The sequence below is a fragment of the Eschrichtius robustus genome, chromosome 19 (assembly GCF_028021215.1).
Source record: "Eschrichtius robustus isolate mEscRob2 chromosome 19, mEscRob2.pri, whole genome shotgun sequence".
NCBI classification, from domain to species: domain Eukaryota; kingdom Metazoa; phylum Chordata; class Mammalia; order Artiodactyla; family Eschrichtiidae; genus Eschrichtius; species Eschrichtius robustus.
The window spans coordinates 62,413,386-62,527,397 of NC_090842.1; the positions used below are offsets into that span (position 1 = coordinate 62,413,386).

Below are 114,012 nucleotides of genomic sequence, written 5' to 3' on the forward strand. Positions count from 1 at the left end.
AGTGAGGCTTTTCCCGGCCACAGTATTTAAAATTATACTCCCTTCCAATACTCCATCATCTTTCCCTGCTTCATTTTTTTCCATAGCACTCATCTTTAACATACATGCATATGAGTTGTAGATACTTTATAATAAATATATACATTTAAATGTACAAACATATTATACTTCATGAAATATAAATGAACTTCATGATCTAACACCTAAACATATTATACTTAATAGTATATAAGTATGTAAATGCTTACTAATATAAAATATATAAATACAGACTTTATAATATACATATATATACTTTACAAGAAATATAAATATATAATATATAAATATACAATAGAAAGTATATAATTTGTAATAGTAATTTTACCAATGTGTGGTATTTACTCTTGTCCCCTGCTCTATCTCCAATCCCAGCCTAAGGGCCTGGCACACAGTAAGCTCTTAAACAACATTTGTGGCATGAATTAATTCCCCTTCCCGGGCCTCAGGAGCAGGATCAAAGTTCCCTGGGAGCAGGTAGTTGATCACCTGGGATGTTAGGGTGCCCAGAAGGCAAGGCCGCATTTCCTCTGCTCTGTGTGTGTCTAGCTGGGCCCCACCAACTTTTAGTGCCCTGTTGCTCCCGGTCGCTGCCTGGTCCCGGACAGTGTGACAGGCACAATTGTCCTATTTAATCTCCCAACAAGCCCATGAGCGAAGTGCTATTAATATTCCCATTTTATAGATGGGGAAACTGAGGCTCAGAGAGGGGGTCACTTTGCCCAAACCCACACAGCTAGAAAACGGAAGAGTTAAGATTTTAACCCATAGTCTAGCCGCGAAGTCCACGTTCTTAACCACTAAACTTTACTTCCTGGGGAGGGCGCGCGCGGAGGGGTGTGGGTTAAGTCTAACGTGCTTTGCACCTTCTTGCCTTTAATAAATTTGGTTTCTTGGAAGAAACATTTCCTGGCCACTGGGATTTGAGTATGTGTGGAGAGGGATCCCATTAACCCTCCCTGGCTGCTTGGACTGTCTCCCATCAACGAAGGCCCAATGCCACCTGGGTCACTTTCAGCATCCGCAGATTTCCACCGACCCAGAGCCGCGACCTGAGGCCTAAGCCTAGCGACCACTGACGTCATGAGATTTCCGCCATCCGATTGGCTCGCCGAAATTGGCAGGGTGGGCTGGAATAGGGTTTGTTTTTTTTTTTTTTTAAAGGTTTTTTTTTTTTTTTTTTTTGGCTGTGTTGGGTCTTCGTTTCTGTGCGAGGGCTTTCTCTGGTTGCGGCGAGCGAGGGCCACTCTTCATCGCGGTGCGCGGGCCTCTCACTATCGCGGCCTCTCTTGCTGCGGAGCACAGGCTCCAGACGCGCAGGCTCAGTAGTTGTGGCTCACGGGCCTAGTTGCTCCGCGGCATGTGGGATCTTCCCAGACCAGGGCTCGAACCCGTGTCCCCTGCATTGGCAGGCGGATTCTCAACCGCTGCGCCACCAGGAAAGCCCGGAATAGGGATCCTTGATCAGGGCTGGACTCCTAAATCTTTTGAAATCACATGCAAATTGTGGGCATATAGCATAAACCTTGGTTTAGGATATAGGCGCGGGTTGGTGAGGGGCTGCGGGGAGAGACATCCTGAGTTACCCAGCCCCTTATCACTGAAGTAACATGGGCAGAGAACCTCTGAATCTTAGCATTCCCATCTGTAAATGGAGAGGAAAGAAATACTGTAGGGTAGGTGCCTAGTACCAGTTCAGAGAAAGCCTCGGAAAAATGCTAGCTATTATTTGACTATTATGGGCAGCCTTTAGCATTCTGTACATTTAACACATTGTGCATGTGTGTTAAAATTCATATAACATAAAATTCACCATTTTAGCTATTTTAATGTATACAATTCTGGGAATTCCCTGGCGGTCCAGTGGTTAAGACTCGGCGCTTTCACTGCGGAGGGCCCGGGTTCAATCCCTGGTTGGGGAAACAAGATCCCGCAGGCCGTGCGGCCAAAAAAATAAATAAATAAACAATAAAAAAATAAAGTATACAATTCAGTGGCATTTAGTCCATTCACAATGTTGTGCAACCGTCCTATTATCTATCTAATTCCAGAACATTTCATCAGACCAAAAGGAAACCTTGTCCCCATTAAGCAGTCACTCCTCTGTTCCTTCCCTCCCTCCTGCAAAACACTAATCGGCTTTCTGTCTCTATAAACTAACCTATTCTGGAGATTTCATATAAATGGAATTATACAACGTGTGGCCTTCTTCTGGCTTCTTTCACTTAGCTTGATGTTTTCAAAGTTCATCTGTGTTGTAGTGTGTGTATTTCATTCCTTTTTAAGGTTGAATAATATTCCACTTTTCCCCAGCAGCTGCACTATTTTGCAATTTCACATTCCCATTGGCAAAGCTTAAGAGTTCTCATTTCTCCACATCCTCACCAACCTTGTTTTCCTTTTTTTTGTTGTTGTTATAGCCATCCTAGTGGTGGTGAAGTGCTGTTTCATTGTGGTTTTGATTTTCATTTCCTTAATGATTTGTGTGTTTATATTTTCATGTATGTTTTGGCCATTTGTATTCTTCTTTGGAGAAATGTCTATTCAAGGTCTTTGCCTGTTTTTGATTTGGGTTGTCTCTCAAGTTGTAGGAATCTTGTGGGAGGAGCAGGGAGTTGTAGGAGCCTTTATAGATTCTGGATCTAGACTTTTATCAGATATATGATTTGCAAATATTTTTCCCATTCGTGGGTTGTCTTTTCACTCTCCTGATAGTGTCCTTTGATGCACAAAATTTTTAATTTTGATGAAGTCCAATTTATCTATTTTCTTCTTCTGTTGCCTGTGCTTTTGGTGTCCTAAGAAACCATTGCCAAATCAAAAGTCATGATGATTTATCCCGATTTTTTCTTCTAAGAGTTTTATAGTTTTAGCTCTTACATTTAAGACTTTGATGATTTAATTTTTGCATCTGGTATGATGTAGGGGTACAACTTCAGACTTTTGCATGGAGATACCCAGCTGTTCCAGCACCATTTATTGAAGAGACTATTCTTTCCTCCATTGAATGGACTTGGCTCCCTTGTCAAAAATCAATTGGCTGGGACTTCCCTGGTGCTCCAATGCATAAGTCTCCATGCTCCCAGTGCAGGCAGCCCAAGTTCAATCCCTAGTCGGGGAACCCGCATGCATGCTGCAACTAAGACCCAGTGCAGCCATAATAAATAAATATTTTTTTTAAAAAAATCAATTGGCCGTTGATGTATAGATTTCTGGACTCTCAGTCTACTCCACTGATTTCTATGTCTTTATGCCAGTACCACATTGTTTTGATTACTGTAGCTTTGTAGTCAGGTTTGAAATCGAGAAGTGTGAATCCTCCAACTTTGTTCTTTTCCAAGATGGTTTTGGTATGTGGGGTCTCTTGCAATTCCATATGAAGTTCAGGATCACCTTTTCCATTTCTGCAAATAAAGGCTGGGTTTTTGTTTTGTCTTGTTTTGGGATTTTGATAAGGATTGCATTGGATCCCTATATTTCTTTGGGGAGTATTGTCATCTTAATAATATTGTCTTCCAATCCATGAATGCAGGACACCTTCCCATTTATTTATGTTGCCTTTAATTTCTTTCAGCCATGTTTGTCAGATTTCAGTGCATGAGACTTTTCTCTCCTTGCTCAAATTCATTTATACGTATTGTATTCTTTTTGATGCTATTGCAAAGGGAACTGCTTTCTTAATTTCCTTTTCAGATCGTTCATTGCGAGTGTAAAAAATATAGCTGATTTTTGTGTGTTGCTCTTGTATCTGCAACTCTGCAGAAATTATTTATTAGCTCTAAAAGGTTTTTTTTAAAATTTATTTTTTGGCTGCGTTGGGTCTTCGTTGTGCGTGTTTCTCTAGTTGCAGTGAGCGGGGGTCTGACAGGTTTTTTTGTGTGGATTCTTTAGCATTTTCTATGTATAAGATCATGTTATCTGCAGATAAAGATAGCCTTATCTGCCTTTACAACTTAACTGCCTTTTATTTGTTTTTCTAGCTTAATTGCTCCGGATAGAACTTCCCCTAGATTTTTGAATAGAAGAGGCAAAGGCAGCACCATTTTTTGCTCCCGATGTTAGAAGTAAAGCTTTCACTCTTTCACCATTGAGTGCGATATATGCTGAGGGCTTTTCTTAAATACCCAAGCCAGTGTTTCTTTTCTAAAAAAAACTTATTGAAATATAGTTGATTTACAATGTTGCGTTAATTTCTGCTGTACAGCACAGTGATTCAGTTATACACATATAATATATACATTCTTTTTCATATTCTTTTCCATTATGGCTTATCACAGGATATTGAATATAGTTCCTTGTGCTATACAGTAGGACCTTGTTGTTTATCCATCCTATATATAGTAGTTTGCATCTGCTAATCCCAAATTCGCAATCCTTCCTCCCCCACCCCCCCACCCCTGCCTCAAGCCAGTGTTTCTTAAACACCTCCTAAGAGGAGTCTTCTCAAACAGGTGTCCCTCCAGATGTTTGTAAATTTTTATAGTGCAATAAAACTGTTTTTAGCCAATCACATTGAAAACTGCTGAAATTTTTTTGGGTGCTCCCACTGTAGATCCCCTTTCTGCTCTTTCCGCCTTTGGAGGCTTTAGCCCAACATTGGCCGCCAGATGGCGGTGGAGGCATCTCGCAGCAGCGCCTGAGACCGGAGCTCGCAGTGATTGCTACTAATTTAGCTGAGATTTCTTTACCATTTATTTTATTTTTTTAATTTATTTTTGGCTGCATTGGGTCTTCCTTGCTGCGTGCGGGCTTTCTCTATTTGCAGAGAGCGGGGGCTACTCTTCGTTGCGGTGGGCGGGCTTCTCATTGCGGTGGATTCTCTTGTTGCGGAGCACAGGCTCCAGGCGCGCGGGCTTCAGTAGTTGTGGCACTCGGGCTCAGTAGTTGTGGCTCGCGGGCTCTAGAGCGCAGGCTCAGTAGTTGCGGCGCACGGGCTTAGTTGCTCCGCGGCATGTGGGATCTTCCCGGACCAGGGCTCGAACCTGTGTCCCCTACATTGGCAGGCGGATTCTTAACCACTGCACCACCAGGGAAGTCCCCTCAATTTAATTTTATTCTTCATTATTTTGTCTTATAACAAGGAAGAGTTATTTATTTATTTGCTTATTTATTTGTTTATTGAATATTCACATCATCATTTTTATATATTACTGGATGTTCCTGCGTAGAACATAAGTGATTTTTATAAATTTCTTTGATTGTTTCATCACTTAGAATTGGTGTTTAGCGTTCACAGTTAGACTAAATCTGATTTTTTGGACTTATTAATTATTGTTTGCTTTTTAGAAACCAGTAACAATGTTTGCATCCAAAAGCATGATTGTCAAACAGGATTAGTGAAATTGAGGCATTTACAGCTTCAGATAATCAAATTTACAAAATGGCTTTATTATATATGAATCCAAGGATTTTTTGGTGACCTTTTCAGAATTCTGATTAAACTAAACGAAGATTCCCATTTTGGTTCTTTCCACTTAGTGTATATTTATTATTTTCTAATGAAGAACATCCTTAAGCATGAAGATGACATAATATTTTGAACAAAATCAATTTTCTACAGCCATTAAGATCTACAGTCCCCTAAGTATTAAGCTGTATTAAATACCTTAATCTATACAAATGTTCATTTTTCCACAGAATTCAACAACTTTTTCAATAAAGCTGAAAACTCAGAATCACAAGGCAAATTCAGTTGTCAAAAATAATAAGAGCAATTTTATAGTGCTTTCTACACGCCAGGCCCTGTTCTAAACACTTTACATTTAATCACTCATTTAATCCTCAGTATAGCCTTAATGGGTGGGTACTATGATCTTCATTTTAGAAACGAGAAAACTGAGGTTCAGAGAGGTGCACTCACTTCCCCAACATCACACAGCTGTTAGGGGATTAAAAAAAAAAATAGTTGATCTTTAATTAGGCAACATATGAGGGTTATCTGAAATGTGAAGGCGTGTACCCCAGTAATTCTCATCTGCAACCTAAGTGTCTTATTCACATTGAAAAGTGATCAAATGAAGCAATAATGACAAGTAAGGCTGCTGGAATCTTCCTACAGAATGTCTGTCTCAAGCAGAAAAAGCTTGGACCCTTTAAAATGTCCACGAATGCAAAACAAGAAACAAAGTTCTTTTATGTGATAAATTGCAACCATATCAGATTTGTTGCTTGTTTTGTTACTTAACCAACACTGACATCGGTTTGCTAAGTGCCAGGCATTGTCCGTGGACAGCAGTTCTTAAACCTTTTGGTCCTGAGACCAAAAATCACTTTACACTTTTAAAAATCACTGAGAACATTTAAGTGCTTTGGTTTATGTGGGTTATGTCTATCCATATTTATAGAATTAGAAATTATGACAGAAAATTAACAAAATATTCATTCATTCACTTAAGAATAACAATAGTTAACCTACTGCATGTCAACATATGTCTCTGTTTACTCTCACGTGCTTCTGCCTCAAGTGGCTTTTAAAAAGTAAGTTTAGGGGGGCTTCCCTGGTGGCGCCGTGGTTGAGAGTCTGCCTGCCAATGCAGGGGACACGGGTTCGAGCCCTGGTCTGGGAAGTTCCCACATGCCGCGGAACGGCTGGGCCCCTGAGCCACAATTACTGAGCCTGCGCGTCTGGAGCCTATGCCCCGCAACAAGAGAGGCCGCGATGGTGAGAGGCCTGCGCACCGCGATGAAGAGTGTCCCCACTTGCCGCGACTGGAGAAGGCCCTTGCACGGAAACGAAAACCCAACACAGCCATAAATAAATAAATTAATTAATTAATTAAAAAAAAAAAAAACGGCCTTCCCTGGTGGCGCAGTGGTCACGAATCCGCCTGCCAATGCAGGGGACACGGGTTCGAGCTCTGGTCCGGGAAGATCCCACATGCCGCGGAGCAACTAAGCCCGTGCGCCACAACTACTGAGCCTGCGCTCTAGAGCCCGCGAGCCACAACTACTGAGCCCACGTGCCACAACTACTGAAGCCCGCGCAGCCTAAAGCCCGTGCTCCACAATAAGAGAAGCCACCGCAATGAGAAGCCTGCGCACCGCAACGAAGAGTAGCCCCCGCTCACCGCAACTAGAGAAAGCCCGCGCGCAGCAATGAAGACCCAACACAGCCAAAAATAAAATTTTAAAAAAAAAAAAAAAAAAAAAAAGTAAGTTTAGGGACTTCCCCGGTGGTCCAGTGGTAAAGAATCCGCCTTCCAATGCAGGGGACGCGGGTTGCATCCCTGGTCGGGGAACTACGATCCCACGTGCCACGGGGCAACTCAGTCCGCGCACCGCAACTACTGAGCTCGCATGCCTCAATGAGAGAGCCTGTGTGCTGCAAACTACAGAGCCCACGTGCTCTGGAGCCCGCGCGCTGCAACAAAAGATCCCATGTACCTCAAAGAAGATCCCGCTTGCAGCAACTAAGACCCGACACAGCTAAAAAAAAAAGGAAGTTTATACTGTATAGCACAGATAACTATATTCAATATCCTATGAGAAACCATAATGGAAAAGAATATTTTACAAAAAGAATATATATATGTATAACTGAATCACTTTGCTGTATAGCAGTAATTAACACAACATTGTAAATCAACTATACTTCAATAAATATACATATATAAATAAAATTTTAAAAAAGAAATAAAAAGTGAGTTTACCTCTCTGAGCCTGTTTCCTCAGGAGGGCCTCTGCCTTTTTTATCTCATAACAATGGCTATGTCAATAAAAAAAAAATGTTGCCTGCCATATCGGTAAATAAAGGATGCTGTAGCCATCAAGCCGTTACATTACAGCCGCCCTAATGGTGAGCCCTGAGGGATCTCAAGATAGAAACAGGATGCCAGCCATCAAGCAGTCTACTGCTGCCGCCACCCCACGCCCCACCCCCCTGACGGTGCACCCAGAGAAGACTCAGGATGAGAAAGCACAGGATACTGGCCCCAGATAGCTGAGGTGCATATCAAAGGAATGATTTCAATGAGCCCAGACTCTTGCATCTTCCCATACATAGAAAAGTGTGGGAGTTCCCTGGTGGCCTAATGGTTAGGATTCCGGGCTTTTACTGCCGTGGGCCAGGTTCAATCCCTGGTTGGGGATCTGAGATCCTCCAAGCCAGCATGGCTGGGCAAAACAAAAACAAAAACAAGGCACTAAATTCCTTAACTTGAGGTATCTGGGTTTCTTTTTTTTTTTTTTAAGATTTTTTTTGATGTGGACCATTTTTAAAGTCTTCATTGAATTTGTTACAATATTGCTTCAGCTTTATGTTTTGGTTTTTTGGCCACAAGCCATGTGGGATCTTAGCTCCCTGACCAGGGATCGAACCCGCACCCCCTGCATTGGAAGGCAAAGTTGTTACCGAGTCCAACCTCGCTCTGCTCGCCCCACGACAGGCCAATAAATCGGAGACGAGGTGTTGAGGCAAAGAATAACAACTTAATTCAGAAAGCTGGCAGACTGAGAAGGTGGCAGACTAGTGTCTCAAAATAACCATCTTATTGGGGTCTGAATGCCAGTTTCTTTTATAGAACAGAGATGGGGAGGGGGTGAGGAAGTAAAGTAAAAAGGCCATTCATTTGGCCTGGCTCGGCCAGCCTGGGGAGGGGATGTATTAATTTCTTTCCTGCAGCCACTCACAGGTGGGCAGGGTCAGGTTGTCTCCCTGTGAGCTGAACAAAGGCACTTTAGTCTAACATTCAGGCAGAGGGGCCGGGTTCCCTGAGGCAGGCCATTATGTATGATTACAATAACAAAAGCAACGAAAAGCAAAGGTCAAAGTCAAAGAAACAGATCCAAAGTGAAGTCAAAATTGACTCTTCCCTGTTACAAAGTCTTAACTACTGGACTTCCAGGGAAGTCCCTGGTTTTCTTTAATTAACAGTAATCTTTTGATGTTCTGACTACCCCGTCTTCGTTGCAAAAACTCCTATATATCCTGGCTCCCCACACCCCCTTGCCTCTTCAGAGCAGTATCTTAGAGCGATCTAAGATGCTGTGTCTCTGGCTTAAGTCCCCAGTTTTGTCTGCCAAATAAAACATAATTCTCAACTTTTAGTTTGCGTATTTTTTTCCCCAGGCAACAGCTACTTACCCCTTCCTGATCATTCCCTTAGGATTCAAATCTAAGATAAAAATCTGGCCTAGGTCTTCATTTGGGACCAAGTCACCGGCCAGCAACCCAACTGGCTACTAGAATCAGGGATTCTCCCTGGATGCAGTCAGCTCTGGCCATCCGGAGATACACGGAAGCAAAGAAGCTTTTGACTGCAAGTCACACACACACACACACACACACACACACACAAGTACAACTGCAAATAACAAAAGATAAAGGACCTGACAAAAGTGACTTACGTGGGTTTTTGTTTTGGCTTTTTTTTTTTTAACAAAACAATCCAGAAATCAGACATTTCCCAGTTGGAGGAGCTGGGTCTTCTCTTCGTGCTTTGCCACTTTCAGTGTGCGGGCCTTGGCAGTCTTGGCCAAGAAATGGCTGCAGCAGCTCCAAGCATCACACTTGCAGGTAATCCCAGACAAAGCAGGTAGAGAAGAAAAGAAGAGGTAGCCCTTCTGCAGTGTTTCATCGAGGGAAGACAGCTTTCCCAGAGGCCTCCAGGCAAATTTCCCCCTGTGTCCCCTTGGCCTGTGGCCTTCCCTTGAGCAACGATTGACAAAAGGGAATGAGGGGGTGTGGCATTGGTTGGCTGCTGCCCCCAAAATCAGAATTCTAGTCCCAAAGTTGATGGCTGCCAGACAGGCCACAGACAGAGTCTGCCCAATAGTCCCACAGGGTCTCCCTCCAACAAACTGGATCAGAGGTCAGGTGGCAGACCCCAGGTTACACACCAAGCAGATAACAGAGGCAGGTTTGAAGCCAGATCTGCAACCAGTTATACCTGGTCCTGCAGGGGCGGCTCTGGGTGTAGAAACACCCCTTCTGGGTCAAACTGGAGGCCAGGAGAAGGGTCCAGGCAGGAGACAAGCTCTGAGCTGAAGCCAAGAAGAGACAGGGCAGAGTCTGGGGAAAGAGGACAGGGCTGGGGACTCATGGGCTTTGGGGGAAGGGGTACAGTGCTGAGGGGTCTGGCCTAGTGACTGGAATATATTAGGGGGCTGTCCCCAAGATGCGGCAGCAGGGGAGGCACGGCTTAGTGGGGGAAGATGCTAAGCTCAGTTTGTGAGGTAGTGGAAAAATCTCTCCCGTCAGAGAAACCGCCAGGACACTGGGGGCTTGGATTTCTGGGCCCTTGAAAGTGAAATGGGCTGAACGCGGGGATTCCTGGTTAAGGCCCTAGAGTCCCTGAGTTGCATCACTGGAGATGACACCTAATGGCTTGTTCTTTGGCATTTTATTTCAAAATTGCAGCTAGGAAAAAAAATCAACGGCAGCACCGGTTGATCCGGCCTGAAAACGGAGATGCAGCGTCCGAGTCAAGGTGTATCCTTGACCCAACAACACGGAGCAGCGGGGAGTCCTGGTCCCCAAGGCCTGAGTGGCAGGGCTAGGGGCCAAGACGCCTGGGTCGGGCCCTTATGGCTTTGGGAGTGTAACGTGGGGGCACCGGAAACCCAGGCGTCCCGGCCCGCCGCCTTTTATTTCATATTGCACTTCAAGTGAATCACTGGTATGGAGGCGAAGGTCCAACAGGGACTGGATGCTACAGGTCGGTGGATCCGTGGAGCGGTCCGGCACAGCCCGCAGCATCACACAGGTAACATCCACTCGTGGGCTTTTGTTCCATACTGCGGGATAACAGAGGCGGAGGTGAGAGGAAGCCACACTACAACTCCCAGCAGGCCCTGCGGCGTCCCAGGCTGAGTGCTGGCGAAGTTGCGCCCCAGGACCTCATGGGAAGTGTAGTCCACTTCCCAGAAGCCCACCAACAATCACGGGGAGGGGGAGACGTGGCAAGGATGGCGCAGAGGCTCACGGGAGATGTAGTTCTGCAAAGAAGAGTTCTTGTAGGACCCTGAGGGCTCTGGGAAAAAGTCGTTTTCAGCTGAGTCAAGAGGTGTAGTTCTAGGTCCGGATGCACAGGAGTTTACAGACGCTCACAGGAGTGCCAGGAAAGGCAAGATACCTCGGTCCAGACGAATGAAGATACCTCCAGAGGCTTATGAGAGGAAACATTCCTAGGCCACAGAGGGGGCCACGGTCCACAGGCTTGTAGGAGCAAGATTTTTCAGGCCAGAGGAGTAGCCCAGGGCTCCTGGGGATCCTTGAGGATCCGACCTCAGTGGCCAGAAGGCTGGCTTAAGGTCCCAGAAGCTCATGGGATGGGGATTTCTCAAGCCAGGGCTCCAGAGGCGCACAGAAAAGGATCATTTAGCCCCAAGAAGTGTGTTAGGCCACAGAGGCTCAAGGAAAGCAGACTCAATCCCGGGCCCAGAGGCTGATGGGAGGAGCCATTATCAGCCTGTGGGACTACGGGGGAGGGGGAGGGGAGCATCAGTCCAGAGGCTCACGGGACATGAATTTCTCTGCGGAACAAGCATCCAGCCCATTTCCCAGCAAGTGCACCTCACCTGGATCGCCTTCAGCTCCTTGTGGAAACGGAGGATAAGCTCAGGCCCGTTTTCCATGGTGGGAATGTGGAGGTGCTGGGGAAGAAAGGGCCGTGAGGAGGCGCCCCTCCCCCTTCTTCTCTCTCATGGCCAAGGGCAGCCCTTCCTCACCTTGCCTTGGTACAGGATTCGGTGCACAGGGCAGACCTGGCAAGCGGTGCCTGAACCAAAGACCTCTCGAACCCGGCCGTCCTCCAGTGCCTGCAGGAACTCCTTCATGGTGATCTTACGCTCTGCCACCCGGAACTCACCCTGCGAGGCAAGACACAGATACGTCTGAGCCCGGTGGGCTGCCCTGCTGCAGAGCCCTGTCGCTCCCTCTGTAAGGACAGTGAGAACGACAGAGTCCCCCCGCTCCGCCCCGTCCCGCCGGGGGGGGGGGGGGGGGGAGAGGCGGGGGAGGGAAGACATGCCATTGTGCCCCAGCCCCCCCCAACCGCCCCTCCCATACTCTGGCCCCCCAACCTAGCAGTACCCCAGCACTCCGGCCACCCAAAGACACCGTGCCCTCACCCAGGTCCGAGACAGGTCCAGCAGACTCTGTCGAACTACTCCAGGCAGGATGACACCGTCCAGTGGGGGGGTCACCAGTTCCAGTGCTGGGTCAGGTGTGCGAGATGGGGGCGTTACCTCACACCCTCAGGCACACCCTCCCATCCTCTTAGGAGCCACCCCACCCACCCCTAACCCCTGAGACCTGCAATCCACTAAGCGTTCTGCTCCCACCCACTTCTGCCAGGGCTGGGCTTGGGTCATGGGTGGGCTCACCCCCATCCTCGTGGGTCCAGAAGACGAAGATGTTCATGGTGCCCACCTCAGTGAGCTGGTGGTCAGGCCCGTACAGCCACAGGACCTGTTCGCACCCCTTCTTTTGGGCCTCCTGCTGCACAAACACGGTGGGCCCGTAATTTCTGGTGGACGGCAACACGGTGGACCAGGGTGAGGCACTCCCATCCTCCCCCAGCGTGGCCGACATGGGTCCTTCCCGACCAGGGCTGACCCTGCTCCTCCCCCACTCACAGCCCTTCCATGGCTCCCTAGTGGCCCCAGGACAGAATCCCTGGCCAGTAGCCTGGGGTCAAGGCTCTCAATCACCCCTCCTCCATCTCTCCCCTCTCCAGATCACAAATGCACCACTGTTCCCTCTGCAGATCACCCTCCTCACCCAGTTCCTCAACTGACCAAATCCCCCAATGTCCCTCAAAACCACCTGTGATGTCACCTCCTCTGAGAGGCGTTACTGAACCTCCAGGATGGGTTTCAGGCCTTCTCTGGGCTCTCCCAGTAAACTGGGCCACCTCTGTGTTTTCCCATATCGCCCTGTTTTAACACTCACTGTCTCTCACCCAGAGCGGACCTCACCCCTTGCCTGTTCACAAGCCTCCCATGGCTCCCCACTGCCTCTGGGACAAGATCCCAGCCCTTCAGTCCAGTGTTCAGGGCTGGGCCTGGTCTGGGACTACCTGTTAAGCCTTTTGCAAAAACCAGACTCATTTTTCCTTCCCTGACTCTGCCCCCACACATGTGTTCTGAGGATTAGAAATTGTTTACCATTTTTGTATCCAGGAAACCATCTCCTCTCTACCCATCAGACCTCCTCTGTGAAGACTTTCACAATGTCCCGGTCACCTCCACCAGAGCACATGCTGCCCCAGATACTGGGGCTCCCACCAGCCTGGGAGCCCCCGGAGGGCAGGGCCCGGGTCTGATTCATCTGGGTCCCCCAGCTTCACCCAGCATAGGGCCTGGCCCTCAGGAGACCTCACAAGATGTATTTTGAAAGGACCCAAATGAACTCCCAGCTGGGGCCACACTTGCTGTCCCAACACACCCTTACGCCGCCCTCTGCCTTATCCCCATCCTAAGTCTCCTTGCCCTGCTGAGCCAAGGACCCTGGAAAGACAGATGTACACAGAAAGTCCACACACAGGGTGACGGGCGCTGGAGCCCCAGGGAATTATGGGAGCTGGCGGAGCCTGGGTTTTCAGGGGAGGCTACCTGGAGGAGAGACCAGTGAGCTAAGTGTAAACTTCATTTCTGGAGACTTCCCTGAGGGCCAGTCCGAGTCTCTCCACTTACCTCCACCCAAACCCTTCCAGTCTCTGGGCCGATTTGTCCAGCACTTGGCACACACCCTGGTACCCGCCCCTCCATCCCCGCACCACGGTGCCAATGACAGTACACCCCAACATGCAAGCACAGCGGTCCCCAGCCACGTGAAACAGGACGAGAAGGCCGGTGGACATCCAAAGACACACCTGTGTCTCTGACACCCAGTGCCCCAGACCCGCGGGCGGGGGGCGAGGGACTACTTACCCCCCCAGCTTGCAGTCACCGACCCCACCCACCCAGGCCCGGATGAATGATGGGTCGGCCAGGAGAGAGACGGGACTCAAGGCATCTCCAGGGAAGTACGCGCCCACCGGGCAGAGAATGACGAACAGGAGGGCTCGCGTGGGCTTGCCGACACCTAGCGAGGGCTGAGATGGGCAGAAGCGGGCATCAGGGATCCAGGAGTCCAGGCCCCCGGCCGCTCCCCTGACCCACGTCTGGGTCCCCAGCCCTCCCCTTCAGGAATGCACCCCTCCCCCAAGCGTGGCTCCCCACCCCACCCCCAGCCCTGGGAGCCAGCCCACCTCGTTCCCAATTAACACAGGCCGCACATAGAGGCTGGTGCCGGAGCTGTCGGGAACCCAGGCCTTGTCCACTTCCACCAGCCGGCGGATGCACTGGAGCAACTCGACCTTGTCAAAACTCTGGGCGGGATGAAGACGAGTCAGGGGGCCCTCGCGACCCTGGACCCAGCCCGCCGCTCCCCCTCCCACCCGCTCACCGGCAGGCAGAGGCGCAGGGCCGAGCGCAGCATCCGGTCCATGTTGAGCCAAGGTCGGAAGAGGCGCACGCACTGGTCCCTGCCTTTGAACGCCTTCATGCCTTCAAAGAGCTGCAGGGACAGGCAGGCGGGCGATCAGGGCTCGGGGACCAGCTCAGCCAGCCAGGGACAGAGGCCGATACACAGGGATACAGACACAGAAAAAGGCAGAGAGCGGCGGAAGAGACTAACCTACTAGCACAGAGAGAGGGGAAAACAAAGAGAGAGAAAAGAACCAGAAAGACCAAGAGAGGAGGGAGCAAAGGGCAGAGGCCAGAGAAAGCAGAACAGAGAGACCCAGAGCAGGGAGAATGCTTTGCTTAAACCCTTCCCATGTTATTAGGACTATTTCTCGGGAATGAGGATGATGTGGAAGTTACTTTCTTTTTAAAATTAATTAATTATTATTATTATTATTATTTTGGCCGCACCACAGGGCTTGTGGGAATCTTAGTTCCCCCACCAGGGACTGAACCCAGACCCTCAACAGTGACAGCATGGAGTCCTTTTTTTTAATATTTATTTATTTGGCTGCACTGGGTCTTAGTTGTGGCACACAGGATATTTGTTGCAGCGTGCGGGATCTTTAGTTGCGGCATGCAGGATCTAGTTTGCTGACCAGGGATTGAACCCGTGCCCCCTGCATTGGGAGCGGGGAGTCTTAACCACTGGACCACCAGGGAAATCCCAGAAGTTACATTTTTAAAGAGCCTTTGTGGGGATTCAACATCACTAGTGATGCTCAACATCACTAATTATTAGAGAAATGCAAATCAAAACTACAATGAGGTACCACCTCACACCGGTCAGAATGGCCATCATTAAAAGGTCTACAAATAACCAGTGCCAGCGAGGGCGTGGAGAAAAGGGAACCCTCCTACACTGTTGGTGGGAATGTAAATTGGTGCAGCCACTATGGAAAACAGTATGGAAGTTCCTCAAAAAACTAAAAATAGAGTTACCATATCATCCAGCTATCCAGACAAAACTCTAATTCGAAAAGATACATGCACCCCTATGTTCATAGCAGCACTGTTTACAATAATCAAGACATGGAAGCAACCTAAATGTGCATCAACAAATGAATGGATAAAGAAGATGTGGTATATACACACACACACACACACACACACACACACATATATATATATATATGTATATATATATATAATGGAATATTACTCAGCCATAAAAAAGAATGAAATAATGCCATTTGCAGCTACATGGATAGACCTAGATATTATCATACTAAGTAAGCCAGAAAGAGAAAGACAAATACCATATGGTATTATTTATACATGGAATCTAAAATATGACACAAATGAACTTATCTACAAAACAGAAACAGACTCACAGACATAGAGAACAGACTTGTGATTGCCAGGGGGAGGGGGAGTGGGGGAGGGATGGATTGAGAGTTTGGGATTAGCAGATGCAAATATTATATATAAGAATGGATAAACAACAAGGTCCTACTGTATAGCACAGGGAACCATATTCAATACCCTGTAATAAACCATAATGGAAAAGAATATGGAAAACATATATATACATATATACATTAATATATAACCGAATCACTTTGCTGTACACAAGAAACTAACACAGCATTGTAAATCAGCTATACTTCAATAAAATTTTTAAAAATACCATGTCCAGGAATTCCCTGGCGGTCCAGTGGTTAGGACTCCATGCTTTCACTGCCGAGGCCCTGGGTTCAATCCCTGGTTGGGAAACTAAAATCCTACAAGCCACGTGGTGCGGCCAAACAACAACAAACAACAACAACAGCCAGGATTTGCTTCCAAATCACACAGAAAGGGTAAAGCGTTAGCGAAGTCCAGAAGAAAGAAGATTGTGACCAACCTGTGCTAACTGATGAAGCAGGGGTTTGGGGGGATGGCGGAATTATTATTATACCTTTATGTTTTGAAATTTCCCATAATAAAAACTTTTTAAAAGAATAATTTAAAAAAGTTGGTCCCCACCCCCGCGCTATTGTTCTCAGGAGAAAGCCCAAAACCTCCCCTTGGCCTTCCAGGCCCCACAAGGTCTGGCCTCTCTCATCCCCAGCCTCCTATACTCAACGACTACCGCTGCCTGCTGGGCCTCCGTTGCTGCCACCATGACGCAGCCTCACTCCCAGACAGGTCAGGGCACCCTGATTCCTCCCCCATGGTTTCATTTTGCTTCTTTAATGTCTGTTTCACTAGAGACCCGAAGTGCCAGGGACAGGGACCAGACCTGAAGTGTCGCTAGAGAACCACCACTCCCAACCCCACTATGCCCAGGGCAGTGCTGGGCTCATAGTAGGCTTCTGTTGACTGAATGAATAGACGAATGAATAAAGAATGCAAAATTGGGCTTCCCTGGTGGCGCAGTGGCAGAGCATCTGCCTGCCAATGCAGGGGACACGGGTTCCAGGCCTGGTCTGGGAAGATCCCACATGCCGCGGAGCAGCTGGGCCCGTGAGCCACAATTACTGAGCCTGCGTGTCTGGAGCCTGTGCTCCGCAACTAGAGAGGCCGCGATAGTGAGAGGCCCGCGCACTGCGATGAAGGGTGGCCCCCACTTGCCGCAACTAGAGAAAGCCCTCGCACAGAAACGAAGACCCAACACAGCCATAAATAAATAGATAAATAATAAAGAATGAGGATTAAAAAATTTTTTAAAAATTTTTAAAAAGAATGCAAAATAAACTAGAATAGTCGGAATATTTTGGAAAAAATTTTAAAATAAGGGCAAGAGGTAGGAGGGGGAAGTAGCCTCATCAGATATTAAAACAGCTTATACACCTACAACACTTAAAGCGACACTGATATATGAATTGACAGATTGAACAATGGAAGAGACTAGAAAGTGCATTAGAGTGTAACTGAATCACTTTGCTGTACACCTGAAACCAACACAACATTGTAAACCAACTATATTTCAATAAAAATTTTAAAAACATGATTAATTCAGTTAAATGGTGCTGAACAACCAAATATCCATCTCTGGAAAAAACAAAAATTAAGTTGGATCCCTATCTCATACTTCACATCAGGAAAAATTCCAGGTGGATTAAAGGTTTAAATGAAAAAAAATTTTTTAAACCATAAAAGCAACAGAAGAAAACAAAAGATGACCGTTTTATACTTTGAACTGGGGATGGTGTTTTAAATAAGACAAATCACAGAAAGCAAAAAGAAAAGATTGATACATCTCACTGCATAAAAATAAAACGAACTGGGCAGAGACTTTCAACACATATCACAAATGGTTTAGCTAATATACAAAGTACTCCTACAAATAAACAAATATTGAAACCCACCCTGATAGAAAAATCAGCCAAGAAAATGGACAGTTCACAGAAAGGAACTAAAAATGGCTCTTATGCTTGTGAAAAGATGGTCAACTTCATAATTAGGGGGGAAATGCAAGTTAAAATTACTTTGAGGTACCTTTAAAACCACTTAGGAGATTGGAAGAGATCTAAAAGTTTGACAAGGGTCACCCAGGGTATGGGGAAAACAGGGCCGGCTGGTTAAGTGTGGAAATCAACACAACTTCTGTAGAGGTGGCTATGATTCAACATCTGTCACAATTACAAGCACACACACCCTTTGAGCCAACAGTTGCAGAAACTGAGAGGAGAGACACACTTGCTCTTAAGGAAGTGAGGTGTTTCCTGGTTTATTGTAATGCTGTTTATAATAGCACAAGACTGGAAACAACCTAAGTGTCCAACGATAGGGGACTGCCTAAACAAGGCATTGTTAGGATGGAATACTACACAGCAGCAAAAAGAAGGAAAAAGCTCTTCAAGGGCTGCTCAAGAATCTCCAGGCTACATTAACAGAAGGAGGCAGGATGCCAAAGAGTGAGCGTACCATATGCTGACTTTTATGGGGGAAGAATGGAGTGAGACAGTTATACACATCCGTGTTGCCATCCGGAAAGCAGAACTCTGGAAGGACCCGGGAACTGGAACTGGGTGGGGGGCTGCTTCAGGGAGGGCAGTGAGGTGGCTGGGGGGCTGGGGAGGTATATGTGTTCCCTCTTTTTTTGAACTGTGTAAATATATGAATATATGACCCCTTTTTCAAAAGAGGTGTTTTTAATTGAAAAACACTCCAAGTAAAATTAAAAGTTTAAAAATACGGGGAGGAATTCCCTGGCGGTCTGGTGGTTAGGACTCGGCGCTTTCGTTGCTGGGGTCCCGGGTTCGATCCCTGGTCGGGGAACTAAGATCCTGCAAGCCGCGTGGCCAAATAAATAAATAAATAGATAGATAGATAAACAGATAAATAAATAAAAATAAAAATAAGGGGAGATAAGGACAGAAGGCAGATTAATGGTTGGCAGGTGCTGGGGTCAGGGGCTTGGGGAGTGACTCCTTGATGGGTGTGGGGTTTGTGTTTTGGATGATGAAAAAGCTCTGGAATTAGAGAGTGGAAATGCTCTCTGCCCAACATGGGGAATGTACTAAATGCCACTGAACTGTAGACTTTCAAATGGTTAAAATGGTACATTTTATGTTATCTGTATTATTACGTATGTGCATTATTACCACGATAATAAAAAATAACAACACAAGTGGTTAGGTGTTATTCTACACAGTCCCCAGAGTCAGGATGACATGAGGATGTAATTTCCCGTGCCCTCAGCTGGCCTCAGGTCCCCAGGCATCCTGTGTGAGAGGCATCACAAAGAACGTTATGTTTTGGATGCCAGGGCCTTAGCTCAACCCCTTCATCGGCACTCACTCTACTAAAGTAAAAGTACTGGGTCCCCAGCCGGAGAACATCCTGGCGTGTTGGGCTGAAAAGGGAGGTAAACAAATGGCGGTCTCCAAAAGCCACCTTCCTGGGGGGATCTGTGGACATGTCCTGACTGTCCGTCCTTCGCATCTAACTGCTCTCCAAGCTGGGTCTCCTCTGCACAGAACGGATCTGTTCTAGTCAAATGTCCCGAGTAGGTGGGAAGAAGAAAACTGTCAAAATTATGAAAAGAAAAGAAAAAAAAGGAAAACATCCCTAATGTCACAGAACCAAATGCCCTAAGGGACAAAACCTGCAAACCAGCTACTGGAACTGCAACGTGTTCATTCAAATTTTGTCACAATTAAAGCTTCCACAGAAAGACCTTGCTTTCGGCCATAGCATGAAGTCTGAAACCAGATGCCTCCGGGTTTCTCCTCACGGGTCCCTCACCAAGTCCTGCAAAGTCGATCCTCCTCCTGTGTCCCCGTATGGGGACAGTCCCGTGGTCTACATGGTCACCTGACTAAACCTCTGGGCACTGTCCTCAGCCCTCCCTGCTCTTCTCTCGCCCAACCGGCCAAATCCCTCGTGTCCCTGAATCTCTCCGCCCCTGAATCTCTTTGCCTCCTGGCCACCCCCCCAGCTCTGGACCGAGCGCATCCACCACATGGCCTGAGAGGGGTCTTTCTCTACCTGCTCCATGACTGTTCGGAGCCCTCCAGGGCTCCCAATACCCTTGACAAGATCCCAGCTCCTCTGTGGTCCTGATGACATCTTCAGCCACCCCTACCAGGCTCCAACCCCATGCTTCCCCCCAGACATGCTGGGCTCTTCTTTGTACTATGTCTGTACTGATGTCTCTTCTCCCTCTAAGAGCCTAAGCTCCCCTCTTTGCAGGAAAGACCCCACTTCCTGTCAAATTAGAGGTAGGGTGGGCATTCCTCCTCTGGTCTCCCACAATGCCTCAGCTGCCTCCATCTGAGCACAGATCCCACTGGGTGGGGTTTTCAAGCGAAGAAGCTGGGTCTGCTCATCTTGGGGAACCCTGCATCACCCAACACGGGGCCTGGAACATGAAAAGCCTCAGAAAACGGATGAGGAGTGCACGGAAATGAGAAACACACAAAAAGCAAACCCAGGGAGGTAAACCCAGCAAGAGACACGGCAAGAGGGAAGAGATGCGGAGAGAGATGGGGATGGAGGGCAGCCGCTCTGCCACCTGCAGGGAGTAGTGGAGAGCGGAGCAGGCCGGGTGCAGTGTGAGGTTCTGGAAGGGCTGGATTCGGGGCTGGCCCCAGCCCTTCTCCCGGTTCCATTCCACCATCAGCATGTGGTCGGTGAATGTCTTGCCGAACAGCAGGGGCTTGCTGGGGTCAGGCTTCTTATGAGGCTCCTGTGTCATCTCCAGCTGCAGGTCTGCAGCCTGAGAAAAGACAGGTGTCCTGGAATCCAACCACAACCTCCAATCTAAAAAACTAAAAACTTAGCCCCACGAATCCCTGGGGCTAAGACCCAGTGAGAAGAGGGAACTGTAGCCCCAGAGCCTTCTGGGACATGTGGTTTCTTCTCTTTCCCACGGCCTGATGGCGGGCAATTAGGCTACCCCATTGCCACCCACCTTCACCTTTGGACCTTGGACCTTTTGGAGATGCCCAAATCCAGCCCCCAGCCCTTGCCTCCCTCAGACCCAGTGGTCCAGGCTCCCAGCCCCTCTTCCTTGAGATCCAAAAGTATAGTCCCCTCCTGTCACCTTGAAGCTGGATGAGTCATATCTTCTGGGACCACACAGAAGCCAAGGGACAGGGAGAAATTTTCGGGTCCAAATCTGGGGGTGGGGACAGAAGTAAGAAAGGTGGTGAGGCCAGCAGACAGAGAGGGCAGGGGCCCCTGGCACCATCTTTGCCACCTCCTGCACTTGGCAGGTCCCTCCGGCTGGCTCTGTCCCAGGCCCAGTACATTCTAGACAGGGCACGTGGCCCTGGCCAAGTCCCTTCCCCTGTCCTGATCAGCATGTAGCAGGAGGAAATCCCAAAGGAGGCCAAGTCCCCTCCCTACCCCCACGAGGGCCATCCGATAAAGAGCTGAATCAGCTCCCATCCCTTCCTCCATGCTGGGGCAAAGTCAAACACAGGCGCCTCCTACCACAGGGAACTTTAGCCCCAGCCCTGAGACCAGATCAGACAGAGGACGACACAGGAAGGTGTGCAGGTACGTGAAGGCCTCCCCGGGGGACCCAAATCCTGAAAAGAGTTAGAAAAGTGATGGGCCTATAGGTCACGCTTCCCCAGGACCCAGGAGCAGGGCCCCCAGGCCCCTCCCCCTTCAGAGCCAGGATTCCAGGCCCCCAGCCTGATTCTCCCTTAGATCCAGGATTCCAGAACCCCAGTCCCTCCTCCCTCAGACCCAGGATCCAGGCCCCCAGTCCCTCCTCCCTCAGACCCAGGATCCAGGCCCCCAGCCCCTCCCCCCTCAGCCCCAGGATCCAGACCCCCAGCCCCTCCTCCCTCAAACCCAGGATCCAGGCCCCCCCCCGCCCCTCCTCCTTCAGACCCAGGATCCAGGCCCCCAGCCCCTCCTCCCTCAGACCCAGGATCCAGGCCCCCCCCGCCCCTCCTCCTTCAGACCCAGGATCCAGGCCCCCCTGCCCCTCCTCCTTCAGACCCAGGAGTCCAAGTCCTTCTCTTTCAGGGTATTAGATCAACCGGGCTCAGCTTACCTGAAGCCCCAATCCCACACCCTGGACACCAGCAGTTCCAATTCCCTTCAGTTCCCAGGGCTGAGGGGCAGCCACATGGACCTGAGGACCACCCCGGTCATCAAGAGACATTGCTCAGATGAACACTTCCCTTGTGGTCCTGCCCGAGGCCAGCAGGGGAGAGCAGGTCTGGCTGTGTCCAGCAGGATGGCTTCTCCCCAGTGGTCTCTGACCTCATAATACTCCTTTCCCCAGCCTGGTGGTAAGGCAGCTGTGTCATGAGGTTTGGGGGAGACAGAACAGCCTAGCCTGCTCCTGCCCTGTGAGCTGGGGGAACTGAGAACAGATGTGAATGGCAGAAGTCACTGGTCAGTAGGTGAGTCATGAGGAGAGGCGGGCTGCGGAGTTGTAATGTCCTAAAGTCTAGGCCATGAAGTCTGAGGAGTGGTCCTGAATGGTATGGGGCCCAAGAGCTTCTGGGATGATCAGAGTTTGGGTGTGGGTCCTGGGCATGGCCTCTAGGTGGCGCTGTGTAGCCTGCCCAAGCCACTGGCCAGCTTCTTTCCAAGAGGGGACAGGACGCCCATGGAATGGAGAAAATTGGGATATGCAGGGCGGAGGCAGCCAGCATGTGGGCAGGAAAGCAGCCCTCAGACTCAGAGGGAGGCCGAATGGGAAAAAATAGGGAAGCGCAAGAATGAGAAAGAGAGGCATGGAAATAGAAAACTTTAAAGAACAGAAATGAAGGCCAAGAGATGCCAAAATAGATATGATCATAAAGAGAGATCGAAACTGAGACAAGAGACAAGAGGGAGAGAAATTCAGACAAGGTAAAGCCCGGAGAAATCAAGAAAAAATAATGAAGGCAGGATAAACAGAAGCCATGAGAGAGGGAACAGGAAAAAGGAGAGAAACAGACCAAGACCCAACTTCGGGTGACAGCACAAAGTGAAAGGGAGACCTAGGGAAATGAGGAAACACTGGGAGAGACAGAGCAATGCCAACAGCTGGACAGAAACTGTCTCAGTGATACTTGGAGACAGAGATATCCAGGAGAGACAGAGAGGAGAGGCAGAAAAACACACCCACAAGGCAGAGAGAAGGTGCCAGGCACTGTTTCCAGATTATAAATCTGTACTGGCCATAAAGACCCTGTCACACTGGGAGAATCTGCCTTCATCCTCCCAGGACATTTTTCTGGGGGCAGGGGTCTCACTTCAGTTCGGGGAAGGTGCCCCACCAACTGATACGCCAAACCATGGGGTGGGGGGGGTGGGAATTGGGCCCAAAGGAGATCTCAGATGATAGATGAGCCTTTGGGACAAAGAGTGTAAAAGGATTGGGGCTGAATCAGGAAATGAGAAATGGTTCGGAGTGTGGTGGGGTATGCACAGGGCAGGGCTCTGTAATATGATGGAACCTCCACTGACCCAGTCACAGCCCAGGGCTGACCTACCAACACAGCCCAGGAGTGTCATCATCAAAGCCTAGATTGTCCCAATCACAGCCCAGGCCTGACTCAGTCATTGAGATTCAGAAAGTAAACATCTGTCCTGCTATCCATCAGGCTGGGATAAAAGTCCCAGATAAAGTCAGGTGCAAAGTTAACAGGAACCACTTCTCCCAACGTTATGCTACAGCTGTCAAGGGTTGTAAAGATCCCCTTCTTTGAGTTGTTATTGTTTTCTTCCTCACTGAGAAGTCCTGTTCTCTAAAATCACAGACTCTCGGAAGCTCTGCCTGTTGACATCCTATCAGTAATAATGGAGGGTACCACTCTCGCCTGGAGGATCTCCGTCACTGACAACGAGATGCTGCCTCGATTTCCAACCCAGGTGCAGAGTTTCAGATAAGGGGTTTCGGGGACACAACATTCTACTTCTATCTTTAGTTCCAAGAAAATAGGGCCTTGGGTCCAATTCCCAGTCCAGACCTGAGACTGACCTCTGTGCCTTCATCCTACTCCCACTCCAGAAGTTCTGGGCGCCTTATCCCGGCGCTCCCAAAGGCTGACTATTCCCTCCTAATCCACCCCGCCAACCCAACCCCATGCTTCTCCCATTACCGTCTCCTCCTCCATGTACCCTTCCTTATATGTCCCATCTGGGTCCCCTTCCCACCGTTTACCTCTCTCCCTTCACCCCCTCTTAAAGCCTCGTGCTCCTTCCAAGGGGCCCCCTCCTCCTCGGCCCCGCTGCGGAACCCGAGTGCGGAAGGAGCGGCGCCGCGCCGGACTGGCCACCGGAGAGGGGTCCGCCCGGAAGTGCGCCGCACCGCAGGGCTCCCTAGCCCCCGGCACTGGGCCGCGAACCCACCTGCCTCAACGCCGCTGCAGCCATGGTCTGTGAGGCAGGTATCTGTGCCCGCCCAGGGCGCGGCCCGGGAGAAAGACGTTCCTGCCCCGCCCCGCTCACGCCTCCTCCCGTGGGATGGCTGCCCGCCTACCACCAAAGGCCGGCCTGGCCTTCCCAGTTACAGGGCGCCCGCGGGGAGCTGGGCCCTGCTGCAGAGCGCATGCGCTGGAACCCGCGAGGCGAAAGGAGTACGTGGAAATACACCCTCCTCCCAGCCCCCACGCTAGAGCGTGCATTCAAAGGTTTTCAAAAATGCATTTCAGTAAGTACAGTACTGTTGTGGAGCGCTGAAGAGGATAAGCAACCCGAGGGAAAAGAGGGGAAAGGCAAGGAGCAGAAACCTTCACATACCACGATTCTTGGTGAAAAGCAAAAGCACACTATAAATGTCGGTGGGCGCAGATATTATGTAAAAATGCACCGTTAAAGGGAAAGGACTCTGAAGAGGGTGGCAGGTAGGGATGAAGGGGGAGCTTCACTCTGTCCAGATACTTCCCTGTTTGAATATAGGTTTTCTTTCCAACGAGAAGATGTATGTGTATTCTTTGTAACTTTTTGAGGTATAAACACACACTCGGTTCACCATGCCTCCTTCCAGCTCCCTTCATCAGTGACACCCGAAAATTTTCAATCCCCCAGTTCATCAATGAGCTTCAATGAGCAGCCCGCAGAGCAGGATTTCCTGGTTACTCCCCTTCAAGAGTGTCTCCCCAACTTCATGACCCCCAGAGGCAGAGTTAGACGATTACAGTCCCTCAGGATCCCTCTAATCGCTAGCATTCAAACCTGCACCAGTGTCCCCTACATCGTGCTCCGCGGTCACTGTGCCCCCCAAACCTTCCGTGGTCAGAGTTCCCCCAACTCCTGCATCCAGGTTACTGTGACACCAAAATATTGTTCCTCCTCTATCCTCAAACTCCGGTCCCTAGGTCACTGAGTCTGCGTAATTCTACCCTGGGACATTTTGCTCCCAAATTCTGTTCCCCAGTCCTAAAAGCCACAGGCCCAGCCAGTCAAATTCTGACCCCTCCCCCGCAGGGTGCCTCCCTGTCTTCCTTCCCTCCTCCCCAGTCCTCCCCCACCTCCTCGGCTGGAAGCAGTCAGGGCGCGGCGCCGAGACAGCGCCCGCCTCCGCCGCGGCCAATCAGCGATTGCCTCACACGCCCCCACCACCCCCACCGCCGCGGCCAATCCGCAGCAGCGATGCAGCTCCACCTCCACACCTTGGGGACTTACCCCCAACTGGGCCCCTCACCCCACCTCGGGGAACCGAGTCCGCTTCCTCCCAGCTCGGGAGTCCACGCCCCTTAGTTTCCTCCTCCCTCCTGCCTAGTTTCCTCCTCCCCAAACCCAGGAGTCCAGCCCCCAAGCCTTTCCTCCTTCTGACCCGGGAGTTTCAACGCCCGGCTTTCTCTTCCATCAGGACTTTTGGTGCTGGCCACCCTCCTACTCCGCGGGCAGCAAGGTCAAAACTCCTTTTCCCTAAGGGCCAAGAATAAAGCGCAGATCTTTTTGCTTTACCTCCTCCATTATCTCCTAATCGGAGCTTAATTTACTCTCCCCTACGGGCCTTTTTAATTAGCGTGCTGGCGAAGCCGACCTGCAATACTTTTCCCAGGAGACCCTGGCTACAGACTCCTGCCGCAAAGCCTGCCGGGAGTTGTAGTCCCTCGGGTCCAGGCCACGCGTGGGAATGCGTGGGGCTGGGTGGGGCGGGGGGACGGGGTCCTGGTGTGGTAGGACTCATAAAGGGCCGAAAATAAATGTAATGATGGCTTCCTCCTTCTGGCTGCAGAGCGCTTTTATGGGAACCTGGGCGGTGGTTTGGCACATTGGTAAGTGGGCTTGATGTCTAGAGTTGGGGGGGAAAACTGGAATTTGGGAGACTGAGTTTTGGGTGGGAGAGCCCTAGTCAGGGAGGCCCAAGTGGAAATGTGGGAGATCACGAAGGGATGGTGGGGGCCTCCACGGGGGCGCCCCGACCTGCCTTGCACCCATACCCCAGCTCCGCACCCCCAGTCACTAGCAGCTCAATCCCAGTGCAGAAGCTGGCTTCGGAGGCCAGGAACACAGCGGCAGCCCCCACCTCCGCTGGCTGGCCCATGCGGCCCAGGGGCTGGGGAGAGACAAGGGGAAAAGGAGGGTCAAGAGGAGCCACCACCTGACCGCCACCCCCATGCCACCTGGCCCTGGCCCCCACCCCTACCTGGGCCAGCGTGCCCTCTCGGATTGTGACTGTGGGGTCAGGCGTTGAGGCTGCCAGCTCTTCCCACAGTGGAGTCCAGATGTTTCCTGGGGAGATGCTGGGGTGAGGCAGGAGAGGGGGTCAGGGAAGTCTGCCGCAAACACTGCCTCTTGGGCTCACTCCCAGTCTTCCCAGCTCCTCCAGGAGACTCTCAGCCCACGTGGAGCTGCTCACCAGTTGGCACGGACACCATATTGACTCTCATCCAGGGCCAAGGCTTTGGTCATGGCTGTTACTGCCCCCTGCAGAAGACGGGGCATGGAGAAAGTTCAGACCAGAGAAGATGAGGTTCCTTTTGTCCTCTCCTCCCAACCAGGGGGCATCAAGCAGGGGCATCAGAAGAGGGAAGTCACGCTCTCCCTGCAGGTTTCATTGGGCTGCACCAGGCTCTGTCTCTTGGGAGACGCTTGATGTATAACAACATGTCACAGGTGGCGGCCGTGCCTCAGGGCTGAGGCTCCTGAAGGAAGGGGCAGGGTACCTCGGTGGTGTACCTTGGTGGCCACATAGGGAACTGCCTGGGACTGGCCAATTGCCCCGACCAGGCTGGAGATGTTGATGACATTCCCCCGGCTCTTGCGCAGGTGAGGGAGGGCGAGCTGGGGAGACAGAAGGCAGAGTAAGCCACCCAAGCCCCTGGATCTCCCCCTGCCCCGTTGAAATGCATCCTGATGACCATCTCCCAGGTATGCTCACTAGTTGATCTGGGTACCTGTAGGGACAGCAGTCAGGGTTCTGGGTGCACCTTCTCTGGTTTGCCTCAGGGTCTCTGGGTCTCACCCCTTAAGGAGTCTCTCCTTGTCTGGAAGGGATTTTTCTGTCTCTTCTACTGCCTGCCTCTCTCTCTGTCTCTGCCTCCCCTTTCTGTGTCCTTGTCCCCCTCTCTCAGGGTCCCTGTGTCTCTCTCTCTAGGCCTTTGTATATTACTCAAAACTCCTGTCCATAACAATGTAGGAAAATGCAAGAGAGACCAAGATGGCTGCATATTTTACAAAAATGTGAGGAATCTCTTTTATCCGTGGAGAGGAAGATGGTTTCTCTGAGTTTTAGGGAAAGCTCTGTGGTCAGAATGTGCCATGGGAAGACTTCATGAAATGTACTCCGTATTCTGCCACCAGAATTGGCAACCCCTGGCTATCCGGAGGTCCCTAAACTAACTCAACTCTTTCTCTCTCCCTTTCCTTCTCTCTCCCTCCCAGCTGGTCTCTCTGTTCTTCCATTACACATGACCTTGAATAAACTCAAATTCTATCCCTCCCCTTGCTTGCCTTGGGCAAGGACTGTTCCTGCCACGAAAGATTAATGGACACAAGCTGGCTCACCCAAGGGATACTCAGAATGGGAAGCTAAATTAGCTCTCTCTCTCCGGTTCACCCCACCAGCTCTTTCTAACCTCCACTCCCTCAGAAACGGCCTCCACCCTGTCCCCAGTGCTGTATCTTCAAACACTCCCCGAGTTCCAACCTCAGGGCCTTTGCATTTGCTGTTCCCTCTGCTCAGAATGTTTCTCCTGACATAGCATGTGACTCACTCCTAGGGTGACCAACTTTCCCCAGTTTGCCCAGGACTGAAGGGTTTCTGGGGACATGGGACATTCAGTCCACAGTTTCAGGGCTAAAGTGGGACAATACTATCCCCTCAGCAACTTCAAATCCTGTTCAAATGTCATCTTCTCAGTGAGGATTCCCTGACTGTTCTATTTAAAACTGCAACCTGCCTACCCCTGGGTCCCCAGCCCTCTTCCTGATTCCTTTTCCCTGTGTCACACACCTCCTTCTGACATGCCATATATTTTTCTTTACTTATTTGCTTATTCTGTTTCTCTCCCACCAGAATGCAAAAACCCACGAGGGACGGTTGGAATTTCTTATTTTGATTCATCCCCCGTACTAAGGTGTCTGGCACATAGTAGGTGTTCAATAAATATCTTTGGCATCAATGAATGAAATTTATTGAGGATCTATTATGTGCCTGCCCCTGTTCTCAGCTTTTTTTTTTTTTTAATAAATTTATTTATTTATTTCTGGCAGCGTTGGGTCTTCGTTGCTGCACGTGGGCTTTCTCTAGTCACGGTGAGCGGGGGCTACTCTTCATTGCAGTGCGCAGGCTTCTCATTGCGGTGGCTTCTCTTGTTGCGGAGCATGGGGTCTAGGCGCGCAAGCTTCAGTAGTGTAGCACGCGGGCTCAGTAGTTGTGGCACGTGGGCTCTAGAGCGCAGGCTCAGTAGTCGTGGCTCACGGGCTTAGTTGCTCCGCAGCGTGTGGGATCTTCCCGGACCAGGGCTCCAACCCGTGTCCCCTGCATTGGCAGGCGGATCCTTAACCACTGCGCCACCAGGGAAGTCCTGTTCTCAGCTCTTTACACAGATTAGCTAATTTAATCCTCACGACAACCCCAAAATAAGGTCTAGTCGACAGCCCCTTCCTCCAGGTGAGGAGACTGAGGAGTGAAAGGGTGACTGATGCTCAGAGGGTCACGTGATCGGTCACGAGCCAGTATTTGTGGCTTGGCCATCTGAGACCAAAACCTATAAGCAAATAAAAACTTTTGACAACTTGGGACTTCCCTGGCGGTCCAGTGGTTAAGACTCCACTCTTGCACTGCAGGCGATACAGGTTCGATCCCTGCTCGGGGAGCTAAGATCCCACATGCCTGGCAGCCAAAAAACCAAAACATAAAACAGAAGCAATATTGTAACGAATTCAATAAAGACTTTAATAATGGTCCACATTAAAAAAAAAAAAAAATTTTTTTTAAAAAAGAAACTTCTGACAACTTTGTTCTCCTCCCTGCCTCCCCTCGCTCTCACCAGCCTTGAAACCCTGCCTCCCCAGGCCCTGCCCTGGCCATATTTCTCTCCTTAACCCTCATCACTCCCTGCCCAGCTGTTTAACTCCCTCCCCTCCCCCAACCTGCAAAGGTGAGGTCCATGGGGGCTGAGACGGGTTTATTCACCACCCTCATCCCAGCACCGGGCACACAGCTAGCGTTCAATAAATATTTGTCCCACACTCCTTGTGGCCCCTTTCCAACCCTAACCCAGGCATTCCTTGGCAGGCATCCTCCCCCACTCCTCCTGCCAAGGTCGCCTGTACCTCTGTGTAGCTGCATCAAGGACCTGCTGGTAAGAGACCTGCAGACTCCCCGTGTCCCTCCTTCCCTTCCTCCCTTCAGACGCCCGATTTGAAACAGCCTGGCTCGCTCAGAGAACTCCTGCAGGCTCTCCCTGGCCTGACTCCAGGTCTCCTAAATGTTCAGGTTCCTGGGTCTGCTTCTCGCTCTCCGCGCCCTGCCGTGGGACAACCCCCCCCCCCCACTTTGCTGGGTTTCCACCAGCATCTCCTAAATCTTCCTTGGAGCCCCCTTCTGGAGCTCCTGACCTGGCCCCCTCGGGCATTTTCATCTCCATGTCTTGAGTGCAAAACTTACCCCATTGTCTCCCCCTAAAATCTGCCCCTCTTCCTGGTTCCCAGCCTCTGACATGGGGCCCACTCCCACCCAGTTTCTCAAGCCGGAGACCCGGGAGATCTGGGGGTCCTCTGGAGCCTCCCTCACCCTCAATTCCTCATCAGACCCATCACCAAGGAGCTCTTGAATCTCTACAATTCCCTCCGCCCCGTTAATTCATTTAACAAACATTTCGTGAGGATATATCATGTGCCAGGTACTGGGGTAAATGCTGGGGATACTGCAGGAAACAAGACCGGGAGAGATTTCTGCCCTCGTGGAGCCCAAGTTCCATGGGGAGGCAGCAAGAAACAGATACAAGTGCACTATGGAATGTTCTAGAGTGTAATTAGGGATATGAAACAAGAAGGAGAGCAGGAGGAGGGGGAATGGTAGTGTTGGGCTGGGTGCAGTTTCAAACAGGGTGCCCAAGGGAGGGCTTTGGGAAGGTGAGATTTGAGATTTTTTTTTTTCATTCTTTTTTTTTTTTGGCCTCTCCTCACAGTTTGCGGGATCTTAGTTCCTGGACCAGGGATTGAACCCGTCCATGCCCCCTGCAGTGGAAGCGTGGAGTCTTAACCACTGGGCCACCAGGGAAGTCCCAGATTTGAGCATTTTGAGTCCAGGTGTGAGCTGTAGGCATTTCTTAGAGAAAACCATGCTGGGCAGAGGGAACAGCGAGTGCAAAGGCCCTGAGGCAGAACCAGGCTGGGTGTGTTTGGCAGCAACGAGGCCACTGCGGTGGGAAGTGAGATCAGAGGAGCAACAGGGGCCAGAGTGTGTGAGGCCTTGAAGGCCACCTCTTCTCACGTGCACAAGTGCGATCATCTCCTGATACGAATTCTCACCCCACTTTGCCCACAGATTTGTTCCTCATACAAGAGACAGAATGATCTGTTACTACTAATGATCTGTTAGTATTAATGGGCTCACATCACTTCCTTGCTCAGATATCTTCTATGGCTTCCTTTTGCTCTTGAGGTCAAGACCAGATGCCTCAGCATGGCCATCCAAGCCTGATATATCTGCCCCCCAACCCCCTCCTGTACCACCCCCTTCACTCACTGCATTCAGCACCTTGAGAGCTCCTAACTCTCTCCCACGGCCAGGCCTCTGCACAGGCTGTTCTCTGCCAGGAACACCTGCATCTCCGTGTAGCTCCATCAAGGACCCACTGGACTCTTAATGGCCTGACTCCCTCCCTCTGCCCCACCTCTCCCCTAGTTAATGTCATTCATGTTTCACTTCCTCCAAAAAGCCTACCCTGACCCCCAGAACAAACCAGCACCAGAACACAGTCACCCATATAAACTCGTCTCTTGTTTATTTAGTAACACTTGGCTGCCCTATGACTATAAACTCCACAAGGGCAAAGACCACGTGGTGTATCCCCAGCACCTACGAATGCTTGGTCAGTCTTCGATGACTAAATAGATGAACGAATGGATAGGTCTCTAGGAACCAATCCAGCTCTGAGAGTCTACAATGGACACTCCTGCGCTCAAACATCTTCTGTGATCCCTACTGACAAGATCTCATTTCCTTAACTATATAAATATCCCTAATTCCTCTGTTGTTTTCTCTAGCTTAGGGAATGGCTAACTTTGGCTTGTGTCAGAATCCACCAGGGAGGCCAAAGACCCAGAGATTCTTTTTTTTTTTTTTTTAATTTATTTTTTTTGGCTGTGTTGGGTCTTTGTTGCTGCGCGCGGGCTTTCTTTAATTGCGGTGAGTGGGGGCTACTCTTTGTTGCGGTGCGCAGGCTTCTCATTGTCGTGGCTTCTCTTGTTGTGGAGCACGGGCTCTAGGCATGCAGGCTTCAGTAGTTGTGGCACGTGGGCTCAGTAGTTGTGGCTTGCGGGCTCTAGAGCTCAGGTTCAGTAGTTGTGGCGCACGGGCTTAGTTGCTCCGCGGCATGTGGGATCTTCCCAGGCCAGGGCTCGAACCCGTGTCCCTTGCATTGGCAGGCGGATTCTTAACCACTGCGCCACCAGGGAAGCCCGACCCAGAGATTCTGATTCAGGAGGGCTGGGGTCCCAGAATCAACATTTAAAGAGCTTTCAAGGGACATTGGTGGTGATGATGATGATAATGGTGATGAAGGTAATGATGATAATGATGGGGGGATGATGGCAATGATGGTGAAGACGGTAATATGATGATTTAATAATGATGATGATGATGGCAGTGATGGTTATAATGATGATGATGGTGATGATGGCAATGATGGTGAAGATGGTAATGATGGTGGTAAATGATGATGATGATGATGATGGCAGTCATGGTGGTGATGGGAATGATGGTGATGATGGCGATGATGGTGATGATGGCGATGATGGTGGTAATGGCAATGATGGTGAAGATGGTCATGATGATGGTGGTAAATAATGATGATGATAATGGTGATGGCAGTGATGGTGGTGATGGTTACAATGATGATGATGGCAATGATGGTGAAGATGGTAATGATGATGGTTTAATAATGATGACAGTGATGGTGATGGCAGTCATGGTGGTGATGATTATAATGATGATGAGGGTGGTGATGGCAGTGATGATTATGATGATAATGATGGTGATGATGGTGATGGTGATGGTGATGATGGTTATAATGATGATGATGGTGATGACGGCAATGATGCTGATGATGATGATGGTGGTGATGGCTCTAATAATGACAATGGTGATAATGGCAGCAACCTACACATGTTGACAAATTTCTTTACAACAGGCACTGGGATAGAAGCAGGAAGAAGCAGACAAAAGTCTCTGCCTTCTGAAAAACCAAATGCAATCGGCAGACTTTGGAGCTTGGTGTGAACAAACCAACTGTAATAAGACATTTGGGAACAACTAGGTGAATTTAAATAGGGCTTGGGTATTAAATGGTATTAAGAAATTACTGTTAATTTTCTTAGGAAATCTAATAGTAATTTGGTCATGTAAAAAAGTCTTAATTTTAATTATTAACATGAAGTTAAATGTTTTTTTTTTTTTTGGTCACCCCACACTGCTTGCAGGATCTTAGTTCCCAGACCAGGGATTGAACCCAGGCCCTTGGCAGTGAATGCATGGAGTCCTAACCACTGGACCACCAGGGAAGACCCCCAAGTGTATTTTTAAGTTAAAACAATATTTGGCTCTCCCTTGCCTCTTAGATGGGGGGATAACTCTGAGGTGGATATTTCTCGCTGCTCCCAGAGTGCCCCCAGGGGATGGTGCCCCACCTGGTGGTAACTTGCTTGGTGACGCCCTTCATCAGCTGCCTGGCAACTACTCCCCAGGCTGAAGGCAGCGATTCCTGGGATCGCCTTCCATCCATCCTGCCCTTCAATCCCCACCTGGACTCTGCTTCTGGGGGAACCCCAACTAACACAGGTGTGGCAATGGTACTGTGATAAGAATTGTAATAATCTGAATAAGAAAGTCTCTAGATTAGCTAAGATCATGATATCAATGTTAATGTTACTATGATTGTGTAAGAGAATGTTCTAGTTTTTAGGAAATACCCTCCAAAGCACTGAAGGGTAAATAGACATCATGCTTGCAACTTACTCTCAAATAGAGAGATAGAAGAATAAAGCAAATGTGGTAAAATGTTAACAACGGGGAGTCTGCATATACAGGACTTCTCTGTATTATCCGGGCAATATTTTGTAAGTCTTAAATTATGCCAAAATAAAAATAAATAAACGTTCTAATCTATTGGTAGTATTTATGAAATTCTTACTAATGAAATTATATGATGTCTGGGTAGGGGATGGCAGGAGGCAATGGATAGAACAAGCTTAACAAAATGCTTATAATTGCTAAAGGGACATGGAGATGGAAGCTCTCCTGTTCTTAAAATACACCCAGGTGGTTTCTGCCCCAGGGCCTTTGCACACTCTTTTGACAAGTGAAACACCGTGTGTCCTACTTCTCTACTTCCTTCCCTCCCATTCAAGGTTCAGCTCAAACTTCACCTTTTCCCTTCTACTTCTCCCAGGATTCATTTGCCCAATATGTATCTCAGAGACTGCAAACTGAGTGAGGTGGATTGGCCGCAAGAAACAGAATGGGGCAAGGTTCGCGATAAACAATAATACCTTGCAGACAGTAAACTCTGTGCCAGGTATGTTCTAAGGGCTTTGTGGGTATTTAATTTAATCTCATTCAATTCTCAGGACAACGCTGTAAATAAGCTACCACTATTAGCCTCTTCTACAGATGAGAAAACCTAGGTGCAGAGAGACTGAGTATCTTGCCTGATGTTACAAGTAGGAAGTGACAGAGAACCCAGGCAGGTGGACCCCAGATCTAGACCCTCATGTGAGGCTTCTGCACCAGCCACTCACAGGTACCAGAGTCAGGAGGCCAAGGAGGGAGAGCTGGGGATTGGGGTACAGTGGGGAGCCAGGCCACATTTAGCAGACTGTCGCCCTTGCCATGGGTCCAGTTGGACAACTTTTCAAGAGAAACCAGAAATCCAGTTGTTTGTGAGAAATTTCTCTCTTTTTAAAAATGCTGGCAATTAATGAGGGAGGGAGAGAAAGAAACACACACACACACACACACACACACACACACACACACGGGAAACCCCTGGTGGTCCAGTGGTTAAGGCTCCGTGCTTCCCATGCAAGGGGCTCAGGTTCGGTCCGTGGTGGGGCAGCTAAGATCTCACATGCCGCCGGCATGGCCAAGGAAGGGAAAAAAGAATACACACACACACATACCTTTTACGGGCTGTGGTGTGTGCATGCCTTATTGTACAGAGGTGCCAATCTTTATTATTATTGTTTTGGCCACGTACCACTGACTTGCGGGATCTTAGTTCCCAGACCAGGGATTTAACCCGTGCCCTCCGCAGTGAAAGCGCGCAGTCCTAACCGCTGGACAGCCAGGGAATTCCCAGGAGGTGCCAATCTTAGAAGGTGAACAGCTGGGGACAGCAGCCAGGGTTGATTGGTTGAGAGACAGATTATCCAACGGCCCGGGGATATTTCACCTGGATTTCGGATGAGATCTGGGGAAGCACCTGAGCTTCTCCACACAGGTGACCCCTGACCCACTCCATGCCCCTCTCCCCTCTGTTTACATTCGCTTTCCTGAGCTCCTCTAGCCTCAAGCTGGTGCGCTCCAAACTGATGTCTCCAGGCCTCAACCTTTGCCCTAGACCCATGGCCCGCACGCAGATGTCTGGGCGGCATCTCTCACTCGACAGCCCCCCACCCCGCCTGCTCCTCCCCGGGCTTCCCCAGGGCAGCAGATGGCAACGCCCTCCTGCCGGTTGCTGGGGATTGGGGTTGGGGGAAACAAACAAACAAACAAAAACCCCACCCACTCCTTTCTTTCTCAAGTCTGCCGCCACATCTAGTCTATAAGGAAATCTTAACAAGCCTACCTTTAAAATGCATCCAGGGATTTCCCTGGTGGTCCAGTGGTTAAGAATCCGCCTTCCAACGCAGGGAACTCGAGTTCGATCCCTGGTCAGGGAACTAAGATCCCACATGCCACAGGGCAACTAAGCCCGCGTGCCACAACTGGAGAGCCCTAACACGGCAACTACTGAGACCATGCACTCTGGAGTCCCAGCACCACAACTAGAGAGAAGCCCGCAAGCAGCAATGAAGAGCCCGCTCGCTGCAATTAAGATCCCGCGTGCCACAACTAAGACCCGAGGCAGCCAAATAAAAATAAATAAATAAATAAATAAATAAATAAACAGAAAAACTTATGAAAAAAATGTATGCAGAATCAGACCATTTCTCACCAAATCCACAGCCACCAGCCTGGTGGGATCCAACATCACCTCCTCTGGCCTGGACCATCCCATCGTCACCTCCTCACTGGCTTCCCGGCCTCTGCCCTTGCCCCCCACTTTGTTCCCCACGCGGCCACCAGATGGCACCAGATCCCACTTAACAGCAGTTCGAGTTCCTCTGCTCCGAACACTCTATGGCTCCCAGCTCAGACAGTGTCAAAGCCAAGTCCTCTCCGTGGTTTACAACACCCAGCACGATCTGCCCTCAACTTCCAGCCTCTCGCTGCTTCGTCTGCTTCAGTCACGCTGCCTTCCTCGCTGTCCCTCCTACACGCCAAGCATTCCCACCCCAGGGCTTTTGCACTGGCTGTTCCTCTGCTGGACCGCAATTGCCCACATACCTCCTTGGGGTCTTGACTCAAATGTCACCTCTTAGAGAAGCCTTCTGACCACCCACCCTGTCTAAAAGAGCACACAGATACACACTTTAAAAAAAAAAAAAAACCTTATCTAGTAAAGATCATACTGAATTATTTTATTTATGGGTGAAATAATGATATCTGAGATTTGTTTTCAAATACTCCAGAAAAGGTAAACAAAAGAAAAAGCGAGGAGTCAACAAGAAGCAAGAATGACAGAATGGGGGCTTCCCTGGTGGTGCAGTGGTTAAGAATCCGCCTGCCAATGCAGGGGACACGGGTTCGATCCCTGGTCCGGGAAGATTCCACATACCGCGGGGCAACTAAGCCCGCGCGGGCGCGGCAACTAAGTCCGCGCGCTCTAGAGCCCGCGCTCCGCAGCAAAGAGAAGCCACCGCAATGAGAAGCCCACATACTGCAACAAAGAGTAGCCCCCACTCGCCACAACTGGAGAAAGCCGGCGCGCCGCAATGAAGACCCAACGCAGCCAAAAATAAATTAATTAATTAATTATTTTTTAAAAGTATTATAATGGGGAATTCCCTGGCGGTCTAGTGGTTAGGACTCTGCGCTTCCACTGCAGGAAGCACGGGTTCGATCCTTGGTCGGGGAACAAAGATCCTACAAGTCCCGCAGCGCAGCAAAAAAAAAAAAAAAAAAAAAAGTATTATGATGATAAATTAAATAAATAAAAAGCACTTTGATGAAAGTAAGTTATTATCGTAGAGAACGAATATGTACATGTAGGTGCCATATGAGCAAGGGTAGTCAGGAAAGGCCTTTCTGAAGAGATGGTATTTGAACTGAGATAGTAAGTAGGAAGCGATTTTGGGAAGATTCAGAGGAAAGGCGTAGAGGTAGAAGGAGATACTCTTTGCTCCTAATAGCTATTCACTGGGTAGCAAAGCTGTAACTGTCTATTACTGATTCCTTGTCCTAACTCCTTTCTTCAGATCCTTAACATCCCCCACCACTACCACCACACCACTTTGGAAGGTTCTGGAAGGTTCCTAAGAAGACCGGGCTATGTAGCAACACAGGTAGCTTTGGCCAGATGTAGGGATCTGCATGCATTTCTTTTCTACAGAAATGGAGTCCTTCTGGAATAAGATCAAAGCAAGGCACAGAAAACATTTGGCTCTGAGACAAAGTGGGTCTGACAATCTCACTGTCAGGCGGCTGCTCACCGTGGTCAGGGTGTACGTCCCCAGCAGGTTCAGCTCCAGCAGCTGCCGGAAGCCCTGGGCAGAGGTCTCCTCGGGCCACTGCGGAGGTGGATCTAAGGGTGGGGGAGGAAGAGAGAGAGAGGAGAGGACGAGGGCACCACGAAGACAGGAGAGCAGGGAAGGGAGATAGGCACTGCGGGGTGCAGGGGGGAGGAGTGGCAGACAAGAGGGTCAGGGGTCCTGAAAAGGAAAGGAGGCTGCATAGTGGTTACTTAAAAAGTCGTCTCAAAATTGGATTAAGAAGATGTGGTTTGTATGTGCACTTGGAATATTAGCCTTAAAAGAAAGAATGAAATATTGCCATTTGCAGCAACATGGATGAACCTAGAGAAGAGTATGCTTAGTGAAATAAGTCAGAGAAAGACAAAAACTGTATGCTATCACTTATATGCGGAATCTCACAAATAATACAAGTAAATATATATGCAAAATGGAAACAGACTCAGATATAGACAACAAACTTGTGGTTACCGAAGGGGGGAAGGAACGGGAGAGGGACAAATTAGGAGTATACAAACTACTGCAGATACAAACTACTATGTATAAAGTAGATAAGCAACAAGGATATACAGTATAGCACAGGGAATTATAGCCATTATCTTGAAGTAACCTGTAATGGAATACAGTCTGCAAAAATACTGAATCGCTATGGTGTACACCTGAAGCTAACATAAGACTATAAATTAACTATACTTCAATAAAAAAAATTAAAAGGAGCGGGGACTTCCCTGGTGGCGCAGTGGATAAGACTGCGCTCCCAATGCAGGGGGCCTACGTTTGATCCCTGGTCAGGGAACTAGATCCCACATGCCTGCCGCAATTAAGAGTTTGCATGCAGCAACTAAGGAGCTGGCAAGCGGCAACTAAAGGAGCCCTGGAGCCGCAACTAAGACCTGGTGCAACCAAATAAATAAACAAATATTTAAAAAATTAAAAGGAGCAGCAAAAGAAAAAACAACAAACAAACAAACAAAAAACCAGTCTCAGGGCCAGAAGGCCTGGGTTCAAATCTTAGCTCTGATACTTCTTGGCTGTGTGACTTTAGGCGAGTCACTTTGCCCCTCTGTGCCTGTTTCCTCATCTGCAGAATGAGGATAACACTTTGTTCTCAGGCTTAGAAATTTCACAAGTCAATATTTGTGCCTGACACTTAGTACTATAAATGTGTTTGTTAAAGAAATAGAAAGAGGGGGCTTGCCTGGTGGTCCAGTGGTTAAGACTCTGCACTCCCAATGCAGGGGGCCTGGCTTCGATCCCTGGTCTGGGAACTAGATCCCACAAGCCACAACTAAAAGATCCCACGTGTCGCAACTAAGACCCAGCGCAGCCAAATAAATATTTTTTAAAAAAATAGAAAGAACTGGGTGGATGGAAGAGGGACAGACAAAGCAACATTCAGAAGAAAAGAAGCAGGAAAGATAGGAGTAAGAACAGGAAAAAAAAGAAAAAGAAACTGGGAAAAATGGACCCTGAACCTTCCAAAGGCTTTAAGAGTCAAAGTGGATGAAGGGACAGAGAGATGGGAAACAAGACAATGGAAAGTTAATGAAATATTGGATTATTCCTCCTGGAGACCCAGGGCTTATGGCCTTGCTTCCTTCAGAGAACAGTTCAAACATCTTCAGAGAATCCACCCCAGACCCTCTGTCCAAAACAGCCCTTGCCATTCTCTAAGCCCTCAATCAGATTTATTTTTCTTCACAGCCTTTATCACTACCAGACATGCTAATATATACAATCAATTCTCCTTATTTGAGGCAGCTGTAGTCCACAAAGTCACAGTGAACACTGAATTAGTGACTATTGACCCATTGCTCCTAGGGGAAATACATACATATAATATTACATTATAACATATATATGCTATTAACTGAAAGTTTGTGTCCCCCTCCCCAAATTCCATATGTTAAAATCCTAACCTCCAATGTGATGGTATTTGGAGGTGGGGTTCTGTGGGAGTTAAGTCATGAGGATGGCTCCCTCTTGAATGGGATTAGTGCCCTTATAAAAGAGACCCCCGTGAGGTCCTTCGTTCCTTCCACCATGTGAGGTCCCAGCAAGCAGGCCCTCACCAGACACCAAATCTGCTTCTGACTTGATCTTGGACTTTCCAGCCTCCAGAACTGTGAGAAATAAATGTTTGTCATTTAAGCCACCCAGCCCATGGTATTTCTGTTATAGCAGCATGAACAGACTAAGACAGGACATATATGTGTATGTATATATGTACATATGTATATGTATATAGTTATATGGCTATCTAACATAAATATTATAATCTTAACTCCTAAAAACAACCCATACTGGCAGACTCTATTTTATTTATTTTGCAAATAAGGAAGTGTTAAGTGACTTGCCTGAGGCTGCCCCATTCACACATGCCAGAGCTGGGATTCAAACCCATCCAGCTGGCCCCAGAGGGAGCTCCTTACAGACACTGCCCTCTCCCGTCTCCGCCTCTGGGCATCTCTCTGTTTGAAAGCTGAACCCAGAGGGCAGAGCATCACCATGTTTGACCTTAGCTGGGAACATGTGCTACGAGCAACTCAAATTTTTGCCTCTCTGCGCATGTCCGTGAATACCGGGAAAGCGCAGTGAGTACTGATTCTGGGGTTACAACCCACCTTGCAAGGAGGTGAGTTCGCAAATATGGAATCCGCGAATAATGAGGATTAACTGTATCTGTCTTTTCTTGTCTATTTCCTTACTCCACAGTGTGAATCCCATGAGGACAGGAATGCTTGGTCAATTTTGTTCACTGCTAAATCCCCAGTCCCTAGGACAGAATGTGCGGCATAGTAGATGCTCAATAAATATCTGTTGAAAGGATCAAGGACACAGAGAGAAAAGATGCACTAGTATCTGCCGTCTCTAAATTCTTACAACAAGAGAAGGGAAGTGCAGCCCAGAGAGGGTAAGTCAATTGCTCAAAGTTGCCCAGCCAATAAGAGAGGCTTCTTTCTACCATGGCCTTGCTGTGTGACCCCAGTCCAATCAGTTCACCTCTCTGAGCTTCGGTTTACCAATGTGAGGCATTCTTATGAAGGGTAAGCATGAAGCTGATGGCAATTTCCCTTCAAAACCTCCACACCAAGCCCTATAGACCATGTGTAGAGAGTACATCTTCTCAGTCATGGAAAAAGAGAAGGGCCATCAGTCTCACTTCATAGATAAGAAACTGAGGCTACAAGATGGCAGCTATTTGCCCAAGACAGTTCCGGTAATTATGAGGTTGAGCAGCTACACTATTCAATACTCACAATGACCCTATAATGATGACAAGGATGGTGATTTTCATTTTAGAAATGTAGAAACGGATGCATAAAAGGGCTAAGGGCACAGGCCTGGGGGCACACAGCAGGGATGGAACAGAGCCAGCATTGGGGTGGGAAGCCAGGAGGTGGGTTGACACCAGTGGAGAACAGCCCTCAGGACTCATGACTCACGGTAGCCAGCGTTGTTGACTACACAATCCAGGCGGCCGAAACGGTGGATGGTCTCAGAAATGAGGGTCTGGGGAGAAAGATATCTTGTGAATGAGCAGTGCTGGCACCAGGCCTTGTGGAGCCGAGGGTCCCAAAAGCGAGGTGGGGACAGGAGTCACAGCTGAGGGGCCAGAGACCAGAGGGCTGGTGACATTCACACTGTGGTCACTACTCCAGAAACCTGGGGCTGCGGTGCAGGGGCAGATGTCAGAGATACTGGCTAAAGAGGACTAGAAACCCTGAGGAAAGAGAAAAACTCTTACAGAAAGAGACCCACTGTGAGGAATTTATTTGTCCCAATCCACATGACAGGTGTGACAAGAGCCTTGAAGGAGTGGGAGATAAAGGAGAATCTTCCCAGGAGACACAGGACCTGGCCGGCAGAGTTAGGGAAAGCCTTGAAATGATACTGAGCTGAAACCTCTGGGACGGGTACAATTTAGCCAGGAGAAGGGGGAAAGGCAGAGGGAACAGCATGTGCAAAAGCCTGCGGCGGGGTGGAGAAACAATTGGAGATACCGGGGGTAGGGACAGAAAATACGCTCACCCTCACATCTTCCTCCTGAGTCACATCACAGGGCAGAAAGACAGTGCCAGGAAGCTCCCGCTCCAGCGCCCGACCCCCGGACTCTGCAGGAAGAGAAGGGCTGGGGGTCTGGACTCTTGGGTCTGAGGGAGGAGGAGGCTGGGGACCTGGTTTCCTGGGTCTGAGGAAGGAGAGGGCCAGGGGTTTGGACTCCTGGGTCTGAGAGAGGAAGGGTCTGGGGGCTTGGACTCCTCCTGGAGGGGTGGGGGTGAGGACTGAAGGACCCTCACTTACCATCTTTGTCACAGATAACCACTTGGGCACCGCTTTCCACTGAGGATGGGAAGAGAACAGGTTACCCCAGCACAGGCCTTTGCGAAGCCCTCTGCTGCCCTCTAGTGGCCACCTGAAGTGGGGCCGTCTCCCACTATGCTCCCCTCGTGACCCCAAAGTCTCATGATAATCCCCTAGGACAAAGGGCAGAAGTTTTGACACATATTCTCCTTGGCTGCTCCAGGTGCTTGCTGGAGCTGCTGAGCCTCCATCCCTGGCTTCCAGAGTAAACCCTAAATCTGCAAGAGGCATGTTCCCCCAAACCACCCGTTTTGTAGCTATTACTGAGACCGCAGAAAGGGAGTCAATGGCATTTGGAAATCCGCCAAAATCTCAGGCCCCAGGCTACCACTGCCTATCTTTTCATTAACTTTGCAAATGGGATTTTATAAGAATCTAGATTCCAGTACAGAAGATACTTCTTTCCACACCCATTAATTATCCCCCCAGGGTCCCTCCTCTCCCAGACTCCCAATATTCAGAGCCAGCCAGACCCCACTCACCGAAGGCTCGAACGATCCCGGCTCCGATGCCGCGCCCGCCCCCGGTCACGACGACCACCTTCCCAGCATAGCGCGTTCCCGTTGCCATTCCGCGTGAGACTGTCTCTCCCTCTGTCACTCACTCCAGGCTTCTATCCACCTCAAAGTCCGGTGAGGTCGTGGGGTCGAACGGTAAATAGGGGCTGGATCCTGGAAGCCCGGCCCTGGGGGGCGTTGCCAGGAAAGCCAGAAGCCTGGAAGGTTGGTCCCAGCCCCGTCCTCCCTCAGACCCAGAGGTCCGGATCCCCAAACTCCGCCTCCCTCAAACTCAGTATTCCTGGCGTCTGGCCCCCTCTGCCCTCGGACCCAAAACTCCAGGTCCCTAGTCTTCTCTTCTTTCAGATCCAGGAATCCGGGTCTCCAGCCCCCTCCTCCCTCAGAACCAGTAATCTGGACCCCGAGCTTCCTCCTTCCTCAGACCTACAAGTCCGAGGTCCTTGTCCCCTCCTCCCTCGGGGCCCAGAAGCCCACGACTCCGGCTCTACCCCTCAGAGACACCAGTGTAACAACCTCAAACAGACAGAAAGTTCTTGACTAAAAGTTCAAAGTTTTAATCCAAATCTGGACAAGTGTTGGGAAAACCAAACTTTGGCCATAGAAACCCCTCCCCTTCTAGGCCACCTGAGGGGACCAGGTCACGCCCCCAGGTTCCCGGAGAGGCTCCAGATCCCCGGGAGGTACCTCCAGGCCACGCCCTCACTCTCTGATTGGTTGCCACTTTTAGGCGGGTCAGAAGCTGGACTGCAGCAGAGTGACTCGAAGAGGCCACGCCCCCTCGTCTTGGGTTAGGGCGGGAGGGGCGATCCCGGAATCCCACGTCGGCTCCCAGGAGGCGGGGCCTGCGCCGCGCCCACTACCTCTGCGGGAGAACCCCGAGGAGCGGGAATTGGCAGCTGGAGGAGATCTTGGGGGGGAGGACACCTGGGGCGGGGGCTCTGACGGAGGCGGCGGGGCAGGGGGAAGAGGGTCTCCTCGAGACTCCAAATTTCCACCTGGAGAGGACGAATGGGGTATGAGAATGGCAAACTCTGGGACCCAGAAGTCCAGACTCCCCCAGGCCTTTCCTCTCAGACCTAGGAGTCCGACCTCCCAGCTCCCTCCTCTCCCAGACCCAGAATTCCTGGACCCTGGGCCCCTCCTTCCTGGGATCTAGAACTCCCAAGCCCTGTCCAGCTCTTTCCTCATAAAGATAAAGGATTCCTCAGACCCCTACCCATCAGCACCTACGATTCCAGGCCTCCGACTCCCTCTTCCCTAAAACCCAGGAGCCCAAAGTCCCCAGCCCATTCTCACCTGTCATCATTCTGTGCCACTGCGACGCCTCAGTGGCCAGGGCTTGAGAGAGGCTGAGAACTCGCTCCCGGTGCCCTTCGGATGTCGGCAAATAAGGGGTGGTGTTCCTTGGACTAGAAAGAAAGAGATTTGGGGAACTTGTATAATTAACCGGTACAGTAAGGACCACAGTGCCCCGCGTGTCCTTCTGGGAGTTGTAGTCCCTAGCACGTGTCTCTAAAGGATTTTAAACTGGGCGCGACCCTCTTTTTAAAAGCCCGCATGCATTGTGGGATTTGTAGTCCGGTTGCCGGAAATTTTCTCTGATTTCCTGACGGAGGGGCGGAGTTTGATATCGACCAAGGAACTGCAGTTCTCACTGCGAACTAGGGCTTTCTGATTCCTCAGGAACTCAAGCGTCTCTAAAAGACTCTGCGATCTGTACTTTAGTACTCACGAGTACTCAGGAGACATTAATAGCAATGCTACTCTCCTCCCCTTTGCTGATTTCCCTGCTCCTGGCCCCGATCTCCAATTCCTTACCTGCTCCAGGACCCCGAGCTTCTAAGCCATTTCTGGGCTCCTGAGTGTCCCAAGACAGGCTGCAAAGGAATTGGGGCATTAGAATTCCTCATCTGGAAGTCCTCATGTTCTCATTTTGAGGGTGAAGGGGCTCAGAAAGGGGATAAAACTGCCCCAAAGACACTGCCAATTTTTAACTTTACCTGAGCTCCTGGAAAACAAGGCCGCCACCCCCCCCAGCCCTTCTGCATTCTGGTAAAAGGCTTACTGCAAAGAACCCCTCTTCTCTATATGACTTAGATAAGACTGATGAAGTAAAATTGCTATTTTAAGACAGGACAAGAAAAATTAAACACAAAATTCTCTCTGTGTGCTTGAGTCTCCTCCCTCCCTCCCTAATGTGCAGTGTGCATCTGCATTACACATTAACCAGAGCTCCTCAGAGATGGCAGTGCCTGCTCTATCGTAAAGATCATTTTTTTTCCCCTTTCTTTCGACACTACCAATGTAACTTCTTAAAGGAACAGTATTCTTTCCCAACTCTGTAGAAGATCATGGTGACTTGCTGCTGGCTTTGTATGTTCTTCCCTAGACTATGTATCCTTGGTGAACTTTTTATGTAAAAATATCAGTATGCCATTTTTTTTTAAGTTATTATTATTTTTTTACATTTATTTATTTTATTTATCTTAATTTTTTTGGCTGCATTGGGTCTTCGCTGCTGTGCTGGGCTTTTCTCCGGTTGGGGTGAGCAGGGGCCACTCCTGTTACGGTGCGCGGGCCTCTCACTGCTATGGCCTCTCCTGCTGCGGAGCACGGGCTCTAGGTGCGTGGGCTTCAGTAGCCATGGCACGCAGGCTCAGTAGCCGTGGCACGCAGGCTCAGTAGCCGTGGCATGTGGGCTCAGTAGCTGTGGCATGCGGGCTCTAGAGCGCAGGGTCAGTAGCTGTGGCGCACGGGCCTAGTTGCTCCACGGCATGTGGGATCCTCCCAGACCAGGGCTCAAACCCGTGTCCCCTGCATTGGTAGGCGACTTCCCAGCCACTGCGCCACCAGGGAAGCCCATCAGTATGTCATTTTGATGTACGATCCTTTGTCTGGAAAATGGATATGAGTGTGCCTTTTGACTTCTAACACATGGAACAGTTCTCAGAGCTTTCTGAGAGTCTCCCAGGTTACAATCCTGTTTGGCTCAAATAAAATTCCCTTTTTTTCTTGTTAACTTGTTTTTAATAGAATTTTCATCGACAAGATTCACAGATGACCCCCCCACCCCGTTTACCTGTGACAAGGCCAGAAACAGACCCTCCACATTCACATTCCTTTTGTCATAAATGATTAGCTGAACTCTTTGTCGCCCCCAGACTAGCTAGACATAGAGATAAATGTTTGGTGTTCAGCTGACTTGAGATGCTCCCTGTTTACAAAAACAATCCCAACTGTAAAATCACCCCACTTGTCTAATTCCTCCCTAGAAAAGTCTAAGATGAAACCATCCATGGGGAACTCCCTGGCGGTCCAGTGGTTAGGACTCTGCGCTCTCACTGCAGAGGGCCCGGGTTCAATCCCTGGTGGGGAAACTAAAATCCCACAAGCCACTGCGCAATGGCGTGGCCAAAAACAAACAAACAAACAAAAAAACCACCAACAACAAACCAATCAAACAAACAAAAAATACCATCCTGCCCGGACCACTCTGATCTTTGGATCTGGAGTCCTCTCCCCATCACCATAACGTGAATAAAATCTATTTCCTTACTTGATCAATTTTTCTTCTTTTCTTTTTTTGCCTTTGAAAACTCATAGTAACTGAAAAGGAAAATTGGGCTTCCAATCCAGACCTGTGACCCCCACCCCCTCCCCGAGGAGGGAGAATGCTGGTGAGGTGGAGATGTTGTCTCTGGCCCACCCTGTCTTCCACCGATAAGGGAGCCAGGATGCTGATTTCAGCACAGGTACAAGCGGGGTAAAATCTGGAAACCTGTTCTGGGTACGGAGGAAGGAAACATCCCCATTTTACAGAGAGGGAAACTGAGGCTCCAACTAGGAACTAAGAACCCACTGCTGCTTCACCGCCCCACCCGTTTCCCTCACTTTTTGTTCTGCCTCAGGCTGGCGTCCGGCTGGGGACAGTGTCCTCCCCAGAGTGAGGAGCCGGGGGGAGGCTGGGCGAGGGAGAGGCCGTCCGTACTCCTGGTGTTTGCGCATTCTCTCCAGTTGCTCCTGAGCACTCATCCGGGGCCGGGCCAGGGGGACCTGGGGAGATGAGAAACACCGCGATACTCCAACCTTGGCCTCCATTTTCTCTCTTCCCTAAACCTCTCAGCCCCTTGCCTTGCCCTTCCCAATAAGTTCACCCCGGATCTCGAGGGCTACTTCTACACCCAGAGCACAGGCTGTCCCTCTGCTGCTCAAGTCCTTCCTTGGCCCCCAAGCGCTTTCAGGACAAAGGCATTGGAGGCCCCTTGTGGCCTGGTCCCTACCCACCTCTCCAGCCTCAACTCCATCAGCTGCCCTGTACAAACCCGAAGCCCCAGACTGACAAACACCCGCACTTCCCTGGACAGATCAAGTCTCTTTGCAGTGGTAGTCAGGACTCCGGGTTGCTTGTGATTAAAAAAAAAACAAAAAAATACTCTGAATCAGCTTTGAAAACATTAAAAGGAAGAATGAGATTTATCGTGTAACTAGATCGTCAGGAGGATCACTTTGGGTTTGTCTGAGGGAGGACTTTACAAGCTCTCTCTCGCCCTCAAAACCAGAGGGAAGAGACACACAGGGAGACTGTCATGTGACAATTGCAGTTATGCTGCCACAAGCCAAGGAACTTTACCAGAAGCTACCAGAAATATGGTTCTGATGACACCTTGATCATGATCACTTACTTATAGCCTTAAGAACTTAAAATGCAAGAGGATGGAGATAAATGAAGGGGGAACTTGAACTTGAACATTTGGAACATTCGCAGCCTATGTGTATTGCAAGGAAGCTTGTTCTGAAGAGAACACCAAGGGTGTGTCCGGAAAACCATTTGCTGAGAGATTAGGCATGTGATGATGTGTGGACCCAGTAAACCAACTCAGCAGAAAAGCTGCCAAGTCAAACTGAAGGGGACAGAGATGGGACAAAATGAAGGGAGGCTGTCAGACATCTGGGATGCTACAGGCAGGAAACTGGCCAATAGAGCTGCAAACGTGTTATCCTTCCGGAAAGGGGGTAATTTGGACACAAACATGCACCTAGGGAGAACGCCACGTGACAACTGAAGTTATAATGCCACAAGCCAAGGAACGGATCCCTCCCTAGCTGCTTCAGAAGGAGCATGGCCCAGGACTTCCCTGGTGGTCCAGTGGTTAAGGCTCCAAGCTTCCACTGCAGGGGGTGCGGGTTGGATCCCTGGTCAGAGAACTAAGATCCCACATGCCGTGCAGCACGGCCAAATAAATAAATAAATTAAATTTAAAAAAAAAAAGGAGCATGGCCCTGACAACACCTTGATTTCAGACTTTTAGCCTACAGAACTGTAAGACAATAAATTTATTGTTTAAGCAAAAAACAAAGGGGATGGGGGTGGGGAGAGAACTCTCCGCTGCAGTCTCCAACTAGAACATTCTAGGCAGACAGCTTAGATCTGTTGCTATTGTAGGACCAATCACTGCAGTTTACTCTACTTGACTCTGATTTGGTCGATCCTGAGTCACATGCCCACCTGTTAGGTACATCATGGTCCCTGTAAATTGACCCTATGTCATTTATTTCTTCATGGCAGGCCAGACCACTGACCCGAAAGCCTGCTAGGGCCAAACTGAAACTTTTACACATCTCTTGTTTCAAAGATAGCTCAAGCAGACGGATATTTTTAGCCATTTAGAGCCTGCCTGCTTTGAATACTCCGTGAAGCTGTACCCAGCATCTGCTAGCCATAGGTAAGATCAACCTGTAGCTATAAAAGCCCCCAACAGGGGAATTCCCTGGCGGTTCAGTGGTTTTAAGGGCTCTGCGCTTCCACTGCAGGGGGCACGGGTTTCACCCCTGGTCGGGGAGCTAAGATCCCGCATGCCTCGCGGCGGGACCAAAACAAACAAACAAAAAAAGCCCCCAACAGGCTGCTGCCCTTAGGAGCTCTCTGACCCAGAGACTCCCCTCTGTGCTACTAAGCACATCACCTAGACCCTTAAGTCCCTTCTCTAATCTCCTTCTCTCCTGGGAGTTCCCTTGTCCCGCCCCCCCACCCCCTCCTGGGCAGTGGCCGCCAAGCAGTAACCTCTGGAGGGTCTCATGCTGTGAGGGACTTTTCCCACAGGCAAATCTGTCAGTGTGGACCAACTAAAGCTCTGTGTGCTACTGCCACCTAGTGGTCATATCTTTTTCCTTGATAAGCTCTGAAATACCTAGAACCTTACACCACCCCTGGATGCTGGCCGCGGTACGGCTGAGGGAGGAGCCATTCCCAAGATTAAGTGTTATTCGGCGCAGCTCCAACAATCCATGTCCTTTAAACACACCACTGAGAATAAAGTTCCTCTCCTCCTAAGAAAGGACAGATTGATTACTTGGTTTCCACGGATAATAAGGAAGCACCAAAAATGCTTTTAAACTTATTCGAGGGGACTTCCCTGGCTGTCATCGGTTAAGACTCCGCGCTTCCACTGCAGGGGGCACAGGTTTCATCCCAGGTCGGGGAGCTAAGATCCTGCATGCTGCGTGGCACTGCCAAGGGAGGGGCGGGGGGAAACAAGACCACCTATTCGAACAAGGAATCGTAACTGGCATCCCCGGAACCGCGCTCCTGAAAGCCAGACAATCAGCGATGGCCCCGCGTTTCTGAAAATCAGCCAATCAACAACAGACACAAAGCTTCCTCATCTTAATGTCGAACAACTCCTAAACCCGAAAGTCCACCGGTTTCCGAGCTCTACGCCATATGACGTCAGCTCTCCGCTTTGCTCAGAGCGACTGTCTCTTACAAGAGGTCTGTGTTGCTTAAGCAAGTAATAAATTCAGCTTTGTTTCCGATACAGAGCTGCAGCTTCTTTAGCCCCTCCATGCCTTTGCGTACATAGCCTGTTCCCTGTTTGGAGTACTGTTTCCTGCATGGCCAAACTTTGTTCATTCATCCAGACTCACCTTACCTAACCTTTAAAAGGCTTCCCAATGCTCTGAGCCCCCCTATGAAATAGCTCATCCCTGTCGGATGTGTATGAGGATTGCATTCATGCCTCTCCCCCATCAGACTCCAGCATCAGGACTAATTCATGGCAGGGCGCCCCCCAACACCTTCCACAGGGGCTGGTCCCTAGAAGACCAGTATGACGAGCAAATAAGGGAATTCGGGATTTCTTCCGGCACTGGCCAAAGTTTAGGGAGAAGGGGAGACATAGCAACTGCTCCTGTCACTCTACTTGGATTGGTCATCTGCTGATGGCTTAGTGGGCATCGGAGTGGTCCTGCCAAGTCCATCAGCCATACTTTTCCTGCCGGAGCCCTTTGCCAGTTTCAGGATGGGGGAAGCCACAGAAAAATAGGGGTTGTGGTGCAGAGATTCACTACACGGCAAACTCGGAAGAGTAGGTCCTTGAAAACAGGGACTGGTCTGGGGACCTCGCCTTGTAGAGCCTGGCAGTCAAGAAGGTTCTGAGGAATTCGTGGACCTGAACTGAACAACCCTGCCGTTGGCAGATGGCATTCCAGAGGTCAGGGCTCTGTGCTCCCAACTGACCATGTGCGGTTGTATGGGTTGCTCACTGCCCAAGGGCTAAGCCCTCCATTGACCACGCCAGGTTCCGTCCACGCAGAAGGGGGCGCCTGTCTCTAATTCACAAAAAGGCATTCTGTAGTCTAGCAGAAGCCCTGGCTTCCTAAATCCCCACCTCAGTCTGCACGTTTGCACTAGCTGTTTCCCTGCTTTGCCAGGGATAAATTCTAACTCAATCTTCAAGGTCTGTCTGCCTCCAGGAAACCATCCCCAACATGCCCAGGCTGCCTGGGAGCTGTCCCCTGAAGTCCCCCAGTGCCTCGTGCTTTCCCCGTCTCAGCACACGCCTCCGCCTGTTCTGATAGTACTTGTGTCTGAGGTTCCTGATGCCTGGGGTCTGGCCTGATTCAGTTCAGGAACCCCAGTGGCCGGACAAAACCCAGTCCACAAGAGGCCAAGGACCACCCCAGCACCAATGAGAATGGCAAACTTGTTGGCTCCACCTTCAAAGTCAGTTCCCCAAATCTCTTATCTGTCATTTCCAAAAAAAACCAAAAATCTGAAACTGACATTTGTTTTTCTAAATCGGTGCCAAAATGCACCCAGTGTTCGTGATGTGAGGCATCACCTGAGTCACACCCATCGGGCTTCTGCCGTCAACTGCAATTTTCTTGCTTTGTGTTTTGTTTTGTTACTTATGACTTCTAGTTTAATTGCTCTCTGAAGGTGTCAAAAAGAGCCAAAAATCGCCCCAAAGAGAGTGAAAAGAAACAGAAGCACCTGTCACTTCCAAGAGCTCAGAAAGTAGAATCACGCCAGGAACAGGATTGTGGAGCCTCTGCAGGGACATCTCACTAAATAGGACCCTCAAGATGTGATGTGACACAAACAGAAAGACACGTTGCAGAAGTTTTACTGGGACAGTGACAGCAGGAACTGATGACAAGTAGAGAAACTCTGCAGAGGGCAAAACCTGAAGACCCGGACCCTGTGTTCATGAGGAAGTAACTGGATGCCCTCTGAATGGCCTTTGGTCATGAAACAAGCTAGAACATTCCATGAAGACCAGAACATTGATCCTGAGCATCAGCTGGCAACACTAAAGAAGGATATGATGTCAAATATTTTAATACCTGGGTGGCAGAGCATCTGCAGGTCAGAAATTACAATTGATGAGTTTGCTAAGATAACAGCTGATGAAAACTGAGTTCTGAAAAAAATGTATATGGTGGATCAAAGAGCTCCATAATGTTGCTGCGCTCCTATAAAAATGTCACCGAGGGAATTCTTTGGCAGTCCAGTGGTTAGGACTCCGAGGGCCCGGGTTCAATCCCTTGCCAGGGAACTAAGATCCACAAGCTGCACGGTGCAGCCAAAAATAATAATAATAATTGCCAACAGCAATGAGAGATAACAATGACAGGCTTGAAGGATGCCAGGCTCAGGTGGCCTGCTCATGGGCGTGCTGGAGCCACAGGCACACACACAAGACACAGGTGGCAGTGCCTGGAAAAAGCCGACATCCAAAATGTTTGGAACGTGTCTACGATTTTCCTGGGCATTATTATTATGCAAACAAGAAATTGTGGCATCCCCCCCCCTCAATGTTCATGGCAGCACTATTCACAATAGCCAAGACATGGAAGCAACCTAAATGTCCATCAACAGATGAATGGATAAAGAAGAGGTGGTACATATATACAATGCAATATTACTCAGCCATAAAAAGAATGAAGTAGGGGCTTCCCTGGTGGCACAGTGGTTAGGAACCCGCCTGCCAGTGCAGGGGACACGGGTTCGAGCCCTGCTCCGGGAAGATCCCACATGCTGCCGAGCAACTAAGCCCGCGTGCCACAACTACTGAGCCTGCGCTCTAGAGCCCGCGAGCCACAACTATTGAGCCCACGTGTCACCACTACTGAGGCCCGTGCGCCTAGAGCCCGTGCTCCGCAACAAGAGAAGCCACCGCGATGAGAAGCCCGAGCACCGCAATGAAGAGTAGCCCCCGCTCACCGCAACTAGAGAAAAGCCCGCGCGCAGCAGCAAAGACCCAAAGCAGCCAAAAATAAATTAATTAATTAATTATTTTAAAAAATAAAAGTGCTATTTAAAAAAAAAGAATGAAATAAAGCCATTTGCAGCAACAAGGATGGACCTAGAGATTATCATACTAAGTGAAGTAAGAGAAATACCATATGATATCACTTACATGTGGAATCTGAAAAATGACATAAATGAACTTATTTACAAAATAGAAACAGACTCACGGACATAGAAAACAAAATTATGGTTACCAAAGGGGAAAAGGGAGGGAGGGATAAATTAGGAATTGGGGATTAACAGATGCACGCTGCTGTATATAAAAGAGATAAACAACAAGGACGTACTGTATAGCACAAGGAACTATAGTCAATATCTTGTAATAACCTGTAATGGAAAGGAATCACTTTGCTGTACACCTGAAACTAACACAACATTGTAAATCAACTATACTTCGATAGAAAAAAAATTTTAAGTTTAAAAAAGAAATTGTGGCATCTCTGCATACAGCTTGTAACAATAGAATTTCACACTCCGTGAAGAGCAAGGATAAACCACCCACCGCCTTAAAAAAATCAAAAAACAAAAACTGCATACTGGCTGCAGGCATCTGGAACCCAGGACCTTTTCCTTAGAAATAAAAAGCGCCTGGGGAAGAAACTGAGACACAGATGTAGAGAACAAACGTCTGGACACCAAGGGGGGGAAAGTGGCGTGGGTGCGTGGTGGTGGTGGGATGAATTGGGAGATTGGGATTGACATATGTACACTAATATGTATAAAATGGATAACGAATAAGAACCTGCTGTATAAGAAAAATCAATGAAATAAAATTCAAAAATTCAAAAAGATAAATAACTCTCCAAAAAATAAAAAGCGCCTGATATTTATAAGCTATTTTTATTCCCCTGACTCCATTTAAGTAACTCACTGCTATTTTTTTTAACTTGACATTTAAATGGTGATGTTACTTATAGCTTTTATCCCATTTCGTATGCATATTCATACATTTTATTGGAGAAATGGTAATGTGTTTGCTTCAGTGTGCTTCTCCAGACATGGCAGGCGGTGTTACAGAACGCAGAGTACACAGTATACGCACCGAATTACTAGAATCTGCAAATCTTTGCATTTTAAACAACATCTGGTCCCAAGGGTTTTGAACAAGGTTTGAAAACCGGTATATCTAGAATCCGACTCTGTCTCGACATCTCCACTTTTTCTAACCTAGTGCAAACAACTGTTCTCTCCCCGCTGGACTAGCCCACTCACCTTCTCACTGGCTCCCTACCTCAGCCCTTGTTCACTGTCTGTTCCCCCATGTGGCCGCCAGAGGGCGTTAGTTCCCATTTACAGCATCTCAGTGCCTGCTCAGATCTCCATGGCTCTGGGCTCACCCAGTGTCAAAGCTAAGTCCTCACCTTGGACCACAAGGCCCAGCACGATCTGCCCCTATTACCCCTCTGTCCTCATCAGCACCCCTCTCTCTCTTGCTCGGTTACTCGGTTACGGCCACACTGGCTTTCTAGCTGCTCCTCCAACACGCCAGAGTCTTCTGCCTCCGAACCTTTGCAAACACTGTTCCCTTTGCCTCTAATGCTCTTCCACCAGACACCCCCAAGGCTTGCTCCCTTACCTCCTCCGGGTATCTGCACAAGCATCACCTCTCCAGAAGCCTCCCCAGACCAAGCCATTGACAATTGCACCTCTTCTCCAAGTATCCCAAATCCCCTCACCGTGCTGTTTTTATTTATTTAGCACTTAGAACATATAAAGTAATTTATAGTAAATTATTTATTACCTGCCTCTTCCCACTAGAATGTCAGATTCATGAGAGAAGGATTTTTTTTTCTCATCTTGTTCACGTTTGGGTCCTGAGCACCTAAACAGCTCTCTGTGATAGAACTTTCCTGAATGATGGAAATGTTCTCTATTTTCACTGTCCATCAGGGTAGCCACTGGCCACTTGTGTCTCCTGAACACTTGAAATTTAGCGAGTGAGAGTGAATTTTTAATTTTATTTCATTTAAATTCATTTAAATTTAAATAGCCCCATGTGACTACTGGCTACCTTATTAGACAGTGAAGAGGGTATTTAATAAGTATATATTGAATGAATGATTGATAAATGAATGAATGAATGAAGCGCTTGCTCTAAGGCACTACTTTCAAGCTTTATGGGCATTCATCTAATTTGACTCTTCACATCAGCCCTAGGTGGTAGACACCACTATTAGCTCCATTTTGCAGATGAGAAAATGGAGGCAGAGAGATTTCATAACTGACCCAAAGTCACACAGCTTGGAAGTGGCAGAGACAAAATTCAGTCCCAACGCTCTTAACAAATCTCGCTGTCTCTGCTCTGGGGTGTGGCCTTAAAACTTCTCTCCCAGATGTTTCCCCAAGAGTGGGGACAGGGGGTCCTTCCTGTGGTGGTCAAAGGGTTACAGTGGACCTGAGGAGGCCAGATGGACTGCCTACCTTGGTTCCTGGCTGTGGGGAAGGGGGGCGGCGACCCTCAGGGCTGGAAGCCCGGGAGACCCTTGGCGATCCAAGACCTGAAGGAGCAGAATGGGACTGGTGAGGACCAGGAATGCCGAGCAAGTCCCTCCCGACTCCAGACGCTCACCTGAGCGAGGGCTGGCCAGCTCTCTGTCGCCCCCTGGGGGCCGCCCCCAGTCAGCCTCAGGGGACCGGGGTAGGCTCAGTTCCAAGGACTCAGGCAGGCTCTGGAGAGGTCAGGAAAGGGGAATAATAATTATCATTACCACTATTATTACCATTTTCAAGCACTTAGCAATTGAGACACTGCATAAGTAGGATTAAGATTGAAAACCAGGAGCCAGATCTGGTTTCCAAACCTCAGCTCTGCCATTTTTTTTGCTGTGTGACCTTGGGCAAGTTACTTTACCTCTCTGTGCTATATTTCACCTTTTGATATGAGGATTTTAACCTACAGCTTTTTTTTTTTTTTTTTTTTTGGCTGCGTCAGGTCTTAGTTGCAGCACACAGGATCTTCTTTGAGGCATGCAGGATCTTTCCTTGTGGCACGTGGGCTCTTCATTGCAGTGCGCAGGCTACTCTCTAGCTGTGGCGCACAGGCTCCAGGGCACGTGGGCTCTGTAGTTGTGGTGCGAGGGCTTAGCTGCACCGTGGCATGTGGGATCTTAGTTCCCTGACCAGGGATCAAACCTGTGTCCCCTGCATTGTAAGGCTGATTCTTTACCTCTGGACCACCAGGGGAGTCCCTGATTTGAGGGTTGAATCGATACAAGTAAGGCACTTAGAACAGTGCCTGGCACATGGCAGGGCATTATACATGTGAGGTTTTATAATGATTATGTATCTGGCACGGTGCTAAATACTTCACCAGCATTATCTCACTGAATCCCCTCGGTAAATCTATGAGACAGCTAATATTATCCCTATTTGATATATGGGGAAACTGAGGTTCAGAGAATGAGGTCAATGACTGATATCACAAAGATAGCAAAGCTGAGATCTAAACCCAGGTCTCCCGGATACATGATCTGATGATCAGCTATGACCATTATGGCTCCTGATTCCTGTCGGCTTACTCTATGTCAGGCACATTCTAGTCAGTTTCTCCTTCTTACAGTACCCTGCAAGGTAGGGGTTAAGATCAGCGGTGTCTGGTAAATGTTTAACAAATGCCCTCTGGGAGAAAAGAGCTCTGGTTTGTAGCATTTGCCAATTTCCATGGTGTAAATACTCCCACCATGGTCAATTTCAAGCTACCAACATGACATCACTGAATGTGGAGTTGAGAAGAGATGCAGGCAATTGGACCTTGGGAGGTGTTGGGAACTGGGTCCAGCACACCACTGGACAATTATCATAGTATAACGAATAAGAAAACAAAGGCTTCCAGAGCTTAGGATACGTGCCTGAGGTTGGTTAGCTGCTCAAGGGAGAAAGAAAGAGGTGAGTAGGTAATGAGTTGGGCCAGGGGCAGATGGAACAGGAAGCTGGGGGTGAGAAAAAGGTGTCTCACCTCCCTCTCTAAGGACTCCTCGCCTTGGAGTGCAGGGGATGGGGAGTCAGGGTCAGTGTGGTGGGGTGGTTTCTGGGGGCCCCCCAGACCTGCCAGTGTGTCTTCCACCATCCACAGTTGCTGTTGAGCAGATGCTCTGTCCTGGGGAGAGGAAAGGAATTTGTTACTCAAAGGTGGGAAAATGCAAGGAGGGTTAAAGTTGATAGGCCATGGAAAGGGTTTGAAATTTCCATTTAGATATCCCACTTACCCATTATCATTTATCATAAACATTGTTTTTTCTGTATGGCTCTGTAGTGTTATCTCTGTTATAAATAGGTGACCATATAAATATATGAGTCTGTTTCTGAATATTCTATTCTTTCCTTTGTTCCATTTGTCTAATGTTGTGTCAATACTATACTGCCCTCTTATTAACTGTAGCTTTACAGTCAGACTTGATTGATATCCAGTTGTGTTAGTCCTCCAGCTTTGTTTTTGCAGGTTGCCTTGTCTACATTTGGCCTTTTGCACTTCCAGATAGAATTTAGAGTCAGCTTGTCAAACTCCACATAAAAGCCTTCTGGATTTGTATTGGGATCGAATATCCCCACTGGGGAAATCAATTAGGGGAGACCACATCTTTACATTAGTGTCTTTCCTATCCATGAACATGGTACATCTCTCCATTTATATCGGTCTTCAATTTCTCTCAGTGACATTTTGTGGCGTTCAGAGTAGATGTCGTGCATATCTTTCATTATATTTCTCCCTAGATATTTAATCTGTTTATGTTAATTGTAAACACTATTGTTTATGAATATTTATTTTCTAATTGTTTGTTATTAGCATACAGGAAGACAATTGATTTTTGCATGTTATCCTTGCATTCAGTTACCTTGCTGGATTGGCTTATTCTACCAATCTTTCTGGAGATTATTTTGGATTTTCTACATACACAGTTTTGTCATCTTTAAATAAAAACAGCTTTACGTCTTCCTCTTTGGTCCTTATACCTTTGATTTATGTCTCAGACTCCCTTGTACTGCCAGGCAATGGGGCTTCAGGAGTGGGGCTTGAACTAAGGGATTGGATTTAGAACTGCAGCCTCCAGAGGATAAATTTAAAAGTGAAAGTCAGGATGCAGAATGCAAGAGATGAACTTGCAGGATGGGACAGGGCTGAGGGGCAGAGTTTTGACCCCAAGGGTAGGGCTTCAAAGTAAGAGGAGAGATTTAGAACCAGACGGGGCAGTGGTTCCGAATCTGAAGATAGGTCTTGAAATTAAGGGCACTGTCTTAATTATTGGGTTTTAAATGAAAGGAAAAGGCAGAGGGGGAGGGGCTAAAGATAACATGGGAGGGGCTTTGATTCTATGGGAGGGGCTTAAATGCCAAAAGGGTTTCCAAGTGATCTCGGAGTGCAGGGTGGGGCTTGGGGGCTTGGGGCAGGGGTGTACCTGGGGGGACCCGAGGTGCAGCAGGTACTCAAGGGTCTCTCTCAAGGTGCTCAGCTCCTGCTCCAGGCTGTTGTACGTGTCCCAAACCCGCTCTCGCTCCTCAGGTCCCAGAAAGGGGGAGACACAGAGTTAGCATGTCCTCCCACCAGATCTTTCCCAATCTCATCTTTTCCTAGATTAGCAGGAGGAAGGGTGGCCTGGCCCCAGGTGCCCTGGGGGGTATATGGACTGCAATTCCCAAGGGCCTCTTTGCTCAGACTACTGGGAACCCCAGAGTCTGTATTGAACCTGCCATTCCAATGAATGCTAGTGTAGACAAATAACAGCTTTCCCTGAATCTTCTGGATTACCTCTGCACTCCTCTAGGGCGGCAGAGTCTACAGATCTAATGAATTCTTGAAACAGACAAGACCACGAGACCTATACACCCCTGGGCAGCAGAAACTTCCTTGCCAATACCAATAACAATAGCAGCTAACATTTATTTGGCACTTACTATGTGCCAGGCACTGTTCTTAGCTCTCATTTAATTCTTCTGAGGTAGGTACTATTAATGTCTCCATTTTACAGATAGTAATAATTACAGCTAACACAAGTATTGCTTACCATACACTAGGTACAAAAGTGTTAAACATTCATTCATTTACATATATTTACGAAAACTTCACAATAGCCCTATGAAGTAAATACTATTTTTATTATCTCAAGTTTATATGAGAGACATCTAAGGCCCAGAGGGATTAAGTAAATTCTCTAAGGTCACACAGCAACTATGAGTGGAAACTGAGAGTCAAAGCCAGGAAGTCCGTATCAAAATCACCCCCTTGGGACTTCCCTGGTGGCGCAGTCGTTAAGAATCCACCTGCCAATGGCGGGAACACGGGTTCGAGCCCTGGTCCGGGAAGATCCCACATGCCGTGGAGAAACTAAGCCCGTGTGCCACAACTACTGAGTCTGCGTGCCACAACTACTGAAGCCCGGGCGCCTACAGCCCGTGTTCTGCAACAAGAGAAGCCACCGCAACAAGAAGCCCGTGCACCACAACGAAGAGTAGCCCCCGCTCGCCGCAACTAGAGAAAGCCCTCGCGCAACAATGAAGACCCAACGCAGCCAAAAATAAATAAATAAATAAATAAATAAATAAATAAATAAATAAAAAAGAACTTACTAGACTGGAAACTAAATCTATCTCAAAAAAAAAATCAATCTCCCCCTTAAATGGCTAAATTAAATACTACTGTTTCTTGGCTGCTTGCCCCTCACCCTCTAGGAATGTCAAGATCATTGGTTTAAAACTGGGGGGATTCTCAAGAACCACCTTCCCAAGAGCCTTTGGGGGCAAGTTCCCTTTAGTAACAACCTGTAGGATCCTGGGGTCTCCTTGGAGGTATGCCCATTCCCAGATGCTCACCTGGGTCAGGTGACAAAGAGCGGCCCTCACACTGACTAGTCGGTCCTGCAGGAGGCGCTGGCGCCCCCAAGCCCTCCCAGGAGCTGCAGCCTCCCTGGTTGTTTGGCCCAGCTGCTGTCGAGTCAATTCCAGGGCTGCTTCTAGCTGCTCCTGCACCGAAAGGGAAGATGGTTAGACTTCTGAAACCAACCCCAGCCTCAGGAAGAGAGAAAAGGTGTCTTCCCATATCCTTGGGTATGCTGGGGATCAGGATGGGCTAAGGGCAGGTGGAGAGGCCAGATGTTCCTCCCCTGTCCCAGAGCCCTGTACCTTCTCCTCCTGCCTCTGATCTATCTCCTCCTGCAGCCTCCTCAGGAGCCGGTCCTGCCCACACAACTTGGTCAACAGAGCCTGGAGAAAGGAGGACAGGAGCTATTTATGGACCAGATCTGGCTCTTCCCCCTGCCCCACAATTTAAACATTCTCTCCCCAGCTCTGGGAACTCAGCAAGGGTTCGATCAGGAGAACTTACATCTGTCTCCAAGCTTTGGTGGAAGGTTGAGTCCAGAGGGGGACCCGGCTGAGGAGAAAGAGAAAAGTTGGAGGTCACATGCCCAAACAGGTCCTTATTGTAGCTCAGCACTGAGCTGAGCCCTGTTTCTACTAACAGACACCCCTGTCCTTATTAGCTTTGTTCCAAGCTTTAGCAAACCTCAGTAGACCAATTGCCAGACTTTTGGCTTTAGGAAGTGGTCTTTGCTACCAAATAGCTATAGCAAATAAATAATTAATGGAGAAAACTTAGAGAGTTCCTTTATGACTGAGAATAAAACAAGGATGCTCACTACCACTGTTACAGTTTAACACACTATTAGAGATCTTGACCAATGCTATAAGATAAGAAAAAGAATAAAAGTGTAAGGATAGGAAGGGGAATGATAAAACCATCATTATTTATGGATGATGTGCTCATCTACCCCCCAAAAAACAATAGCATAAAAAAATTATTAGAATGAATAAGAGAATTCAGCAAGGACGCCAGGTGTAAAATGAAGTTACAAACATTAATAGCATATCTCTACACCACCAATAACTAGAAAATATTTTTTAAAAAAGAAGAATATACCATTCAAATAACTATAAAAACTATCAGGAGGGAATTCCCTGGCGGTCCAGTAGCTAGGACTCGGTGCTCTCACTGCCAGTGGCCTGGGTTCAAACCCTGGTCAGGAAACTAAGATCCCTCAAGCCACACAGCGTGGCCAAAAAAACCCAAAAAACTATCAGGAATTTAGGAATTACCTTAACTAATAGCACACAAAATCTCTATGGAAAAACTCAAATGACAGACCTAGAAAATTATATGAATGAATGGAGAGATATTCTATACATATATGCCACCCAGTTTTCAGCAGCCCTAGGAAACTAATATATATTCAGGCACCTTGAAATACCCAGTCTTCTCTAGGCACACTAATCCAGGAGATGACATTCACCATAACAAAGAAAGCAAGGGAGGGGGCTCTGGCAGATTCGAGGTGCCCCAGGATACCTACCAATAAAACCATGGAAGCCCGGGTCCCAGGAGGCCTCGGAGGGAGCTGGAGATATGTGGAGGAACCAGAGGGGGCCTGGGAGGAATACTGAAATAGAGATGTTTAGAAATTGGCATGTCTTAGTAACAAATATTAGAATGGATGTGTCCTGAATTGCAGTGCCTTAGGAGACTCTTTGAGGTTCAGAACTGGGCCCCCAGAACTTCCTCAACTATCTGCTCTCCAGCTGTGTGCCATTGTGGGGACACAGAGAATGATAATAAATGGAAAGCCTGGCAAAACAGTCCCAGGGACCAATGGAAGTTGCAGTCTACTCTCACTCTCACATTCGTGGTTAGCTGTGGATTTTCTGGACTACACTCCCATGATGTTCAGAGGAAATAGTAGGTGACCAACTTGGAAAGATAAACTGGAGACACAAGGCAGATGCAATCGACGCTACCACTCACAGCATTGTCCTAGAGGACAGTATTCTGGACTACAATCTCCATAATGCTTAACGGGTAATGGCCAAAGACCAGCCTGAAGAGAGCCCTGAGAACTCATGGGAGTTAAAGTTCACTCTCCCTTTCACATCTGAACCCAGCTGTGATTATGCTGAACTACAATCCCCATGATACCCAGGGGCCAGTGGCCTAGAGACCAGCCTGGAAAGACAGCCCCATGGCCAAATGGGAGATTTAGTCCCTCTCCCCATCACCTCTGCTCACCGGTGTTCTGGCCTCCTGACTCCAGTGCTGGGGACTCCTAGGGTCCCTTCCTCCCCCAGCCTCGGAGGAGGGTCCTCGTCGGGGAGTGGGGGGCCTGGAGAGTGTCTGGCGCTGGGGGCCCCAATCCAGGGGAGGCCGGACATCGATGCGACTCAGGGGGGTATGGGGTCTGGCAGAAGGTGCTGTGTCTCCAGAGGAGAGAGGGGGTCTGCGCGCAGGAGCAGAACGGGGCCGGGGGAGGCTCAGAGGGGAGGGAGAGCGAGAGAAGGGTGTGAACAGGCTGTAGGGAAGAGAGAATAGGCGAACTGCGTCAACTAGAGCCCCCTCATCCCACTACCTATCAAGCCAGCCTCAAAGATGTGTCTCCCTTCAGGGTGTGTCACTGTCCCTCTGGAGTAGAACCCTCCTCTAGTAGCCAGATCCTGAATAACTTCCCTCTTTGTGGCATCCCTTCCTTAAGACTTCTCCCCGACAGGCACTGACCCCAGAAGAACCCAGCAAGTCACACACATCAGTGAGAAAGCACTAAGTCACTCCCCTAATCAGTCCCAGCCCCGCCCTTCGGCCACGCCCACAGCATTTCCTCTGAAGCTCAGCCCTATAGAACCTTCTCGTCCCAGACTCCCTCGTCCAACTCACTCTGGGCTCCTTGTCCTCCGAATTCGCGGTCCAGATTGGAGGTCAGCCATGGGGCTGGGAGTGAGCAGCCGGCCACGACCTCTGGAGAGACGAGCCACCTCCGGTGATTCTGAGCCGCGCCCCTCTTCCCCTCTGCTCACCTCTGGGGGACCACCGGGGCCGCCAGGGCCCTCCCCGGTCTGGGGACGTGCAGATAACCTGGGTTGCCCACTAACGAGCGGACACAGAAAAAGACATCACTCCTTTGAACTTTATAACAGCCCTTATTCCCATTTCACAGATAAGGACACAGGAACCTACAAAGAAAAAAGGGGAGGTAGTGCACTGTAAATTGTTTTCCCCATTTTGCAGATGGGGAAACTGAGGCCCGAGTTGGCAATGACTTGTGCAGGGCCACAAGGTCCATCCAGGTCGCTGGGCCCAATGCCCTAGGCTATGCGTCTCCAGCCTGAAAATTCGGTCAGGCAGACAGAGCCTGGAGCCTTCCTTTTTTTTTTTAATCTGACATTTTTTAGGTGGCAGCCTCAGGGGGTGGAGACTTCTGCGGGAGCCAGTTAGAGAATGAGCAATACTGATGGACCAAATGGTGGGCGGAGCTTACAAGAGATAGACTCTTTGCTGATTGGAGATGAAGTCCCCTGGACGTGGGGCCTGAAGGGCGGAGTTTCATAGCTAGAAGAATAGTGATTGGACACTGAAGAGGGCAGGGCCTCAAGGGGAGGGGTTAGCCGGATAATTTGCAGGATCCAGACTGGAGGTAGAGTGTCAGGGGCGTGGCCTGTACTTATGCTCACCAATCGTCCCCCTCCGCGCGGGAGGCCCGCCCCAGCGCCCGTAGCCAGCCCCTCAGGTCCTCGAGCGTGTCAGCCGCCAGAACGTAGGTCCTCATGCCCGGGTGCTCCGCCTGCGGGAAGAGAGAGCTGGAGGGCCCGGCCGCCGGGCCCTCTAAAAAGAAGGATGCCATGGACCCTGGTCTTTATCTCCAATAATGGATGCTCTATGCCTGCCCCCTTCGCCTAGTGCCTTAGTGCCCATGGGGGTTGGATGGACTCACGGTGAAGGTGAAGCGCCGCCCTCGGGGGGCTCCTGGCCCATCTGGCCTGATACTGTAGCTGGGGAGCAGGACGCTTCCCAGGACGCTCTCCTCGCGGCTGTCTGCAAAAGACAGGCTGGGGTCAAGTGTCACACAGGGATCTAGAGGCCAAGAGGCTAGAGGAAAGGGAGGGTGGGAGGGGGGCCCGCCCACCCCATGCCAGCTGGGGCACTGACCCTTGTAATAGAAGAGGCAATGGCCAGAGAGGACGAACCAGCGGCGTTTCCAGAGCCGGAGCCCGGAGCTGTCCTGGAGAGACAGAGTGGGAGTAGAGGGGGGTGGGAAAAAAGGAGATGGAGACAGTGACACTTGGGGCCAAAGACCCAAAGAAAGGAGAGGAGCAGAGACACATGTTTGGTGCAATAGATTCAGATGGAGAACTGGAAACCAGTGGGTTGCAGTTGAGAGGACATAGATTCTGGACACAGGTGGACCTGAGTTTGACTCTTAGCTCCACCACTTTCAAACTGTGCCCTTAAGCAAGTCATTTCCCCACTAGGAAGCTCATTTTTTCCTCACGTGTCAGTTGGGGATTGAGAAGTTACAGGAAGATTGGGACAGATACTGTACCACACACGGGCAGCGGCTTTATATAGGAAGACGTGGCCCGATCATTACGGAGTGTGAGACACAGAGAGGCCAGGAAGGTGGTACTGAGCCATACCCTGAATCCTGCATCTCCCCATCTCCTCCTCCAGAACTGCTCCACCTCTAACCTGGTGCCCCTCTTCTCCCCTTCAATCCATTCCCACAGAAGCAGCATGATCTTTTAAAATTATAAATCAGCCCATGTGAGTCCCCTGCTCAAAACAGAGCTTCCCGTCACACTTAGAATGAATCTCAAGTTCCTTACCCTAATTTGCTGGCTTACAGGGAATCTAAAACTTGGGTGCACATAAGAATCACCAGGAGGGCTCATTAAAACACAGATTCCTGGGTCTCATCCCCAGAGTTCTCCCGTCAGTAGATCTGAGGTGGGAGCTGACAATTTGCATTTCTAGAAAGTTCCCGGGTGACGCTGGTGCTGCTGGTCTGGGACCACACTTAGAGAAACTCGCCCTGTCGCCCTGCCGTCCCTCCTCTCTCTCACCTTGGCTTGCTCCAAACACCAAACTTTGGCCTGCTGCAGGGCCCTTTGCTTTCAGATTCCCTCTGCCCCCCAGATCTTAATACAATGGGCTCCTTCTTGACATATAATTCTCAGCTCAAATGTCATCTCCTCAGAGACGCCTTCCCCGACCAACAGTCAAAAGTAGCTCTCATCCCTCCGCCACTTTCCAGCACATTCTCCTGCGTTATTTCTTCACAGTGCTTCATTTCCCACCACCTGAAATCATTTAGTCCACTTGTTTTATACTAATTTATTATCCATCCCTGTCTCACCCCCATCTTGAACGTAGATAGATACTTATTTGTCTTATTTGCATGGTATGTGACCCAGGGCTTGGCACATTGTAAATGTTCAAGAAGTGGTCATTGGACTTCCTTGGTGGCACAGTGGTTAAGAATCCGCCTGCCAATGCAGGGGACACGGGTTTGAGCCCTGGTCTGGGAAGATCCCACATGCCACAGAGCAACTAAGCCCGTGCGCCACAACTACTGAGCCCGCGAGCCACAACTACTGAAGCCTGCGCGCCTAGAGCCCGTGCTCCGCAACAAGAGAAGCCACCGCAGTGAGAAGCCCGCGCACCGCAACGAAGAGTAGGCCCCGCTCGCCGCAACTAGAGAAAGCCCGCGCGCAGCAACGAAGACCCAATGCAGCCAAAAATAAAACAAAGCATAAATAAATTTATGAAAAAAAAAAGTGGTCATTGAATGAATGAATGAATGAAAGAAACGACAGAATAATGGAGGAAGCAGTGATCAAAAAAAAATATATTTGGAGAAGACTTGGAAGGAGAGAAACAGTGGACAGCCAGGGGCACAGCCTCTAACATCACTTGGAGTGTCCTTTCCCCTCTCCCGCTCACTCTACCTGCTTATGAAGCCAGCCTCGGATGTGCACGGGGAGGTTAGGGTCCCTTCTGAGCGCATTGCCCCTCTTCCCGAAGGCATGCACCTTGCTTACCGCCCGGGTGGACTTCTGAAGAGACAAGAAGGACAGAAGTGAACATGGCCTTGGGATGGGCTTGGGGAGGCGGTGCAGTGGGACTCAGGCAACCCGAGGCCCTCCTCAGCTTCCTTTATAAACTGGGTCAAGGAGGGAGCTGAGGGAGTTCCCTGGTGGCCTAGTGGTTAGGATTCGGCGCTTTCACTGCCATGGTCCGGGTTCAATCCCTGGTCGGGGAACTGAGATTAAAAAATAAATAAAGAGGGATCTGAGTTTGGGGATGAGAATTGCATGTGCATAGTGCAGAGTTGACAGACACTTTTCATGCGTGGAGGGAAGTGTCTGGAGGCAAGGAAGAGGCTACTGGCCACTGCAGAGGGAATTTGGGAATCAAGGGTCCACTGCCAAGGAGAAGATGCTCTTGGCCACCAGAGCCAGAGAGGTAGTAGAGCCTTTGGGACCCGAGATGGCAATACTGCCTGGGAGGTCCCCATAATCAGGAAGAACCTCTGTGGTGGGTCAGCTGGAATCAAAGGATACCTCAGTGCCAAGGAATGACATTCCTTAGCGATCATGTCCAGGGTGGCGGTGGGAGCTCCAAATCCCTTCATCCCAGTAGATGGGCCTCCCTCTCCTGTCCACACAGATATCCCAGGCACCCACGGCCAGATTCCCACAGGATGCCCCTCCTTGGTGATGATGCTGATACAGGTCAGGATCAAATCTCCAGAATCTGAACTTGGGAAGCTAGAAATGAGTGAGGGGATGTCTGGAGGACAAGAAAATGAACGTCATGACTGAACTTTGGGCTGGGGTGACGATTTAGGATGCAAGAATCTCAGGCCACATGGGGCATATTTATTGTTGGAGAAGGGTCTTTCCTTTATCAGATTTCAGAATTGGGTAGATGGGATGGCTAGAGACAGGACACGGATTTCTCATTCCTGATAAGAGTAGCCACTGAGTTCCTGGCTGGGGAGAGGGGAGGTCACGGCTGGGGAGTGGCCTTATCTTAGCAACCAGAGTTAAGCAGGGTTGTTACTCTGGCTTCGAATTAGGAAAATACAAGGGGTGGGGACAGCTGGGAGTGCCTCTGAATTCCTAGCTGTGGCGGGTGGGAAATTTGGGACCTTGCTAGGTTCGGCACACCCCGTTGCTAAAGATCCTTGCTTTTGACAACCAGAGTCCCTCGGGTGGCACCGAAACCAGGGTTCGGAAACAGGAGGGTGGGGCAGCCCAGAGCACCCCCCGCCTCCCCAGCCCCACCAAGGAGCTCGAACCTTGGTGCTCAGGCTGCCGAGCGAGGAGATGGTAGAGGCGCTGCTGGCCAGGCTGAGGCTGCTCTGAGGTCTGCCTTCCTCCATCAAGGGCTTGGGGAGAGAAAAAAAGGGGCTGTGTGTGCCTCTCTGCAGATGACCCGGCCGGGGACAGAGACAGGGTCAGGGGCTTGCAGGTCGGAGGAGGCGGAGGAGAAAGAGCCTGTTGTTTGGGGCCTGGGGGGACCGGGGGAGGCTCCGGCCCGGGACCGCATACCAAGAGTGATGCCAAGAGAGGTGGGCGGCACTGGCAGCTGCGGGGAGGGGGCAGCTGTCTGCAGCCAGAGACAGAGAATAGGAGCCCCTTTATTCTTGCCCCCCGCCCCCGCACACTGGCCAGGAATTTGACCCTCTCTGTGCTCAAGACCCCCCATTCCCTGTCTCTTTCCAGCTGTCCCCCCAGCTACCTGTCTCCTGCCCTCCCACGTGCACCCCCAGAACATCCCCACTGAGACCCGGGCACCAGGAATGTGCACCCAGGCAGCTCCTCCCTCCCAGCCCAGCCAGGGAACTTACCAGCTCTGGGGTCGCAAGGGCAGAGAGCACAAGAGGGCAGCGCGGATGCTGGGACACCCAGGCACAGTGCCCCTCCTCCTCTGCCCCTTAGGGGATGCCTCTCATAGCCCTCAGTTCTCACCTGCTCATTCACACCCTTTGGTCTCTTTGTCTCTGATAGTGAGTCTTCCTCTCACGCTCTACCTTCCTCTTATACTGTCTCCCTCTCCAGTCTCACCTTCTGTCTCTCTCACTCTCTAATCTCTGTCTCTTCCAGTCTCTCTCTTACTCATTCCCTCCTCGGCAGCATCCCCACCCCCACATCACTTTCTCTCCCAATCTTTCTGTTTCTGTCCAAATCTTTTTCTGCGACTCATGGAGTCTCTTCTTTAAGTCTCCATCCCGTTCTCTCTCTCGCTCTCTCTCGCTCTCTCTCGCTCTCGCTCTCTCCCTCTCTGTTCCCCCTTGTCTCTCTCTCTCTCCCGTACACTCAATCTCTTTCTCTTTCTCCGTGGCCCTCCACGTCTACTGTTTCCTCCTCGCTCAGATTTCCCTTCTCACTTTCTCTCTTCCCCGCTCTCCCAGTTCCTCTTTCCTCTCTGTGGGTCCTTCCCTCCGTCTGCCAGCCGCCCACGCGGCTGCCTCCCCTCCCAATCCCGGCTGACCCCGCCCCTCTTGGCCTCCCCACCACAGCCTGACCTCTGGTTCAGCTGACCCCCCCATGCTGAGGGGCCACACACACCCCCTTCCCCGATCCCTAGGTCCCTGCTGGACTGGAGCCTGGGGAGCCAGGGTCCCATAAAGGCTGAAGCTGGGATTCCTAAATGTTTGGAGAGTAGGAGCTGGGCCTGGACTCCAGGGCCTCAGGGGGCTGGTGGTAGTCAGGGGCCTAAGTCATGGGCACCACGCCCCTCCCCCGAAAGGAGATGGCTAGGATCTTGGAAGGGGTGGGGGCTGAGACTCCTGGGTACCTGGGAAGGTGTGAGCTAGGAGTCAGGACTCCGGAGCTGTGAATAGAGCTGGGGGTCTGGAAGTGTGGCTTTAAGTGGATGGATCCAAGTCCTCCAGTGAGGAGGGAGTGGCCCCGGATTCCTGGGTGCTGGCGAGAGAATGGTCAAATGGCCAGTGCCAATCTCCACCTCAGTTTCAGATGAGAATTCTCTTCTAGACTGAGGTTGACCCCCTCAGGAGGGAGACATGGGTTCTGGGTGTATTTTGAGGGAAAACATTACGGACCAGGTCAGGGGTGGGTGGTGCGGCTTGACTGGGATTGTGTCCCTGGGCCTGGAATTTGTGGCAGAAGACCCCACTCTCCCATGAGGTTCCGTTGGTGCTCCCCAGCCAGAATTTCAGTTTGTGTAAGCAGAGGTTTTGTACAAATTTGAAGCAGGTGAAACCTAAGAGTGGAACCTTGTGCCTGAGACAGGGAAGGGGTCTGAGTTTTTGGTTTAGTATCCCCTCACCACATATTTGTTGAGCACTTACTATGTGCCAGGCAGTGAGCAATGCAAGGTGCCCGCCTTCAGGGGGCTTACATATTCTGTGTCTTTTGCAATGAATCTAGACTCTGCTGTGACCACCTTGAGCAAGTGATTTCATTCCCAAGCCTCAGTTTCTCCATCTGTGAAATGGAAACAATAATACTCTCCCACACCGGGTAAGAAGCCGACCGGATGGGAAAGTGGGAGACGCTAGACTGGGGCCTGCTGGTTAAATAGGGGAGAGGCATTTGCCTGGAACAGGGGTTAAGCGAGCTCCCTCACTGCTTAAGCAGTTCACGTGTTTGAGTGACAGCTCGCTTGCTTGGGGCGTGGCCACGCTTGGAAAGGCCGCCGCCGCCATGACGTCACAAAGCCTGGAATCTCCGCGAGAAGTCCAACCTTGTTTTCCGCTCAGTTCCTCACGTTTACGTTTCGAAACCCCGCCTCCCCTCTTGACGTTAGCACGTCCGGCTGCGTTGGCCTATAAAAACCCTGCGGGTAGCGTCAGCACAAACCCGTTCAGTATCCCACTTGTTTGTCTTTATGCGTCTCCCGGCACGATCCCGCGGCCCTTTGTCGCGATAGCACTTGCAGCAGTCGGTGACAGCTTGAGTCCCCGAGCCCAACGCCGGAGGGCGAGATGAACGCGCTGGCCTCCCGAGCCGTCCGAACCTGTGATCGCTTGTGGCAACCCCAGCAGGCGCTCCTCCCCCCAGGGTGACTCACGGTCCCGAGCCGGTGAGTTGGGGGGTCGGAACACCTAGGTCCCCAGGGATTTGGGAGCTGGGATCAGACTGCTGGTCAGTTAGGAGGAGGGAGCTCAGACTTCTGGGTTCCGAAATAGGAGGGTTCGGGGCCCGGACTCCTGGGTCCTAAGGAGGGCCTGGGAACCTGAACTCTTGTGTATGGAGGGGTGGGACGGACCCCAGGGCTCGGACTTAGGAAGCAGAAGGAATTGGGAACTTGGAGTTCTGAGCCAGACGGAGGAGGGGTCTGGGAGCCAGGCTCTTGGGTCCCCAGTGAAGGAACCATCTGGGGATCGGAATTTTTGAGTCTCCGAGGGAGGAGGGTGATGGGGGTCTGATTTGTCAATCCTCAGGAGGGTGTGAGAAGCAGGGACCAGGACTTTGTCCCCAAGAGAAGCAAGTAGAGGACTTGTGTTCTCTCTTCTTGGGACTAGGACTTATGGGTCTGAGAGCAGATGGGGCTAGGGGCTTGTTGAGCTAAGGACAGAGAGAATGGGGACCCAAACTCTTGGGTATTGAGAGAGGAGGTGGCGAAACAAGGGACAGAGATGGGAGTGGCTGGGATCGGAAAGGAATGTGGGGCGGGGACTCTCCTGTTGCTATTTGTTACTTTGCTATTTGTTACTATTTCCGTTGCTATGACTCAAGGTCATCCTCTGATACTATCTCCTAAATGGCTTCTAAACTTGATTCCTTTTTTTTCCTCCCTTTTTCCCAGTCTAGACAGATGGCCCCAGGCCAAGTGCCCCATCAGCCTGCCCCCTGGAGGGATACCCACCCCTTCTATCTCCTGTCCCCGCTGGTGGGCCTTCTCAGCCGGGCCTGGAGCCACCTGAGAGGCCCAGGATCTCCAGAGACCTGGTTGGTGGAAGCAGTAACCAGAACAGATCAGAGAGCTGTCCCGGAGGGAGAAGCTAAGGCTTCTCTGGCCACTCACCATGCCCCCAAGGTCAGGCACCCTCAAGAGGAGACTGGAGACAGTGGAGCAGCTGAGGAGGATGGAGAAGCATCCCGGGGGGCCTGCCCTGACCTGGAAACCAAGTGTTCTCTTCTTGAAGGCTGGGGACTTTCAGATGATGATGACGAAGAGTATGGCAGGGAAGAAGCAACCAGTGTCCCTAGAGAGCAGGGAAGTGAATTTAGGGATGGCCAGCCTGCTCCCCTGTCCCCCAGCCTTCTGGTAACATCCCTGCAAGACCTTCCTGGGGAGGAGGAATCTAAGGAAGAAGGGGTTACTGAAGATAAAGAAGTGATCACGTTCTCTTTTCCTCCATCACACTGGGAGTGTTGTCCAGGGGTGGAGGAAGAGGAAGAGGAGGGGGAGGAGGAGGATGAAGAAGCTGTAAATAAAGAAGCTCCTAGAACATCTACCTCCCCCTTAGCTCTGGGATCCAAGCCCAGAGCTTGGGTGTGCTGCCCCGTGGATGGAGCCACAGAGGAAGAAAGAACAGAGACTAAAGCGGCCACGAAGACCTCCGTTTGCCCCTCATCTGCAGGCTCCCACCTCAGGGCCCGGGAGTGCTGTTCAGGAGGGGAGCCTGAGGAGGAGAAGGCCGAAAAAGCTGAGAAAGGAGAGGCTGACCCAGAGCCACACTCCTCAATTCTAGCCCAGAGGCCCCCGCTCAGGACCTGGCAGCATCAATCCAGTGCGATCACAGAGGAAGAAGAGGAGGAGGAGGACCGTGATGCAGGAGAGGCTGAGGCCTCCTCTTCCATCCCACCCACAAGTGCCTTCCTGAGGGCCTGGGTGTACCGACCAGGAGAGGACACAGAGGAGGAAAGTGAGTGTGAGGATGAGAATGAGGATGAAGACGGTGAATCAGAAGCAGCTGACTTGGAACCAAGTCCCTCCCTTCAGGCCCAGAGTGCCCTCTTCAGGGACCGGATATATCAGCCTGGAGAGGAAACAGAGGGAGGGGAAGCTGAGCCCTGCCCCTTCCGAGTGGCCATCTATTTACCTGGAGAGAAGGCCCCACCTCCTTGGGCTCCTCCTCCGCTGCCCCTCCGTCTGCAAACGCGGCTCAAGTCTGCAGAAACCCCCACCAGGCATCGGGACCCTGAGCCTCCCCTAAAGACCAGAAAGGTGGGTGCTGAGGGCTCAGATTCGTGAGGTTAGCGAGGAGAGGGCTGGGAACTGGAACTCCTGGGCCTGGGGGCCAAAGGGCTGGAGGCCCCGATTCCTGGGTCCCCCGTGTTGCAGAGGGTTGCATGTGAGCTCCGTTGGGACGGCTGTGTTCACTGTAATGCAATCCTTTGCAAGAGGCTGGGCCCTTGTGGGAGGGAGGAGCAGCTGCGCTGATGTCAACCCCAGGGAACTACCTCCATCTTCAGTGAGTCAGACGGAGGATCCGATGGCAGGTGAATGACTAGCCAGATAACAAGCGTTGTTGTGCAACTAATTTTTGTTTGGTTCTCTCTCTCTCCCTCTCTCTCCCCACACCCCCCAACCTGTGGCCGTTTGTATCTTGTGTCTGTATCTCTGTGTCTCCCCATGTCTGTGCCGGTCCATCTCCAGGTGCGCTTCTCTGAGAAGGTCTCCGTCCATCTCCTGGCTGTCTGGGCGGGACCCGCCCAGGCTGCCCGCAGAGGCCCCTGGGAGCAGTTCGCCCGGGATCGCAGCCGCTTTGCCCGACGCATCGCCCAAGCCCAAGAGGAGCTGGGTCCCTACCTTACCCCTGCCGCCCGGGCCAGGGCCTGGGCACGCCTCGGGAACCCTCCCACTTCTCTGGCCACCATACCTGCCCCTACCCCGACCTTACCCATGTCGCCCATGCAGACCACGCCTTTGAGCCACATTCTGGCCTCTCCGTCTCCTCCCTGTGTGTCTCCTTGCCTGGACTTCAGTGGGGGGCGTGGCTAAGATGAAGTAGTTTTCGTGTTATTAACTATTTATTTTTTTAAGTGTTGATTTATATAAGGAATAAAGCTTTTCATAGTGAGCAGCGTCTCCGTGTGTGTCTGAACTGACACCATCCACTACTCCTGGGTCCCCAAAACAGTTGCGGGGGAACAGCATAAAGGCGAGCCTCTCAATAGAGGATAAACTACATTTCCCATCATCCCTTGAATTTGCCTCTTCCCATTCCGAGGCTTCTTTTGAACTAAGGACGGGTGGGTTTTGTCGTTTTTCTTTGGCTTCCACCTAAATTTGATTAAACCCCAGACAGTTATCTCCCCAAGGCGGCTGGGAACTGGACTCACCAAAAAAGGGTTAAGCTCCAGTTTTCTGTGTGTCCCTGTAATACAAAGACTCATCCTCCTACTGGCAGATGTGCTGAGTTCCTCAAGGCTTTCGCATTTATGAGTGGGCCTGATTTCACATTTATAAATCCTGTGTCCATAGACTCAGTTTCCTTATCTGTAAAATGCGGCTAACAATTGCACATACCTTATAAGTTTGTAAGGCCCCAAAGGAAGTCATAATTAAAACAATGTCAAATAACATATAAGCGTTGGCTAGTATTTATTCTCACTCTCAGGGGTGTCTTCAACTACCAATCCTACTTTACCTCACCAGCTTAGAACTCTTCACAGCAGTTCAAACAAAAGTGGCCCGGGGGGCTTCCCTGGTGGCTCAGTGGTTAAGAATCCGCCTGCCAATGCAGGGGTCACGGTTCGAGCCCTGGTCCAGGAAGATCCCACATGCTGCGGAGCAATTAAGTCCATGCGCCACAACTACTGAGCCTGTGCTCTAGAGCCCACGTGCCCCAACTACTGAAGCCCGCGCACCTAGAGCCCGTGCTCCGCAATAAGAGAAGCCACTGCAATGAGAAGCCCGCGCACCGCAACAAAGAGTAGCTCCCACTCACCACAACTAGAGAAAGCCCGTGCGCAGCAACGAAGACCCAACACAGCCAAAAAATAAATAATAATAAAAAGATATTAAGAAGAACTAAAGAGTAAAAAAAAAAAAACAACAGAGGCTTGGAAAAAAAAAAAAAAAAAAAAGGCCCAGGCTTCCCTGGTGGCGCAGTGGTTAAGAATCCGCCTGCCAGTGCAGGGAACACAGGTTCGAGCCCTGGTCCAGGAAGATCCCACATGCCATGGAGCAACTAAGCCCGTGCGCCACAACTATTGAGCCTGCGTGCCACAACTACTGAAGCCCATGTGGCTAGAGCCCGTGCTCCGCAACAAGAGAAGCCACCGGGATGAGAAGCCCACGCACCGCAACGAAGAGTAGCCCCTGCTCGCCACAACTAGAGAAAGGCGGCGCACAGCAACGAAGACCCAACGCAGCCAAAAATAAAAAATAAAATAAATAAATAAAATTAATTAATTAGTTAATTTTTTTAAAAAGTGGCCCAAACGTCCTGCACCCTATCCAGCCTCATACCTTGCCCCTCCCCATTGGTTCCCCAGGCTCCTGCTACACTATCCTTTCATTCCCAAACCGACCAAGCCCCCTTCCACCTTAAGACCTCTGTATGAGCTGTGGCTACTGTCTGTTCCCGTCCCTGACCCCTCTGGCTCAGCTAGTTCCTTGTGATTCTTCAGATGTAGATGAAAAAAAAATTTTTTTAAAGAGATATCTTGCTCTGACCCAGCCAACTTGTGTGCCTTCCTCGTTCATAGCAGATGAGCATTTTGATTTTTTTGTTGTTTAAGACCCATTCCCCGTGATCGGACTGTGATTTCAGGAGAGCAAGTGCTGCCGAACAGCCCACTGCCGAGAGCACAGGACGGGGCACCCAGGCGGCGTCTAATAAGTGTTGGTTATTAGTAAACTGGTGCAAAAGAAGGCACGCTGGGGCCCTTTCTCCAAATGAGCAGGCACACAAGCTGATGAGAGTATTTCATTGACTTACTCACATGCCAGCTTCCCATCGAAACTGGACAAGCAGATGGCGAAGGCTTGGAGCGGACAAAGTGGGAAGCGGAAGTCCATGGTGAACGTGTCTGGGGCTACGCGACCGAACTGGAGCACCAGGTAGTCCGCTGAGAAGGAAGTCAGGAACTAAGAGGAGCGGGTGTCATTTCCCTGCCGCGGGCCTCTGAGCCGCGAGAACTACGACTCCCGAGAGGCTGTGCGGCGCCCTCACTATGCGCGGAATCCTCCGGAAGTGCAGTTTACATGGCAGAGGGCCTTGTAAACTACACTTCCCAATAGGCTTTGCAATAGCGTGGAGTCGGCCCTGCCTAGAAAAACGCTCAAGTGCTAATGGGAGAAGTAGTTCTCGTCCTGCTCCCTTGCCCAGGTAAACCAGTTCCTAGGAGCTCACGGTCATCCGGATGCATGATCTGGAAGTTCTTGACCGAGGTTCTAGTGACGCGACCATGAAAATTGAGCACGTAGGCGCCGCTCTCGTCGCTCCACGATGGGGCTTTATTTTGCAGCAGGACCAGCCCCTGGCTGGCCCCCCGTTGGAGGCGACTCAGTAGCGACTCCTGTTCCTAGAGGGTAAAGTAGGGGACGTGGTTAACCAACTACCAACCAGCTTTTTTTCTCCAGACGCAGAATTTTGAGTCCCTAGGCTCTCCTTCCTGAGAAACATAAGTCTGACAAACTCCTCCCGGCTTCATATATGACCTTATGCAATCCATCGGCTCCCTCTCCCCTTAGGACCTATGGCCGGTCCCCCAGCCCTTCCTCCCCATTGACCCAGAGACACTCAACCTTGGCGGACTCACATTTTGTGGCTGGACACTGATTCTCTGGTTCTGGGCGTCGATTCCCGGAATGATCACAGTCATTTTCCGGGGCCCTCGGAATCCCAAGACGTTGGTCTCCTGAGGGTAGTATGCTCCATTTGGCCTGCTTCTTTCTCCCTCCCCACCGTCCTGCTCCACTCTCTCTCGTCTCCCGGACACTCACATAACACACAGCCCCCAGCTCCTCCCTGATCCGAGCAGTCTCTGGGACAAAATTCTTCCTTTCTGGATTCACCCCATTGTCGAAGATGGTGAATTTGGTGCCCAAGACATTAGATCTGCTCCAGGAGGGAAGTGGTCAGAATAAAAATAATAATTATTCCTGTTTTACGTTAACTGCTTTCCCATGTCATCTCATGAACTCTTCCGATCAATCCTCTACAAAAGACTCATGTTCTATGTTCCATGTATCCAGTCCCAGCCCCCTCTCTTTCTTTGGTGAGCCATGATTTTAGCCTCCTGCCTTGGCCCTTTAGGAACGCTCTTCCAAGACAAAAGAACTCACATATCCCAGCTCTCTTCTCCCACAGGAACTTAGGAATGCCAGCCCCGTGTCTCTCAAGAAGTCAAATGTCTTAAATGCCAGCCCCTGCTCCAAAGCCTTCAGTTCTATTCCCAACCACCCCGGGGTTGCAACTTGAAGAACTACAAAACCCATCAGTCCCCAAGAGAAAAAGTTCTAGGGCAGGTGGAACTTGTACTCTACAGCCCGCTGGGAAATGTAGTTCAATTGTCCCCTCCCCCCCCCCCGCAACCCCTGGCCCTCTGCCACCTGTTTTATCACACACATCAGGACTCTGCCCACCTGACTTTGCCCACAAAATTGTCCCCATCCCGAGATAGGTCTGTGGGGTCCAGGGAGACGAGGTAATTAGAGGTTTTGCTCCTTTTTCTCTTGCGCCCAGCCAGAAGGAAGTACTGTGGATGTGAGAAACAGCCCATTAGAATCGATTTCTGGTATTTGGCTAGGGCGAGGGGTCCAAAGCAAGGAAACACCATGTCCCCAAGACAGAAGAAAGGGTAATGGAGCAATAAGCGTCCCAAGGCTTGCTGGGAGATGCGGTTCTCACTGAAGGAAGTCATCAGCTGGGTCCTGAATGGGGAGCTTCATTTCACATCTTAGTATCTCCCCCTTATTCCTTCGGCCATTGGGTGCAGGGTTGGGGCTGAGCCCAGGCAGGGGCCAGCCTGACTGGCAGGCAGGGCCTGGCTTTGGAGAATAGGGAAGAGCCTCACTTGGAACATCGCAGCAGGACTTCAGTACGTGTTTCATCTGGGAAAAACCAGGTCTGGCACTGAGTAGGGGAAAAGCCTCTTTCTGGGAGAGAATGAGTAATTGAGGAGAAGCGGCCACACTTGAGAGAGGAATGGCCAGACTGAGAGGGGAGTCGCTTGGCTATGGGTGGAAAATCCACGAAGGAAGGGGCTTGGCTCCTGAGAGGCGAGGCCTGTCCCAGGATTGGGTGGGGCCTGATAACACAGAAGCCTCATTGAGGGGCCAGACTTGGATCGACAAAGATGGGGCCACTACCTCACGAGGGTCTGTAAGGGGTGGGGCTTGGGACCTCCCAACAGGGCGTGGCCTAGCTTTGAGAAAGGCGGGCCCAACTCGAGAGTGGACAGGGCTATATTATGGGATGGGGAGGGCCTATCGGGCTCTGAGAGGAAAGAAGCCTAGTGCTGTGAAGGGCAGGACTTGGCGCTGGAGCTGACTATTCCTAGTTCAATGACGAGCAAGGCCTGGATTCGCCTAAGTCTTGACCTCGCTCAGAAAGGGGCGGGACTTGCCCTTGGGAGGTGGGACTTGCTTCCGAGGCTGCCAGACCGCACCTTTCGGCCGTCGGCCGCCTCCAGGTAGAGATAGTAGAAAGGGAACATGCCCTTGTCTACCCCGCGCTTGTCGCGGCTGATGCGACACTGCACCGTGAGACCGCGCAGCGCTGGCCGCAGCACATACGCTTCCATGTCCTCGCCCAGCCGAGGGCCTGGGGCGCAGGGAGGCGAGCGGAGCGAGCTCCCCACATCGCTGTTGCCCGCGCCGCCCGCGCCTTCCGGGGCCTCGGACACCTCCTCGTCGGCCGCCCTTGGGGAGTTCCTCACTGTAGACTCCAACTCCTCTTTCTTCTCTTCCAGCTCTTCGCCCTAGCCCACGCGCCAAGTTCAAGTTGAGGGACAGCCGAGACCCGCCCTCCCCCCGCCTTGCCAACTAGCGATTGGCCACCCCAGCTCAGGGTTACGCCCTCTCTCGACCCAGTTTTCTATTGGTCAAGCATCTCAGCCACCTGCTGATTGGCCAGTACGTTCAAGGGGCCCACCCCGCCAAGCCCTCTTCATGTGTTGATTGGCCATCACCATTAGCCTCCCTCTGCAGCCACACCCATTCCACCTACCGATTGGAGAATCCCTTTGAAAGCACTGCCCATTCCTCTAATACCAATGTTCATTGGGTCTAGATAACATATAGTACCGCCCAGATCTACTCAACTGAAACTATCTCACTTTCATCAGTAGGGAAGTGAGTGTCATTTGCCCCTTTCTCACCCTCTCCAAAGCTCGCTGCCTTTCGAGGGGCTGGCTTTTAATGTATATGCTCACATCAATTCAAATCCTCTAGATTGACTCAATAAATGGTGCACCCATAGAGCCTCTGCTAGCACAAACATAACAGGTTCCACTCACCAGTAAAAAGGGCCCTTGACTGGGCTGCAGAATTTTAGAGTCCCGTCCCCCCTAGAGTCCGAAACTCGCCCTCCTCCTCCTATATCCTTATTGCCTGTGCCACCTCCCACCTTGTTGGAGGCCAAGTCTCCATGGCCCCCGACAACATCCATTCCAGGGTTTGGTCTCGGAGTGGGCACCTCGTATTCTTCTCCAACATCCTGGGATTCGCTCTCGTCCTCAGCACTGCCCCCTAAGGGGTGGAAGAAGCCCGAAGAAGACTGAGCTCAGGACACCTGGGTCCCAGGAGCTCGGGACAAGGTCATCAGTGCTAGCTGGAAAAGGCCAGAACTCTTGGGTTTCTGACCCCTACTTATTTCTCATCAACCTCACTTGCCAGGTCCTCCTCCTCCCCCATGTGCACAGGGGTCTATACAAGCTGAGAAGTCTCTGACTGCTCTGGATCTAAGGACAGGGAGGGGTTAGAGTCCTCTCTTTCCCTTGTCCCAGAGAGAGCATCCGGGAGACTGGGGAACTAAAATGGGAGGAGGGAGCGGAGTTTGGGGTGATAACCCAGAGTCCTGTTATTGAAATCGTTGGTCATGTCGTGAGAATAAAAGGAAATGTCACCACAATAGAATATTAAGAAATAAAACGGGGGCTTCCCTGGTGGCGCAGTGGTTGAGAGTCTGCCTGCTAATGCAGGGGACACGGGTTCGAGCCCTGGTCTGGGAAGATCCCACATGCCGCGGAGCAACTGGGCCCCGTGAGCCGCAATTACTGAGCCTGCGCGTCTGGAGCCTGTGCTCCGCAACAGGAGAGGCCGCGATAGTGAGAGGCCCGCGCAACGCGATGAAGAGTGGTCCCCGCTTGCCACAACTAGAGAAAGCCCTCGCACAGAAACGAAGACCCAACACAGCAATCAATCAATCAATCAATCAATCAATAAGAATGCGAATTTCTAAAATAAAAAAAAAAAAAGAAATAAAACTACTTCAACATAATAAAGGCCATATATGACAAACCCACAACAAACATCATTCTCAACGGTGAAAAACTGAAAGCATTTCCTCTAAGATCAGGAACGAGACAAGGATGTCCACTCTCACCACTATTATTCAACATAGTTCGGGAAGTCCTAGCCACGGCATTCAGAGAAGAAAAAGAAATAAAAGGAATACAAATTGGAAAAGAAGAAGTAAAACTGTCACTGTTTGCAGATGACATGATACTATACATAGAGAATCCTAAAACTGCCACCAGAAAACTGCTAGAGCTAATGAATGAATATGGTAAAGTTGCAGGATACAAAGTTAATGCACAGAAATCTCTTGCATTCCTATTCACTAATGATGAAAAATCTCAAAGAGAAATTATGGAAACACTCCCATTTACCATTGCAACAAAAAGAATAAAATACCTAGGAATAAACCTACCTAGGGAGACAAAAGACCTGTATGCAGAAAACTATAAGACACTGATGAAAGAAATTAAAGATGATACCAACAGATGGAGAGATATACCATGTTCTTGGATTGGAAGAATCAACATTGTGAAAATGACTATACTACCCAGAGTAATCTATAGATTCAATGCAATCCCTATCAAATTACCAATGGCATTTTTTATGGAGCTAGAACAAATCATCTTGAAATTTGTATGGAGACACAAAAGACCCCGAATAGCCAAAGCAGTCTTGAGGGAAAAAAACGGAGCTGAAGGAATCAGACTCCCTGACTTCAGACTATACTACAAAGCTACAGTAATCAAGACAATATGGTACTGGCACAAAAACAGAAACATAGATCAATGGAACAAGATAGAAAGCCCAGAGATAAACCCATGCACCTATGGGCAACCAATCTATGACAAAGGAGTCAAAGATACACAATGGAGAAAAGACAGTCTCTTCAATAAGTGGTGCTGGGAAAACTGGACAGCTACATGTAAAAGAATGAAATTAGAATACTCCCTAACGCCATACACAAAAATAAACTCAAAATGGATTAGAGACCTAAATGTAAGACTGGACACTATAAAACTCTTGGAGGAAAACATAGGAAGAACACTCTTTGACATAAATCACAGCAAGATCTTTTTTGATCCACCTCCTAGAGTAATGGAAGTAAAAACAAAAATAAACAAATGGGGCCTAATGAAACTTCAAAGCTTTTGCACAGCAAAGGAAACCATAAACAAGACGAAAAGACAACCCTCAGAATGGGAGAAAATATTTGCAAACGAATCAACGGACAAAGGATTAATCTCCAAAATATATAAACAGCTCATGCAGCTCAATATTAAAGAAACAAACACCCCAATCCAAAAATGGGCAGAAGACCTGAATAGACATTTCTCCAAAGAAGACATACAGACGGCCACGAAGCACATGGAAAGATGCTCAACATCACTAATTATTAGAGAAATGCAAATCAAAACCACAATGAGGTGTCACCTCACACCAGTTAGAATGGGCATCATCAGAAAATCTACAAACAACAAATGCTGGAGAGGGTGTGGAGAAAAGGGAACCCTCTTGCACTGTTGGTGGGAATGTAAATTGATACAGCCACTATGGAGAACAATATGGAGGTTCCTTAAAAAACTAAAAATAGAATTACCATATGACCCAGCAATCCCACTACTGGGCATATACCCAGAGAAAACCGTAATTCAAAAAGACACATGCACCCGAATGTTCATTGCAGCACTATTTACAATAGCCAGGTCATGGAAGCAACCTAAATGCCCATCAACAGACGAATGGATAAAGAAGTTGTGGTACATATATACAATGGATTATTACTCAGCCATAAAAAGGAACGAAATTGAGTCATTTGTTGAGACGTGGATGGATCTAGAGACTGTCATACAGAGTGAAGTAAGTCAGAAAGAGAAAAACAAATATCGTATATTAACGCATGTATGTGGAACCTAGAAAAATGGTACAGATGAGCCGGTTTGCAGGGCAGAAGTTGAGACACAGATATAGAGAACAGACACATGGACACCAAGGGGGGAAAACTGTGGTGGGTTGGGGATGGTGGTGTACTGAATTGGGCGATTGGGATTGACATGTATACACTGATGTGTGTAAAATTGATGACTAATAAGAACCTGCAGTATAAAAAAACAAACAAACAAAACAACTTATACTAAACTTTCATTGGGTTATTTGTATGGAAATATGTTAATATAAATGTTTCAGACATTACATGAAATTTCTAAAAATCTTATATGTTCTGGTATAATGTTATAAGTCATAATCCTAGTTATTACTTTAAAATGTATATCTCAGAAGTAACTAATTTTCTTTTCAACTGCATTATTATGAACTTTCATCAAATCTTTAACCGTGGTCATTTTTAAGTCTTTTGTCATTTACAGACAGTTCTGGGTGTACTCTGATGCTTTTGCAAATATGTTCCTATAAAAGGGTTTCATCTTCAAGAAATTCATGGAAAAGATTCTGACAAGTACAGGTTTCTGGTAACTGACTGTACTGCTGAACTGAATGAATAAGCATTTTCAGAACTCTGATGAAAAACTGATGAACTCATAAAAGTGCTAACAAAAGATCAAGATGAAAAAAAAATTAATTACATGGGACTGAGTGAACTGATGAGGATGAGTATAATTTTTGTGACTTTCTGTTTGAATTTAAAAAAAAAATCCCACAAGGACTCAGAGGCAAAGAATATACAAATCAATTTTCACTGCAAATTAAAGGAGCTGTTACAGTGGAGGATTACTGGACTGAATGTCAATATTATGACATAGTATGAGTGTGTTTCATGTTTGGTAATTGCAATCATTGTTGCTTTTGTTGTGGTCATCCATGTACAATGCTTGGTGTCAGTCTATTTATCTCTTGTAAAAATAAAATACAGTGTGTGTGTGTGTGTGTGTGTGTGAAGAAAAAAAAAAGTATGGGGAAGGGAGGGATGAGTAGGCAAACCACAAAGGATTTTTAAGGCACTGAAAATACTCTGGATGATAGTATAATGGTTACTATACTAGACTTTCATTCAAACCCACAGAATGTACAGCACCAAGAATGAACCCTCATGTAAACTACAGACTTTGATAAGGGTGTGTGACTGTAGGTTCATCAACTGTAACAAAAATACCATTCTGGAGTGGGATGTTGGTAATAAAGGAGGCTATGCCTGTGTGAAGGCAGGGGGTATATGGAAAAAAAAAAAGATTATATTATTATAGTGTAAAATTGTCTTGAGGCAAATTGAAACAAAAAAACCCCAAAACAAACTAGAAATATTATCACAAATGACATATTTAAAAAAAAAAAAAAGGAATGAAATACTGATAATGCTACAACATAGATGAACACTGAAAGCATGCTAAGCAAAAGAAGCCAATCACAAACGATTATATACTGTATTATTCTATATATGAATATAGAAATATCCAAAATAGGCAAATCTAAAGATACAGAAATTAGATTAGTGGTTACTTAGGTCTGGGAGAAACTGCGGGGGTGGGGGGGAGTTGACTGATAAAAGGTATAGGGCTTTCTTTTGTGGGTGATGATAATGTTCTAGAATTCACTGTGGTGATTGTTGCACATCTTGGTAAATATACTGAAAACCATGGAATTGTAAACTTTAAATGAGTGAACTGTATAGTATGTGAAATATATCTCAACAAAGCTGTTACCAAAAAGGGGGAGGATTTGCCACACAGACCAGGGGGCCAGATTTCACCCAATGTCCCAGAAATTACCAGGTCCTTGGCGGGCTGGCCAACCCCTGCGCCGAGTCCCCGGAGGCTCTTCATAAGGAGGTGGTGAGGAAGGAACGTACTCCACGGAGACTTCCTCCAACTCGAGATCGGAACTGTCTGGTAATCAGGATAGGGAGGGGGTCTGGAGACTGGGATTTCTGAATACTGGGGGAGGAGAGGGCTGGAGATACAGATTCTTGCGTGTTGGAGAAGGAGAAGGTTCGGGACCTGGACTCCTTGGTGTGAAGGATAACGGGGCCCCTGGGGGTCCTTTGGAGAGCAAGGACTGAGGTTCCAGACTCCTGGGCTCTAGTGGGAGTGGAGTTCTAGTGTATAGGCGGCCCAAGGATTTGAGATTACCTGCTTCTGTCGGCGATACCAGGGGTCCACGCTCGCCACTGCCATCTCCACCGCAGCTCACGGTGCTCAGGACACTGCGGGCACCAGGGTGCAGATGTGCCTCTGGCACGTTCTCCTGAAGGAAAGGGTTCCCGGGGCCTGGGAGAAGGTGCGGCGAGGCCCATTAACACGATGTACAAATTCCGGTCATCTGAGAAGATCCGCCTCCTCACTGGTCTCCGAGACATCGTCCCTGATTGACTGACCACCCAAACCCCCGAGACCCACTCAGAACCCTAACTCCATCCCAAGACTCAAACAAGCACAGCCCTACCGCTAAATTGTCTCGATTCCGCGAGTAAACAATCCCACGCGGGCTCTCCAGTACCTCGGCTCTAAATAACCCAGTCCCGGCCCTCGGGCTTTGCCTACTTCAGCAGTGAGGTTTCTGCCTAACTGCAACCCGGAGCTTTTCCAGGCCCCGGCCTAGCACTCTCTGGGCGGTCCCCGGCTCCCCCAGGCTCCGCCCCGGAGCTCTAACAAGCCCAATCACAGGACTCTTTCGGGCCCCACCTCTAGTTGCACCCCACCCCGCCCCCGCGCTCTCCCTGACCCCGCCCCCGAACTCTCACAGGGTCTGCCCCTGGGCCCTCCCAGGCCTTGCACTCAGGCTCTCCTGGGCTCCACCCAAGGGTTCTGTCAGGCCCCGCTCCCGTGCTCTACAAGTCCCCGCCCCAGGGCTCCGGCAGGCCCTTCCCCTCTAAGCCCTTTAGGCCCCGCACTCCCACAGACCCCTCCCTCCAGGGCTGTGCTCCTGCCCGACCCTGGGAACCTTTCCTCACCGCTGTCACCCGAGAAGCGCTCCTCCCGCTGCCGCGGTCGCCGGGGCCGCAGGGAAGCGTCAGGATTGGCCTGAACCATGAGGGGCTCTTGGCGCTTCCGTCGCTGCTTCATCTCAAACAGCCGCCGCTGCGGGAGCGGGAAAAGGGTGTATGGGCGGGAATGGGAGGGTTGGAACCGGACCAGAAGACATGGGTGAAAGGGGGCCTGGGGCAAGGGGCGTCCTGCATCGGTGGGAGAGTTCCAGGCCTTCAGTCCCTCAGCAATTCCTTCCTTAGATCCAGGAGTCCTGGCTCCCAGGCCCCTCCTCCCCCAGGACCTAGGAGTCCTGCTCTCCAGAACCCTTGCTCCTCCCCCAGGACCTAGGAGTCCTGCTCTCCAGAACCCTTGTTCCTTAGAAACTTTGGAGTCTCATCACCAAGGTTTGCTTCTTGAGGATCCCAAATTCCTATTTTCTCATTTCCCAATTGCAAAACTTGAGGCTCCGAGAGAGCCAACGAGGACCAGGAGTCCCAGAGCAAGTCCTGGGGGTGGGGCTTCTGGGGAGGTATGGAAGATGGAAGAGTCGGGGGTGGCAGGATTCCTGGGCACAGTACCTGCTGTTCCAGCTTCTGCAGCCTCATGGCGGCAAGCACATCCCCCAGGGCCCTGAGAGAGGTGCAGGTTCATAGTGACAGCAAGCAGGGCACCCTGGTTGCCCAAGAGCCCCTCCCCTTCTTCCCCCTGCCCACCTTAGGGTTCTGAACATTTGTGAGGACACAGAAGAGGCAGAACCCGAGCCTGCTCCGCCAGTTCTGAAGCTCTTTCTCACAGCACTGGCCTGTCTAGAATCCAGGAGTCAGAGATCCCAGGCCCCTCCTGTCCCAGGACTCAAACCCCCCATCCCTTCCTCTTTCAGACCCAGGAGTCCTCATTTGTAGCTCCCTCCCTTTAGGTAGGACCCAGAAATCCAAGCCCCCAGGCCCTTCCTGCAAGGCCAATGGTGCTGAACCTGCAGACATCATTATGAGACCAGAGCTGAGTAGGTGTGGGCATAATCAAACTTTGAGTTCCCCCTTGCACCTCCATCTCCACCCCTGCCCATCTCATTTCCCCCACTCACTCTTTCTTCCATGTGTCATTCTCCTGAGACATCCTGGAGAAGCAAAATGAGGAGTCAGGACCCAGAACCCAGACCCAACGTCCCAATGGACTCTTCCCTTCAACACCTGATCTTAAGCTTTAAATTTTCCCCTGACCCAGGCAGCCCGAATTCCAGCACCAACACTTGCTAGGGATCCAGCAGCCTGTTTCCAGCTTTCATCACTATCAGGAGCCCAGGAGTCCAGCTCTCTCTTCCCCAAATACCTAACTCTCTCCTTCGCCCAGGCATGAGAACTCAGGACTCTGGACCCCAAACACCCCATCCCCAGTGATCCTAGACCCCCAGCGCCCACCTACCTAGGATCCTGGAGACTCCCTCTCCTCCTCTCGTGCCTGGAGCGGCTTTTCACATTCACACCTCAGTTCCTTGCCTCTCTGGCCAATTTCTCAACATACCTGACCCTATCTTTGGGAACCAGTGACGTAATCTCTGGGTCTCTGGGAAGTAAGCAGGGGGGGAAAAGAGGACTTAGAGGGAGGGGGGATTCCCACTGGGACCTGCCCTAAGCCCCTCCCTCCTGGCTCCCCACGTTCCACTTCCAACAAAGCAATGACCCCTGGCCTCTGCTGCAGCCAGGCAACCCTGCTCCAGGGGTTCCTTAAAGGGACCTGACAGAGGCCGCATCGCAGGCTCGCTCTACACCTCTCTCTGATATAAGACACTTATAACGTGACCTGTGCCAACTGCTACCGATCTGTAATTTACAGCCACTTCTAGGAGAGAAAATAAACGGGAAAACTACAACTCCCATGAGACGAAGAGGCCAAGATGCCCGCGGAAGTTGACTAATTTTCCCCCGGCCCGACAGGGAGTTGTAGTTCTCTTTGAAAGTCTCCGTTCTTTCGCCTAAAAAGCAGGATATGTGGCGTCAAAAGGTAGGGCTTCCGAGGAAGGAGGCTCGGCTTTCGAGAAAAGGCCAGCGACTTCGACAAGGGGCGGGGCCGCTAGACAGGGGCCCGAAACCTGGAGCCAGCGTGTGACCAATCAGGCTGCTGAGAGCGGATCCTCTGCGGGGAAAGTGGGCGTGGCCTAGGGGGGAAATCGCAGAGAACACACCGGAGGTCCTAGCCCCGGGAAACGCCCTCTGCGGTGAAGGAGAGGTAAGGGGCTGGAGGGTCCTGGACTCTTGTGTCCTGGGGAGAAGGGAAGCGTCCTGGACTCTTGTGTCCTGGGGAGAAGGGAAGCGGGGCACGAGAGGGCTGGAAAACTGAGTCTCGGTGGAGGACACCGGTACCTCCGGATCCTGGGAAAAGAGGAGGCTGGGGCCCTGGACCTTTGGGCCTGGGGAAAGAGGGGGTCGAGATCCCGGATTCCTAGTCTACGCGAAGAGGGTGCTGGAAGTCAGGACTCCTGGGTCTGAGGAAGGAAAGGCTGGCGACTCGGAATCCTGGCTCCCGGGAAACGAGACGCTTTGCGTCTTGATTCTTGGAAGGGGGCAGGGAGCGGCGCCGGGAGTCCAGACTCCTGGGTCCAGGGGAGAAGGCGGCTTGGGACAGACTTATTCCACCTCTCCGACCCCACAGACCACGCCGCCATGCCTCCCGCTGGGCCCCGTGCAGCCCTCCTTCTCCTGTCACTTCTGCTGCTGCTGCGCGCTATTCTGACCGTGCCCCTGGAGCGGGGGGCGCCCAAGAAGGAGAATCCCGCGACCGAAAGCCCCGTGAGTGGCCCTGCCCTGCTCGCCAGCCAGGTGTTTGCAGTGGTACTGCAATTCCCGTGCCCCCGTGGCCCCTGGCTGGCTACGGATGCGGCTTGGAGTTTGCCTGCCATTCTTTGCCGTCCCAGGGTTTTGACGTGGTGGAAAACTTGGGTGTGTGTGTGTGTGTGTGTGTGTGTGAGAGAGAGAGAGAGAGAGAGAGAGAGAGAGAGAGAGAGAGATAGAGAGAGAGAGAGATTTCTAAGCCCCTGACTTTGAGATATGGAAAATCAGGTCAGATGAAAAATCTGCATCACCCCCCCACCCCACCTAAATCTCTCTGCTCTTTTAAGACGCCCTCCCCTCAAGAAGGACTCTGGGGAAAAAAAGAACTACATTTCCCAGTAGCATCTTGAGCAGGTGGTGTTAGCTAACTGGGGTGTTCTCACATCATGGAGCTCATGGGAGTTGTAGTTTAAATTATGACGGGGCACGGTAACTGCTCATTTATTCCAACGTGTGTTTATCGAACACTATGAAACCTTTGGTCTTAGGGAATTTGGAACTTGAAAAGATCCTCAAGGCCAGTGCCCTGATTTGTGGCCCGAATCCTACAGCTCCCACTAGGAATGGACACACCACTGTCTCTGGAACAAATCATCCCATGCTCCTGTATGACAGGTCCCCACCCAACAAGTGAGGCCTTTGCTCCGTGAAATCTTTGCAGACACAGAAAGGCAGCTTGAGTCCCCTTGCCTTTCATTCATTCCACACATTTCTTGAGCATCTTCTAGGAGCCAGGCACAGTGCTAGAGCAAGCCCCCTGCCCTCACAGACCAGCTTAGTTCGCTGGGAAGACAAACGGCAGGGCCCTCTGAGAATGGACACCAGGGATGATGGTCAGAGAGGAAGGAAGGGTCATTTGAGCTAAGATCTGAAGTGTGGGGAAGAATATTCCAGGCAAAAGGAACAGCCTGGGCAAAGGCTGCTTGGTGGAGGAGAGCACAGAGAGTAGAAGGACTTACAGGAGGCCAGTGTGGCTGAAACAGAGTGAGCGAGGGGGAGATGAGGTCAGAGAAGGAACAGGGGGAGATCCCACGGGGCCTTGTGGGCCATGGTGGAGACTTTCTTTATTCTGAGGCTACTAGAGGGTTATAAATGTCCGTAACAACAATCATAATAACATTGACAGCTCTTACTAAGTGCCGAGTTAAATATTTAAAGATACTAACTGCTCTGATCCTCACAACAATCCCTATGAGGTGGGTGCTCACTAACCTTACTTTACAGGTGCGGAAACTGAGGCACAGAGACGTTAAGTAACTTGCCCAAGGACTAAGATTGCCAGACTTAGCAAATAAAGACACAGGACACTCAGTTAAAATTGAGTGGGTTTCAGATAAACAATGAATAATCATTAGTATAATATACTGAAAGTTATTCATTGTTTTATCTGAAATTTAAATTTAACTAGGCATCCTAGCAGTCCTAACAAGGTCACATAGCTAGTAATCGGCAGATTTGGAATTCCAGCCCACTGTGTTTGGCTGAATGATGGCCCCCAAAGATGTCCATGCCCTAATCCCCAGAACCTGTGAATATATGGCAAAAGAGTGTTTGCAGGTATGATTGAGTTAGGTGGAGAAATTATCCTGGCTTATCCAGGTGAGCCCAATGTAATCACAAGGGTTCCATATAAGAGCCAGGCAAGAAAGTCAGGGTCAGAAGTGATGTGATGATGTAAGCAGAGGTCAGAGTGATGCAAGGCCACAAGCCCAGGAGTGTAGGCAGCCTCTAGAAGCTGGAAAAGGCAAGAAAGCAGATTGTTCCCTAAAGTCTCCAAAATAAGCTCAGCTCTGCTGAACCATTTTGGACTTCTGACCTCCAGAACTCTAAGAGAATAAATTTTTATTGCTCTAAGCCACTTAGTTTGTGATACTTTGTTACAGCAGCAATAGGCGATTAGTACACCCACAGTGCCATAGCTGGGTGATCTGCTCCCATTTATCACCTATGGTGTGTTCCTCAGCAAATGTAATGATAGCTATAGCAGACTGAGTATCTTCTAAAGACTTACCATGGTGCCAGGCTTTTGTGGGGGTTTTTTTGGTGCCAGGCTTTTTATCTCTTACTTTTCACCACAGCTCTGAGAGGTAAGAAATTTATTGCCTATTTTACAAATGGAAGAGTGGGGCCCAGGAAGAGGAAAGTGCCAGCCACCTACACGTGGCAGGGCTAGGACCAGGAGCCCAGGGATTTTTGTCTGTCTTGTTCACTTGCTGTGCCCCATAGAACAGTGCCTGGCACATGGTAGGGGCTCGCTGCATGCCTGTTGAATGAATGAATGTACGTTTCACTGCTTTCCAACAAATACCAGTGTGTCCACTCTACGGGCAGTGTTGGGCTGGGTGTTTACCCTTGTGATTTTAATTTCATCTCCACTGCAGACAGACCTGGGAAGAGGTAAGAGCTGTGGCCCGGAGGATCAGGCAATTTGCCTGGGGTGACAGAGCAACGAGGGTCTGCTGGCTCTAGAGCCTTTATCCCATGGGGCAGGGCTCCTGCTCAGGGTTGGGGGCTGATCTCTGGGTCCCTCAGCAGGTGCCCAGGGGAGCAGAGCCTGGGTCCTACCTGCAGGGAAGAACCAGAGAGGGGCCAGGGCTGAGGCTACTATGTTCATTCTTGTTGCCTCAGGACACAGGCCTGTACTACCACCGGTACCTCCAGGAAGTCATCAACGTGCTGGAGACGGACGGGCACTTCCGGGAAAAGCTGCAGGCCGCCAATGCTGAGGACATCAAGGTGAGGCTGGGTGCGAGCACACTGGGAGGGCATGCATGCTCAGAGGGCAGAATTCCAGAACGGACCAGGTTCCCCAAAGGGGAACCTTCCAGCCATCACAAAACTGAGACTGGGGAGAAGTCACTCCTCGGGGTCACATAGCTGGGAAGGGATCTGGGGAAGACAGAATGTGTGGTTAAGTGTGTTTGTGGATGGTACATGCCTCCCAGTATCAGCTCTACCAGCTGTGTGGCCTCCCTTCACTGTGCCTCAGTTTCCCCATCTGTAAAATGGGCTAATAATAGAACCTGCATCATAGGACTATCCGAGGTAAGACGTGTAAAAGGCATGGATGTGCACAGTGGCCATTCTCAGTAAGCGCAATGTGAGGGCTGGTTCTGCGAGTTCTCAGCATAGTGCTCTCTACACAGGAAGAATTCAAAACACGGGAGATGCTGTCATCACTCACATCACCTCTAACTCTCATGTTAGGCCTCTAGAGGAGCTGTGATTCTCCCCATTTTACAGAGGTGGACACTGAGGCCCTAGTAGCAGTGTTTGTCCTTCCTGGAGGCCTGGGTCTCAATCCCTGGACTGACTGAGCCCAGAGCCCATATCCCACCCCATCCCCCAAGCAGTGTTCCTCAGAAAGGATGCGCACACACACACACACACACACACACACACACACACACACGCCATGAGGAGACAACACTGCCTGCCACCACCCCACCCCACCTAGACTCCCCTCCCCGTTCGGGTGCATGTTGGAACGTCCCACCTGGGGGATCCACCCTGAGTGCTCCAAACACCTTGGCCCAGAGGAGGCCCCAGGGCCTGGGACTGATGGGGGTAGGGCAGCCCTGCTCTCCCCAAAACCTCCCAGCATTCCTTGGGCTCTTGTCCATCCCCATCCACCTGGCCCCTGACAATGGACGGGCATAACTAGAGACTGCTGAGCCCAGCCCATCCCACTGCCCAGCTGAGGAAACGGAGGCCCTAGAGGCCACCCAGCTTGTCCAAGGTCATACAAGTGGGAAATGACATCAGAAACGGTGGCCACGTAGGCAGGCAGGTTCTGGAGTGGGACAGTGGCAGGTTCCAATCCCAGCTCCACCTCACACTCTTCTGTGCAAGTGGTCACACCCCTCTGTGCATTGGTTTCCTTCTCAGAAAACGGGGAGGCTCATGCAGCACTTTCACTGTTGGGGAGAGATGGGGGTGGGGTTGTGTGAATCAGCGATAATCCCCACTTTGAGGCTTTGGTCCAGCCTGTCATCAGCCTTCAGTAAATGTCAGTTGTCCTTGTCACTGGTGGTGATAATCTCAGCCCCATTTTTGAGGTCCAGGGTAGGGAAACAGTGTGCTGGGGTCACGTAGTGCAGTGGTGACAGGACTGGGATTTGAACCCAGGCCCCAGGACTCTCACTCTGGGGAGACATGACCCCACCTATGTCACCAGGCTGGAAACTGGCCTCCTATCCTCACTGTCTGAGGAACCTTGGGCCAGGGGCTTCTCCTCCTGAGCCTCAGTTTGTTCATGTATAAAATGGGGTTGTGGGCAAGATTAGAGGACGGACTCAGTGAGTCCAGTGCAGGGCTTGACTCATCGTAGGTGCCTGACTGGTTGAGGTTAACATGACTGGCACTGCAGTCCCTTTGTCCTGCTGCTTCTGCAAAGGCCATGCCCCCTGCAGGCTGGAGAGACCCAAATGAGTGGCTGAGAAAGCCATCTGAGACAGTGCAGGGTGCTGGGGTAGCCCGGAGGAGGGACCCAGTCCGTCTGACAGTGAGAGAAAGCTTCTAGGGAACGGATTCTCCCGAGTGAGGTTTGAATTCTGAGTGGGAGTGTCTGGTATAAAAGTTGAAACGGGGGGGAGGGGGGAAGGGTGACGTTTCAACAGTAGAACTGTGTGTACCAGTGAAGCAGTCTGGTACCTTCAGCTGTCTGCTGGTGGGCTCCTTATAACTGACATAAAGACGGAGGGATGAGGCTGGAGCGGGGACGGCCAGGAGGAGGGGGAGGCATGGGCAGATGCAGGATCTTGCGGGATCTTCAGTGCTAGGCCCAGGGATTCGGTCCTGTGGGCACTGGGGAGCCACGGGGGTGGGGGTCTGTGAGCAGGAGAGGGGTGGGGTCAGCACAATTGAGAAACAGACATAATCCAAAGTGATGATAGAGGTAACTCAGAGAAGGCACCTTGCTCAGCACGTGTGAGTGTGTGTGTGTGTGTGTGTGTGTGTGTGTGTGTGTGTGTGTGTGTACGTGGTGGCGTCAAGGGGGTTGTCGGGGATTCTTCCAAGGGAGGTGCCGTCTGCTTTGAGTTTATTTTGCTTGTTTGTTTTACTTTTATTGAGATACAGTTGGTTTACAATGTTGTGTTAATTTCTTCTGTACAGCAAAGTGACTCAGTTATACATATATGTATTCTTTTTCATATTCTTTTCCATTACGGTTCATCACAGGATATTGAATAGAGTTCCCTGTGCTATACAGTATGCTTTGAGTTTTGAAGGACTGCAAGGATCTGGTTAGGCTTGGAAAGCAGTGGCAGGGAGAATCCCAGGCAGAGGGACCAGCATGTGTAAAGGCCTAGAGGTGGGAAAGAGCCATGAGCCGTGAGTGTGATTTGATGAGTGACGGGAAATAAGAAGGGCCTCCAATGCCAGGCTGAGGGGCTGGAATCTTGTCTCGGGGCCTCTGGGGAACCCCAGGAGGCATCAGAAAGCTGGTAGAAGGCTCCAGAGAGGGCAGCCTGATTTGTGTCCCCTCTCTCCCGGGCAGAGCGGGAAGCTGAGCCGGGAGCTGGACTTCGTCAGCCACCATGTCCGCACCAAACTGGATGAACTCAAGCGGCAGGAGGTGTCGAGGCTGCGGATGCTGCTCAAGGCCAAGATGGACGCCCAGCAGGAGCCCAGTAAGCAGGCCAGTGGGGTGGGCAGGGCCGGTGGGGTGGGTGGAGCTGGCGACGTTGGGGGTCACGGGGCAGCCTTCCTCCCCGGCCTCCAGGTGATTTTGGCAGGTGGAGCCAACTGGGGCCTCATCCTCTCCACCCCTGTAAAATCCGCATGGAAGATTGATCGAGTTTTCTTCCTAGCACAATCTACTATTAACATTACTCGGGAGATGTTAGTAATCTTAGTTGCTCGGGTGGTTTTTGATTTGTTTTTAATTTTTATTTTAGCAAATCAGGGTCATTTAAAATTTTGATGTTACTTCAAACTTACAGAAAAGCTGCAAGAATACTACCAAAAACTCCCAAATACCCTTAGCCCGGATTCTGTAATTGTTAACGTTTGCTCCATTTATCTGTGGTTCACATTTGTGAGTTCCTTGCAGACACCGTATTCCTTTATGCCTAAATATTTCAGTGTGATTTTTCTCAGAACAACAATGTTCTACAATACTATAGTACCGTGATCAAAGTCAGGAAGTTCAACAGGTTACACTGTATTTTTCCTTGCTTACTTATTCTTTCTCTCCCCCACTAGAATGATTCTAATTTCCTGGCATTTATATGTGAGGCTATATTTTATAGTCTAATTGTATGGCTAAAAAAGAAAAACAAAGAAAGAAAAGAAAAAAAAATGTGCCTGGAAGAGGGAGATTTGAGTGGATTTAAATTCCAAGATCCCACCTTATTTCTAACATTCCTAGATATAGTTTCTTGGAGCATGCGTCTGGACCATGCTATTTCTTTTAAATGACTTTATTGAGATATGATTCATATACCAAACAATATACCCATTTGAAGTGTACAGTTCAGTGATTAGTATATTCACAGGTTTGTGCAACCATCATCAAAGTCAATTTTAGAACACTTTTATCACTCCAAAAAGAATCACTAGACCATGTAACTATCACCCCTCTATTCCCCCACCCCACCCCTGGCAGCCTACTTTCTGTCTCTATAAATTTGCCTATCATGGACATTTCGTATAAATGGAATCATACGATAAGTGATCTTTTGTGTCTGGCTTCTTCTAGTGTAATATCTTCAAGGTTCATCCACACTGTACCGTGTATCACTGCTTTATTCCTTTTTAGGGCCAAGTAATATTCCCTTGTCTGGATCTACCATATTTAGTTTGTCCATTCATCCATTGATGGATATGCGTTTCTTGCATCCATTGGCTACAATGGACCATGCTATTTTACTCATTGTAGCTTTGTGGGATATTCTGGTACCGCTGGGGCACCTTTTGGCTCATCACTAAGTGTAAGAACAAGCCCACTTTATTGAGATTTACCTCCAGCTTCTTCTTTCATCTCCTGACACCCTTGAGGCTCCCGTGTTACAGATGGGGACCCTGAACGTTGGTAGATGGTGTTAAGGGTCAGTAAGAGAGCTGAGCTTTGTTTTCATTCCTATCTGATGCCTCTTATCCATTGATCAAATATGTCTTGAGTTCTACTCTGTGCCAGGCACTGAGCGGGGTGCTGGGGCTCTAAGGTGACCAGACGGACATGGCCTCCAGCCTCCTTCTGCATAACCATCCATGCTTTCTCTGTCTTGCTGTTTTAATTACTACAGTTTCAGAGTCTGACTTGATCTCTGGTAAACTGGATGTTCCCTTGTCATGAATGAGAAAAAATCCCTCCCATCAATTGGTTGCTTATTACATCCCATACGCTAAGCTATGTACTTCAACTTTTGTCCCTTCAACAACTCAGGAATCTCCAGAATCTGACTACTCTCCACGTCCATTGCTGTCACTGGGACTTGGATCAGCGCAGTCTCCTCCTCCCTGGGCACCCTGCCACCGCCCTTGCTTTTCCCACTATTTGTCCTATTTCCCATAGAACAGCCGTTCTTAACAGAATCCTGTTAATATCTGGATTCATTTCCTGTGGCCACTGTAACAAATCAGCAACAACTTAGTGGCTTAAAACAACACACATTTATTCTTTTTACCTTTTGGAGATCAGAAATCCAAAGTCAGTTTCACTGGGCCAAAATCAAGGTGTCAGCAGGGCTCTGCTAGTTCTGGAGGTGCTATGGGGGGAAATCTGTTTCCTTGCCTTTTCCAGCTTCCAAAGCTTCATTCCTAGGCTGGGAACCTCTTCAAATCCAGCAGCGTAGCGTTTTTCTCCAGTCATCACATGGCATTCTTCTGTAGTCAGATCTCCTGCTGCTTCTCTCTTACAAGGATTACATTTAGCCGCCTTCCCCAGTTAATCCAGGATCATCTCCCCATCACCAGATCCTTAATTTGATCACATCTGCAAAGTCCCTTTTGCCCCATGAGATCACATGTTCACAGGTTCCAGGGATTCAGATGTGGACATCCTGGTGGGGGCCTTTATTCAGCCTATCACAGCACCCCGTTCGAGTCCTGTGCCTCCTGTGCTCAGAACCATCCATGGCTCCCCAGTGCCCTCAGGATCAAGTCCACACTCCTTGCTAGTTGGAGGCCAAGCTGAGCACTGCCACGCCCGTCCCAGCCCCTCCCTTCACATGTGTGCCCTCTCACCCGGCCCTCTGGCATCAACATTTTTAGTACGGAGGGTAACACATCTTTCTCACCTTGGGACTTTTGCCTGTGACATTCTTTCTCGGGGGTCTTGGCATGGCCAATGGAGCTTTGGTCTCAGCCCAGATGTCGCCTCCCTCGTCCTGCCCTGACCGTCCTGCGTGAAGAATCCTCCATTTGTTTGAGTCCTTTGTGGTCGTGTGTTTGTCCCTTACTCACCTGTTCTCCATCTTGACCGGGTGCTCCAGGGGACAGATGCCGTCACCGTCTGGTTCCTGCTGTGTCCACAGTGCTAGCCACAGGGTCGGGCCCAGAGTACGGCTCAACACATATCTGTGGCATGAATAACGAATTATGAGACTTGATCTGTGCCTGTCTCCTGGGTCTGTCCCTCCTCTGGGCTCACCCAGGCCCAGAGCTGCCGCCACTACAGCCTGAGTCACCTGGATTCCAGCTGCCTGTGTGTGTGCCTTTCACCCCCACCAGCCCAGGAGCCGCTGGAGGCGCAGGCCCGGGTCTGATTCACATGGGGGCCCCCAGGAGGCCTCTCAGGATGTGTGTCCAGTGAATGAGTGGGTGCCAAGTGTGTCCTGCTCTCTCCCTCTCTGCCGGGAAACTCTCGTACAAGGAGGCTGCACTACTTTGCTAGGGCTTCTGTAACAAAGTACCACAGACCGGGTGGCTTAAACAATAGGCATTGATTGTCTCACAGTTCTAGAAGCCAGAAGTCAAAAATCAAGGTGTCAGCAGGGGGTGGTTCCTTCTGAGGGCTGTGCCGGAGAATCTGTTCTGGGTCTTTCTCTTTGATTTGGAGATGGCCACACACACACAACCCCCCCCCCGCCCCCGCCATGTCTGTTCACATTGTCTTCCCTCTGTGTGTGTCTCTGTGTCCAAATTTTCTCTTTTTATAAGGACTCCTGTCATATGGGATTAGGGCTCATCCTCATGACCTCATTTTAACTTGATCACCTCTGTAAAGCCCCTCTCTCCAAATAAGGTCACATTCTGAGATACTGGGGGCTATCAACCTCCCTGTGAATTTGGGGGCATGCAGTTCAACCCATAACAGAATTAAGTGTCATGTGCTCTGGAGCCCAACGAATCCTCACTCTGCCTCTTCCTAGATGGTGACCTAGACGTCACTTCCCCTCTCTGGGCCGCAGTTTTCGCATCCATAAAATGGGATAATTACAGAACCTATGTGAGATTTTTGTGAAAAGTAAATGCATTAATATATTTAATATGTTTAGAGCAGGGCCTGGCACATAGTACATGCTTGATACATGTTGGTTATCATCGTGGTTATTATTATTTTCAGCATCAGACTCAGTTGTGGCATCACCTCCTCCAGGAAGCCCTCCCTGATTGCTCCAGGCTCATTCAAGCCATCCTCTGTGGGCTTCTCCTGTGCCCTCTGTGACCTCCTTTAGAGCACATCCAGCCCAGGATAGTTTTTGTTTGTTTGATTTTTGTTTGTGTTTTTGCCGTGCTACGCGGCTTGTGGGATCTTAGTTTCCCAACCAGGGATCGAATCGGGGCCCCTGGCAGTGGAAGCCTAACCACTGGACTGCCAGGGAATTCCCGCAGGATAGGGATTTTGAAAGAAAGAACCTTCCATGAGTTGTTCATCCCCGCCCCCAACACACACCCCGTCTTCCCTCTCATCCAGATGTACAGTTGGATCACCTGAGCCTCCTGAAGCAGTTTGAACACCTGGACCCTCAGAATCAGCACACATTCGAGGCCCGGGACCTGGAGCTGCTGATCCAGACAGTAGGTTGAGGGGACCAGGGGGCAGAGGACTGAGGGAAGCTTTGTAGAGGGGGAGAAGGGAGCAGAGGCTGGGATGTGAGCCCACTCACCCCTGCCTGGTGTTCTCTGAGGCCAGCGGCTGCAGAAGGGCTGGTTGTGCCTAAAAACCTTCCCCAGGTTCTCTACAGGAAAGCGGAGTTGTGTGCGTGTGTGTCGGGGTCGGGGGGTTGGCTCCACTCACACCTGGATTCAAATCCCTCCCCTATGACTGGGGGCAGGAATTCCCTCTGTGTCCTTGCTGTAGGCAGAATAATAGCCCCTCAAAAGACGTCACATGCTGTCTGCGGAACCTCTGGCTCTGTGACCTGATGTGGCAAAACGGACTTTGCAGTTGTGATTAAGCTGAGGAGCTTGAGATGGGGGGGGATGAGCCTGGGTTATCCAGGTGGGCCCTAAGTGTCATCACAAGGGTCCTTGTAAGAGGGATGCAGAGAGTTCCCTGGTGGCCTAGTGGTTAGGATTCTGGGCTTTCACTGCCAAGGCCCAGGTTCAATCCCTGGTTGGGGAACTGAGATCCCGCAAGCCATGTGGTACGGCCAAAGAAATTAAAAAATAACATAACATAAAATTAAAAAGAGGGAAGCAGAGGGAGATCCGACTACAGTAGAGGGCGGCAGTGTGACGACCAAAGCAAGGTGGCTCTGCTGCTGGCTTTGAAGATGGATGAAGGGGCCACAGGCACGTATGCAGCTCTAGAAACTGGAAAAGGCAAAGAAGAGGGTTCTCTCCTAGAGTCTCCGGAAGGAGCACGGCTCTGCCAACACTCTAATTGCAGCCCAGTGAAACTGATTTCAGACCCTGGCCTCCATGCTGTAAGATGATAAGTGTGTGTTAAGCCACGATAAATAATAATTTGTTAGAGCAGCACAGGAACAAATGTGGTCTTTGTGTGAGAAGTAGGATCTACAGCCCTGCCTCGTGGGGAAGGCCAGGTTCGGGGTTGCGGAGTGGCAGGGGATGCTCAGGTCTGCCCCTGCCTCTTCCCTGCTCACAGCCCTTCTGTAGCTCCCCAGCACCCCCAGGACAGAACCTACCTCTCTGCCGGACTTGAGCTTCAGCCTGCTTTTCTGGCTGACTAGAGCTCCATCTAGTGGCCATGAAGATAATAGCAGCCATTTGATTGAGTCCATGCCTGACCTTCGTCCCCGAGAGATGGTTCTGCCGCTTATTTCCAGAACATTCCAGAAACTGTCCGCTTTCCTGCAGCCGCTCTGTCATTCTCCTGGTCTCAACCCCAGAGATGGGCTCCTTGCTTCTGCCTTCCACACTCAACAGCAGGGTTTCTCAGCTCGGCACTCTTGACACTTGGGGCTGGATAATTCTTTGCTCTGGGGGCTGTTTGTGCATTGTGTGATGTTTAACAGCATCCCTGGCCTCTACCCTCTAGATGCCAGTAGACCTCCCCTAGTTGTGAACCAACAATATCTTCAAACATTGACTGCTGTCCCCTGGGGACCGCAGTCACCCCAGGTTGAGAACCTCCGTCTGTTCCCCACACAAGAGCTGTATTGGTTTTCTATTGCTGCCATATAACAAATTACCACAGACTCAGTGGCTTAAGACAACAGAAAGCTATCCTCTCACAGTTCTGGAGGCCAGAAGTTGAAAATCGGTATCACTGGGCCAAAACCAAGGTTTCCTTAGAGACATCTGCTTCTTGCCTCTTCCAGCTTCTGGGGGTTGCCAGCATTCCTTGGCTTGTAGACACATCACTCCAGTCTCTGCCTCCACCATCACGTGGCATTCTCCCTGTGTCTCTCTGTAGCCTTCTTGTAAAGACACTAGTCATTAGAATTAGGGCCCACCCTAATCCAGTAGGACCTCATCTTAACTAATTACATCTGCAAAGATCCTGTTTCCAAGTAAAGTCACATTCTGAGGTTCTGGGTGCACATGAATTCTGGGGGGACCCTATACAACCCTATATAGTATTGTTATCACCATTTTCCAGAGGCAGAAACTGAGGCACAGAGAGAATGAGTAACTTGCCCAAGGTCACACAGCTAGCGGGATTTGTTCACATGGCAGAGCCTAGATTTGAACCCTGGGCAGAATAATTAGAGACCTCATGTTGTTTACCCCCTAGCTGTACTGCTTTCCATATTAAGTCACCTTATGTGCTGTTCCTTATTATTTATTCCTCCAAGATCTTGAGATTGTGGAGGACTTGAAAGAAGTGAGTTAAAGTTGCTATTGTGTAACCATCCTCGTCTTTTGACCGAAGAGGGGAGGCTATGTATTATGGGACAAAAGTGACATCAGGACATAAGACCCAGCACACGTGGAAGTTGGGCCAGGTTCAGAGCCAAAGGCCTGGCATTCGGAGGTTGGAGTTAGGGGCTGGGCATAGAAGTGAGGTGAGAGTGACCGTCTGCCTTTCCCCAGGCCACCCGGGACCTTGCCCAGTACGACGCAGCCCATCATGAAGAGTTCAAACGCTACGAGATGCTCAAGGAACACGAGAGACGCCGTTATCTGGAGTCCCTGGGAGAGGAGCAGCGAAAGGAGGCAGAGAGGAAGCTGGAAGAGCAACAGCGCCGGCACCGAGAACACCCCAAAGTCAATGTGCCTGTAAGGACCCCCATTCATGCCTACCCCCCCCCCCCCACCATGTCCAACTTTCCAAGCTCCACAAGAAAGTAGCCGAAAAACTACAACTCCCAGCAGACATTGAGGCAAAAGGCCCCTTTTAATGTACCCAGCTATCTCCAGGGGCTGCTGGGAGTTGTAGTTTTCTTAGTTTTCTTGCTTGAGGGCAATGACATTTGAGGGATGGGGGTAAAGGGTTCTCTAGCTTTATCCTATGGGACCCAGACCTCTTGCTCATGAGCCCCCGGCTCTCCCTTCCACAGGGCAGCCAAGCCCAGTTGAAGGAGGTGTGGGAGGAACTGGATGGATTGGACCCCAACAGGTTTAACCCCAAGACCTTCTTCATACTGCATGGTAAGGTGGGGAGGGAGTCCCAATACCCAGGCTAACGCTGAGGCTCTGACCTTTCTGGGGCCTGAATGCTAAGAAGGGGTCTCCCTCACTCACGGGGCTTAGGGAGGCCAAAGAGGTCTGAGCCCCTCTCCCCTGGTGGTCTAGAAGGCCCTATCCCTCCCTGTTGTTGGGAATAGGATCTTCCATGGAAGAGCTGGTCCTTTTTTCTGGGATACAACAGGCCTCTGGGTTCTAAGGACTGACTGGGGTCCCTAACTGAGCAAACCAAGCTTGGCTAGGCCTGGGCCCCCCTCCCATGGCAGCCCAGAAGCCCCGGTCCCTTCTGGGGGCCCTATCGCTAAGCAGGGGCTGCTCCCTAGTAACCAGGCCTCCAGGGGCCCGGGAAGCCCCTTCTCCATGGTGATTCAGGGACATGGTCCCCTTCATTTTCTTCCTGTCTGGAAACATCACCTCTATGTCCAGCCTCTAATTCCAATCTCCAAATGCCAGGCGTTTGGCTCTGAATCTGGGTCTTATGTCCTGATGTCACTACCTTTTTTTTTTTTTTTTGCACCGTGCGGCTTGCGGGAGCTTAGTTCCCCGACCAGGGACCGAACCGGGGCCCTCGGCAGCGAAAGTGCGGAGTCCTAACCGCTGGATCACCAGGGAATTCCCCTGATACCACTTTTTGCCAGGCCCCCTCAGGTGTGCCCAGGAACCCAAACCAAATGCTATAGCCTGTCACCAGAGCTTAGCAGGGTCTGATTCATTCATTCAGCAAATGTTTACTAAGAGACCTCTAAGGCCCAAGCTTCACGGAGACCCTGTGTATACAGCTGTGAACAAAAGAAAGTCCCCCTGGCATCACAGAGCCAGGGATCAGGCAAACAGATAATTCTGTATTTCAGTGAATCTAAGTGACCATGGAACATAAGATGAACACTTGAACACTTGAATTTTACATAAACTGCCCATTAACCTAATACATCATCGATGATAAGATGCCTCCCAATTTTATGGTTGATAAAATATGGGGAGAAAAAAAGTGCATCTTAGAATCAGTGAAGTAGGTTCTATAGTAGATGATCAGGTAGTCACATTACCATGGAAAGCAAGACAGTGGGATTAAAGGTCTAGAATGATGATTTTAGATAGCCTGGTCTGGAAAGATTTTTGCCAGACCAGCACTGTCCAATAGAACTTCCTATGCTGATGGAAGTGTTCTGCAGCTGTGTTGTCCAATAAAGCAGCCACCAGCCCCATTTGGCTTTTTTTTTTTTTTTCTTTTTCTTTTTTGGCTGTACAGCATGGCATGTGAAATCTTAGTTCCCCGACCAGGGATTGAACCTGTGCCCCCTGCAGTGGAAGAGCGGAGTCCTAACCAGTGGACCGCCAGGGAAGTCCTTTTTTTTAGACGAATGAGACAATTTATTAACCCAGCATCATTTGTTCTTTTTTTTAAATTAATTTTTATTGGAGTATAGTTGATTTACAGTGTTGTGTTAGTTTCTGCTATACAGCAAAGTGAATCAGTTATGTATATACATATATCCAGTCTTTTTTAGATTTTTTTCCCATATAGGTCATTATAGAGTATTGAGTAGAGTTCCCTGTGCTATACAGTAGGTTCTTATTAGTTCCCATGTGGCTATTATTATTAATTAAGCACTTGAAATGTGGGTTTTACAACTAAGAAATTGAATTTTTTTTAATCAATTAAATTTTTTTAAAGTTTATTTAATTTATTTATTTTTGGCTGCGTTGGGTCTTCATTGCTGCGTGCGCACTTTCTCTAGTTGCATCGAGCAGGGGCTACTCTATGTTGCAGGGCGCGGACTTCTCATTGCGGTGGCTTCTCTTGTTGCGGAGCATGGGCTCTAGACGTGTGGGCTTCAGTAGTTGTAGCACGCGGGCTCAGTAGTTGTGGCGCACGGGCTTAGTTGCTCCGCAGCATGTGGGATCTTCCCGCACCAGGGCTCGAACCCATGTCCCCTGCATTGGCAGGCAGATTCTTAATGGCTGCACCACCAGGGAAGCCCCTGATCAATTAAATTTTTTAAAATTTGTAATTGTGGTAAAATATACGTGACATAAAATCTACCATCTTAACCATTTTTTTTTTAATTTATTTATTTATTTATTTATTTTTGGCTGTGTTGGGTCTTCGTTTCTGTGCAAGGGCCTTCTCTAGTTGTGGCAAGCGGGGGCCACTCTTCATCGCGGTGCGCGGGCCTCTCACTATCGTGGCCTCTCTTGTTGCGGAGCACAGGCTCCAGATGCGCAGGCTCAGTAGTTGTGGCTCACGGGCCTAGTTGCTCCGCGGCACATGGGATCTTCCCGGACCAGGGCTCGAACCCATGTCCCCTGCATTGGCAGGCAGACCCTCAACCACTGCGCCACCAGGGAAGCCCCATCTTAACCATTTTTAAGTGTACATATCAATAGTGTTAAGCATACTCACATTATTGTGCAACAGTCTTTTCATCCTTGCAAAACTGAATCTCTGTATTAATCATCAACTCCCCATGACCCCTCCCACATCCCCTGGTAACTTCTGTTCTCTTTTGTCTATGAATTTGACTCTTCTAGCTACCTCATATAAGTGGAATTGTAGAGTATTTGTCTTTTTAGTGACTGGCTTATTTCACTTAGCATAATGTCAAGAAAATGAATCTTTCATTGTATTTGATTGTTACTCATTTAAATTTCATTTGCCCCATGTGGCTAGTGGCCACTGGATTGGACAGCACCGCTCAAGAGAGATGACATTTGAACCAAGACCTCAGTGAAGTGAAGGGGTGAGCCTCGAAGATATTTGTCTAGATGGGGGGGCATAGCAAGCACACGCAGGGGAGAATGAACTTGGTGGGTTTCCAAGGTCACTGGAGCCGAATGCTTGAAGAGAAGAATGATAAGAAAGGGAATTCCTGGGGGGCGTGGGATGAATTGGGAGATTGGGATTGACATATATACACTATTGATACTATGTATAAAGTAGATAACTAATGAGAACCTACTGTACAGCACAGGGAACTCAGTGCTCTGTGGTGACCTAAATGGGAAGGAAATCCAAAAAAGAGGGGATATATGTATATGTATAGCTGATTCACTTTGCTGTACAGTAGAAACTAACACAATAGTGTAAAGCAACTATACTCCAAAAAAAAAAAAGAACTCATAAATAAAAATTACCGGACTTCCCTGGTGGCGCAGTGGTTAAGAGTCTGCCTGCCAATGCAGGGGACACAGGTTCGAGCCCTGGTCCGGGAAGATCCCACATGCCGCGGAGCAGCTAAGCCCATGCGCCACAACTACTGAGCCTGCGCTCTAAAGCCTGTGAGCCACAACTACTGAAGCCCGCGCGCCTAGAGCCCGTGCTCCGCAACAGGAGAAGCCACCACAATGAGAAGCCCACGCACCACAACAAAGACCCAACGCAGCCACAAATAAATAAATAAATAAATTTATTTTTTAAAAAAATTACCAATTTAACCATTGTTAAGTGTGAAAAAAAAAAAAGAAGAAAAAGGAATTCCCTGGCGGTCCAGTGGTTAGCACTCTGCACTTCCACTGCCGAGGGCGCGGGTTCAATCTCTGGTCAGGGAACTAAGATCCCACAGACGCAGCCAAAAACAAAAAAGAAGAATGATAAGAAAGACTGCTAGGGAGGTAACAGCCACCCTACAGCCAGGGTAAGGAATTTGGATTTTATTCTGTCTTGGGTGAGACACAGCAAAAGGATTTTGAGCAGAGGAACTGACCCCATCTGCTTTAAGCGTTGGCAGGATCCGTCTAGGTGCTGTGTTGAGGACAGGCTGTAGGGGCCAGGGCCAAAGCCAGGACCCTAGTTAGGAGGCATGAGATGCTGGTGACTGGACCATGGAAGTAGGGAAGAGTGGTCAGATTCTGGATTTGTCTTGAAGGTCAAGCTGGTAGGACTTGAGGATGGACTTGATGAGGATTGTAATGGAACAAGAGAGTCAAGGGTGACTCTGAGGTATTTGGCCTGAGCAACTGGAAGGATGGAGAGAGAAGGGCGAGCATGTTTGGCAGGGAAGATTGGGAACTGGGTCTGTCCATGTCAAGCTAGAGATGTCTATTAGACATTTATGTGGAAATGGAGAGTAGGCAGTTGGGTATTCAGGTGTGGAGGCAGCTTGCGGATGGCATTAAAGATGAGGGACTGAAGGAACCCATCTAAGGAAGTCTTGCCAGTAGAACTCTTTCTGTAATGATGTTCTCTGCTACCCAATGTGGCGGCCACCAGCCATATGTGGCTATTGAGTGCTTGCCATGTAGCAAGTAGGACTGATAAACTGAAATTTTAATCTTATTTCATGTTAATCAATTTAAATTTTAAACAGCCCCTGTGGTTAGTGGCAACCATATTGGACAGATCTGAAAATGTGATAGGGAAGAAGTCATTGTCCCCTGTCCCCTACACCACCCGTAGAGGTCAGGAAGAGGACAGGGCCAGTGAAGGAAAATTAGGGCAGCTGGAGAGGAGAGGATGATATTCTGAGAGCCAAAGGCAGAAAGTCAAGTAAGGTGCAGGCTGAAGCTTAACCACTGGATTCGCAAGGTCAGGGTTCCTGGCTACCTCCCTGGGACCAGTGTGGGTGCTGATCTGAGTAAGCAGAGGAGGTGAAGGCAGTGAGCCAGGTGCATGTGGCGGAGGAGTCTGATTGGCAGGAAGAGGATTCTTTGGTGATCAGAGTCAGCCCTGGGCTGGTTCTCTGGGAGATGCCCCTGACACCCCTGTATGCTGGGCAAAGGGCTGATCCTGTGCCCAGATCACTGGGAGCTAGAGATCAAGTCATTCTGCATGACAGTGGGCCCAAGAATGGTCCCAATGGAGTCTCAGGACCCTGGTAGGGAAAGGGCTGTCTTAGCAACGGGCCAATGGGCGCTGAAGCCTGAAGGCCACCATCCGACTGTCGGAGACCCGTTGTTACCTATCCTCTGAGAACAGACCGCGCATCAGCCCAGAATTCCTTCTCCAACAGGTCACTTAGGAACTTGACCCACTCCGTCTTCAGTCCCCCAAGACACCTTGTTGTCTCTTCCTCAGATATCAACAGTGATGGTGTCCTGGATGAGCAGGAGCTGGAGGCCCTCTTCACCAAGGAGGTGAGTATCTTGGAAGCCGTGGGCGCAGAGGATGCCCGGGTCAGCGACGTGTCCCCTCGGGATCCTAGTAGTCCCCTCAGGTCCCCCTGGATGTGAGTTCAGGGGGAAAACTACAACTCCCAGCAGCCCCTGAGGCAAAAAGAGGCTGCCAGGAGTGGCAGGGTGTCCCAAGGACTGATGGGAGTTGAAGTTGTCTGTGTTAGGAGGTGGGGTAGCCTGGGAAGGAGCTTGCCCTGGACCTGTCAGTACATCCTGCTTTTTGCTTGACCCTGCAGCTGGAGAAGGTTTATGACCCAAAGAATGAGGAAGATGACATGCGGGAGATGGAGGAGGAGCGGCTGCGCATGCGGGAGCACGTGATGAAGAACGTGAGAGGAGGGACCCGGGCCGCGGGTGAGGGTGGGGGCAGGGGTGGAGGGAGGTCCAGCTCTGTTGCTTACCCTTACCTGGCTCCCCAGGTGGACACCAACCAGGACCGCCTCGTGACCCTGGAGGAGTTCCTTGTATCCACGCAGAGGAAGGAGTTCGGGGACACCGGGGAGGGCTGGGAGGTGAGGACACGGAAGATGGTCTGGATCCTGACTGTATCTCTCTCTCCCAGACCTAACCCTTCTTTCAGGGTCTCTGGCCGCTTCTCTTTCTCTCTGGGTCTCTGACCTCCAAGCCCCCCAGCTCTCTGTCCCCCCAGCCTCCTGGGTCGTTGTCTCCCCACCTCTGGGTCCCTGTTCTCCCACTGCTCCACTCTGGGTCTTTATCTCCCTTCCCACCTCCCGCTCAGGTCTCTCCATCCACACGCATGGCCGAGGCCTCCCAGCCTTCCCTGAACCTCCTCCATTAGCGGGGCCAGGGCTAGAGTCACCCTGCTGATGGCCCCTGTTCTCACCCCGGCAGACAGTGGAGATGCACCCTGCCTACACGGAGGACGAGCTGAGGCGTTTTGAGGAGGAGCTGGCTGCCCGGGAGGCAGAGCTCAATGCCAAGGCCCAGCGCCTCAGCCAGGAAACCGAGGCTCTGGGGCGCTCCCAGGGCCGCCTGGAGGCCCAGAAGAGAGAGCTGCAGCAGGTGACTGGCCAGGGAAGGGGGTCCATCCTCTGAGTCCCTGGTGACCCTTGTCCTAGTGTGTCCAGAAGTGCGGAAGGCTTGCAGCCACTGTGTTAATCACAGTGTAAAGCAACTATACTCCAAAAAAAAAAACAAACTCATAAATAAAAATTACCGGACTTGGGTAGATCCTTGGGTAGCAGCTGCCATCTTGAGTAAGGGCAGACGTTGTCCCCATCCCTGACTGCTCTGTGGCTGCCATGTTGGATAAGGGCAGTGAGGTTGTAAGCAGGAGAGAGGGGAAAGGCCGAGGAGGGAGGTGGAGGCTTCCCTGTCCCAAGGTGTGACCCAAGCCATGACCAGGGAGGGAGAACTGGATCTTTAACCAGTATTAAGCCCAACTCTCAATGAGGGAGAAAAACTGAGGCCCATGGAGAAGGGACTGGTCCATGACCACTTAGCAGGTTGCCGTGGAGACTCAACATCATACCCTCTTGCCTCTGTGATCTCCCCCACCCCCTGCAGGCCGTTCTGCAAATGGAACAGAGGAAACAGCAGCAGCAAGTCCACAACAACCCAGCACCCGGCCCCGAGGGACAGCTCAAGTTCCACCCAGACACAGGTGCTGGCCCCTGGGCCCAGGGGGCAGGGAAGGAGCTGGGGGCTCAGACTCCTGGGTCTGAGGGAGGTACGTCTAGTGCTACCATTTTCTTCCTCCATTTCCAGATGATGCACCTGTCCCGGCTCCAGCTGGTGACCAGAAGGATGTGGATCCTTCAAAAAAGAAAGTTCCAGAACAGACCCCCGAGCTGCCCCAGCTGGAGTCACAGCACCTGTGATCCTTCTGGGACCCCAGTACTCTGGGTTCCTACTGAAGCTGATGGGAGGGGGATGAGGTGTCACAATCAACCTCCTTTGGGGGCCTGGCAACACCTGTGGCCTGCTGGGTGGGGTGGGGTTGCGGGGTCAGGATGGCACTTTCCATATTGCTGCCCAAGCCCTGTATCTGCTGCCTCAGCTTCCACAGCCTTCCAGTCTGTGGTCCCTTCTTTCTGTCCCCCTCCGAGGGACCTGCCTTCGCTTGTCCAGTCAAGTGCTCACTGGCTCAGCCTACCTTAGGGAAGCCCCCTCCCTCCCAAAAGGGTCTGCTCCATGCCTGCCTTTCTAGTTGGTTTGGCCTCAATGCCCAGGTTGTGGCCACTCTGGCATCCTGCATCCCCACAGCTACTGGAATCCTGCCTGCTGCTCTGGGCCCAGCTTCTGTTGGTTTATGGGGCTTGGGTGGTCCCTTAAGACCTTTCTCTACCTTTTGTGGGACCAGCGATGCCTCAAAAACAGTGTCTCCCCCACGGCTGGGTGTGAGGGCCAGAAGAGTCCTCAGCATAGCTGATCACCTCTCATACCAGGAGCCCTGACTCTCCTGACCCATGGCTTCCAGCCACCTCAGCCTCCTCCCTGACATCTTGGCCCCTAGCCCCTTCCCCACTCAACCCCAGAAGGGTCACAGAGCTGACTCCACCCCAGGATCAGGTTCCAGCCCCTCAGCCTTTCTGGCCTTATCTCACATGGCTCCCTGCCCTGCTCTGTACTCTGGTTCCAACCAAATACACCTTCTGGAACAAATCCATGCATCTGTTTCTTTGTAAATCCTTTTCCTTCTGAAACTTCATCCATGCTTCACCTGCCAAGTCCTCCTCATTGTTTAAGAATCAATTCAAGCATCACTTCTGAGAGGCTCTGTCCTGGCATCTTTGTCCTCTCCTGATGGGTCCACTGCCTACACACACGCACACACACACACGCACCTTCAGTAGGATCCCTTCAGCCACAAGGACAGAAAACCCAAACCTAGGCTTAAACAATAAAGAAAAATGTATTATTGCCCAAAACAAGAAGTCCCAAGGTAGGGTGACTCCAAAGCCTTCAGGGAACCAGGTTCTCCCATCTCCTAGCCCTGCTGTGGGAGGTGTGGGGGGCTGTACTCCTCTTGTCCCAAAGTGGCTGCAGTTGCTCTGGATGTCACACCTGTCTGCACTAACAGCTGACAAAGGAAATTGGCAGAGGCTACAAATCAGAGCCTCCTCCCACCCCCCCCCAGAGCCTGTTTACCAACATGTCACTGGGCATGAGACAGGTCTAGTTCAGTGTCCAAAGAGAGGAAGAAATATGAAGGAGGCCCCAGTGATAAAAAAATTATCTGGGAGGCTCATTAACAATACATATTCCCAGACCCTGGAATGTCCAAGGAAGTTTCCTGGGAAGGTACATGTGCCACGCCCACCCTTCTCCCCTGCTGAACCTCAACAACAGTGACCTTTGCAAACATTAGCCACAGCCTCTCTCTGCTTCTCTTGGAAAACTGGGAGCTGGGCCTTAGTGACCCAATCTGGAAAATGGGCATAAAATGGTAGCAGCTTTCCAGCATCCTTTGAAGGATCTGAAAATAATAATACATATGAGTGGCATAGCTTCTGGGCTGAAATTTGAGGTTAGCAAGTAATAGCTGTTATTGCTATTAAATGGACATGTCTATACAACTTATGTCTCTGGGAGCCTGTCCTTGACTCCCATATCTAAGGAAACCCATTCTAGTCACCCAGGATGCTTTTTACATTTTGTAATCCTTTATTTGGAAGTGTGTCCACTTGATTACTCTCTGTCTCCTCCACTAGACGCCAAATTCCAGAAAGAGCAGTGGGAGAGGTTCACATCAAGTTCATTGCCCTATACAACAGAGTGCCCTGCACATGTGGTCAAGAACAGAGTCACCTCTGCCCTGGAGCAACACCCCCCATCCCTGCCTCCTGTCTGACCTTTCGTCCTAGTCCTAAATCAACAGTTATTTTGGCCCTTCATGTTTAATCTGAAAATGATTTCCCTTTCGACCTGTGTGCACAAATGTTTTAAAATGGTTACTGTCTCTTTGGAATGTTCTGTTGCATAGGAGCTGCAGCTTGTGCTGTAGATAGGACTCGGAGTTGACAGAGAGAGGATTTGGGAGTCACAAAGGGAAGAGACAAAAATGGGGAGCCAGGGATTCCAACTCTGCCTTCACCCCATATTCTGGGTCTCTGTCCCCCTGTGTAGTAACCATGTGATTCTGATGTTTTGAATTCTGGGGTCTTGCATACACTGGAGGGACTGCCCCTCCCAGGGTTAGCTAGTTGCTAGAGACAGTAAACCACTCACCTGCTAGTGACTGCACCTTTCCTATGCAAACCAACCACTCCGGAGCCCAGACTCCAACCACCTCCTTTATGGAGCTCCTACAGTCTCCATAGTCCCGGGCAATATTTCCCTGCCCTCGTCATGCCAGGACCAGGTACCAGACAACTCAGACAACCCCTACACCCCAGAGTCTGCCGAAATTATTCAGACTTGCCAGTCCTAAACCTGCTTATCCTGAATTGCTCATTCCCTCCCACAGAAACCACAATAAAAGCGCTTGCCCACATTTTCACCTCATTCCATCTCCTGACCAACCCTGGCACTTCCTCATGTGGCCCTTTGTAGCATGGCATGTCCCCTCCTCTTGGAAACGATGAGTAACTATCTTTTCAACAGCAATTGTCTCCTGGTTTGTTGGCCTCACCGTACCTGAAAATAATAAGACCTGCATTTTTAAACACTCTCTCTGTGGGTCTCCATGGTGGACAGAATAATGGCTTCTCAAAAGTGACCATATGCTAATCCTCAGAACCTTTTGCGGCAAAAGGGACTTTGCAGATGTGATTAAGTTAAGGCTCTTGAGATGGGGAGATGACCCTGGGTTATCTGGGTGGGCCCAATGTCATCTCAAGGGTCTGCATGAGAGGGGGGCAAGGGGATGACAGACAGAGAAGGAGATGTGACCACAGATGGTCAAAGTGACTCGGGGCCATGAGCCAAGACATATGGGTGGACTCTTAATGGTGAAAAAGGCAGGGAAATAAATTCCCTCAGAGTCTTCAGAAGGAACCAGCCCTGCTGACTCTTTGATGTTAGCACACTGAGACCCATTTTGGACTTCCCATGTCCAGAGCTGTGAGAGAATATTTGTGTTGTTTAAAGCCACTAAGTTTGTGGTAGTTTGTTAAAGCAGCTACAGGAAACTGATACAGGTTTTATCCTCTCTCCAGGTCTCTGTTCCTCCCACCTTCCTTCTCTGAGTCTTCATTCATTGCATTCATTAAAACACTCTATCATCAAAAAGTCTACAAATAATAAATGTTGGAGAGGGTGTGGAGAAAAGGGAACCCTCCTACACTGTTGGTGGGAATGTAAATTGGTGCAGCCACTATGGAGAACAGTATGGAGGTTCTTTTAAAGTTACCATATGATCCAACAATCCCACCCCTGGGCATATATCTGGAAAAGATGAAAACTCTAATTCAAAAAGATATATGCACCCCAATGTCCATTGCAGCACTATTTGCAATAGCGAAGACATGGAAGCAATCTAAATGTCCATCAACAGCTGAATGGGTAAAGAAGATGTGGTATATATATATATATATATATATATTATATATATATATAATATATTTTATATATATATATATAATACACACACACACGCACAATGCAATACTACTCAGCCATAAAAAAAGAATGAAATAATGCCATTTGCAGCAACATGTATGCATCTAGATATTGTCATACTAAATGAAGTAAGTCAGACAGAAAGACAAATACCATATGCTATTACTTATATGTGGAATCTAAAAAAGATACAAATGAACTTATTCACAAAACAGAAATAGATTCACAGACATAGAAAACAAACTTATGGCTACCAAAGGGGAAAGTGGCGGGGGAGAGGGATAAATCAGGAGTTTGGGATTAACAGATACGTACTACTATATACAAAATAAACAACAGTGACCTACTGTATGGCCCAGGGAACTATATTCAATATCTTGTAATAACCTATAATGGAAAACAATATATATATATGTATATATATATACATATATATGAATCACTTTGCTGTGTACTTAAAAATAACATAAAATTGTAAATATACTTCAAAAAAACTATACTTCAAAAAAAATTGTTTGTTTTAAAAAAAAAAAAAAACACAGTCTAAACTCTCCATCATCTCTCTCCTCACCTCTTTCACGGTCAGAGCTCTGGGCAGCCACCAGAACTGTCATAGTATAAGCAGTAATATTACCACTGACGGTGGGTAATTTCTTATAGCAGCAGACAAACTAGTACATATGAATACATAGTAGCTAACAGCCTCACAGCATTTAGAATGTAGCAGGTGCTATCTCAAACACATTATATATTATAAATAAAACTCATTTCATCCTCACAAAAGCCCTGCGAGGTAACATCCATCATCACCCGCATTTTACAGATGAGGCATTTAGGGGAAGCCAAGACACTTGCCTGAGGTCTCACAACTAGTAAGTGGCAGAGCTGGGATTGCAACCCCGGCAGGCTGGATCCAAAGTCCACTCTCTGAAGTATCATGAAATGTTTTGTTTGTTGGTTTTGTTCTGTTTTTTGGTTTTGGGGGTTTTTTTTTTTTTATTTTTTTATTTTTTGGTACTGCATCTGTGCTCAAAAAATCTGATGAACAAATGAGTTAATGCATAAATGCTATGCTGTCTTCCTAGCACACTGTTCACCCATTCCTTGCATGGTTGACAGTTTCTGTGTGACCTTTAATTTCACAGGTATTTTTCTAACACTTGAATATGACCCGGGTCATCATCTCCTTTCCCCCCTTCTCCACACTCCATCACCTTCAGGGGGAGCTCTTTGACCCTTCACAAATGGCGCAGTTATTCTCTCTAGATTGATCTTTCGTGTGTCCCCCACCTTCCACCCTGGGTTCCAAGCTCTCAGTTCTAACTGGATCCAGTTTTTTCCCGCGTGGGTTGTTTCTTCTGTCTGGAAGGCCATGTCTCCTTCTCTACCTGGAAAACCTCCATCAAAATCTTTCAAAATGCAGTTCAATCATGACCTCATCTGCCCAGGCTTCCCTGGTCCTCAGGTTGGGCTAGGAGTACCCTCCACCCTGGCCTCTATACTAGCGTTTCCACCATTATGACATACATCATCCAGGACTGAGACGGTTGGAGCTGTGTATTAGTTTCCAATTGCTGCCCCAACTGAGGTATCACAAACGTAATGGTTTAAAACACAAATGTATTATCTTACAGCTCTGGAGGTCAGAAGTATAAAATGGTCTTGTTTGGTTAGTATCAAGGTGTCTGCAGGGCTATATTCCTTGTGGAGTTTCTAGGGGAGAATCTCTTTCCTTGCTTTTTCCAGCTTCTACAGGCTGCCTGCATTCCTTGGCTCCTGGCCCCTTCCTCCATCATCAAAGCCAGCAGAGTAGCATTTAAAAATCTCTCCCTGAGACTTCCCTGGTGGCACAATGGTTAAGAATCAGCCTGCCAATGCAGGGGACATGGGTTCAAGCCCTGGTGCAGGAAGATCCCACATGCCGCGGAGCAACTAAGCCCATGCACCACAACTACTGAGCCTGTGCTCTAGAGCCCACAAGCCACAACTACTGAGCCCGCATGCCACAACTACTGAAGCCCACGTGCCTAGAGCCCATGCTCCGCAACAAGAGAAGCCACCGCAATGAGAAGCCCACGCACTGCAATAAAGAGTAGCCTCGCCGCAACTAGAGAAACCCCGCGCGCAGCAACGAAGACCCAACGCAGCCAAATAATTAATTAATTAATTAATTAATCTAAAAAAAAAAAAATCTCTCCCTTACTCTGTTTCCTTGTCACATCTCCTTCTCTGATTCTGACCTTCCTCTCTCCCTCTCATCAGGACATTTGTATTTATATTGAGCCCGCCAGATAATCCAGGATAATCTCCCCATCTCAAGATCCTTAACTTAATCGCATCTCCAGTTAAGACCGTTTTACCATGTAAGGTCACATATCCACAGGTTCTGGTGACTAGTAAGTGGACATCTTTGGGAGGGGGCGTTTTGGTTTTTCTTTTAATATTTATTTATTTATTTAGGCTGTGCTGGGTCTTCGTTGCGGCATGTGGGCTTCTTAGTTGCAGCATGCCCGTGGGATCTAGTTCCCTGACCAGGGATCGAACCAGCCCCCTGCATTGGGAGCGCGGAGTCTTACCCACTGGACCACCAGGGAAGTCCCTGGGAGGGGGCGTTATTATGCCTACCACAGACTGTGTCTCTTTCCGCCACCAGAGGGGGGCAGGGAGTGGAGTGAGGTTCATCTCTGGTCCCCAGCATTGCCCAGCACATGGCCCTGTCAGGAGTAGAAACGTTTGCAGAATGAATATAAGAGTCATGCCGACGATGGTCAGTGCCACAACCAGGAGCTGCCTAAATTAGAGGACGCCCCATTCCTTCGGGTCCTCTCCGAGCGAGCCCTTTAAGACATCTCTCCCGCCAGCTTCCCCAGCCCCATCTTCCATCACACTCACCCGCCATCTTTCTTCTTCAGCCATGCTGGCCTTTTTTCAGTTCTTAGAACATATGGAGCTCTTTCCTACCTCAGAGCCCTTGATCATGCCATTCTCTCTGCTGCTGTTCCCCACACTATCAACCCCCCTGGACTGATTGATAGCTCCATGAGGACAGAGAAAGCATCTGTCCCATTTCAGATGTGTCCCATCTAATCTGGCACCGATTAGATGCTCAGTATTTGTGCTCTGTGGGGAGGACTGTCTGTTGAATGGCCCTGGAAGCTCTTTCTGGAATTCCTGGCTATGGGCTGCCTGGGATAGGGCCTTCCCCTCTCCCTATGATTTCAATTTTCTTCGAAGGTCTCTAAATGGTGTTGCCAGCAAGTCCTGGAGAGTGCTGGCACCCAGACTCACACAATTTGGTACCCAAGCTCAGAGTGGATTTGCCACATTTCCAACATCATCGTTTTGCTTGTCTCTTTAAAAGACTAAGAGAGCTAGGCAGTGGGGGACTTTTCTTAGAGTACAGTCCCACAGCATGGCTACCTGAGCCCCAGTCAAGCAGCCCTTGCCAGAAGACATCCAGAGAACGGGCTCCTGTATATTCACTGACCTTCTGCCTCTAAATTCCACTTCACGTTCTATGCCCTCTGTCAATTCCCTGGCTCTCACTTCGGGTTCGAGAATTGCTGTCACATGCTTAACCCCCGTGGTCTGCCTCCCTGGCATGGAAGGTGCCTGATCTACTGAGCAGAGGATTCCCGTCCCGGGTCAGTGATTTTCCTTATTTAATTATGAGTTAAATCAAATGTAGCGGACACAGTTCAGTGCGTGGACTCTGGGGCTACGCTGGTCATGCTTCAATCCAGCGCTTCCACTTGCTAGATGTGTGACTTCCGGCAAGGTTCTTGACCACTCTGTGCCTCAGTTTCCTCATCTGCAAAACGGGGCGAATAACAGGGCCTGCTTCAGAAGGCTGTTGTGAGGATTATATGAGTTAATATTCAGGAAGCCTTTAGAACAGAGGCAGGCATAGATGACCCCACATAAGAGCTTTGCTGAATAGATTCCCAGGCAAATAAAAGCATAGAGAAAAGTCTAGAGAAAAATTATAGACACCCTTGGACATACTGCCCAGATTCATCACGCCTTAACCTATTGCCAAAATGCTTCAGATTTCTTTTCTTACGACACAGAATGTTACAGGTAGCGTTGAAGCTCCCTATGGCCCTTCCGCAACCACACCCTCTTTCTGGCTTCAGAGAAAACCACTGCTCCTGAAGTTGGAGTTTTTCATTCCCATAAATGTTTCCAGTTCTTTATTAAACAGGAATATACCTATGAACAATGCACGGTACTCTGATACATGTTTCTAAAGTTCACATGAAAGAACTATATCCCTGTGACATCACTTGGTTTTTTTGTTTTTTTTTTTAACCAAGTTTAAGTTTTCCGGATTCCATGAAAACAGTGTGAAATTAGTCCCCATCCAGTTTCCTTGTTACATGGTATCCTATTGTTAGAATTTACCACAGTTTATTCATCCATTTTTCCACTGATGGCTGTTCCCAATTTTGAGCGATCACACCCAACGCTGCGATAAACGTTCATACACATGTCTTTTCAGGCACAGGGTTGAGAGTTTCACAAGGATTTATATCTTCTACCCAGGATAGAAATCGCTAGACCACGACATACTGCAGATTTTCTACTTTACTGGATATTGCAAATGACTCTTCTGGGGACCCGAACTCAC

General features: G+C 49.8%; 6 protein-coding genes and 1 long non-coding RNA gene across 23 annotated transcripts; 3 read left to right on the top strand and 4 right to left on the bottom strand.

Moving 5' to 3' along the window:
- Positions 1-10,362: 10,362 nt before the first annotated feature.
- BCAT2 (branched chain amino acid transaminase 2) lies at positions 10,363-24,802 on the bottom strand. 3 transcript variants are annotated; one of them, XM_068529407.1, is made up of 11 exons: positions 24,223-24,802; positions 20,963-21,037; positions 20,432-20,635; positions 14,429-14,539; positions 14,232-14,351; positions 13,912-14,075; positions 12,364-12,506; positions 12,109-12,194; positions 11,707-11,847; positions 11,557-11,631; positions 10,363-10,773 (listed from the first exon to the last, which is right to left on the bottom strand). In XM_068529407.1, the coding sequence occupies exons 1-11, from the start codon at positions 24,244-24,246 to the stop codon at positions 10,735-10,737; spliced, it is 1,182 nt and encodes a 393-aa protein (XP_068385508.1). In that variant the 5' UTR covers positions 24,247-24,802; the 3' UTR covers positions 10,363-10,734. The 3 variants fall into 3 exon arrangements, with proteins under 3 accessions (XP_068385508.1, XP_068385510.1, XP_068385509.1); XM_068529409.1 differs by lacking the exon at positions 24,223-24,802 and adding an exon at positions 24,035-24,129; XM_068529408.1 differs by lacking the exon at positions 24,223-24,802 and adding an exon at positions 21,355-21,428.
- Positions 21,358-24,199, top strand: LOC137753935 (uncharacterized). 2 transcript variants are annotated; one of them, XR_011071641.1, is made up of 4 exons: positions 21,358-21,420; positions 22,163-22,283; positions 23,631-23,742; positions 24,061-24,199. It is a non-coding gene; the product is annotated as an uncharacterized lncRNA (long non-coding RNA). The 2 variants fall into 2 exon arrangements; XR_011071640.1 differs by having other exon boundaries at positions 23,631-24,184.
- Positions 24,803-26,044: 1,242 nt separating the features above from the next.
- Positions 26,045-42,723, bottom strand: HSD17B14 (hydroxysteroid 17-beta dehydrogenase 14). Its single transcript, XM_068529433.1, has 9 exons — positions 42,192-42,723; positions 41,650-41,688; positions 41,377-41,459; positions 40,791-40,857; positions 37,306-37,397; positions 27,001-27,105; positions 26,681-26,748; positions 26,468-26,564; positions 26,045-26,377 (listed from the first exon to the last, which is right to left on the bottom strand). Exons 1-9 carry the CDS (start codon positions 42,277-42,279, stop codon positions 26,204-26,206), a joined length of 813 nt encoding a protein of 270 aa, XP_068385534.1. The 5' UTR covers positions 42,280-42,723; the 3' UTR covers positions 26,045-26,203.
- A 34-nt stretch (positions 42,724-42,757) lies between these two features.
- Positions 42,758-73,793, bottom strand: PLEKHA4 (pleckstrin homology domain containing A4). 10 transcript variants are annotated; one of them, XM_068529420.1, is made up of 20 exons: positions 73,498-73,786; positions 65,931-66,020; positions 64,576-64,683; positions 62,777-62,849; positions 62,562-62,662; positions 62,302-62,411; positions 61,508-61,717; positions 60,869-61,148; positions 60,159-60,245; positions 59,135-59,182; positions 58,933-59,013; positions 58,624-58,773; positions 57,213-57,311; positions 55,775-55,915; positions 54,389-54,488; positions 54,241-54,317; positions 46,119-46,280; positions 44,046-44,104; positions 43,524-43,636; positions 42,758-43,222 (listed from the first exon to the last, which is right to left on the bottom strand). In XM_068529420.1, exons 1-20 carry the CDS (start codon positions 73,510-73,512, stop codon positions 42,960-42,962), a joined length of 2,367 nt encoding a protein of 788 aa, XP_068385521.1. In that variant the 5' UTR covers positions 73,513-73,786; the 3' UTR covers positions 42,758-42,959. The 10 variants fall into 10 exon arrangements, with proteins under 10 accessions (XP_068385521.1, XP_068385523.1, XP_068385522.1 ...); XM_068529422.1 differs by having other exon boundaries at positions 73,494-73,583; XM_068529421.1 differs by lacking the exon at positions 73,498-73,786 and adding an exon at positions 66,483-67,068.
- On the top strand, positions 68,446-71,627 carry PPP1R15A (protein phosphatase 1 regulatory subunit 15A). Of its 2 annotated transcripts, none has more exons than XM_068528442.1 (3): positions 68,446-68,680; positions 69,412-70,771; positions 71,204-71,627. In XM_068528442.1, exons 2-3 carry the CDS (start codon positions 69,416-69,418, stop codon positions 71,546-71,548), a joined length of 1,701 nt encoding a protein of 566 aa, XP_068384543.1. In that variant the 5' UTR covers positions 68,446-68,680; positions 69,412-69,415; the 3' UTR covers positions 71,549-71,627. The 2 variants fall into 2 exon arrangements, with proteins under 2 accessions (XP_068384543.1, XP_068384542.1); XM_068528441.1 differs by having other exon boundaries at positions 68,447-68,680; positions 69,407-70,771.
- Positions 73,794-73,834: 41 nt separating the features above from the next.
- On the bottom strand, positions 73,835-84,405 carry TULP2 (TUB like protein 2). 3 transcript variants are annotated; one of them, XM_068529432.1, is made up of 12 exons: positions 84,358-84,405; positions 84,020-84,052; positions 83,514-83,565; positions 82,920-83,046; positions 82,099-82,236; positions 81,739-81,855; positions 77,163-77,248; positions 76,168-76,479; positions 75,143-75,255; positions 74,501-74,615; positions 74,317-74,415; positions 73,835-74,079 (listed from the first exon to the last, which is right to left on the bottom strand). In XM_068529432.1, exons 2-12 carry the CDS (start codon positions 84,049-84,051, stop codon positions 73,837-73,839), a joined length of 1,434 nt encoding a protein of 477 aa, XP_068385533.1. In that variant the 5' UTR covers position 84,052; positions 84,358-84,405; the 3' UTR covers positions 73,835-73,836. The 3 variants fall into 3 exon arrangements, with proteins under 3 accessions (XP_068385533.1, XP_068385532.1, XP_068385531.1); XM_068529431.1 differs by lacking the exon at positions 76,168-76,479 and having other exon boundaries at positions 77,196-77,248; XM_068529430.1 differs by lacking the exon at positions 76,168-76,479 and having other exon boundaries at positions 77,127-77,248.
- Positions 84,406-84,971: 566 nt separating this feature from the next.
- Positions 84,972-108,315, top strand: NUCB1 (nucleobindin 1). 2 transcript variants are annotated; one of them, XM_068527354.1, is made up of 13 exons: positions 84,972-85,161; positions 85,585-85,721; positions 88,392-88,499; positions 91,264-91,396; positions 95,626-95,729; positions 98,154-98,339; positions 98,621-98,711; positions 103,762-103,820; positions 104,096-104,188; positions 104,279-104,371; positions 104,712-104,882; positions 105,387-105,549; positions 107,534-108,315. In XM_068527354.1, the coding sequence occupies exons 2-13, from the start codon at positions 85,596-85,598 to the stop codon at positions 107,671-107,673; spliced, it is 1,467 nt and encodes a 488-aa protein (XP_068383455.1). In that variant the 5' UTR covers positions 84,972-85,161; positions 85,585-85,595; the 3' UTR covers positions 107,674-108,315. The 2 variants fall into 2 exon arrangements, with proteins under 2 accessions (XP_068383455.1, XP_068383456.1); XM_068527355.1 differs by lacking the exon at positions 107,534-108,315 and adding an exon at positions 105,588-106,484 and having other exon boundaries at positions 84,986-85,161; positions 105,387-105,483.
- Positions 108,316-114,012: the final 5,697 nt, after the last annotated feature.

Bases quoted from the DNA above. Each gene is read 5' to 3' on its own strand.
- BCAT2 (XM_068529407.1), bottom strand. From the start codon at position 24,246: ATGGCTGCAGCGGCGTTGAGGCAG. The intron at 20,636-20,962 runs GTGACAGGAGGG...GTCTTTTCTCAG, and splicing joins ATGACTCATCCAGCTTCAAG to GCTGCAGACCTGCAGCTGGA. The intron at 14,540-20,431 runs GTGGCAGAGCGG...CTGTCCCTGCAG, and splicing joins CTCTCCACTACTCCCTGCAG to CTCTTTGAAGGCATGAAGGC.
- HSD17B14 (XM_068529433.1), bottom strand. From the start codon at position 42,279: ATGGCAACGGGAACGCGCTATGCTGGGAAGGTGGTCGTCGTGACCGGG. The intron at 41,460-41,649 runs GTAAGTGAGGGT...CTCTTCCTGCAG, and splicing joins GGTTATCTGTGACAAAGATG to AGTCCGGGGGTCGGGCGCTG. The intron at 26,749-27,000 runs GTACACCACCGA...CGTCTTCTGCAG, and splicing joins TTCCCTATGTGGCCACCAAG to GGGGCAGTAACAGCCATGAC.
- PPP1R15A (XM_068528442.1), top strand. From the start codon at position 69,416: ATGGCCCCAGGCCAAGTGCCCCATCAGCCTGCCCCCTGGAGGGATACC. The intron at 70,772-71,203 runs GTGGGTGCTGAG...GTCCATCTCCAG, and splicing joins CTCCCCTAAAGACCAGAAAG to GTGCGCTTCTCTGAGAAGGT.
- PLEKHA4 (XM_068529420.1), bottom strand. The intron at 64,684-65,930 runs GTTCGAGCTCCT...TTGTCTCTTCAG, and splicing joins TCGGCAGCCTGAGCACCAAG to AAGTCCACCCGGGCGGTAAG. The intron at 62,663-62,776 runs GTCAGTGCCCCA...TGTCTTTTGCAG, and splicing joins TTGCCTCTTCTATTACAAGG to ACAGCCGCGAGGAGAGCGTC.
- TULP2 (XM_068529432.1), bottom strand. From the start codon at position 84,051: ATGTCTCAGGAGAATGACACATGGAAGAAAGA. The intron at 83,047-83,513 runs GTACTGTGCCCA...CCGCTCCCGCAG, and splicing joins TGCAGAAGCTGGAACAGCAG to CGGCGGCTGTTTGAGATGAA. The intron at 81,856-82,098 runs GTAATCTCAAAT...CCTGATTACCAG, and splicing joins GGTATCGCCGACAGAAGCAG to ACAGTTCCGATCTCGAGTTG.
- NUCB1 (XM_068527354.1), top strand. From the start codon at position 85,596: ATGCCTCCCGCTGGGCCCCGTGCAGCCCTCCTTCTCCTGTCACTTCTG. The intron at 95,730-98,153 runs GTAGGTTGAGGG...GCCTTTCCCCAG, and splicing joins TGGAGCTGCTGATCCAGACA to GCCACCCGGGACCTTGCCCA. The intron at 103,821-104,095 runs GTGAGTATCTTG...TTGACCCTGCAG, and splicing joins AGGCCCTCTTCACCAAGGAG to CTGGAGAAGGTTTATGACCC.